This window comes from Melitaea cinxia, chromosome 3, assembly GCF_905220565.1.
Source record: "Melitaea cinxia chromosome 3, ilMelCinx1.1, whole genome shotgun sequence".
NCBI classification, from domain to species: Eukaryota; Metazoa; Arthropoda; class Insecta; order Lepidoptera; family Nymphalidae; genus Melitaea; species Melitaea cinxia.
The window spans coordinates 9,224,444-9,368,622 of NC_059396.1; the positions used below are offsets into that span (position 1 = coordinate 9,224,444).

The following is a 144,179-nucleotide window of genomic DNA, read 5'->3' on the forward strand; positions in this document are numbered from 1 at the left end:
TCAGCAGCCAGCCCTGCGGTCATCAACCCGCCTGCCCAGCGTGGTGACAATGGACAAAACATAATATGACTTCACGACATTTTTGTCGTGAACTTGTGGAAGCCTATGTTCAGCAGCGGACCGTGATAGGCTGAAATGATGATGACAAAATTAAAACAAGGCTGTGATAATTTTTTTATCATAAAAACAAAATTGTGTGTGTAAAAATTACAAATAAATTATTTTTATTTTATTAAATGTGCTACATTTTAAACGGCTAGAAAATTACATTACATAAAAATGTTATTATAAACTCAAGACGTAATTCAAGTTTGTGTATGTTTTTTCTTTGCAACAAGACCTCCTTTTCTGTATCATCATATATATTAATACGCTAAGGTTTAAGATATTTGTCTCCCTTTTCAGAAAAAGCCTCACAATTATTTCATATAAATTATATATCATTTTATAGATAATTGCTTGTCCTACCGGCCACAACAATTAAAAATTTGTTATGTTTTTTAATCGACTTCCAAAAAAGGAGGAGGTTCTCAATTCGAATGTATTTTTTAACCGACTTCCAAAAAAGGAGGAGGTTCTCAATTCGACTGTATTTTTTTTTTATGTATGTTACATCAGAACTTTTGACTGGGTGGAGCGATTTCGACAAATTTTCTTTTAATCGAAAGGTGGTGTGTGCCAATTGGTCCCATTTAAATTTATTTGAGATCTAACAACTACTTTTCGAGTTATATCTAATAATGCGTTTTTACTTGACGCTTTTTTCGTCGACCTGCGTTGTATTATACCGCATAACTTTATACTGGATGTACCGATTTTGATAATTCTTTTTTTGTTGGAAAGGATATATCCCTAGTTTAGTACCATGATAAGGAAACCAGGATCTGATGATGAGATCCCAGAGAAATCGAGGGAAACTCTTGAAAATCCGCAATAACTTTTTACTGGGTGTACCGATTTCGATAATTTTTAATTTAATCGAAAGCTGATGTTTGTCATGTGGTCACATATAAATTTTATTGAGATCTGATCACGACTTTTTGAGTAATCTTTGTTAACACGTAGTTACTTGACTATTTTTTCGTCGATCTACGTTGTATTACTCGTCGATGTAATTGAAGTCGGTTTTTTTTTCGTTTGCGAGCAAACACAATTATATCTATACTTATAAACCTGAAGAGTTTGTTTGCTTGAACGCGCTAATCTTAGGAACTATTGGTCCGATTTGAAAAATTCTTTCAGTGTTAGATGGCCCATTCATCGCGGAAGGCTATGGGCTATATATAATCACGCTAAGACCAATAGGAACTGAGTCCACGCGGACGAATTCGCGGGAAGAAGCTAGTTCTATATAAATCTTGTCCTGACATCAAGACGAAAACAAAAAAATTAATTATCCAATGCGGTAGTGTAGCTCGGAAGTACAACGCGCGTAAATCTATTTGAAGACTAGCTGACCCGGCAATCGTTGTCTTGCCGCTAAACGCTAAACGCTATTAAAAAGATAAATCGAGGGAAACTCTCGAAAATCCGCAATAACTTTTTACTGGGTGCCGATTTTGATAATTTTTATTTTAATCGAAAGCTGATGTTTGTCGATCGAAATCTGATAACTACTTTTTGAGTAATCTTTGATAACGCGTAGTTGCTTGACCATTTTTTCGTCGATCTACATTGTATTACTTGTCGATGTAATTGAAGTCGGTTTTTTTTCGTTTGCGAGCAAACACAATCAATAATTATATTATAGGTAATTTCATATTCGAATATTATTAATAGTTAAACATCGTAAATATTCTAGTTAAAGTACATTTACAATAAATGTGAACAAAATATTAAAGTTATTAAAATGTATAAGTGTTATATCAACTGTGAAGTTTTATACTAAGCTTCCTATCGCAGCTTTACTGCGTTGAAATAGATTGTTACTACGTAACTTAATCCAATATCGTCTACTTCTGAATGAATCTTTACTGTGAATTAAATTAATGCCCATGGTTAAAAATATGTAAACACCTCACAGACATATAAATAAGACAGTCTTCTCTATAATTATTATTTAGTACTATCTGATCCGAAAGGCACGTCCTTTTTTGCGAATTATCGAAGTTTAATCACTGTATTCTGATTTTTCTTTTCAATTTATGCGCAATTTTTGCATGAGTTCGCCACGTATATATAATCTCTGGAGTTGGTATACATGTTGAATTTTTTTTCTATCGGTCATTGTAGCTTATACTTAAAATAAACATAAGTTAAAACTAAAATAATATCAGGTAAAATGAAACCCAGTCTCCTAATTTATACGCTAGTGTAAATTCGAAACAACATCTGTAAAAGCGTAGGAACGTGTGTATATTATGACGATAACAACTTTTACAACTTTTTGAATTGTTGTATCTCAGAAACGGTTTTTCAGCTTGTTAGGAATTTATGCACCTTCGAATTTCTAATCAAATGATCGGACTAAACGTTGATAGATCATTTCAAATTAGCGCACAATAGCCCGCGCTTTTATTGAGGCAAAACTTAGCGATCGCAGCGCTACGCTATTTCGTCTATATTTTCGGGACACTATTTTCTATAGCGATCGTTCTCCTTTTCTCTATGCTTCATGCTTGATATCATCTCGATACTACAACTGACAGCTGACAGTTGTAAGACAACTGACAACATACCTAAATATTTGATAAATATATTCTCGTACACTTACACATATAGTATGAATAATTGAATAGTATGACTGAATGTGAACGATATGTGTTATCAATGGTTATGATATGATAATGAAACAATCATTGTAAACTTGTAATTACCATTAGTAGGTACCTAACACTTCATTAACTATGTTGCGCTGGTAGACAATACTTACATAAAATATTTACATATATGATTATTTGAAAACTCAAATATAAATAAGCGTACCTAAATATTTTCGCATTTTTAATTATTAAGAGAACCGGTTTTGACGAATTTGTGACAGGTGAATTTAAATATACCTATTGTATTTGATATTTAATCAGTGGTCGGAGAATTCCTTTCACTTTCCTCTATCGCATGAGATTTTTGTGTCAATAACATATCTATAGTGAAGTTACTTTCATGTCTATCAATTGGCAAGTTCAAAAGTCCAATTTCAAGCACGAAGTAAGTTTACATACCTACATTTTTCTAATAAACATTCAAAAGTTCATAATTTGGAGCCATATGGTACGAACTTATCATACATTCACAAAAAATGAGCAATCGTAACTAATACTAATATATCGTTTTCACTGCTGTCTCGTTTTTTTTATACCTTATTTTATTCAATATTTAATATTGTGTCACTATATATCTTACAGCACACTAAAATGCTTCGAGGAATGAGATTAGTAAGTTGTGATATTATACGTTATTGTAATAATTTTGTGTTTTTTTTTATAAAGCAAATTTTATTGAGTTACTTTCCTTTTAGGGCTCTTTCAAGAGTTGCGTTTTAGAGCCATATGCTAGTACATTTCATGTAAAATGCAACTGTACATCAGCAAAACCTTCAAGTAATGTGCAAAATCTGCCAAAACTTCCAGTGCCAAAACTTGGAGATACGCTCAATAAATTCTTAGTTACGGCACAACCATTTTTAAATGATACTGAATTTGCCACAACTAAAACTCTTGTAAAAGAGTTTGAAAATGGAGTGGGACAAAAATTACAGGTAAAAGAAACAAAAAATAGTAACTACTAACTTCTAACTTATACTATAAGCTACAAGGAAAGAATTTTAAATTATGTAATAAGCACATAGCTTAGGAACAAATATGATAGACCCAGACACATTGCCAACCATAGGGAAAAATAACTATCTGAAAAAATTGTGACCTTGTTACGCTCAACAATGACTGCAGATAACCCTAATAATTAATCCCTCTAATTATTGCTAAAATAAATAATACTTCACAAAGTTAATTTAATGATTTTTATTAATAAAAATTAAAAAAAAAATACTTTCAGAGTCTGTTGGAAAAGAGAGCAACTCAACATCAGAACTGGCTTGAGGAGTGGTGGCTTAACACTGCTTACTTAGAGTATCGGGATCCAGTCGTAGTCTTTTCTAGTCCTGGCTTAGTTTTTCCATTCCGTAAATTTAACTCTCAGAAAGATCAACTAATGTATGCAGCCAAAACATTATTGGCTGCTTTAGACTATAAGTCTTTGATAGATAAGTATGTATCAAATTTTTTACATTCTAAATTAATATGTACTTTTATAATACTACTACACTACTTTATAATCCCACTGACATTAATTTTTTATTTCAGTGATAAAATTCCAGTTGAAATGATGGGAAAAAATCAACTTGATATGTCACAATATAAAAAGATATTTGGAACTTGCCGCATACCTTTTGAAAAACGAGACAAATTATCTTTTAATGATTCCAAGCATATAACTGTAATACATAACAACCATGTAAGATATATTTTTAATGACTTTATTTCTGATAAGATTAATTCTGAGTAAATAGCTTTAATACTTGCATTTAAATAGCAAGTTTAATAAAAGTATATTTCCTTTTGATACTATTTACAGATTTTCCATGTAGATATCTGGGGAAATGATGGTAAAAGGTTAAATGAGGATCAAATCGTTCAAATTCTGCAGAAAGTAGTGGATTCGTCTCAAAGTCCAGCTACTGATCCAATCGGTATTCTTACTTCAGAAAATAGAGATAACTGGGCAAAGGCTTATCAGATTCTTAGTAAAGGTTAGATTAATTTTATCTTATCAATATTATCATGTAGTAAAATATTTGATAACAAATAAGATTATGGTTTTCATTTTTTTAATAATAAATAGTATTATTATTATAACTAAAAACGCATACTTATATGAACTAGACCATAAACATACTGAAAGTGATTAATAAAGTGAATACTATCATGTAAATATCTGTTAGCACCCTAACATATTTAACAATCACCAACAATGAATCACGGGACCTCCACAAACCCAAAGAGGAGCAGTGTGGTGAATTAAGCTCCAATCCTTCTCCTACATGGACAAAAGAGGCCTATACCCAACAGTGCGATGTTACAGGCTGAATGCGAATGCGTATCACAGGACATTACCAGAAACGATACACATTTGCCACAACCTTTGTAATATAAATGAGAACATAAGTACTAGTTTTCATTCACAAAATGACATACAATCAAGCAACCTCTCATCTAGGAAATATAAAATTATATTTAATAACAAAATACTGCTTAGTAAATTTCATGAAACAATGTTAATAAAATTATTTTACATTTCATAAATGATTAATACAGATATTTTCAAAGTATTAACTTTGTAAACAGCTCGCAAGACATCAGGGCGATGTCGGTGCGGTTAGCTAAGTACTCATACATACAAGAGGTCGTCCATTAATCGCGTTATGTTTTTCTAGCAACTACCCTCTATCTTGGTGATATGTGGTAAGGTATATAGGCTTAGTTGTACAAAGCATATTGAAATGTTCAGAACATTTTCTTTAAATATCGAATATAATATTATATTATAATCGGAGTAATTTTTCTTATCGTGATCGTTATACAGATCCTCAGACAGAAATCTAGGTTGAAGGGTGTTTGTAGGTTGTTTGTTTGGTTTAGAAATCGCGCGTTAAACAATAAATACATGTGATATCTCATTACAGTCCCTCTTTGTGATGTTTTGTAATTTTTATTCCTAACCCCTCTCCCCTTTCGAGCCTCACGTGATTCATGGACATAATCCATTAATAATGGAATAACGTTTATCCAGAGAAAGTGAACCGCGAGTCGCTGCTGGACGTGGAGAGGAGTCTAGTGGTGCTGTGTCTGGACGGCGCGGCGGGCGTGTGGTCGCGCGACCGCGACGCGCGCTTCTCGCTGGCCGCAGCGCAGACTATACACGGCGGCGGCGCTGCCAGCCACGGTGCCAACCGCTGGTTCGACAAGACTGTGCAGGTATTCTTCCGTCTTAAAGTTTATGTAAGGAAATTTATTTACGTCATTCTGTTTTAACTTTTGTATTTTCCTTCGATTTCATCCTATGTTGTCACGCCATACTAAATGCCAAAAATAAGTGATGTATTTTACTAATTATATTTCAAGAATTAAACGGAGTAAGTCTACTCAGTAGATATATATAGTCGTGATTTAGGGATACTTCGCAAAGGTTTAATTTTTGCGCAATTCATGGTTCAGCTTTTATGTCAAGCTATAAATATTCACACCTCTATTATTATTATTTAACCACTAAGCTTTATGATAGTTAGTTTTCACTGTACAATGATTTGATATGATTATCGCAGTTTATCGTCGGAGCGGACGGCATCACGGGTCTCACGTACGAACATTCCCCGGCTGAAGGACAGCCAATTGCTGTTATGACTGATTTCATTATTGACTACATGTAAGTGTGTCATACTGTATATGCGTATTATTTATGAAAATATAATTATGTACATATTAAGGACTTCTTTCTCAAAGGTGCTAGCAGAGCTCTTGTGTATATACCTACATAGTCTAGCTATAAATACTGTTACTATTAAAAATAAACAAAATATTAAATAAACAAATTATAATTTTGGAATCCACCATTTTTATATGATTGTTTATTGTGTTTTCTCATTTTCCCGCCAAAACATTGTCAAAATATTTTGTGATATCAAAACGGAGTGGGATGATAAACAGGGCCGTCTTAAACTAGGCTGGAGCTCTTGAGCACACAAGAATTTGGGGTCTTTTTAGAAAGTAAAAAAACCGAATTATAATTCATTATATGTAATCAAATACAGTATGATATAATATGTCATTAATGATATTAGAATGCTACTGGTTTTTTGGTTACGATTACGATAACGTTTTTTTTTTTCGGGATTTCTGTTGAGCAAAATCTTCTATTATATCCTTAAAGTCAATTTTTGAAGGATATCACTTTCAATGCAAGTAATTGACAAATTACTCAGTCGTTCTTGTAACATTGTCGTTCGCAATTTATTATTTATCCTCTTAAGCATATTTAAATTACGATTTTGTAAGCTCGATCCACCCAATTTTGGTTAGAAACCAACGTTCCGGACTTCATCAGAGCTGAAGACTGGCCGTTATGTAGTTCCGATCTTAATCGGCTGGATTGTGATTTATGGTCAGTTTTAGAGAGTATGGATTGCTCTAAATGCCATGATAATTTGTAGTCCCTAAAACAATCCATAACTGATAGGGGACCTAAATGCTAAAATTGGCATAACAAAAAACGAGGAGCATTTAATTATGAAAGCACACAGATATGGACTTAGAAATGAGATAGGACAAAGACTAATGGAATACGCCAGTGAAAACAAACTGTCCATTTTGAACACTTTCTTCAAAAAAAAAAGCAAAAAAAATGGACCTGGCGATCACCGGATGGAGCCTACAAAAATGAAATCGACTTTGTGCTCTCAAATCGACCTCGTCTGTTTAAAAACATAGAAGTACTAAACATAAACTACCCTTCGGATCACAGGCCAATAAGAGCTACAGTATCATATGACACACATTTCAAAAAAAGCAGCATAAAGTTTACTAACTGTCAACATAACAAAATAACAAGTGAAGAAGAAATCACCAAGTTCAAAGAATACCTAAACTCCTACATATCAAAAGATCAAATGTTCGCTGAGATTACTATCCCAGTTCAGAAGTATTAAGACAACTTCATCAGAATCATCACTTTAAGCTTGCAAAACGCTCGAGTAGTACAAAACCCAAAGAAAGACCACAAAATAATTTCAGAGCGTACATTAAATCTTTTTAAAAGAAGATATTACCTACAAAAAAGTTCAAATAAAACTAGAGCTACTAGAAACGAAATCTCGTCGCTTCGTCGTCGTCGTCGAAGCTTGTCAACAAATACATAAAAAAAGACTACGCCAACTACAGATATAAAACTGTTGAAAAACATCTAAGACAAACTGGTAGCACAAAAAAGGCATACAAACAGCTGAAGCCAAATAAAACTTGAATCGAAGAGCTAAAACGAGGCAATTTAACTGAAAACAACCGCGGTGACATTATTAGTATAGCGACAGATTTCTACAGGAATCTCTACAACACAAAAGAGCCAGAAGACACTAGCCACGAGAACCAAAATAATAGCAGCGATGATAACACAATTTTGAAATTAGACAAAAGCCCGGGTTCGGACTACCTAACAAACGAGACTCTAAAGATATCTGCCCCAATACTAGTTTCACCATTTACAAATTTATTCAACTCTATCCTTGAATCTGGAGAGACACTCACCCAATGGTCTAAATCTAACATAATTCTGTTGTAGAAAAAAGGCGACCCGAATGATATTGAGAACTACAGACCTATAAGTCGTCTACCGAGTACACATAAGCTATTTTTTACAATCCTGACCAAAAAATTTAGCTCTACATTAGAAACAAGACAACCGGTTGGACAGGAAGGATTCAGAAAAGTATTCTTTACCATCGACCACATTCACACACTCGAACTTCTCATTGAGAAATATCTATGAGAATAAACTGTGCTTGGCATATATCGATTACAAAAAAGCATTCGATTCAGTTTCACACGGGGAAACTCTAATAACACAAAATGTGGAAAACAAATATTTACGAGTAATCAAAACATATACAGGAAAACCAAAAGTAGAGTTAAACTAGAAACAGCCGGCCCCTGGTTCCGTATAAAGAGAGGCGTAAGACAAGGTGACCCGCTTTCACCTATACTATTTATAGCCACATCAGAGTTCATAATAAGCAAGCTAGACTGGAACGAATGCGGACTAAAAGTAAAAAATAATAAATTAAACCACCTACGTTTTGCCGACGGCTTGGTGCTGATATCAGAGAAAGGAAAAGAACTACAGTACATGGTAGAATCACTAAACAAAGGTAGCAAGCTCGCCGGGCTAGAGATGAACCTCTCTAAAACTATGATAATGACCAACAACACCAAGGTACATCGACAACGAGCCGCTCCAATACACTGATAAATACATTTACCTAGGCAAGCAAATAAACTTCGACAGACTAAATCACTACCAAGAGATTGAGCGCAGAGCCCAGCTAACATGGAATAAGTACTGGAGCCTTAAAAAAAGATTTAAGAGCAACATGCCAATCAAATTGAAGACAAAAGTTATGCATTCTTGCCTTATACCATGCCTGAGCTATGCTTGTCAGACATGGAAGTTTAACAAAAATATTAAAAATAAAATTATAACGTGCCAACGAAGAATGGAGCGGAGTATGCTAAACATAAAAATAATAAATAAAATAAGGCATACAAAAATACGTAACATCACAAAAGCAACAGACGGCTTAGCACAAGTCTCGCATTAAAATGGAAGTGGGCCGGACATATAGCACGCCTGCAAGATCAAAGGTGGACAAAAAGAGTAACAGAATGGAGGAGGCCAATGGGCAAAAGAAAGGCAGGGAGACTTTACATCAGATGGGAGGACGGAATCAAACGCATAGCGGGTCCAAACTGGATACAAACAGCACAATCCAGAGAAAACTGGCTAAATTTGGAGGAGGCCTTTACCTGCAGAGGGGTTCTTGCAGAATAATCTTATTAAAAATAGGTATATACTATATCTATAATAATAACGTATCTAAATTTTTTTATGTAATTACTAACTATTAAATATTTAAAAAAAAATATCGATACTAACAAACCAATTTGACTTGTAAACTACCATTTTCTGAAAGGAATAAAAGGCCTTTTTATTTTAATTTATTTATTTCAAACAATCCATACAATTGGCAGTGAAGAATTTTCCCATGGAAAGATTGCATGCTCCTATTGATAACTGGCCTCAACGTTTAAAGGACTGTGACAAGAATTGCGACCAATGGAGACCACTTCGAATAAACTTTATATTTTTAATGTATTTATATTAACGTAATAACTTCGTCAACGTGGAATAGTGACTTTGCACAGCATTTTTTGGATATATCTTTTGGTTTATTTTGGATATCAGAATAGCTACAATCCACTTAGGTAACCTTACATATTTCCATACAAAATTTCATCCTCTATTCCTACAAAAACGACAAACACAACAACACAAACTTTGAATGTCATATTTATTTATATCGAATCAACAGCCTAAAAATAAGTTTCAAGCTTCTAGCTCTAAAAATGACGATACTTGCATACAACTTGTCATCCCCACCTTTCAACCCTTCGCATTAAAAAGTAGGCAGCCTATGCCCTTTCTCAGACTTTAGACTATCTGTGTACCAAATTTCTTTTAAATCGGTTCAGTAGTTTTGGCGTGAAAGCGCAACATACACACAGACAGACAATTACTTTCACATTTATAATAAGGATTAAACTAACAAACTCTAATAGTACTCAATGTTATGTGCAATAGATAAAATGTTTTTTTCTTCGTAACAATATTTAGGGCAAGTCTATGTATATTTTACTAATTTATAAATCATTAATGGCCCTTGACAGAGGTTGTACTGTTCGAAAATAATAGCTACAAGTAATCTGATTACAGCCTATTTTACCTATTTCGTTCAATTGTCAAACAAAACTATTCAAACATCTAAAAAAGAAACGCAATAATTATCAAAATGTATTCAAAATACACACCGTTGCTCAATTATATATTTTTAGCATACCACGCAGCACGTGTCATTAAATATATTTAATAAATTAAATCAAAATACAATTGTTAATACTAACAACACGTAAAACTAAAATAAGTACCTACTATACCTAAACTATTTAAGAAATTAATTTATGACATTATATGCCTTATCTTAGGGCCTATTAATATTGATCAGCAGCATGGCTTCGTAAACAAAAGATCCACTGAAACCAACCTCTGCGAATTTGTACATCAGGTATCGGTTGCCTTGGATCAGGGTTATCAGGTTGATGCTGTGTATACAGATTACTCTAAGCTAAGGCATTTGACAAGATTCCACACTCTATTCTTCTTCGGAAGATTGTTGAAATTTGGTATACATGATGATCTTCTGCGATGGTTTGAATCTTATTTGAGGTAGTGGTGACAGGCGTTACAGTAAAGGGTTTTGGTTCGACACTTATGCCAGGAACTTCTGGTGGCCCCCAAAGTCTCTTTCTTGGGTTCTCATCTCGGCCCGCTTCTTTTTAATATAATATATAAAATTCTCGTGTCGCGATGTTTGTAGTTAAAATCCTCCGAAACGGCTTGACCTATTCTCATGAAATTTAGTGTGCATATTGGGTAGATCTGAGAATCGAACATCTATTTTTCATCCCCCTAAATGTTAAGGGTAGTCCACCCCAAATTTTTTTATTTTATTAATAAATTATTTATTTTTTATAATATTATGATTTGGCGTTGAAAATACATACAACCCTAAATTTTCAACCTTTTACAATCAACCCCTATTTTTAAATAGCGTTTAGCGGCAAGACAACGTTTGCCGAGTCAGCTAGTTTATTTATAAATGACGTAGGTTCTGTCCTCAAATATGCTGACTTCCTGATCCTTCCTGATTAAAACATCTCTTGATTATAAATTACTACAGATCGATCGGAACGAATTGAGAATATATTTTTTGCGTTTATTAGGAAGACACACGGGTGTCTAAATTAATGTATGAATTATATTTGATAATCTTTTGATATATGTATTTTTTATTCGTATTTTTTTAAATCACATAATTTTTATATTTAACTGATTTTTTTTCCAGTTAATTCAATTTTTATTCTGTTAATTAATTTAAAATTTCGACTTGTCAAATGACATGTCTGTTTATTATTGTTATATAGTGGAAAATTTATTGATAAACAAGCTGGTACCCGTGACTTCGTCTGCACAGGATTAGTAAGTACTTCGAGTCGCTTATTATCTTCTCAATATCTATCTTTATCAAAAATTCATCAAAATTGGTTCTGCGATATAAAAATCAATTTGTTACAACCAAATGTGCATTAGAAATATATTATCAATTTTTATTGTATTTATTTATAGTTCACTATTTTGGCGATAATGGCTTAGTCATAGAAGCTAGATATGTGCTGTCAAGGACTTTTTTGTAGGACTAATTAAGATAAACGTTTCTCTTGTACATTATATACGTGTACACTCAGTTTTTGCAGCGTACGCCATAACAGCTCGCAGATAGCAGATTTTTTTCCGACTTGACAATTTTCGTTATATTTAGGACAATTCATACACTATCTATAAAATTTATAGCCTATGTGTTATTCTAATGTAAAAGCTATATTGTTGTAAACTTTCATCAAAATCCATTTGGTAGTTTTTGCGTGAAAGAGGAACAAACATCGTCCATATAATCCATACATCCATATATCCATACATACATACTTTCGCGTTTATTATATTAGTTGGATGTGTTTTGTAAGAAATTTAATTGTATGTGATGTTTAATAATCATAAATGTGAATGTAATTCTGTTTGTTACGCTTTCACGCGAAAACTACTTGAACGCTAATCATGAAACTTTGTACACATATTCTTGGAGGTATTAGAAGTAACATAGGATACTTTTTAATTTAAAAAAAAAACAATTCGAGCGACGCCGCGGGTACTAGCTAGTAAATAAATAAATAAATTGAATTTAATCAAAACACAATCGTGCACAGAGATCTAGTTTATAACAACAACCGACACAAGAAAAATTACTTTATACATCAGTATGTTTTTTCTTTTTCATACAGAGATCAGAATAAATCAGCGGAATCCTCCTCGTCGAGCCCTAAGGATCCGGTCAAACTTGCATTCAGTGTTAACAAAGACGTCGCCGATATGATAAACACAGCAAAAGATAACTTGGATAAGTACGTAAACAATTAATCTTATACATTATATACTCGCCAAATCGAAGCTTTTCAAAATTGAATCATTTACGTTACTATTAAGAAAATTGATGTTCAATATTTAAGTAAACACTTGTAAAGTTTTATATCAATTTATCCGAGTAGTGCACCTACTAACGTTTCGTTTATTGTCATAGATTAGTCGCAAACCTAGAATTAGATTGCTTCAAGTTCGACAAATACGGCAAGAACTTTATCAAATCGCACAAAATGAGTCCCGATAGTTATCTACAAATGGCCATGCAGTACGCCTTCTACAGGTGAGTGATTTTAAAAATGAGAAAATATACCTTTAACTAGTTGACCTGGCGAACTTCGTACCGCCTACATATATTTTTTTTAATATAATAATTATATATATATCAAAATAAAATATAGTCTATCTTTCAAGTTGGATTAAACTACACACGGTGTGCGAATTTGATTAAAATCGGTTAAGTAAGGAGTCCATCGCGGACAACGTGAAGCGTAATCATATATATTACATACGCTAAAGTTAAGTAAGATGTTTGCCTCCCTTTGCTTGCTCTACCGGCGTCCACAACTAAAAAATTATTGCTTTTGTTTTTGTAAATTAATTAATTACATATTAAAATTATTTAGTGCAAATTATTCGCACAGGTATTGCTAGTTTATATATATTAAGATTATAAGATATAACGTCGTGTTATATTCTTTGTCTTAACTGTAGTAAAATAATGAAGTCGTCTATTCTCTGGAAGTAAAAAAGTCCTAACTCGATAATATTGACAAATAATTAGCGAGATCTATATCGGTGTTTTAATGCTATACGTCACACCATGTTTATTGTGATAGGGCACAGCAGAAAATATTTTTACTCATAATTTGTAGCAGCCTTGTGGAGCTAGTGCTATCAGTTGTGTTCCGGTCTTAGGGGTTTGGGGGTATGGTCGACAACGGGCTTGCTACGCTCCTTTTGTTGCAAGAGTTTATAAGTTGATCAGGCGGACCGTACGCTTGTTTGCCGACCTAGTATAAAACAAGAGTACGTCCATTAATGACATGAAGCTCAAAGAGGGGGGGGGGGAATAATCAAGAAGAATCGCGAGAAGGGAGAGGAACTGTAATGAGATATCAGGTGTATTTATTTTTCGTTGAATGCGAGATTTCTAACGGCCGAACCCAATATTCAATCTAAAGATAGAGATAGGTAGTTATCATCGACTGCTAATAACTAACTATCTATCCTTTGTAGTTGTCCCAATAATTCGCATAGGGGACTACTATCTCCAGTTAGCTGTAGATAGACCGGCTACCTGAGCTCTTCCTTACATTCTAGTATACGCAGCGTCACAGACGGCCTCAGTTATGTTACACAGATGTTTTGTAGTATTTAAATTTGTCATACAAATTTTATTCATATTAAAGTAATCTTCTTTTATAAAAATATGGACAAATTAATTTTTACACAGACTTTTTAATTTATAATAAATGATATTATTTTAATATGGAATCCATGGTAAATCTAGTGACGGAACGTTTTAACACGACACGAAAAGACGCTACGACGCCATTACGCTTTATTGAATCGTTGTTTCGTTTGAATTTGTATATTTTTTTTACAAATCAAATTATACAAATCATTGCAAATTATAGGTACAATCATTCACCAAATTGTTTGTTTTATTCACAAGATGAGTAAAGTAAGTATTATTTCACAAGAAACATATTATTTTTATTCAATTAATTGTTGCAAAAGAGCAATATCACTTGAACTGCTACTTGAACTTGAGTCTGCCATTATTTTTCACTCGAAATTAATTTTATTTTAAACAAAGAAAATACTTTTCAATTAATAAATCTTAGTTATCCCCCGAAAACTATAGATCGGATATTGTTGTTACTAAAGATAACCAACGTTACTGACAGATAGAACTCTATTATTATTGGGACGCTTACACTGTCATTTTCATACGAACTGTTATCTCTAGTAAGCTATCCTCCCTCTCGTCGATAGACAGCTTTGAAGGATAAGATTGCCTATCGTCGACAAGTTTATTGGGTCAGTAAAATGAATGATAGATAGATATTTCTGTCTCTAGTAGGACATAACCAGAGATAGATTGAATATTGGGTTCGGCCGTAAACCAAGCAAACAACCAACAAACACCCTGACAACCTTAATGTCTGTGTAAACATTTTTATGAAGATGCTTGATTTTTCAAAATTTAATCAGGATCTGTTAAATTTTGAAATAATTAATTTTTTTAACCTGTACCTAAATATATTTGAAAACATTTCAATATAATAATAATATTCTTTACTGCACACCATTAAAAGATAAGTACAAACAAAAGTAGTATAATTAATTACATATTAAAATTATTTAGTGCAAATTATTCGCACAGGTATTGCTAGTTTATATATATTAAGATTATAAGATATAACGTCGTGTTATATTCTTTGTCTTAACTTAATATATTACTTAGCACAAAAAAAAAAAAATTACGAGTGACTTGGTATTAAGTCTAAAACCTCGCCACATATCAAGAAGTAGGGGTTAGGGGACTAAAAAGCTGATAAAAAGATAACACGATCGATAGACGACAATGTATTTCGAATCGGCCGATAGCTTGCACCAGACGCCGGGCGCGCACTACGAGTCGGCGGCGACGCGCATGTACGCGGGCGGGCGCACGGAGACCATCCGCTCGTGCTCGCCCGAGGCCGTGGCCTTCGCGCGCGCCATGCTGGACCGCGCCGCCGCGCCCGCCGCGCAGCTGGCCGCGCTGCGCCGCGCCGTGCGCGCGCACAAGGACTACACCGTGCAGGTGCGCAGGCATTTTGTGGATATAGGTATCAGTACCTACCTATAACATGTTTCGCATTCGCCTCTAACAGTCCACTGCTGGCCATAGGCCTCCTAATCCATTTAGGAGAAGGATTTGAGCTTAATCCACCATGCTGCTCCACTACGGGCTGGCAGATATGTTCCCTACTTGAGTAACAACGAGTGACTGACAGCTTAACGTTCTCTCCGATGCACGGTGGGGAAACCCATAAGGACAGACATTCAAACCGGAAAAAAATACTTGTACAAGTAAAAATATCCATCCCGAGCGGGAATCGACCTCGCAAACCGTCGTTGTTTTAGGCGACTACTCGCACAACTACACCAGAGCGGTTATTTAATGAGTACTAAAAACTTTTACGTTTTATTAATTCTTATGTTTAATAAACAAAACTATTTTCCGTTTGCAACGTCTCTGTCATCAAGCGCTTGATATCCGTGCTGACACCTATACCGAACAATCATCTATCATTTTAAACTGATTTCTTCTGCACAACGAACTGCTACCAAACGAGCATGTCATTTCAAACGGATTTTTTTTCTAATGCAACTTAAAATATCACAGTGACTTAATTCATTCATGTTCACCACATTTCACATTCATGTGTAAACAGTTCACAATAATAAAGTTGGCAGACAGATCAATTATAAGTTGACGGTTTTTCACCTTCAACTACTTTCAGCCATTAACTCATTCACACTTGTGCAGTCGAATAATCATAAAAAAAATAAACAAAATATTTATTCTATATCATTAGTAAAGATTGGTTATTATGTACAATATAGGTAGATTTTTTTATCGGAGGTTAAATTTTTGTTAAACCCCGCTGTTACAGAGATATTGTAGTTGAAGTTTTGAGGTTAAAATTAACCTACCACCTTTAAGGTTAGAGTAACGCTTGGCTCCGGCGCTGCGGGAAGTGCAGCCCTTCCGCCCTTGCGTGCGAAAGCACGGCGGGCGAGGGCTGCCCTCCCTCCGCGCCTCCGCGGCTTAAAAAAACACTCTAGGGGTAGGGCAGACCAAGACCACGTGGACAGTGGGGTGCTCCGATTCGGTTTTGGGTATTTTTCGAATTTCTAAACCTATATTCTAGCACGCAATGTTACTAATTTTATTAGAATATTATGTCTGACGCGTTATTTTGTTTAAAAGTGTCGATTTGTCAGTCGTTAAAGGTCAGTTCGTATCGTATTTTGATCTTGCAGTAAAGATCGTTTTTACGTAAATTTGTTGGAAAATAACGCGTGATAGTCGCAGTACGGAGCATGAGTACACTTACCGCAGCACCGGAATTAAGGTAAAGTCAGAAAGAACAAAAATTTAACCTCCGATAAAAAAATCTACCTATATTGTACATCATAGCCGTAAGATTTTTAGATTGCATCTAGGTACTCGTTCTTGGTTTTAATTTTCATAGTAATATAACGTTTTTAGGCATTACAAGGTTTTGGCGTCGATAGACATTTACTGGGATTGAAATTGACAGCGATCGAAAACGGTATCGAAATACCGAAATTATACTCCGACCCCGGATACGTGAGAAGCGCGCACATGAGAATTTCTACGAGTCAGGTAAGACTTACATTGACGTACTGTGTCCAATTTTATGTCTCAAGAACCAAATGTTTCGTCGCAGATAAATCCATAACGCGATAACCGAAAACGAAGGATATTGTAGATACAATGCTGCTATGTTTAGGCAAAAGACTTTACAAAGACCGTTTTACGCCGAGGCAACAATGTGCGTCATTGTGGCATGCGGCTTTGTCGCATAAAAAAGTCACACATTCTAGCAAGAATCTTGCGTCATGTGATAGACTTTCGCAGTTTGTATCCGAGCACAATGGATTCCGTGCGACATTTTTGATGCATTAAACCGGTTTCTAGGTTATGTTTTGATTGTACTTATTTATTTTAGAACTTATAAATCGGCCATGGATTGGTGTAATGATAAATATATAGAAATATTTAAAAATATTTATTTATTTTTATGCCGTGTGGTGTCAGCCGAGAATAGCACCACCCCCTTTCTTCCCGTAAAAGGCAACTGAGGGATAAACCTGGCTCAAAATCATCAGGGTCCTGGAGTAGGAAAACTTTATTTGAAACCCGGAATGGGGTCTCCGTTAAGCATTCGTGGCATAAGCACTGAGCTTCAGGTCTTGTTTTATAATACGCGACAGAGTCCTAGCGAGAATCTGCATTTCTCGCGATAAGATTTTTGCTTCCTAATGGGGTTTCGACGAATTCTGGCTTTAACAGCATTGACAGCCTTTGCAGTTCTAACAACACGCGGCCGCCCCGATCTTTTCTGGTCTTCGACAGACGAAGTGTTGCTGTGTCTGTTGATAGTACGATATACGAACATACGGCTGATACCAAGCTTTTGAAGTGTCTGGAATATGATCGACGGCTCCATACCCACTTTGTTCAAGGCAATCACTGCAATCCTATTTTCTTTAACATCCCATTCCATATTGTAATTTGATAATGAACACGAAAAAATATGTAAAATGGCGCAAAATCTAAACAAGTTTTTAAAATAATACACGTGTTCCAATTTCAAAATAATTAAAAAGTTGAAAAAAAGAAAAGTTTTTATGTAACAGTATTTATGGCCAGACATTTTTATTGTAACTGTGTTTTACTACCTCAACTCAACTTTGTCTAACTTAACAGTGTAATTTAAATAATGTAAAATCGGAAATTGGATTTTGTTTGTATGTTCTGTATTGGTTTTAGAAACAAAAAATGTAGCTGTGGATTTTTGTAGAAATAAATAAATAAATATTTTACGATGGTAATCATAAAAGAACTGTAATGGTGTCGATATTAAATAAAAGCAATAGTTGGAATAGTTATTTGGTATTCGGTGCGTGCAGGTGGCGTGCAAGTGCGACGGGTTCATGTGCTACGGGCCGCTGGTGGGCGACGGCTATGCGACGTGCTACAACCCTCGCGACAACGACGTGAACTTCGCTACGGCGGCCTTCGCGGCGCACCGCGACACGTCCAGCGCCCGCTACCGCGCCGCGCTGGAGCGCGCGCTCTCCGACATGCACGACGTGCTCCTGCGCACCACCCAGTCCAAGCTCTGAGCTGTTCTCTACTGCCTCCTCCTTTCGCGTCACGCCTGTTTGGACCTTATTGTAAAAGATGTAAATTTGTAAAAATGAATCACTATTTCTCTTATCACGCCAAAAGTTGAGATCGATTACCGATTTTTTTTATTTCAAAATTGAAAATTAAAAAAAAAATTACCGACGTCCACGCGGGAGAAGCCTCGGGCACCAGCTACTTACCAATTTTGCTGATTTTAAGTATAAAATAAAATCTTTTACCGTGATTTGAAATTTCTAAAACGATAGTAGATAGTTGCTTTTTTTACGTAAAGTATAGGTACATATGTTTTATATTAAGGTTGCATGTAAGACGGAAGGTAATGAAGAAGGTGTGCGTTTTATGATCGGTCGTTGGATTTTAAGTTGTAAGATGTATAAATTTCATTATAATGGTATGTTCCGTCGTATTTCTTATTACGAATAGTATTATTCTATTTATAAAAAAGAAATACAAAAAAAATTATCATCGTATGAATCTGGCAAACTTTTATCAAACAAAAATTGTAAGTAATATATAAATATGTTCAAATATATAAAGTACGAAAAAATATAATTATAATATAACTATTGAAAGAAACCAGTAGAAGGCTTTGTTGAACCAATTACGGTGCCGTTTTTGTTTATGTACATAAATATTCAGTTTGAATCCGGTGCGATAAATATAAAAAAAAATATATAAATATATATGTATATATCTTCTAATATATGAAATTCTCGTGTCGCGGTGTTTGTAGTTGAACTCCTCCGAAACGGCTTGACCGATTCTCATGAAATTTTGTGTGCATATTGGGTAGGTCTGAGAATCGAACAACATCTATTTTTCATACCCCTAAGTTATAAGGGGGATTAAGGGGCTTTATAACATATATGGCAAAACAACGTTTGTGGGGTCAGCTAGTATATACATATATACAGAGCTGGGCATTAACTCGTTAATCCGTTAACAGTTAATTAACGAAGTTAACACTTCGAGTAACGGATTAACTTTTAAGCTAATTTATAAAATAGTTAACGGACCCGTTAACAGTTAACCCAATGGAAGTACGCACCGCGCGCGGCGGGAAAAACAGGTTTCGACAAGTTTGGTCGAGCGTGCCGGCACTTGCAGCGCGGAGCGCGTGCCGCGGTGTGAGTGAAACAAATATAGCTTAGATGTGGCGCGTGCGAGCGGGAAAACTGCACTGTATGATATGAATGGTATTCAATAATCAGCAATTAATATATTGCTTTTTTAGTCATATGTTAACGATTAACGATTAACTTTAACTTGCGTTAAATCTACTAAAATGTAGCGTTTTAACGTTTAACGAAACTAATTTTTGTATTAGCGGAATAGCGATTAACGAAGCTAACCATTTGATTAACGGTGCCCAGCTCTGCATATATATATGATCTAAGACTGAGATATTGTAAAAATGTAACTAAATTAGAAATATACATAATATGTATGTCATATGTGCCGACTAGGGTTGCCAACTTTTTTTGACAAAAAAAACGTATAAAATGGTTTGGATAGGAAAAAATAAAGTATTTGGAAGAAAAATAAAGTATTTTTCAAATTTTATGTTTTTATTGCTTTAAAAACGTATTTTTGTGTGCCTTTAGCACATGCTAACAATTTTTTGTTATGTTTAAATGTTTCAAAGTTGTTTAACAATCAATATTTAAATTTATACAAACAAAAATTCGTTTCTTATGAAATTTATTGACGCTATATTTCTCTCTTCTCGCTATTTTAGATTCATTACTAAAAAAACCCTTTCAGTGAAAGCTTAAGTAGTGGGAATAGAGAGTAAGAATTTTTTTTTATATTTGGTAAGCTATCAGGTGCATTTTTAAGTATATATTGCCATTTTTCAACTGTACTTTTCACTGAAAATTCTTTATCATCATTAGTGATTTTTTTTTGTCTTATATATTCGGAATATATATCCTGCATCTTAATATTTAATCCGTCTTGTAATTTAGTTTTTATAATTATCATTTCAAAATGTTCAAATTTAACCGCATTTTTTAAGGACATGTAGGAAGTATTGAAAGCCAGTTATCTTCGCTAAGGTCAAACCATTTTTCCAACCATTGATTCCTTAACAACATTTATACAAAGCCAACGGTCAATTTTTCTACAATATCGTTGATAGTGAGTAGTGATATCTGTGACAAATATTAGATTGTCACCTGTCCTGTCACATTCAAAACACCACATCTGACATCTAACATTTCGTTCAGTAATTTTAAATCCTTTCCATCATCCGTTTTAGCTTATGTGTACCGTTAAATAGTTAAGTACCCATAATGAGTATTTTGTTTCACGCGTCACAGTAAAGATTGAAAATAAAGTATTTTCATATACTTTATTTGTTTGCAAAAGTATAAAGTATATTTACCAAAAATAAAGTAGAATACTTTATTATAAAGTATGGTTGGCAACCCTAGTGCCGACAGTTATCAACATTTATGAATTTTATTTACGTGACTAACACTATCAAATAATTTTATCTTGTGTAATCATATGTATAAGTGTAATGTAATATTGTTACTGTTAAAAATGAAAATTTAACTTTATTATTCGAAAAAAATTAAGGCTGTTAAAACTACACGAGATTTTGTATTTATATGTCAATAAAATAGTTTTCTTACTATTATTATATTGTGTTAATAATTATCAGAGCAGCATAATAATCCCATCCTCCTCCCGCTACTTTAACATTTATCAGCTTTTTTCTGCTTTATTTATTATTGGTACATATAACTGTTGAGTCTTAGTAATGCGACACATACTAAGATTACTAAGTAGCACGCTTTGTAGCTCATCTTACATTGACATTTATACGAAAGAATATAATACAAACTAAGTCATTTTGTTTATTATAAAGCCAGACGAGTCATTATTTATTTGTGTCTACACAATGTCTGAATATTAAATGTTATTTTGAATTATAAGGATAAAAAGATTATTATAAATGAAACAAATCTATTTTTTATAAGTCTATAATATGGTATAATAAAATAAAATTTTAAATACAATAAATTATAATTCGATTAAAATAACATATTTAACATTTATTCAATGACGTAAAAAGCAATTGAAACTAGAAGACTATATTAATTTATTAACAATATTAAGTTCAGAATTATCTTAATTCACAAACGCATTAGTGACCTTATTACTTTGATACTTTTTTCAGATAAATAACATTTACAAGCATCTCGTTGGATATTATATTTCTATAATGAAATACTTCATTCTTGGGATTCTTTAACTTTGATTAGAATACTGTCAACGATCTTGTAATAATACAGGGACTTACCCTTATGTTCGTGATGGGTTGATGAACATTTAAGCGACGAGTACCGAGGAGTACAACAAATAAACCTAAAACATTTACATATAAAAGTTGTAAACTTCCTGATAATAGCTAACTGCTCTTTACCGCGAGCGTTACTCTAAGTTATTCTATGCTAAGAAAAATTATACATGAAATTTTCTCAATGTGAAAAAACATTGATGACCTACACATACTGCATATACATACAGAACATTAAGTTTGGTCGCTTTTAAAATAAGTAATGTTGTATTTTTGGTATAGCATAATAGTATAATAAAACCTAGACAATCTTAAGATGTATATTGATGCATTTAAAAGGGTGTGATAGACGTGCGAGTAAGTTCGCGAACTTGCGGCTCGACGACCTTTTACGCTAGTGTGTCACCCTAAGTACGCGTACTTTAAAACCGCCGAGTATGTTCGTTGGCGATCCGAGAAGTTTGAAATTTTGCTCATAACCCACCTGCGCAATTTTAACCGACTTCCAAAAAAGGAGGAGGTTCTTAATTCGATTCAGAACCTTAGAACTTTTGACTGGGTGGACCGTTTTTCATGATTTTTATTTTAATCAAAAGGTAGTGTGTGTTCTGTGGTCCCATTTAAATTTGATTACGATCTTATAAGTAGTTTTTGGGTTATATCTAATAATGCGTATTTACTTGACTGTTCTTTCGTCTACCTACGATGTGTTACTTGTTGATGTGTAATTGAAGTCGGTTTTTTTAAATCACAATTATTTTTCGCTAGTCCGTGGACGCGCAACGCTTGTAGTGTAGGTATTTGTAATTTTTATTACTTTTGATTGAGAAATTACTCGAAATGAATTATTTCATAACTTCGTCTTTTGTGGTTTTTAAAATGTAATACGACAGAATTTCTAAATAACACAAAGTTTCTTCTGTCGACGACATCGCACTACAGAATAAGTAAGCTTCACGTGTGTCACCGACGTCGAGCCGAGTAAGTTTGCAATCTTAAAAACCGCGTTCTTTGAGTTTGTACGTCTATCATCCCCTTAAGACACTAAATACATTACACTTTTATTATTAACACGTTAAACGCCGCCTTGATTTTTGTAGTTTTCCTTTGGGCCATGGGGGACACCGTGTAGTTGACACATAATTGTTTGGTTGGTGCCGTGGGGTACAACATATGACTGCGAGCCAGAGTCAACTTGAAAAATATGACTTAGAAAAATATGTCAGATAGTGTAAGGAAAAATAAGTAAGTTCTTTAAGAATGGGTGTGTATGGTAGGGCAATAAAAACTTGTGATTAAAATTTTGTAAATAAGCGCTTTTAAGCTGGCTCCATCGACTACATTTGTGAGGCCCAATTGGTGACCTCCATGGCGTTCAACGTGTTAAACGGAAAAGCGTAACAGAAAAAAATACTATCAACATCAAGATGATTGGGACAACTAACACTTCGGCTTACTAACGTAATTTTATACTTGATTGTGGCATAATCTTAAGAAATAAAAAAGTGTAGTAATACTCTAAAAAAATTATATTTTGTTGTCGAAAAATTCGTCGTTTTTTTTTAAATCAGCCTATAAAATCCTATTTTAAGGAATTAGTACTAAAAAACAGGTTTTTCTATTTTATTGGTAATTTAATTAAAACTTTATGACTGTTCCATATATATTATTCTTAAAAGGTCTTCAAAATGTAAAATCAGAAAAAAAATATAACAAATATTAAAAATGCGGTAACGCAGTTTCGATCCATTATTACTTTATTAACCACGTTTTTTGTAAAAATAAATGTGTATTTTAATGTTGATATTTTAGTTAATATTATTATATTTTTATATAATAACCTCAATTTAATCAAATGAATCACTATTGCAATATTTTAAGAAATTCACTACATTCTTAATATGTCACTTACTCTATATATATATATATTCCTTGAACCCAATTGTGTGGAATGTAAATGAGATTACAGTGCTTTTCTCAAATAATATTTTTACAATAAAGAACAAAACATTTCTTAATTATTATAGTACAAATAAGAATGAAAGTAGCAAACATATAATTATAATATATACAATCTGCGCGAAAACAGGCGCAGCTAGAAAATTTAGCAAGAATATATATATAGGTACGTCTGTTTCAAATCATTCTACAATGTTATGACGAGAGCTGCCATGCTGTTGTCGCTTATAAATTTTTCTATTATTATTATTTTTTATATTAATAATAGAAAAGCCTACATTTTTAAGATAATTCTGTAGCTAAAACAAGGTGAATAACTACAATTATTAAAACAAATATTATGTATAGAATATATACCTCGTAATAAGTAATAGCAAAGTTGTAGATTTCCATGTGCCTCCTAAGCGTACACGCAATATACATGAGCGACATTCTAGGTGCATCGTAGTTACAAGTTACGAAATGTTTTGTAAAAGGATTTGAAACCAAACTTGACAAAACAAACTTCTTGACAAATTTGATTGTCAAAGAATATTAATATAATTATGGGAATGATATGAATAGACAATAAGACATTTAACAGATTTCCATTTAATTCAAACGACAAACTGTCAATCACTAAAGTTTTTTACACAGTCCAACAGATGTCGCTACTTCTAACTACGCCTATTGCACGCGCCACAGCGACACAGAGATCTATCTCTACTGCGTTCGTCAACAATAATTTCATAGAGCAGGGACGGCAAACCATTACTGATGAGCCGTTTTATACTAAGAGTGATGTGGATAAATAAGACACGCTGTCAAATAATATCGAAATTGAAGATATTTAATGTTAAAGAGTTAACTAGTTGCTATAATAGTATAACCGATAGTATTTTAATGATCGCCAGCCTCGATAATATCGCGATAAGGGTACGCAATGAAGTACATAAATAACAAAATTGTCAGCGAGCCCAAATCATTTTGTCGCGTGACGACGGTACAGGTTCGCACGAGAACGCGGTAAACGTCGCGCTAACTTAAGAAATGGTGAAAAGATACAATACTTTTTAACGATACCCGAATAAAATTCCCAAAAGAGTCCCGAAGTCCCGGCTCGGACCGGCGGGGCGTGTAATTATAATCTACAATCTGTATGTGCCGGCTAGCGGGCGGTCGAGCCGCGCGGCTAGCAGGCGCAGTGGTCGCGCGCGGCGGGCGGCGCGGCGAGCGGGCGGCCGGGCGACGCCGGCTTGTGCTGCACGCCCGACTCCGCTGCGTTCAGGTCGAGTCGCCCATCCTGGATACTCTGGTATATTTTCTTCGCCGTTTCCAGGAACGCCTCCTCAACGTTTTGACCCCTGGAAATTATGTAAGGGCTAGTTCATTAAGCACGCGACTAAGTAGCCGCCTAAAACACCGACGGTTTGCGGGTTCGAATTCCGCTCAGGATGGATATTTGTATTTGACAAATATTCCTTTCTGGTTTGGATGTTTGTCCTTGTGGGTCACCCCAGCGTGCCTCAGAGAGCAGGCTAAGTGTCAGACCCGGTTGTTATCATAAATATCTGATAGCGATCGTTACTATTGTGTTGTTATATGTTATGCTGTGTGGTTACGGCATTAAAGAATAAAGCCACCCCTCTTTTAATTGAAGGTACGGCTGGACCACCGAACTTGAAGTAGAATGGAGTCACATTAAATGGAGCATACTGGGGTTATCTGAAGTCCGAAGAGGGGGCGAGGACACGATAATCCTGGAATCTGGGCACTTGTTTTACTTTCGTGAAGGTGATGGGGTTCACCAAGATGGCGCCGGTTTTCTGGTTCAAGACTCTCACTAACAACATTGTGGAATACAGGTATGTGCGCCGACCTCGGCACACTCTGACGATGAAGTCTAAGCCTTGTATGAAGATATTACAAGGGCCATACATGGCACTACTTCGGCCTTCTATAACGTTGTTATTGGGAGACTTCAACGCTAAAGTACGAGTATAAGACCGCGACGAATCCAAAATCGGACCACACGGATCGGGCACAGAAATCGCAGGGAGCAGATGCTCGTCAACTTCCTCGAAATCGGAGAGGCTCTTCTTGATGAATTCATTTTTCAAGAAGAAGCCCAAGGGCGGTCGGTGGGTATATCAAAGCCTCGATACTGTGACGAGGAACGATTAATAATGGCTTCGATTTCATAATGGCGGATAAAAGGCATATATTCAAAGATATCTCAATGGTTAATAGATTTAACACCGGCAGCGACCACCGACTAATGTGAGGCACTCTAAATATATGCCTCCGAAAAGAGCGTGCCTTTATGAAATCCACTCTCCGGGGTACGCTGCCCCAAATCCGAGTAGTTCCATCTGGAACTCCAAAACCGATTCCATTCGCTGGAAACTACTAGCGACGTGGACGAGATGACCGACTACGTGGTGAAGACGGTGTGTACTCTGGATCGCAGACATTTTCCGCCGACGAAGTCAACGAAGCAGCGGAGGCACGGGTTGCCCGCTGCTAAAGCAGCTTCGCCAGAACAGAAGGCTCCCTCCAAGAAAATACGGAAACTAGTGCAGAGAGATTACTACTCTTATTGAGCAGAATAGGGGGTTAAAATTTTCCAAAGACCATTGAGGAGAAGCTTTCTTGCGAAGCTCAAAACAGTGGTTGGCAAAACCGTTTGGCCTCGCCCTCAGATCCGAGAAGAGGTCGAGAAATTTTATGGACAGCTGAGAGAAATTTTATCAACGAGTATGTCGAGCGCACGCAAGTCTGAGACTTCGGACACTGAAAATCCACGTGCAGCATTATTCGGAAGACATCCCGGACATTGGAGTAGATGGGATTAGAGCGGCGCTTGGGCAGCTAAAAAACGGGTGGGCCCCGGGGGATGACGGAGTTATAACTAAGCTACTTAAAGCCGCAGGCGACCTGCCCTAAAAGTCTTGCGAGACTCTTTAACGTAGTTTTGACGTAGTAGTGCTGTTCTTTAAGAGAGGCGACAAGTCTCTATTAAAGTATTACAGACCGATCTCACTTCTGAGCCACGTCTATAAGCTATTTTCGATGGCTGTTACGAATTTTCCTCTGGCGTGGGGTCAGAAAGGTGATTTAACATTACCGAAACTGTTTACCGCTGTGCTGGAGTACGTCTTTAAGACCTTGAATTGGGGGGAACGAAGCGTCAACGTCAACAGCGAATGCATCTCGCACCTTCGTTTCGCCGACGATATCGTCATCTTTGCGGAGACGTTGGATGAGCTAGGCCAAATGCTGGACGGCCTAAACGAGTCCTTCCGACGAGTCAGTTTCGGTATGAACTTGGACAAAACGAAAGTTATGTTTAACAACCAAGTCATACCGAGACTGGTATCGGTCGATGGTACCCTTCTCGAAGTTGTTCAGGATTATGTTTACCTAAGCCATACCATCCAAACAGGCCGCGACAACTACAAGAAGGAGGCCGATAGGATTTGGTGGGTCTGGGCGGCGTTTACCCAGGCCTTTGGAGCCCAGGCCCCAGACTTAGGTCTGGGACCTGGGCTCCAAGGGGAGGAGTTGCTGGACTTCTACTGGGCGCGTCCCCCGGGTGGCGGATAGGGGAACGCCGCCTGCGGTCTCACGACTGCGGGTGGTAGGGGTCTTCGGACCCCCGCGGACCAAACCAGACGATGCGCTCCGGGTACCGCTCTGGTCAGCAGAGTGGACTTGTGAGCGCGGGTGCGTTGGCGCGGAGGCGCGGCGGTGTGAGTGGCGCTGAGACGGCGCGGTGACGTGAGGGTCGGGTTTTTCTCTCCCCCCACGCGGCGGACGGAGTGGGCGGGTTCGCTCGCCCGCTCTAAGGCGCGCAAGCGCATGCTTCCGGGTAGCGCTGGGCGCCCTGCAGTTTCTGCGGGGCTGCCAGGTGCGGCCTGGTGTTGGGGCAGTTCCTGGACCTCGTCTCCCACCTGCAGACGGCGGTGGAATTGACTTGGAACGGTTGAGCGTCCCTTCCGACGGGGCCGAAAGGCCATCACCGGGGGCGTGGTGGTAGTATGCGCAAGCGGTCACACTGCGTCCCCACTAAGGTGCCGGCGGATAAAAGATGTGGGTTTTAGTGGATAGTCTGGCATTGCACCACACGCCGGGAGCTCCACACTCCCGTCACTCTCGGGTGGCGGGGTCAGTGCGTAAATAGCATTTCCCCATCTATATAAAAAAAAAAAAAAAAGGGTCTGGGCGGCGTTTGGCAAGCTTCGTCGAGTCTTCACTTCAAAGATTCCGCAATGCTGCCTGTGTTGACATACAAAGCCGAGACGTGGACACTGTCGAAGAGAATGGTCCACAAGTTTAAAGTCGCTCAACGTGCAATGGGAGGGGCTAATGCTTGAAGTTTCTCTCAAAGATAGGATTAATGAGACTATCAGCAAGAGAATGAAAGTAACCGACGTAGCCTACAGTATTAGCTGGATGAGGATCGCGGAAAATCAGGGGCTGACTGCAAGGTTAACAAACGATACAACTTGCGTTAACCATAATTAGTTCCGTAGCTTTCAGATTTATATTCACATGTCACGTGATATTAACATTTCAGACGTTAATTTATCGTTTTCACACGGTTTTTTAACAAACGATACAACTGATGTTTAACGACTGAGATATAGATGGGATGGATGGAAAAGGCAAAGTTCTAAGACCATTCAGCCTTGTTTCGTGTTATGTTTTTTACTTAAATATATTTTATTTTTATTTATATACGAAAAATATTCAATATTTCAGTTTATTTTATATGACAATAAATAAGTAAATGATAATAATTTTGGAATTCCGGCTTCCGTATTTCCAACGAAGTATAACTTGGGTATCTTTAAATCAAGAGTGAATAGGCATCTTCTAGGCAAGCGCGCACCACCTTAGGCTGCATCTTCACTTGCCATCAAGTGAGATCGCAGTCAAGCGCTAGTCTATGTATATAAAAAAAAAATAAAAAAAAAAATAAAAAAAAAAATAAGTAAAAATAAAAATGTATTATGTGATAAACATGACATGACTAAAATTAAAAAAATTACCCTGACCTATCTTACTTTTAAATTAGACCGTTTATAGGCATAATTTCGTGTGCGGCACTAAAACCGAATCGGAGCACCCTACTATCACGTAGTCTTAGTCTGTCTTACCCCTAGAGTGTTCTTTAGAAGCCGGAGGCGCGGCGGGAGGGCAGCCCTCGCCCGGTGGTAGGTTAAATTTTATTTTCGTAACGAAATTATGTCTATAAAAGGTCTAATTTTGAAGTAAAATAGGTTAGGGTTATTTTTTTTTTTGTAACGGAATATGGCTATAAACGGTCTCATTCTGAAGTCAGATAGGTTAAGGCTATTTTTTTTTTGTTTGTAACGGAATTATGCCTATAAACGGTCTAATTCTGAAGTTAGTTAAGTTAGGGTTATTTTTTTTTTAATTCATGTCATGTTTTTCACTTCATTATATTTTATTGAAACGTAGTTCCTTACGGCAGGCTTGAAATTTGGTTGGGCGACAGAACTGAAAAAAATGTACTAAAACCGTAAGAAAAATATATAACGGAAGTGACGTAATATCAGTCACACGACTGTATAATATGACGTTTGTAAAACTAAAATATTACTAGTAACCTTTTTTTAAATTATTTATGTAATTTTATACTGTCGACAAAAATAAATAAAGACACGTGTTTTTTTTTTATTTCACTTAATAGTTTATTATTTTGTTTGATTTATTTTCTTTTACGGTATTTGTTATTTTCTAAAATACTAAATTTCCTAAATACTTTTATGTTCTTAATTAAAAACCAATCAAAAAAATTTAAAAAAAAATCAAGAACCAGAAAATATATATAATACAAAATGAATAATAATATAAAATGAACTAAAATATTGAATATTTTTCGTATATAACAGTAAATAAATAAAAATAAAACATATTTAAGTAAAAAACATAACATGAAACGAGGCTGTATGGTCTTACACCTTTGCCTTTACAGTTATTTAGACAAAAACAATGAATTTATGCTTGCATTGCTTTGGAGCGAAACGATAAGTGGCACGCCATTTTTTACTAAAACATCTAGCTCTCGGTCGTTAAACATCAGTTGTATCGTTTGTTAAAAAACCGTGTGAAAACGTTAAATTAACGTGTAAAATGTTGTAACATTTCATTTCATCATTTGCGAAATGTTAAAATAGCATGTGAAAGCTACGGAACGGAGCATGAGTAACTTAAGTTGTATCGTTTGTTGATCTTGGAGTCGAGATCGTTTTTAAGTACTACTGTTTAAATATAACTTGTGAAAATAACGTATGAAATGTGAAAATAACGTGTGAAATGTGAAAATAACGTGTGAAACGTGAAAAAAACGCTTGTGAAATTGACATTAACGTGTGAAGCTTCGAAATTCTTTTTCTAATCTCAAAACTTTAACCATGGATATCGCCATAACTATGGGGTTTCGAAGTATGAAAGTGGTACCGGAGGTAGCGTTCCCTACCCTCACCCCTTACCCCCACAATCCCGAAATTCGGTTTTTCCTAATCTAAAGCTTTACCAAATCGGGATATCTGGCGCAAATTTGGGGAGGCCTATGTCCAGCAGTGGACTGCAATAGGTTGAACTGACTGACTGACTGACCCAAAGGGTGCTCGTCGGGATCATATTAACGTATCTCCGCTGTCTGTGTGTCTGTTACTAGACTGTACTGTATTGTTTTGAATTATAACAGGTAGATATTTTTTTTATATTCATAAAATAGTTTTAATTTTTTTCACTGAAGTAAGTTACAATTTGTATTTGGTTTTAAAGTTTATTGCGGAGTCTACTGTATTACGACAATTCTGGAGTATGTCGAATTCGAATTACGACGAATACGGAACAAACAATTATAAATAGTTTAGTTGGGACCCTCGTTTATATTTTTCCCCAGGGCCTAAAGTTACCTAGCTTTTTTGCAAAGTCATGGAAAAGGTGCTTAACAGCAAGTTGCTGAACTACCTAGAAGACAATGAACTCCTCAGTGACCACCAATACGGCTTTCGTCAGGGGCGGTCTACTGGAGATCTTCTGGTGTATGTCACACACTGCTGGGGCGAAGCCATTGAGAAACATGGTGAGGCGCTCGCTGTGTCACTAGATATCTCGAAGGCCTTTGACAGGGTTTGGCACGCAAGTCTCCTTAGCAAACTTCCTGCTTACGGCATCCCTGCTGACTTTTGTAGCTGGATTTCAGACTTTTTGAGTGAACGGTCGATCAGAGTGGTCGTGGACGGCTGCTCCTCTGACCTGATGGATATAAACGCCGGCGTCCCTCAAGGTTCTGTTCTCTCTGCAACTCTTTTCCTGCTCCATATTAACGACATGCTACGACCAGACATTGTTGGATACGCAGATGACAGTACGATTGTTGAGAGATATTTGTCCAGCGCAAGAGACAGCAGGGACGTAATACGTTCTCAGAGAGAGGCCATGGTAGAATGAACAAATTCAATACTGGGGCAAGTATCCCAATGGGGTGATTGCAACCTGGTCACGTTCAACGCCGCCAAAACGCAGGCTTGTTTGTTCTCCACCAAACGGAGTCCTTTCAACTTGACTCCTACTTTCCGTGGTACACCTGTCCCTGTGTCCGATACCCTCGACCTCCTTGGCATAGAGTTGAATTCTAACCTCAACTTTGGCAATTACATTGAGTCCAAAGCGCAAACTGCGGCCAGAAAGCTTGGCATCTTAAATAAGGTTAAGCGATATTTCACGCCTGAACAGCTTCTTACGCTGTACAAAGCTCAAGTCCGATCGTGCATGGAATATTGCAGTCACTTGTGGGATGGCTCAGCTAAATATCAACTCGTCAACTGGACTCAGTGGAACGCAGAGCCAAGCGGCTAATCGGTAATGCCAGTTTGGTGAAATCTCTTCACACTCTGGCTCACCGAAGAAAGGTTGCCAGTCTAACGGTCTTTTACAGGTTGTACTTTGGGGAGTGTGCCCTGGAGCTGCACGAGCTCATACCCCCATCTCCTTTCTTCTATCGGACTTTCAGACATACCGCAGGCTTTCATCCCTACCTGATTGATATACCTTTCATACGTACAAAGCGCTTCGAATCTTTTTTTTTAATGCGCACAGCCAAGGAATGGAATTCCCTACCGGCGTCTGTATTTCCGAGTTCATACAACCCGAACATGTTTAAAGCGCGAGTGAACAGGCTTCTTCTGGACGAACTCGCTCCACCTCTTCGACCTCGTCTGTGCTCTAGAGCTAGACTGAGGTCAAGAGTAAGCCCATAACATAATTAAAAAAAAAAGCTCCGCCACTGGTCAGTGAGTCACTAATTTCTAAACTACAAAATAAAATTGACTATATTTAAAAAAAAAAAAAAAAAAAAAATATATATATATATATATATATATATATATATATATATATATATATATATATATAAATAAAATTAAATTATTTTTGCTTTACCATAACAATATTCCCCTAAATTTTTTAGTAATTTCATAAAATTTTTAAAAGTGAAAATCTAACTTACGTTTTAGCACTAGCTTCAACAAACATTAATCCATTCTCATCTGCGAATTGTTTAGCTTCCTCGTATGTGACATCTCTTTGGCCATCTAAGTCAGACTTATTACCAATTAGAAATATCACTGTGCTAGGATTCGTCAGATTGCGAGTATCTGTGAGCCAGCTACTTAGGTGATTATATGTGGACCTGTAACAATTTAATAAGTATTGACTACTGAAAGCAGTGAAACAATTTAACACATGAAGCATGTTTGCAGCTTGGTTCCCAAGAAAGAATTCACTGATTAGCAGTGGCTATGCATGTTTTTTATTGTAAATTTAATTGAGATGGACCAATAGGATATATTGTTTTATGTTTTCAACAATTTTTAGTAAATTAATCACACAAAAAAAAATAAATAAATAAATATCTTAATCACACACAGGGTCATCTGTTCCTAAATTAAGCAACTTAATGCTTGTGTTATAGGTAACAGCCAACTGGTAGAGAGATATATTTTTTTAATAGACATACAAATAATATATATGTAAAGAAAATACTACACTCATATACTAGTTTCGTGGTTTTCTTAAGTTTGAACCTTTTTGTTAATCTATTGTCAAGACAATAATGTAGTCTGTAGTGATGACGGATATATTTTTATATTCTGATTGTAAGAAATTCTGTTTCAGTAAGGGCTATGTTTTTTTTTTCAAATATTTTGATATAATGTAGTTCAAATGCTAAACATTGTAAGAACGTAATAATATAAATAAATTTCTTGTTTTACAAAAACCGCAAATATCGTCTTTATTTTAAGACTTCTAACAAAAAGTTACAGAAAAAGTATAATTACTGTATTGCTATACATCATCATCATCATTACAGCCTATACAGTCCACTGCTGGACATAGGCCTCCACAAGTTTACGCCAAAAATAACGTGAACACATGAGTTCACGTATTGCTATACAAATAAATAAAATTGGAGTGTCTGTTTAAAATATTAATAACCTCTTTTTACTTAATGCATATGTTATACACGGTACCACATATACCAAAATAACATTTTTTACAATTTTTGTTTGTCTGTCTGTCTGTTTTGGCTAATCTCTGAAACGGCTGGACTGATTCTGACGGGACTTTCACTAGCAGATAACTGATGTAGTAAGGACTAACTTAGGCTACTTTTATTTTACAAATTTATTTATATTATAGCTCTGTGAACCAATAACTTTTTTGTTAAATTCCACGCGGACTAAGTCGCGGGTGCAGCTAGTATATAAATAAATATATATATTACACCCAGACTCGGAGTGGGAATCGAACCCACAACCTACAAACTAACAAACTACATCAACGAGCTAGTCATTCAGTCATTACTCCTTCTTTTCAAGGTTTCTCAAGTTGTAACAAGGCAGATGTTAAAAAACGTAATTAAAGCATTCACGGTATAAATATTTATATACATCTATACAAATAAAAAAAAATTGGAGTGTCTGTTTGTAATATTAAAATAACCGCATTTTACTAAATGAACATTATGGATTTATACTCGGTACATATACCAAAATAACATTTTTTACAATTTTTGTCTGTCTGTTTGTTCCAGCTAATTTTTGGAATGGCTGGATCGATTTTGACGGGAATTTCACTAGCAAATAGCTTATGTAATAAGGATTAACTTAGGCTACTTTAACTCTGCGAACCCGGGAAGAGAGGGTTCCCGTGAGTGTCGTAATAGGCGACTAAGGGATAACACAGTTCCACTACCGCCTTGGAACTTATAAATATGACCGATGGCTGGATAACCATCCAACTGCTGGCTTTTAAATACACAGGCCGAAGACAGGCAGTAACGTCTTCGGTGCGACAAAGCCAGCCCTGCGGTCACATGCCTGCATGCCCAGCGTGGTGACTATGGGTAAAGCACATGAGTTCACGCCATTTTTGGCGTGTACTTGTGGAGGCCTATGTCCAGCAGTGGACTGTGATAGGCTGAAATGATTATTATGATGGCGATGATAACTCTCCGAACTGAACAATAACTTTTTTGTTAAATTCCACGTGGACAAAGTCACGGGCACAGCTAGTTATGCTAACTTTTTACTGGGTATACCTTTTTTGATGATTCTTCTTTTAATCGAAAGCTGATGCTTGTCTTGTAGTCCCATTTAAATTTAATCAAGATCTGATACTTACTTTTTGAATAATCGCAGATTGACTAATTGACTTTGTTGATTTGATTGATTTGACTTTGTTATATCCCTCGTCAATGTAATTGAAGTGGGTTTTTTTTTTCGTTTGGGAGCAAACACAATTATTTATATAATTATTTTGTATGAAATGTTATGTATTTTAGGTAAGTGGCTTTCTTTAAACTAAAATAATAATAATTGTGTATGTAGTAAACGAAGAAACTAATTTATTTACATCTATCTACAAGTATGGTAGAAAATACATTGTTAGGGATAACTCAAAAACTACTCATCAGATCTAAACCAAATTTAAATGTGACCACAAAAGCACCAGCTTTTGAATAATAAAAAGTTATCAAGTAACTTACATATGAAACAAAATACTGTCAAATGGAGGAGCTCCTTCATTACAGTAGATATGTATTTAGACATTTTATTAGAATGTGATTAATGTTCCTTACATTGATTTATTATCCGCATTTTAATTATCCAAAACGTTTAAAAGAGGCATTAGACATCTGACTAGGAGCCGATCAGTGTGAACCCATTTTGTGCATGTATAAAAAATCAATGTAACAATTTACCTTCTTGTTATATCATAAACCATTAAAGCACCAGCTGCTCCTCTATAGTAGGAACGAGTAACAGCTCTGAATCTTTCTTGTCCAGCTGTATCCCAAATCTGCAGTTTTATTTTTTGACCAGCAACTTCAATTATCCTAGTGCCAAACTCTACACCAATAGTGTGAGGGCAATCAGCCATAACTGTAACACAATATAAAATAAGAATAATGCTTTCTCATTACTGTTATAAGTATAAATTCTAAACTACAAACTTATTAAAAATAAAATACATTTGCAAAATATGTTAAGAAATTATTGTATCAAAAATGTGAACTTACACTTTTTTTCTGTGAATTGATGTAACAGGCAAGATTTACCCACCCCCATATCACCAATGATTATGTATTTAAAAATATATGAGTAATTGTAAGGTCCAGAAGTCATTTTTCTGAAACAAATAAAGCAACATAGATATTAAGTTGCTATTGCTATTGGATAGTTAGTGTAAATTTAGACAAAATAAAGTTATAATTTAATTTGTCTGAATCATCGTCAGCAAAATGAACTAAGTTCAACATACATGCAATCTGTAAACAATGGATACTTCTTTATTATTTGGTAATACGTCGACGTTTTGATAATGGTAATAGTAATTAACGTTACAGTAAGATTTCGTAACTATCATCTTATTTCGGATTGTTATACGCAGCATTTTGAAACAAGAAGCTGGTGCTGACGATTATACTTTTATATAAATAAAGGCATACACACTATGTTTTGCACACTTAATCAAGTAATATTATACACATAGTTTAGCATGTTAATAAGAAAAATGACTACTTACAAATTTGTATATTTTATCAAAAATTTTAAAAACTCGATTATACCTTTTTGTTTAGGTTTACTTTTCTCTTGATCCGAATCTCTTTAGTCAATTAGTCACAATGTAGATAATATATACAGCCACCATTACATACTAGAACATGTATTGTATAGAGCAGGCTCAGGACCTACCCCACCCCAGCCAGCAAAATAATGATATTTGTAATAAAAAAAATACTAACTGATAGATTTTGAATTGCTCAATTCAACTACGTTGTCCTTTTAAATTGCTCACCTCAAATTATATAATTTAAAATCAAAATTTAAAAAAAAAAATCAAATATTTTCAAACTCCTATATCTTTTGATGTATACGATATTTTAAATTGCTCAAAGTGTTAAAAAACTGCTCAAGTTGCATTTATAATTGCTCAAGTATAGTTTGGAACAGATCCACTTTCCTTAATTTTTAAATAAATATAAATAGTTTGAACAAATAAAATATTGATACTTGTAAAAAAAAAATACTAATCGATACATTTTCAATAGCTCAATTCGACTACGTTGTCCTTTTAAATTGCTCACCTCAAATTATTTAATTATAAATTAAAAAAGTCGTTGAAAAATATTCTTTTATCAATATTTTCAAACTCCTATATCTTTTGATGTATACAATATTTTAAATTGCTCAACGTGTTAAAACCCTGCTCAAGTTGCATTTATAATTGCTCAAGTACAGATTTGAACAGCTCCACTTTCCTTAATTTTTAAATAAATATTTAAAGTTGGAACAAATTTAACGTTTATATCGATAAAGAAAGCGCTTCAGATGCGCATAGACAATGATGGGAAGCCAAAAAAATTGCGGATATTCGTAATAAAAAGATGCTAATCGTTCGATTTTCAATAGCTCAATTCAACTACGTTGTCCTTTTAAATTGCTCACCTTAAATTATTTTATAAAAAATCAAAAAAGTCGTTGAAAAATATTCATTTATCAATAATTTCAAATTCCTATATCTTTTGATGTATACAATATTTTAAATTGCTCAAAGTGTTAAAAAACTGCCTAAGTTGCGTTTATAATTGCTCAAGTATAGTTTGGATCAGATCCACTTTCCTTAATTTTTAAATAAATATAAATAGTTTGAACAAATAAAATAATAATATTTGTAAAAAAAAAATACTAATCGATAGATTTTTAATAGCTCAATTCAACTACGTTGTCCTTTTAAATTGCTCACCTTCAACTATTTAATTAAAAATCAATAAAGTCGTTGAAAAATATTCATTTATCAATAATTTCAAATTCCTATATCTTTTGATGTACCTATACAATATTTTAAATTGCTCAAAGTGTTAAAGAGCTGCTCAAGTTGCATTTATAATTGCTCAAGTACAGTTTGGAGCAGCTCCACTTTCCTTAATTTCTAAATAAATATATATAATTCGAACAAATTTAACGTTTATATCATAAGACAGGTGAGCGCTGCGCATACGCATACATACGCATTCTATATTAATTTATGTTTATGTTTAATTATGCATTTTTTTCTCATTAGGTGTCTTCCCATTAAAATATCAAATACGTTTGAAAATTAATGGAGGAGGGGGGCGACCTACCTTTGCTAAGCGGTCGAATAGAAAGAGACGTTTGCAGTTAACTAATTTTTGAAGTATTTAAATTATTATTATATTATTATGTATTTAGGCATTTATAAAGCACGAACAAAACAATTAGTTTTGTTAAATTTTTTCACGCGCTTTGAAAGCTTACTTTTTGTACTCTTAAAGCTTTGTTGAAAATCTTTTTTGAATATTTCAGAAATTATTATTATATAAAAAAAAACATGTAAGAATAATTTCTGAAATATTCAATAATTATCAATAAATGATTATATATAAAGATATATAGGTATAATGATTTATTTCAGTGTACATATAGCTGTTAAAGCACAACGATATCAATCTATAATTTTAATATACCTATTATATCTGAAAATGTATCTTTAAAAATAACATTTTAATAGCTTATAACTAGATTATAAATGAAATATAAAATTTTTAAATGTATTTATTGTTTTGAAATATAATTATAAAATTTAATTTTTATTTGGCTGAATGTTATATGACTATAGGTTAAAATCAATCATTAAAAAAGTAGGTATTCGCAGTCTCAACTCTCAAGTCGCAAAGGGAAACAAAATGGACGGAGTGTAGTGCTTATGATAGTAATGTTCTAATTATTGTGAGATAGTTGCAATTTGGTTGCTTGGAATCTCATCACTTGATAAATAATAAATATTACTTAAACTAAAATTGAAAACTTCGCATAGACTTTACATTAGACGTCTTAAGTCAGCGTTTGGTTCTTTGAAATATGGTATCCATTTTGTGATCAATCGTATTGTGTGGCGCTTACAGTAAGTAACTTGTTATGAAATATCATTTTATATTTCACTTTTTACCTGTATTCTTTTTAAAAACTTAATGGTTGATCATATTATTGAATGTATATATGTATATATTATGATATGAGCAAGTATTATACTATTGTGAGGTATATATTATGCTGCGGTTAGTTAAGTGCAACATTGCAATTTTCTAGACGCTAGAAACATGGTGTTTTACAAAGTGATAAGCGGTTAAGCACTTATTTTTATTAGTTTAGGTATTTATGCTATTTTTATTTACATCCATATGAAGTTCGTAAGTTGAAGTAGTATTGTTTTGTAATTATATAGTAGCAAGTGAAACCTAAATATAGGAGAACATAGAAGATATGCTATTTTCTTCTGCTGTATAACTGAACGGGAGAAGTTGTAACGCTTTATGTATTCTTATCACCATAAGCGTATAGCTTTTCCCCTTGGTTGTACAAGCGAAACGACTGAAAGAAGATGTTGAAAATATAGGAAACAAGAGGATATAGTTTAAACATTTGACATAATATCAAAAATATATATGTTATAAATAAAAACTTAGATTTTATGTGTCATAACAGTGTCAATACTATTAAAATACAATTTTAATATTTAAACTATAATTTATTGTATAAATTTATAATAATTACGTTGTTTATGTATCTATTGTTGCTAATAAAATTACATTTCATCAGTTAAATGGAGAAATGACATTTCTCAAAATTTTCTATAAGTAAGGTCTGTTTACAACATTATTTTTATATGGATAAAAAACCTCTGAGGTCATCACCATATTGATTCTAGGAAAACATTGCTCTGCCATTTTTATAAATATTTTTATTTTTTGAAATAACAACAATCTTAATCTTTATGTAAATACTTTTAAAACTATATATAAACGCTTACATGTAAATATTAAAATTAAAGAAAAATTAATTTTAATAAAAGTAAATACTTATAATAATAAGTAATATTATAATAATACTTTTTGATTAATCTCACTTCTCTATTTAACCGACAATTTGCGTAAGTAATCCACCAAGTAGAGTTGTCTATCAGTAATATGTATTATCACGGTCACCAACCCGCCTGCCCAGCGTGGTGACTATGGGCAAAACACATGAGTTCACGTTATTTTTGGCGTCAACTTGTGGAGGCCTATGTCCAGCAGTGGACTGTATAGGCTGTAATGATGAATATGTATTATTATGTAATCAAACTTTTTGAGTGATAGCACAATAGTAGTTTATGCAACTGTCATATGAAGGGTATTAAAACACGAGTGTGAGTTTATGAAACGAGCGCAGCGAGTTTCATAATAGTAACGAGTGTTTTAATACCCGTGTTATATGCAGTTGCATACACTACTTTATCTTCACTAATGCAATTAATCAAACAACAAGAGTAAAAGCTGACAATAGTTTATTTATAATAATTGTTCAAATTTTGGATGGTATAATTTTGAAAGTTAGTGTTAATTATTGATCCAGCAGCTGTAGCGGTCGCAGGGCAAGCAGTAGAGCTCGTAGACGGAGTCGGAATAAGTTATTATATTCTTTTTCATATAATTTTCTAGATTTTTCTGGCAAAAGATTGTGAGTTAATTTTGTTGCCAATTATAGAATATCCGGAGGCGTACAAATATCATCGTCGCTATCCATTTTTAACTTTTAATTTATTAAATTAAATTCACGCGTACGTGTATTGTCACAGTGATTTTGCCGCCATTAAAATCTAACCAATGAGAGCGCAGCTGCGCGCATGCGCGCTATGTTATAATGAGATTTTACGATATCGATGTGGATATTATACCATCATGTGAAATTGCTTAAATTGAGTGTTTTGTTGTCTGCGCTATAACAGTAGTAATTATAAGTCAAGTATTGGAAACATAAGTAGAATGTTACAACATTAGTGTAGATAAATAAAGTAATGTAATACCTAGTAATGATTTTAAGTTTACTTTAAATTGTTGTATGTCATGGTAATATATATAATAATAAGTAAGAAATAGGGGCAATTTTCATGATGCCTGTGCATTATGATTATTATTAGGTAATTTTTTTTTAATATTTTTATTTAAAAGATTGCTGTGACATACATTGCAAAACAATTGTTATTTTGTAATTAGATAATTATTTTGTTGGATTATATTAGGTTGTTTTTAATTATAGATTCTATTTTACTAGTTTAATTTCACCACTATTAGTTTTAATTCATCTGCCCCATCACTCATCATCATCATCATTATCATCATCATCATTATCATCATCATCATCATCATCATCACTTCAGCCTATTGCAGTCCACTACTGGACATAGGCCTCCAAAAGTTTGCGCCAAAAATGGCGTGAATTCATGTGTGTTCCCCATAGTCACCACGCAGAGCAGGCGGTTTGGTGACTGCAGGGCTGGCTTTGTCGCACCAAAGACACTGCTGCTTGTCTTCGACCTGTGTATTTCAAAGCCAGCAGTTGGATGGTTATCCCGCCATCGGTCGGCTTTATAAGTTCCAAGGGGGTTGTGGAACTATGTTATTCCTTAGTAGCCTCTTAAGATACCCACGGGAAGAGAGGGGGTGGCTATATTCTTTAATGCCGTAGCCACACAGCACCATAGGTGATAAGAATTATTAATTATGTATGGATTTCTACAGAAATTCTCACACTACACTCACATATTGGGGACTAATGAAATTGTATGGAATTTTTTTTATAATGCCATAATAATTATTTGGCCTACAACATCTGTAAAAGTCAATTGCTGTATAAAATATATTCAAAAGTTTCTTTGTGAATGTTTGTATGTTTCTGCATCACATAAAAATTATAGTAATAAGTTAGGTATGGTTTTTGCATTTATTTTCTCTTTCTATTCTTATGTGTAAAATTTATTGTGTTTCTATATAGTTCTATCTCTGCACAACATCATATTAAAAATTAGCTTTCAATATATTTAGAAGTAAATGGTGAAAAATTTTGCAATTTGTCTACTAGTTACAGTATTTTATATATTGAAGATCATTGACTTATTAATATTAATAATTTCATATTGTGATGTACAAAACAAAAACATTCATATTATAATTTGAATTTTTATTTACTTACTTTTCATATATACACTAAAATAAATTAATGTAACCAAGGAAAAAAACTATTTTGCGGGCATATATTTATATTTATTACATTAAATCTACAACCATATTGAAGTTTTAATTTAAAATTATTTATAAGCCTAAACTGAACTATACAATGTAAAAGGTTTGAAATACAAATTAATTGAGTTTATTTTGTATTTAGTCAAAATATGTAAATTACATAATTTTATATATCAAAAATATAATAAATTTATAATGCATAATTACTATGACATGTGCACTGCTTTTGAAAATAATTTAATGGTATAAATAAGAAATATTTTAAATGCAGTTTTAAGTTTTACAAATGTTATATGTTCATGTATGAGATGGTTAAAACTTAAAATAGATTTTTACATTATAATTCATATCTCATTTACAAAAAATACATCATTAAGAAAACATTTTCAATGTATTATTTATAAGTAGTAATACATTACCCACAAATAAAGTTTTTATTTATTTATTATTTCAGATTAAGATGGGTGATTTAATTTACCTCTGGAACATTCAATACAAACTCATTTTAATTCACTCGTAAGTGAGTGATGGACTCATATAATTTATTTGGTGATGATGGAAGCGGTATGTTGGAAGGACTTACTGATCTTGGTGGAACAGACAGCTTTGCTGGTAGTTCTACGTCTGGAGTAACAGGAGAAAACAAAGACTCTTCTGAGAATAGGTAAAATATTTTGCAAGTTGCTAATGTTTGTAGTGTTTTTATTGTAATTTATATTTAACTTGCTTTTACTTTTGTTTAGTTATAGACAATCATATAATCCAAATACACAAGAAGGAACAATACAAAAACTGGCATCGTTTGGGGGTGGAGGTCCAGGTGGCATTCCTAGCAGTTCACAGCCTGTATCAAATCCTGGTACTGGACCACCAGGACCAGAATACCATGATTATGGTGGCTATCCTCCACGACCTAGGTTACCTCAACCGCCTCATGCACCACTTCATCCATCACATCATGTGCATCCTTCACATTCATATCCAAGTTACCACCCTGGACCCGAACCAATGTACTCCTTACCTGAACAAGGTATGTACGCTCTTCTACTAATATAATTTCTAAAATACAATTTACAACAAGAAAAGTTTATTTTAAGGTATTGCTGATATGGGTGTCTGGTCTGGTGCTCCAGGAGCAAACAGATATTCACCCATTACACCAGGCTATAGGCACTCTTATGAACATCAACAAAAAATGCATCAATATCCTCCCCAGCAGGTGTGTAATTGATTATGACTCTAGTCATGATAACATAAATTATATTTTATTAAATTTTCTTCATGAAATTTTTGTGATCTCATTTTTTTCATTACATCTTACATCTTATCTTTAAATTATAGGCTGGATTAGGTCTACAAGCCCAAAATGGTGCATATATTCCAAGACAACCTCATTTTCCCCAACCAACATCACAACAAATATATGGACAACAACAGGTAAATGTTATTTATTACAAACATTCTAGGTTAGACATATACATACCCGTGTATTTCCATAAATTTCTTGTCTGACAATAATTTGTTTGCATTTAATTTACCTGGGTGACCGAGCTTAGCTCGGTATTTATAGTAAATCGTGTTTCTTGGAAATCATTATTTATAAAATATGAATAGTATTTTTTTTACCGACAATGATAAAAAATATTAATAAATATATAAAAAAAAAAAAAAATAGTTAAAAATAATAATGATAAAATATGAATACTATTTTTCAATTTTACATACATTATTAAATAAAAAATAACGAGTGCAATTAGAAAAAAAAGAAAGAAATAATAATCGACCAAGGATTTGAACCATGGTCTTTTCGAATGCGACCGGTCGATTTCCCACCTGAGCTATTACAACTTTACTGACAGTTGCGAAATTTACCTTCGTATTCTAACGATATTTTTTCATTGTCTAAAAACTGGGATAAAACGACAATTTCTAAAAATAAATCCTAGCTAGATTTATTTATCTCCCCCTAAATTCCCTGCATGCTAAATTTCATGAAAATCGTTGGAGCCGTTTCCGAGATTCAGATTATATATATATACAGGAATTGCTTGTTTAATAGTATAAGATAATGTCTAAATTGGACTCTTATGTTTCTTAATTTCTTTCGAAATATTTGTTTCTTTCAATTTTAAGCTTTTAGGGTCTCACTAAGATGTTAAGCAGGCTGATAAACTATACTACTATTGTATTAAAATAAAATTAATGTTTTATCCGTTTACCAGTAAATATATGTATATAATATGTCCCAGGCCCTCCATCTTGTATGATAAAATGTTTGTTATTGAATTATTTTCTGAAACAAAACTTAATAGTAAAAATTGTATTAGAAAATTGTGTTTGCTGGCAAATGAAAGAAAACCGACTTCAATTACATCAACAAGTAATACAACATAGGTAGACGAAAAAATAGTCAACTAAATACGCATTATCAAAGATTACTTCAAAAGTTGTAATCAGATCTCGGTGAAATTTAAACGTGACCACATGATAAACTTTGGCTTTCGATTAAATTAAAAATTATAAAAATCGGTATACCCATTGAAAAGATTTGCGGATTTTCGAGGGTTTCCCTCGATTTCTCTGGGAACTTATCATGGTACCACACTTAGGATATCTCCTTTCCAAAAAAAAAAGAATTATCAAAATCGGTTCATAAATGACTATATACGGTTGAATTCAGTAACCTCCTCCTTTTTGGAAGTCGGTTAAAAAATAATTAAGAATTACATAGACTGCAAAGTTGGATTGATTTTTAATTGTTCAAAATGAAGATGAATAAGTGGTATAAATATATTTGATTTACATTTTTATATTATTAAAAAAGTAATGAGTAATTAAGAGCATTGATTGATTTATAAAATCTTAAGTCAAAAATTCATAAAAAGAGATAGTTAAAAAGAATAACTTTTCGTTACTTTTTTGTGTGTTTGCTTAAAACACAATATGTGAATATATTACAACCAAATTAAGGTGTAATATTAAAGTTGAATGGATTTGACATTTAGGACTACATATATGTGTTTATGTAGAGAGATCCTTAGACTTAGAATATATGATAATTTTTTGATTATATAAAAAAATTTAATACATAATATATGTATAAAAATCAATAATGATAAATAATCTACAGTTAATGTTAAAAATATATTGTATTGAACCACATTGATATTTAATATTTACACAACGTAAGGTAGAATATGTTTGGTCTATACTAATTTAATCTTGTACAACTTTAGCATCATGTTCCTGCAAATAAACAATTATTATTATTATTATTAAAATAAAAAGTATTACAAAACAAAGTGAAACAAAATTTTGGACACACGCCTGTAATACTTTTATTTAGCAAATGTAATATTTAAATACATTTATTATTGTTTCAGAATTACCCAAATTATACTCAAATGCATCCTCCATCTGCAACTCGAATTTCCCAACATCCTACATATCATCAACAAATGGATGTAAATGCTCATCAATATGGTTTACCTCATAACCAGCAAACTCACGGTGCAATACCACAACATCAACCTCACCAAAATATACCCGGCCATGCAGGGGGTATTGGTCCAGGAATCCAAAGCCATCCAAATCCACATTTGCATCATGCAGGTGCTTCTCCTCTGCATCATGTCCCCCGACAACCACAAGTACCTCCCTCATCAGTTGGACCATCTCATGCTGTTCCGTCCCAAATGCCTTATGGTTCACCACATCATTCTGTCCCAATCAATTACCAACCTCATCAGGTGCAACATCCTCTTGATGTTAATGTAACAAGCCAGTATAGCTCTGTTAAATCTGGAGGGATTGAATCTGGAAGTCCACAATACCGACCCCCATTTCCCCAGTTATCACCACAAATGTCGCCAAGGGCGCAAGTGTCGCCAAGACAGCAACCTCAATCACAGCCCCAGCTTTCGCCACGTCCTGTTATGTCCCCTGTTAAAGGACCAAGTGCATCACCCTTAAGTACTCGTAATGTTGTACAACAGTCTCCTGGTACGGGCCCACCTGTATCAGCATCATTTACTTCTCAAAATACTTTGCAAGCATTAGAACAAATGGTTTTACCGACAAGCGGAGAATATACGTTTCAACGTAATCCTGCATCACCAGTAGTTGGCCATAATATAGTGTCTTCTCCAACTCAGTGGAATCAGAATAAAATATCTGCTTCTGTAAATAATGCAGCACCAAATAGTGAACAATCATCTAAATCTTCGGAAGCTCCATCAATTCAAGTTTTAAAACCTGAACAAAGTAAACCTTGTCCAGTTTCTGTCTCTAATAATGAAAACAAAAACTTAGATAAGATTCAGCCTGATGATGAAAGACTCTCAGATGATAATGCTTCTTTGAGATATATAACGACTAATCAAAAAGAAGGAATGTCAGTGAGTTTGAATAATTCTAACATACCGACTTCAACAACAAATACAATAAATGCATCTGTTGATAAAGTGGAACATAAAGAAAGTAGCACTCATAGTCAACTTTCAACTGAAAGTATATTTGAAACAATTGGACATTCCAAAGAAGATAAAAAAGGTGATTGTACCATAAGTAATGAAAATAAATCAGATGTTGTTTTAAGTGAAACTATCAATAAACAAAACAATAATGACACTTTAAGACCTCAAGGAGCTCACTTGCCAAGTGGGTCACTTAAAATTGATACTCCTGCTGATCATCCACCAAGTAGCAACCCACAGCAAGTTAACACTACTGTAGGCCATCCACCCCCCAACGCCAATACACCTAATAAATATGAGAGCACATCAAATTTAAATATGGCACGAAGTCAGGGATATCAGAATAGTTCTTTTCCAAATATGCAGAATATGATGCCTCAAGGGGTGCCAAGTTTAGCTACGAATATAGCAACTAATATACCAAGTAATCAAAATTTAAATGTTCCTGCAACTTTTCAAACTGGATCCTCAGTTGCTACCGCAACAATACCAAACATACCAAGCAGTATAAATTCTACTCATCCAATTCAACACCCAAATCTTACAAATACTGTGTCGTCAACTATGCCAATTCATAATCAACAAGGTAGCATGACTTGTTTACCACCTAGTATACCTGGCATGTTAGGAAATATTCAACCAACATTACATAACTCAGCAAGTAATATTACAAGTGTACAACCAAGTGTAGTAACGACCCTACCCAATATTCAAGTGGGAATGCCTCTCAATCCTCAGAATATTCATGGAAATCTAGGACCTAGCTTGACATCAAATCAAGCTAATGTGATGACAAATATACCTCATAATATTACTCCAAACATGATTGTAATGGGACCAAGCAATATCCCTCATCCTAACTTATATTCAGCATCACATCACCAGGAAAGGGCAGCACTGCAACAACAAATTCAAGAAATCTACTGTTTACCACCATCGAATGAAAATCAAGAGAAGGTACGTTGCTTACAAGATAGATTGTCCATGTTACAGCAACATGAAACAAATGATAAATGTAGTGGCGGACCGAACTGTATCTTGCAAAATCCAATTTATGGGTCTAAAATGGTTGAAAGTCCTCAAGTAACAAGTACAACAGGTCGTGGACGTGGCAAAGGCCCTGCAAAGCCTAGAAAACCACGTGTAAAAAAGGATAAATTAACCGCCATTTCGCAACCTCTAGATCAATTGCCTGTCTCTGAAGACTGCGTGACCGCTGGTACTGGCTTACAGAGTAATTCTGAGATAGATACAGAAGTGACTGAAGATATCACCAATTTAGACAGTAGTGCTTTATCAAATGACGAATTGAATTTAGGAAAAATAAAAAAACAAAGAACTCCACGAAAAGGTAAAGAAAGAAAACCTCGCGTACCTAAAGAACTCAAAGTAAATAAAGATTTAGGGGATAAACCAGTAAAAGAGAGAAAGAAGCGAGAGCCAAAAGATCCAAATGCTCCAAAAAGAAAAAGAAATGTTAAAAAAGGTACACCGGAAATGCACGCTGATACAACAACATATAATGAATCTTTAGAAAGAGACAATTTAAATGAAACACTTAATAAGAGCTTAAGTGAAGCATCAAAATCTAGTATCTCTGTTAATAGAGAAATGCCATCTTTGGATGATACGAATGTAACTGATTTTGATGACATTCCAGTATCAAAAATAGCTATAAAAGATTTATTAGAAGAAGCAGAAGCAAAAAAAGAACTAATTGATAAAGAAGATGAATTAGATTCTATGAATCTGAAGAAGAAAACAACAAAAAAGAGAACGTCAGGGGGAGGAAGTTGCAAAAAAGTGCTTAATAAAAAAACTCCTAGTGGAAAACGAAAGCGCCGGGGTGGTTTGATACCCGATTCAGATGGAGAACCTGACGATTTAATCTCTACACCACCTCCATCACCACCGCCTGAAGGCGACGACAGCTTGAAACGTCGTTCTGCGCGAAATACACAACGTAAAAAGTATACAGATGACGTGTTATTGCGTTTATCAGACGATGAATTTACAATGGTGACCCCTAAGGTAGAAAAAGAAAATGATGATTTAAACCTTGACATTAAAGATGTTAATAGACCAGAACTTACACCTAAACCGAACTATATGTATGTTAATACGACAGAAGAGGATTCAATGATAGTACAACATGTACTAGCATGCCGTATGGGAAAGCGAGAAGTAAAAAATGAAGTGGTTGACAAAAATGTTAAACTAGAAAAAGAAGAAACTGATTTAACAGATATGACTGATACATTTAAAGATCAGAATAATGAATCTCAAAACACAAGTGAAGAAGTTATAAATTCAAGTGAAAATGATGAAGTAATGAATAAGGATTCTAAAGATCAAGAAAGTCAGAAAAAAGAAATAGTTAAGGTGGATTCAGAAAAAGGAAATGGAGAAAAAATATTGCCTAAAATAATCGTAGATGTCGAAGAGTATTTTGTTAAATATAGAAATTTTTCTTATTTGCATTGTGAATGGAAAACAGAAGAAGAACTTTACAAAGGTGATAAACGGATTTTTTCTAAAATTAAGCGCTTTAAACAGAAGCAAGCACAGCAAATGAATATTTTTGAACTTCTTGACGATGAACCATTTAATCCTGATTATGTTGAAGTGGAAAGAATATTAGACATGTCAGAAAATCAAGATCCTGCTAATAATACAGTTGTTAAACATTATTTAGTTAAGTGGAAAAGTTTACAATATGAAGATAGTACATGGGAGCTTGAAGAAGATATTGATGTAGATAAAATAAAACAGTATAAAATTTTCAGTGAAATTCCTCCAAAAGAGAAATGGAAATTTAAGAAACGGCCTTCTGCTGATCAGTGGACGCAGTTAAAAGAATCGCCCTTGTATAAAGGCGGAAATACGTTAAGACCATACCAATTAGAAGGTTTAAATTGGTTACTATTCTCATGGCATAATAATCGAAATTGTATATTAGCTGATGAAATGGGATTAGGCAAAACTATTCAAAGTTTAACATTTGTTAATTCAGTTTGGGAATATGGCATAAGAGGGCCTTTCCTTATTATTGCACCACTTTCAACTATTCCTAATTGGCAGAGAGAATTTGAAGGTTGGACAGAAATGAATGTAGTAGTCTATCATGGATCTCAACAAAGTAAGAGTATGATACAAGAGTATGAATTTTATTATAAAAATGAGAAAGGTGAACCCATAAAAGAAATAACTAAGTTCAATGTCTTGATTACAACATTTGAAATTATAGTAACAGATTTTCAAGAACTTAAATCTTTTAACTGGCGTTTATGTGTAATAGACGAAGCTCATAGATTAAAAAATCGAAATTGTAAATTATTAGAAGGCTTAAGGCAGCTTCACCTAGAACATAGGGTTCTGTTGTCGGGGACACCTTTACAGAATAATGTAAATGAACTATTTTCATTACTTAATTTTTTGGAACCGTCTCAGTTTTCCAGTAGTGATGCATTTTTAACAGAGTTTGGCCAATTGAAATCTGAGTCAGAAGTCGTTAAATTACAAGCTCTTCTTAAACCAATGATGTTGCGCCGATTAAAAGAAGATGTCGAAAAGACTTTAGCCCCTAAAGAGGAAACTATAATAGAAGTTGAATTGACAAATATCCAAAAAAAATACTACAGAGCTATATTGGAGAGAAATTTCAGTTTTCTACAAAAAGGTATAGCATCGGCTGCAAACATTCCTAACTTAATGAATACCATGATGGAATTACGAAAGTGTTGTATACATCCATATTTACTGAATGGTGCCGAAGATCAAATACAATTTGATTATAAACAAGCTAACGGTGAAGATAAAGAAGCATATTATAAAGCGCTTATTCAGTCATCTGGTAAAATGGTTTTAGTTGATAAATTATTGCCAAAATTAAAAGCTGGTGGTCATAGAGTTCTTATATTTAGTCAAATGGTGAGATGTCTTGATATTTTAGAAGATTATCTCTTATATAGAAAATATCCATTTGAACGAATTGATGGACGAATAAGAGGAAATTTGAGACAAGAAGCAATAGACAGATTTTCTAAACCTGATTCAGACCGTTTTGTATTCTTGTTGTGCACTAAAGCCGGTGGTCTCGGAATAAATTTAACTGCTGCAGATACGGTTATAATTTATGATAGCGATTGGAACCCACAAAATGATTTGCAAGCCCAAGCACGGTGCCATCGTATTGGTCAACAAAAAATGGTTAAGATATATAGATTGATATGCAGAAATACATACGAAAGAGAAATGTTTGATAAAGCATCTTTAAAGTTGGGATTAGACAAAGCTATTCTTCAAAGCATGAATACTTCACAAGGGAAAGAAACTGGCTTAAAACAATTATCGAAAAAAGAAATTGAAGATCTTTTAAAAAAAGGCGCGTATGGTGCTGTAATGGATGAAGATAATGCAGGTGACAAATTTTGTGAAGAAGATATTGAAATGATACTAGCTCGAAGAACCCAGGTTATTCAAATGGAATCTGAAAAGGGCTCCACTTTTTCGAAAGCTAGTTTCGCAGCTACTGATCAAAGATCGGATATTGACATACGTGACCCAGATTTTTGGAATAAATGGGCGAAGAAAGCAGAAATAGACACAACCGAGAAGAAAGAAGATGAAGATTTAATTGTAACAGAACCAAGAAAAAGAACAATAATTAAAAGATATGGTCATGATGATGGTCCAATGGAAATGTCAGATATGGAAGTAACACCTGATTCAGATGAAGACGAGGAAGGTAATCAATATTTTTTTTTGTAGATTGTACAAGTTTAAGTACCATATTTTTAAACAGTGTAATTAGCATACAATTATTTTATACTACTTAAAAATAATATATGTATGTATATTTTATTTTTACCAGGAATAAGCCTGAGAAGTAAAAGAAAGAAGGACAAACTGGGAAGAAAAGGTCGGCGATATGCTAGTGACGATTATGTCCCACGACACGAAGGAATCCCCATCGATGAGGAAGTTGTTTATGGATCTTGGACTAGATCAGAATGCTTTAAGATAGAGCGAGGTCTACTGACATTTGGGTAAGAAAAAAGATCTATTTCTAACTTGATAAGTATCTATACTTTAATTTAAAAAGAAGTAAACTAATGTTTTTAAGGTATTGGAAAATTAATATTATAATTTTGTTTTTGTCTCTAATTCCACAGTACATTAATAAAGATATTTTATAATATACAGTATAAATAATATGATTTTGTAATCTGACTGAAAAAAGGATTTTAAAATAAATTCTGTTATTTCAATTATTTTGCGACAATTTTATTTGAAAAAAAATTAAGTGACATGCCACACGGGCACATAATTAACATGTAAAAATTTATTTAAAGTGCATGACTATGGAAATTACTGTCATGTGTGCTGACACAAACGTTTTTAAATTATTTAACCATAGAAAATCGAGAGTGAATATGACAAGCCTATTTTGGCTAGTTCGGACTAAGTATGATGGTACTACTTTTGGTAGCCACTAGTAGACATTATTTCAAGTTAAAAACGTATCTAAACATGTACAAAGTTAAGTTAAATCGTATTCATACAATTTATTGTATTAACATTTAATTTATTAACTTAGCTATAGCTAAATATACATTAATAGTGGATCACATCTACAGTGTACTGAAAAAAGCTTATTTTAGTTTTGTATTGTTTTTTTGTAATAACATTTAAAACTATTACAATCATAACATATTTGAAATTAAAAAATATATAAATACTAGCTCCCCGGACAGACTTAGCAACAATCACTTTTATTTATATAGATAATTATATAGATCATGTTTTAGATTTTTAATGCAAAGGACATGTTTATGTTTTTTTTTTTTTGGAAATGGAGTGTATAATTTATATACCTAGTCCAGCCATAAGTTCTGTTACAAATGAAAATGATTTTTTTTAAAGAAGTAATGTAATATTATTAAAATTTATACCTACATATTTATTAACGTCTCAGCAAAAAATAAAATATTCTATTTGAAATTGCCACCTTTAGCTTTTATACAGGCCTTTAATCTGTTTGGCCACGAATCTACGGATTTACGCACTGTTTCCAAGGGAAATTTCGCCACACTGCTTGCTCCAAAGATTTTTTAAGAGACTCAATGTCGCCGTATCGTTTAGAGCAGGCCATGTCCTCTAAAACTGACCATAATTTGAAGTCTTAAGGGTTGAGGTCTAGGCTAGATGAGGGCCAGTCTTCAACTCTTATAAAGTCCGAAACGTTGGTTTCAAGCCAGGCTTGGGTAGTTCGTGCCTTGTGACCAGGTACAGAGTCCTGCTGGAAAGTCCACTGTATATTTTTAAAAAGTGTATTGCTGAGAGGTTTCACAAAAATGTAGTTTTGTGACTCCTGGATAAGACACGCTCCACCAAACCATCACTGACGCAGGATGATGACCATGTTGTACCTTTCCGACAACTTGAGCAGCTTCTTTAGAACTGTGAGCGTACACTTTATCATTTTGCTTATTCTAGTGTTCTTCAATCGTGAAAATTTTCATCGGTAAAGAGGATATTTCTGTGCCTTTCACCTGCGTATCGCGACAGAAGGCGTTTTGATCGATCCACTCTCTTTAAATGTAAAGATTGATTTAGGGCATGTCCTGTATAAAGGCGATAAGCACCGAGCTTTCAGGTCTTGTTTTATAATACGCGACAGAGTCCTAGCGGGAATCTTCATTTCTCGCGATAAGATTTTTTGCTTCCTAATGGGGTTTCGCGAATTCTGGCTTTAACAGCTTTAACAGCCTTTGTAGTTATAACAACTCGCGGCCGCCCCGACCTTTTCTGGACTTCGACATACGAAGTGTTGCTGTATCTGTTGATAGTACGATATACGAACATACGGCTGATACCAAGCTTTTGAAGTGTCTGGAATATGATCGACAGCTTCATATCCACTTTGTGCAAGGCGATCACTACAATCCTATTTTCTTTAACGCCCCATTCCATATTGTAATTTGATAAAGAACACAAAAAAAAATTTGTGAAATGTGCAAAATCTAAATAAGTTTTTTAAAATAATACACGTGTTTTAATGTTAAAATAATTAAAAAGTTGAAAAAAAAAAGAAGTTTTTATGTAACAGTATTTATGGCCAGACTAGTTATATATCTTAGTAATCTATAAAATTTAATGTATGTTTTTGCACTTTGTGTCGACGATCGACGTCGCGAAAAAAAGTTTCTTTGTTTTTATTTAGAACTTCAAGGTAAGATTTTACATTTTACATTAATTATAATGTATATGCACAATTTTTGAAGTTCTCTTTCTAAATGTAGATTTACTTCCACTTTTTCAAAAATGTCTTCACGTTTATCCGTAACTGGGCGATCAGAGCGAAATGGATCATTGACATCAAATTTCCTGACTGAAAATGCTTAAACCAATTTTGTACTACTCTTGCTGACACTGCATAAGATAAACGTCACAAATATTTTTTCACAACCCGAGTTGCATTTTTCCCTTTTTTAAGTAAAACTTTAAAATGTACCGAATTTCTTCGTTGGATTTACCCAACTTGGCGGACAGAAAATCAAATGAAAAGTGGCGGAAAACTGTTTTTACTTTTATTTAAAAAATGTCACTTTTTCATGGTATCAAAACCAGCCAGTTACAAAGAATACAACCAAAAAATTATATATCAATATTTAGTAGAAAATACAAAAAGACTTTTCCCTGACCTATTATTTTAATTGTTAGGTGGAATTTTAGGACTTACAAGAACGAGAGTTTTAGTTAAACAATGAATGGAAAATATTTTGATTTGAGATTTTAGTATTACATTTTATTCAATAGCCTTGTATAAGTATGTATTACTTCTATTGTTATTTAGATGGGCTCGTTGGGAAGAAATATTAGATAAAAATCAGTTTAGAAAAGGTTGGACACTACCAGTGATCGAAGATTGTGCCAGAATTATTGTAAGTTCCTGCTTTGCTATGCTTGTAATACTTTTTTTATTAATTGATTTATACAAATGAAATGTAAATATGTACTTTAAATATACAATATTTATGATGATTTGCCATGCTAATACTGAGAAAGTTCCAGACTTTTACTGAGTTGAATATATGTTTTCTGAAGCTATGAATATGAAGATTTTAATTATTAAGGTTCGGTAAATATAGACTTACAATTTTGGTTATATATTGTAGGTTTTGTATTGTTTGCGTCACTATAAGGGAGATGAGAAAATAAGAAATTTTATTTGGGATCTAATTGAACCTTGTGAAAATGGTGAAGTAACAATATCACGAAATCATAGTGGTCTACATAACCCAGTGCCTCGCGGTAGAAATGCAAAAAAGAAAAATAGACTGAAAGATATTCCTAAAGTTCACGATACTCAAAAATGGGAGGATACCAGCCATTGGAGTTCAATCGATAAATATGACTGTGACATCTATTTAGAAAACAGCTATAAGAAGCATTTATTTAGACACGCTAATAAGTAAGTATACTGTAAATATTTATATTTATTTTAAATTCAACCATACAATTTTATTATTTTTTTTATTAATATTTTCTGCATTTATTTAGAGTTTTGCTGAGAGTTCGCATGATGTACTATATAAAACACGAAGTTATCGGGGATTTCGCAATACAAATCGACAACGGAACGCACGCCAGGTAAATTTATTCACCGATACCGTTAACTGTTAACCGTTAAGACACGACGGGAGTAATAATTTGAAGTGAAGCCACCGATATCACGGTCGTTGTAACACGTATATATTTCAGCTCGCTGGGCATGCGGGTGCCGCGCGGCGTGGACAGCGCGCCGCCGCGCCTGTGGTGGGACTCGGAGTGCGACGTGTCGCTGCTCGTGGGCACCTACAAGCACGGCTACGAGAACTACCTGGCCATGCGCTCCGACCCGCAGCTGTGCTACGTCGACAAGCTGGGCCCGCCCGACGATGCCGAGTGTACAGATATTAAGTAAGCAAATTACGTACACTGTCGACTACTTCCGTCGAAATTATTATTATTTTTTATTTCTACTTTTGCGTGTCATTTATTAGTTGGTTTTAAAATCATATTTGTTTGATAGTTATGAGTCTGGAATTGAATATATTGTTATTTATTTATACAATTTTTTTATCTAGTATAAGTTTTTTTTTAAATATGAAGTGATATCTTGTTTTAACACATACATGTTCGATTATTGCTGTAAATGTATAAACATTTATATTATTTTACTACTAGAATAATTACTATTGTACATTATTGGTAATATAAATATGTAGTATACGTCGTTAACATTTTTGTATGAATTAAATAATTTAAAAATATTTGGTCTCATTTTTGATGTGCATGTATATATAAGTATGTATATATAAGTTTATGTATTTGAACTATATTATATATTAAAATTGTACGTATATTTTATGTTTATTTCACTACAGTTCTTATAATTCGTTTAGGTGCGATGGAGAATTTGTGTTAGGCATTTATTTAGCACACAGAAGCTAATAAAATAAAATTTGGCGATTTAATGCATTAATTTTTTATTAAAATAATGTTTTATTATAAAATACCTGTACAAATTAAAAAAAATTGAAATTGAGACACCGATAGAACATCGCGCTGAGACGACTCGTACATCGTTTCCTCTCCTTTATTGTCTCGCAACTGAGCAAAATACGAAGAAGTAAAGTCGGAAATAAGATCTTCATTAACGTAGGACGTCTCGTTGGTCGCAGGAGCGAGGAGAGGAAAGTGCTGGGCAGCGCGGCGGGCGACGAGGAGTGCACGGACGACGTGTCCAGCGGCGCGGGCGCCGCCTCGCCCGCCTCGCCGCGCGACGACGAGCAGCTCGCCGCCACGCACCTGTGGCCCTCCATGCAGGACCTCAACACGCGCCTGCGCCGCCTCATCACCGCCTACCAGCGCAACTATAAGCGCGAGGAGCTCAAGATGCAGCAGAGGGCGAAGGTTCGTCTTTCATTTCGTTTGCTTACTAGCCTGCTCCGGTTGAAACCCGCGTTCATTTGAAGAGAAAAAAAATGTATTAAACTATGTCATGCTTTCAAAAAAGAACAAGAATCAACTCCTATTGCTCATATTGAAATGTTATATAGTTTATAGTCTTCCCCGGTAAATGAACTCTCCAACACCAAAATAATTTTCCAATTTGAACCAGTACTCCTTGAGCTTAAGCTCGTTCAAACAAACTTCAGCCTTATTGTATAGACTAGCTGACTCGCCAGACGTTGTTTTGCCCGTAATAGCAACTGCCAAATTTGACTGTAAGGAATCGGACCTGCATCTCCGACTGACCGTGTCGGTGCTTTAGCAATAAAGCTATGGAACGTAACGGAGATGCAGGTTCGATCCCCGCTGGAACGGTCGATTTTTGATATGATATTAAAAAAAATGTTTAGTCTTGAATAATTTACGCTTTGCGCGCTTCAGCCTGTAATATCCTACTGCTGGGCATAAGCCTCTTTCCCCATGAAGAGAAGAGAAAGATCAGTAAGAGAAAGATAAGTAAGAGAAGGATCAGAGCTTAATCTACCACGCTGCTCCAATGCGGGTTGGCGGATAAATTCTCTACTATGAGTAACGATCGCTATCAGGTGTACATGATAATAACCGGGACCGACGGCTTAACGTGCTCTCCGAGGCACGGTGGGGAGACCCACAAGAACTGCACAAACGCCCAGACCACGGTAAACATCTGTATGACCAATAAAAATGTTTGTCATGTGCGGGGATCGAACCTGCAACCGCCAGCGCAACAGCTACAAACCAGTGCTGTGACCGTTGCGCCAATGCGTCGTCGGATAATTTGCTAAATCAAAAATTTTACTATAGCAAAATCTTGTAACTTATTTGGTACATGTAATTTTCTTCCGAAATGTTTTGGACCATAAGGACAGTATATTTCTTAATCCAGATCTCGTACTATAAATGGTATGTTTAGCAAAAAACTTAGCAAGACAGCTGGAAGTCCATTATGACAAATAGATTTTTTTTTTTGTGTCAATACCCACCACTTTGGAAACGATGCGGACTGCTGGTGTGATATATATTTTTTATATAATTACGAAAATCTGTCATAGATGGAGCGGCGCGAGCGTATGGATCAACTCGCTCGAGATGAAATTTCACAATGGCGTTGGACACGAGCCGACGAAGAAGCTTTCCGACGAACTGTCGCTTCCTATGGAGTCGAGTTCGATCCCGCCACCAAAAGCTTACGTTGGAGTAGATTTAGATCTTTAGCTCGTTTAGACTCCAAAAGTGATGATGCTTTAACCGATTACTTAAAAGCTTTCATGGCTATGTGTAAACGACAATGTGGCCTCGCAGTGGGAGAGGCGGAATTGCCCACTCGAGCAGATTTAAAGGCGGAACCTATAGGAGAGGAGCGAGCAATTGCTACATTAGAAAGGTACGCAATTTTTTTTACATAAATCAAAGCTTAACGGAAAACTGTTATAAAATCGGAAAAGAAAGGTTTAATTAGCTTAGACCAAAAATTTTCATAGTTCATATCACGTTGCTGGACACGACGGTTATTATAGCCCCTGGATTAAGATACTTCGTAATGCGACATACCGGGTATAGCCGTAAAATTTTTAAAAGTAATAATTTAACCTATGGCCTTAGCAGTTGGTTATGTACAGAATGACCATAAAATATATTTAAACTGTCATATTACAATGACTTATAGGCCCTACTGTCATTCTACATTACTGTTTTTTACGTATTCAGTTGTTTACGTGGGGCATCATACTTAGATAATGGCATATCGACACTACGGCTATGACCGTTGACGCCTCAAATAAAATCCGTTGGAGTTTGAACTAGTGATGCGCCGACCGCGAACATAAATAATAAATAACTAATTATCTCATAACATACACATACGGTCGTCTGTTCCTATGGCAAGCAATTTAATGCTTGTGTTACAGGTAACAGCCGACTGGTATAACTATATATTTTTTTATAAATATACATAGAAATAATACATATATAAATATATAAATACAAACATTACTCCCAGACTCAGGTGGGAATCGAACCCGCAACCCACGACATAGAAAGCAGGCCGTAGCATGCATTCCATATAGGCAGAAAGGCACTGCCTACCTTGTCATTTTACTAAAAATGATATATTAAACATGAACATTACATATTTTGAATAAATATTTTTGAAAAAGACATAAATCATAATTCAATTTAAATCCGCTTCAAAAAAACACGCAGTCATATATGCGATATCCGCGCTTCGTGCGCATCGACGACGGGCCTTTTATGAAACTTCTGCCTAAAATCGCTTACAAATGTTAGCAGTGACAATTAAGACATTATATAATCCAACAATTTTATAATGTCGCGCGCGTCATATGGAATACGAACAAAGTATTGTGTTTTTAACTTTTGTGGTTTAACAACGAAATTGCACTGCGGCACTGCCTAAGAATAACCTGTCAAATTAAATTGTCTTGAATTCTATACCGTTTGTACTTATAATTATGATTTTTGACACGGTCGTATAATTGCATCCGCCGAATCATTCGGCAGAGTAATATTATGACAAATGACAATTTACGCAATTCACTTTGAATTTTTCGTTTGTGCGTTCGTTATTAGTGAAAATCTATAATATAAAAATGAGTCGCTGAATGTGTTGCTAAGCGCAAAACTCGAGAACGGTTGGACCGATTTCGCTAATTCTTTTTTTTAAATATTCCTTGAAGTACGAGGGTGGTTCTTACGGAGAGAAAAATTCAAAAAAAAATTAAATTTCCTGAAAAAATCTAAAAACAACACTTTTCTATACTCCCATACAAAAGATTTGTGATAATACTTAAAAGTCACTGTTAGGCGATACGAAGTTCGCCGGGTTAGCTAGTATTAATATATTAGTGATGAATAAGTTCACTTATGAAATATGTAACAAAGATGTGTGTTTTATGAAAGTAAATAGTGCATCCAAATTCAACACAGGCGTATCGATTTAGCATATAAATAACAATGACGTTATAATTTTTCATTTATTAACAAATAAACAAGTAAGTGCATACAATTTCGTAACTAATTAATAGTGTTATCAATGATTTCCTATGTTTGACACAAACGAAATTATCAGAGTGCCAGCCTTTATGAGGTCACAGTCTATCCAGTAACTGATTTGTTTGATAAGTATCAGTTGGTTACTGTACGTGTATATGTATGCCTGCATTATAAGTATAAATGCACTTTACGCGTCCAATAATTTACTTGTCTGTTCTTGAAATTATCTAAAAGCCTCTATTCTCAACAAAATTGAAATAAATTAGGAAAAAATTGCGAGGAAGTAGGTGCAGTGTGGCTGTTCATATTTTTTTTGACTGCCTACCTTGTCTAAAAACTATATGCACGCCACTGAAAGCAGAGCCACTACGAACTGCGCCAACGAGCTAGTCAAACAGCGAAAAACCATTGGCCAGAAATATTGTTATGTTTATTTTTCGAAATTATGTTATGTTTATTTTTCGAATAGTTAAAGCCGATAGTTTATTTTTGAAATAAATATTGTTTATTTATGTTATAATACAAGGGCCTTAGCCTTACAGTCACAATACAAAATATTCACCATATATTATACGACGCTACGGATATAACTATAATACGGCTAGAGCCGTAATGAGATATTACAAAAAATTTTAAAGTCTTGCCGTGACACAGCTGCTACAGCCGTAAGAAACTAATGTATGTAAAAAAATACTGTCAACTAGACGAAAAATAATAACAAAGTACTGTCCAGCAACGTGATATATGATAGGAAAACCATTGTAAAAGCTAGTCAGCTCCAGAAATCTAATTTCATCTCATCGGATCTATAAAACGGATTTTAAAATTTTATCTCGTTATTTATTTAATCGACAAGTATTCAAAACTCAACGCAAAACTTCAATCGTATAAATGTCCTTTCAGAATCGATCTCCTTCGAGTTCTCCGCGAGGAAGTGGCTCCACACCCGGCGCTGGAAGCGCGCCTGGCGCTGTGCGAGCGCTCACTGGACGCGCCGCCCTGGTGGCAGCCCGCGCGACACGACAAGCTCCTGGTCCTAGGAGTGTGCAAGTAAGGAGTTATTAATAATAATTCCTTAATTGATCCTATTGTACGGACTTAAAAATATTATCTAAAGTCTGTTCAACGAGAAGAGATACCAAACGTAAACAAAGCCCATCATTTTTTCGTAGCGACGACGGAACAAACAAAATATATTCTATCTCTTTCTATCTTGTTTGTTTGTTATCTGCTGCACGTATCTCTCTGTAAGGTCGAACGATATTTTAACTGGCTTTGAAAACATTCGGATCGCGGTCAGCCCTTTGATTTTTTATTATTTATTTTTATTTCATTCCGTATCCTGAAGCACTTGGGGTGATTTTTATATTTTGATAATTATTATTTAAGAAGTATCAAATCTTATACAAATAATTGTATTTAATTAATTATATTAAATTAAGTAATTATCAAAATGTAAATTATATTTTACATTTTAAAAATTTGTCTAAGTAAAAAAAGGTTACAAAACCCTGCATAGTTGAATGACCTCGCATTTAGTTTGTTTACGTTTGGTATCTCTTCTCGTTGTACAGACTTTATACTAATATTATAAAGAGGAAACACTTTTTTGATTGTTTACTTGCAGTGAATAGGCTGTAAATCTACTGAACTGATTTGAAAAATTCTTTCACTGGGGGTGACATATATATAGTATTATATAGTATTTTATTGCAAATTATAATGCAAAGCATAAAATATAGAAAGTAAGTATTGGTCAAATATTTAAGAACTTTTAGTAAAAAGTAAACCACAATTTTTAAGAACTTTAAAGTTTATTTTAATATAACTGAAATTCTTTCATGACTTTAAATAACATAAAAAATTTAAAAAAAAATCTATAAAACATAACGCAAAAGTATTCATCTACCCTTGTCACTCACGCGAAATACTTCGTCTACCACTTAGTTATGTCGCCTTTGCTCTCAATGACAGCTTTAATGCGAAGAGGCATGGTTGCAACCGACGCTGCACACTCTTCAGGCGTAAATGACTCATAGACAGCCAAGAGTTTAGCCTTTAAGTCGCTCTTCGATCTTGATGGATTTTTACGGAGAACTTTTTTCATTTTCCATCATAGGGTTTCGATCGGCTACAAGTCCAGGCTGTTAGATCCGATTGTAGGGATGCTTTTCGCCAGTAGCCACATTTTTGTTGTCCTTGCAGTATGGCAGGAAGCACCATCCTGTTGAAAAATGAAGGAATCTTGATGCTTGAGTGACGGAATAGAGGGCAGTAAATTATCTTTCAAAAGGTTTTGATACCTTGCAGAATATCATAAGAGACGCCGGAAACTTTACTTTGCTTTTGAGACAATCAGTATGAAATGCCTCATTTTGTTCCGAATCACTTTTCCTTTCATCGCCGACTGTCACTTCAAATTTGGACTCGTCACTCCAAATGATACTACGCCACTGATCGGAAGCCCATTTTAAATGATCACGAGCAAACTTCAACCTTTTTTTCTTTTGTATAGCAGTCAACAGTGGTTTCTCCTTAGCGGTGTAAAATCCGTAACCCATTTTTTTTAAGACTCTTGCAAGTATCAACTGAGACGTCTTTGCGAATCATGTCCTTCCACTTTACCGTGAGTTCTCCAGCAATTTTCTTCAGGATTCCGTTTTCTGTTGCACTTGTGATGCGTGGTCGCCCATTTTTCTTCAAACAAGAAGTCGTTCTATTCTTTTTATAGTGCTGAATGATAGATTGGACTGTAGACCTGGGAAGTATCAAGTCTAGATATTTGGTAACTTGATTTGCCAGCATCGACCCCACAAACTATTCGCCTTCGAAGCTCTTCACAAACGGGCTTGCCACGACCCATTATTATTTTATATATGTATATATATATATGTGTATGTGTGTGTGTGTATGTATATGTATATATATATATATATAAAAGCGAAAGGTCACTCACTCATCACGAAATTTCCGAAAATGCTCTATAGATGATGAAAAGGTGTCCAAATAATGTATCTTTAGAAATCAACTCCCTTTTGAGGTTAAAACGGGGGATGGTAGGTTGACTCACTCATCACGAGATCTCCGAAACTATAACACCTACAAACTTGAAATTTGGCAGGTACGTTTTTTATAGGGCGTAGACATTTGCTAAGAATGGATTTTTTGAAACTCGACCCCTAAGGGGATAAAACGGGGGTTGGAAGTTTGTATGAAAGTCCTATGTTTTTGAGGTAAGAGACTTGAAATTTAAAATGTATGCCCTATGGATGGTGAGAAGGTGTCAAAATAATGTATCTTTAGAAATCAACTCCCTTTTGAGGTTAAAACGGGGTATGGTAGATTGACTCACTCATCACGAAATCTCCGAAACTATAACAGCTACAAACTTGAAATTTTGCAAATAAGTTTCTTATAGGGCGTAAACATCTACTGAGAACGGATTTTTACGAAACTCGACCCTTAAGGGGATAAAATAATTGTGTTTGCTCGCAAACGAAAAAAAAAACCGACTTCATTATTACATCGACGAGTAATACAACGTAGATCGACGAAAAAATGGTCAAGTATCTACGCGTTATCAAAGATTACTCAAAAAGTAGTTATCAGATCTCAATAAAATTTATATGTGACCACATGACAAACATCAGCTTTCGATTAAATTAAAAATTATTAAAATCGGTACACCCAGTAAAAAGTTATTGCGGATTTTCAAGAAGTTCCCTCGATTTCTCTAGGATCCCATCATCAGATCCTGGTTTCCTTATCATAGTACTAAACTAAGGATATCTTCTTTCCAACAAAAAAAGAATTATCAAAATCGGTACACCCAGTAAAAAGTTATTGCGGATTTTCAAGAGTTTCCCTCGATTTCTCTGGGATCCCATCATCAGATCCTGGTTTCCTTATTATGGTACTAAACTAGGGATATCTCCTTTCTAACAAAAAAAGAATTATCAAAATCGGTACATCGAGTAGAAAGTTATGCGGTATAATACAACGTAGGTCGACGAAAAAAGCGTCAAGTGAAAACGCATTATTAGATATAACTCGAAAAGTAGTTGTTAGATCTCAAATAAATTTTAATGGGACCAATTGACACACACCACCTTTCGATTAAAAAAAAAAAAAATTGTCGAAATCGGTCCACACGGTCAAAAGTTCTGATGTAACATACATAAAAAAAATACAGGCGAATTGAGAACCTCCTCCTTTTTTTGGAAGTCGGTTAATGAGGGTTGGAAGTTTGTATGAAAGTCCTATGTGATTAAGGACTTGAAATTTAAAATGTATGCTCCAATTAATACATCGTAATCTATATATATAAAAGAGAAAGCTCACTGACTCACTCATCACGAGAACTCAAAAACCGCTGGATGATCCATTCATCCAGGATGGACAAAGATGAAATATGGCAGCGAGGTAGATTATAGTTAGTAGACATCTGCTAAGAACGGATTTTGCGATATTCCACCGCTAAGGGGTTTTAATTGGGGTTGATAGTTTGTATGAAATATATACAGCAGCTGTAAGTTCGCCTGATAGGTTATTTATACTGCAGCCTGAAAATAAAATTAAAAATGTGGTGTATAGAGAGGTTTTATAAAAATAACTATTAAATTATACTAAATTGTGTTAAATTGTGTTACTAATTGTGTTAAAAAAGTTACTCAGAGAATAAGCATTTCAAGTGACTGAAATAAAAAAATAATTTACGTTAAGAATCTTAATAGTAATGGATATCTTCATAACCACGTGGACGAAATCGCGGGCAACAGTTAGTGTATTATAAAACAAAGTCCCCAAAAGCGTATGTGATCGATTCCCTCAAAATCTACTGAACGAATTTTCATGTGGTTTCACCAATGGAGAGAGGGCTTCAAGATGAAGGTTGACGGGACGGCTAAGCCGATTTTGATGAGAGTTTCACTGGAAGTTTGCCGGGAAAACTTTGTGACAAACTGATTTCAACGCGGGCGAAGCCGCGGGCACAGCTAGTTTATATATATTATTATGCAATGCAATTATTTCATTAAAACTAATGAAATAATTGTATTTGCAGGCAAACGAAGAAAAACCGACTTCAATTATATCGACAAGTAATACAACGTAGGTAGACGAAAAAATAGTCAAGTAAATACGCATTATCAAAGATTACTCCAAAAGTTGTAATCAGATCTTGATGAAATTTAAATGTGACACACATGATAAACATCGGTTTTCGATTAAATTAAAATCGGTACACCCAGTAAAAAGTTATGCGGATTTTCGAGAGTTTCCCTCGATTTCTCTGGGATCCCATCATCAGATCCTGATTTACTTATCATGGTACCAAACGAGGGATATCTCCTTTCCAATCGGTTCATAAACGATGGAGTTATTCCCAAACATGCATAAAATTATATATATACACGGTCGAATTTAGTAACTTCCTCCTTTTTTGAAGTCGGTAAAAAAACTGAAATTTTCGGAATTTATACTGTTTCACTAGACAAATGACACAGAATTACTTTTACAACTTTAAATTATGCAACATAATTGTACAAAGAAGGAATAATCACTGATAGACGAACTCTTTTGCATCGATTAACAATTAGACGAAATATTTTACTTATAACTTCTTCGAATTTAAAACAGGATATGTATAAATTTAAAAAGCTAAAATAATTTATTGGTTCATAATTAAAAATGGCATAAGTAACGCGACATGCGATAGTAGAACAGCTTAATATTTTATATAGATATAAAAAAATGAAGTTAGAAAAAATCTCACAGAGAAAATTTCACACTAGACGAACTATTTTGCATCAGGGCTCGTATATACTTACTTCCAGTGGCGCTACAACCCTTTGTGGGTCTTGGCCTCTTCCACGATTTTCTTCCACTTGTCACGATCTCTGGCAACCCTCCTCCAGTTCGTAAACTTGCCCATCGTCCTCAGATCCTCTACGCAGTCCTTCCATCTTTTACTGGGTCTTCCTCTCGGTCTCTTCTGCTGTGGTGTCCACTCAGATATTATTTTGGCTGCCCTGGTTTCCGGTATTCTTTCTAAGTGGCCTGCTCACCTCAGTCTTGAAGACTTGCAACGTCTGACAATATTCTCACCTTTTATGCGCGCCTCTATTTCATGATTCATAAGATGTCGATATGTCCCATTGTCATCCTTGACGGTTCCGAATATTCGTCGCAGCACTTTTCTTTCAAATATTGCCAGTCTACGCTTATCCTTTTGCGTTAGCGTCCACGTTTCGCAGGCATAGGTGATTATGGGCCTGATAATGGTGCGGTATATAGTCAGTTTTGATGTAACACCAAGCAATTTCGAGGAAAAGATTTTGCTGCACGAATAGAAGCTCTTGTTACCGCCAACAATCCTTGCCTTTATCTCATCGCCCGCCCGTCCCATCCTGGCTAGTCAGCATTGATCCTAAATGCTTGAAGCTCTATATATATATACAGTATAAATCGAGCACTTTTGAACCCGACTCCTTTCGATCCGGCCAAAAGATTTTCTTTTCTACATATAAAAAAACATTTTTGAGAATTTTTTCAAATTATTTTATCAATTTTTTTCAAATTTTATTATATTTTAGTGAATGTTTTAATTGTAAATTATAGCCTTGCTTACGCGCTTACGAAAGATACAGGACCTATCCAGACCAGGAATCTATCGAAGCAGCTTGTCTCTTTAAACAGTCAAGTTTAAAAATGAAGTGAAATTTTTTCTTTTTGTTATAATTATGAATAATTGTAAAAAGTTTTTAAATAACATATTTTTACTGTCTAATATAATAGCTTTGCGATGGTATATTTGCGTTTACATCTTACATCTTTTAAAGTTTATAATCATGAAATTATTTTTGGCCGGACACTTGCAGGCAACTGTGTAACATCTCACCCCCAATCCTCTTTACACTATGCAAAAGAATGGTTTATGAATACATGCATTGTTATGCACCGGATATATTCAACCCCATGGAAGAGGTCATTCTTTAGTGATACATTCTAGTATACATAATTTATTTATTACATATAATAATGTACATACACTCGAGAGCAAAGAAATCGTACACCCTGAATTTTAATTTTGACCGCAAGTATTTTTTTTTTTAATTTAATGTTGTTTGCAAATACAACTTGAATTAAATTAAAGTACACATTGTTAGCTTTCTAAAAACCCATTATGTGTAGCTTTGACCTTCGAAATCATTACAATAGGAACAAAACAATAGAATTACCCAAATTCACTCATTCGGGTAGTTCAGTTTGTAAGACTTTGTGCAGGTTTAAAAGGTTATATTCTTTGTGTATAATGAATTATACTACCTGTCTTTTAATTTATTTGATTTCATTAGTTGCGTAATAAAGTTATTTATATTTTATTTTTTCAGGCATGGATTGGGTGATACTTATAACAAACTGTTTTGTGATCCGAAACTTCCTTTTGCTGATTGCTCTAGAAAATGGAATGCAAAATACAAAAGCAGTTCTAAAAGTGAATCACAAAAGCCTACTTCAGACGACGAAGAAAAAATTGTAACTGAAATTGCTGAAGAGCCAAGAATGTCCTTACGACGTAGCAAACGTACTTCAAACATTCTTGAACGCGATACCGAGGAGGATACGGATGCTTTATCTGAACTTGAAAATTTGGCAAAGTTAGGGAGAATAGATGAAACTTTAACACCAGAACATTGGTTTTCGGAAAGAGCACTTGAAACAAGACTTCATCATATCGCTCACGCTGTACAGAATTGTGAGTGGCCATCAGCAACGTCAACAGCTAGTTCTTCTAAAGCTGGGGATGGTAGCAGCACACAAGTAGAAATTTCAGACGATCGTAAACAAAGTCAGAAACGTCATATCGCCATCGATGTCGAAACAGAACGTGCTAAATTACATGCGCTACTTTCTTCGCCACAAGCGGCACATTCATCTTCGCGAGAGACTCACAGATTACCAACATCAGTGAATCTGGAACGTGATGATGCATCTAGTGACTCCGGCTCTCGACGCTCAACTCCTGCTCCTCCGCCTGCACATCAGCGCGTGGCTCCTTCTCCTGCACCTTCTGTACCGCCTTCGCCAGCTCCTGTTACAACTGTGGCGCCTGTTGACCTATCGGCCCCTTTAGACTTGAGTGAAATCCAAGATTTTTCTATGGGTCGTCGGACACCCCAGGCAGACGCTTCGCCTGCTGCAAATACACAGACGAGGAGTCGATTAGATGATACATTAACGAGACTTATGAAAAGGAAAAATGTGGTATGTATGAACATTGTAATTGTTTTTGTATTAAGAAATCCACCGACGTAGGGCACAGTAGGAAATGCTGCTCAAAATCTGGAGTAGCCTGACAGAGGAAGTACCTCGACCTTACAGAAAATCGCAACTAAATAATGTTGCTTTCAACCAATGTGTTCCTGTGGTGAGTAAAGCTACCACAGCTCCTGGGGGAGATTGTGGGTGGGGTCGGCAACACGCTTGCTATGTTTCTAGTGTTGCAAGCATCTATAAGCTACGTAATCTCTTATCATCAGGTAAACCTTACGCTTGTTTGATGATCTAGATGTAATAAAAAAAACATATATTTAATTAAATCATTTGCATTTGAAAATCTCAACTATGCAATGTTATCATTTTTATCTATTCATTACAATGATTTAAACATGTTTAATAATGTTAATGTAATAAGAACTATAAAAACAAACTAAAAGAGAGCTTATTGTTTATTTATTAATCTGTGTGTAGTTAAAAATTGTTTCATTGTTTTAAAAATAATATTTTATAATATTACAGCCTGCCCCTGAACAAATTGTTGGAAAAGAAAAGAAACGAAAGAAATTAGATGAAATTGTTCTGGGGCTTTCTGCAGCTAAAGGTCGAAGTCCTAGCTTGACTGGGTCGTGTGACCCCCCGCGAAATAAAGGTTCAACTGTACTTCCAGAAGTAACAGTGACACCGGCAGCTCCACCAAGCAATGCAAGCACACCTCCAACACAAAAGCCATTTTCTGTAACTGTTACTAACGTGCCATCTCCACATTCGTCTTCGAAGGAGCTATCGTCATATTTACAACAATCACTCGAACAAAGCAACAAAAATCAAAAGACACAACCAACAACACCTAAACCTTATTCACATGAAGCTAAAGTTAATAAATGGCTTGCAGAGCAGACTAACGCGGATGCAAGAAGACGCGGTTTTACACCAAGACTGGCGCCAGATGAGCATGTACCTGTTGTTCATCGTGTAACAGGAAAAAGATTAATAGGTCATAAAGCACCACAATTAAAACATCTTGCACATTGGATAGCAGAAAATCCAATGTATGATATTGATTCAAAGTGGACAGAAGGAATTAAAGAGCATGTAAAACTACCTCAAGACGTACGTAATCCAAGAAACTCTCCTATGCAATCATCAAGTTCTGTACCTGAACGTAAAAAGGGTAGACCACCTACTCTTGACACAACTTCGACTAATATTTTATCGTCAAATACACATCTTAACCAGAATATTTCTGGCTTAAACCCTGCACTTTTAGCTAGTTTATCCAGTTTAAGTGCTTTCGATCCAAAGACATTGGCTGCAACTTTATCAAACCTAACAGGATTTGATCCCAAACTCCTTTCTAGTCTAAGCAGTTTTGACCCTAAAAATAATCCTCTACTTAACTCTTTTAGCGGTATGCCTAATTTACTTGGAAATATATCCGGTGGTAACATATTTGCTAATTTAGCTGGCTTAGGATTGCCTGGTTTTCCATCTATTGATATGAATAGCTTAGCTAGTTCAAGTGGATCTACAGACTCCAAAAACAAAAGTAGAAAACCGTCCGAATCAGCTAGCGCCTCTACATCAAAATCTACTAGCTCTCAGTTTCCGTTCGTATTTCCAAACCCTAATATGTTATATCCGCAGTTAGGATTGAGTGGTCTGTCACCCTTTGGTGTGCATTCTGGAATGTCCTCATACGACGCATTAGGATTGTTAAGTAGCAATCTAGCAACAAGCTCTACGGCGACATCTGTACACAATGCAAGTCATAATTCTCGCAGTACAAAAACTACTGCACCTAGATCGTCAACAGTTGTAACTAGTTCTTCTACATCTCGGCAACAAAAAGTGTCTGACCGCAATCAATCAGGTCATTTACCTCAAATACTGCTGCCTCCTGACCCTTATTTGCTAGAATCTCTTTCTAAACAAACTATAAATTATGATATGTCTGTAAAAATGGATAAAAGAAGTCGTGACACTGATACCCATGAGACTACAGCTACGGATTTGTCCAAAACAGATAAAAAGAAGTTAGCTTTCGATCCCCTAAGATCTCAAATGCCCCCAGAGTTTGCTGCCGTTCAGGAGAAACTACTAAAAGGGGATAAAAAAGATATTGACATAAGTAAAATGTTACTAGAACAAATGGCTTCTGGAGCTTTAAGCGCTAGTCTTGTTAGTTCTGCAGAGGCTAAAAAAACTAAAGATGTAGATAAAGACTCATATGAAAAACTTAACAAACAACCCGAATATTTAACTCGCATGCCACCTGAAGATAATGGATCTACAGTAACTATCGCCCATAAAAGAACGATTGAAGAAATAACCAATGAACCAGAAAATTTAGCCATGCAGTTAACTCCAAAAAAAGTAAAGGAGAATTCCTTAGAGGTTACTAAAAATGTCGATAAACAATCGGATACTACAAATACGGGGGAAATGGATTTAGAAGATTTAATAGCACCTTCTACTGTTATTAAAACGGGCATGAAAGCCAGTGATTTTGAAATGAACAGAACGACGGAATGTTCCAGTTCCATTGTTACTAACACTGAAAGGGACGACAAAATCTCACAAAACACGTGTCGCGATAGGGAATTACAGAAAGACAATGAAAATGTACAAAAACTAGATTGTTCAAAAAACGATAGTGAAAGCAAAGAAGATGCTACAGAAGACATCAATACCGGAGATGCATTAAATGAGAGTATGAGGAGAGGAAATAAAAAGAAAGGCCGCAAATCTTCAGAAGATTCTTCGCTTGGGCCCCGACGAGAGTTAAGATCTAGTTCTGGACGACAATCAACTGAATCAGCGTCAAATCATTAATTATATAATAATCAATAAATAATAATAGAATATAAACTATCTATAACTAATTTATTTCTGCAAAATACCATTTAAATATGATAAAAAATACCATGATATTCAAGGAAAAGATATACAATAATTGGTCTGCATCATTTTAATTATCGTCATACAAAAATTGAAAATATTTGATCTCCATTTTCTGTCATGTATGATGCCATTTTTTTTTTTAAATCAACATTTCTATGAATTAATAAGCTATTTTATGTGTATGTTTTATGAGTAATATATATGGCAACTTTAAGATTAGATGATTTAAAATAAAAAATTGTAAATTTATAGTTACTCTTTTTTTAAATAGGTCAAATTCAGAAGACTGGTTTATTGAAATTTAAAATTAAACAAATGTTGAATTTTTTTTAAAATAATATGTTTATGTTTCCCTAAGGCTAGATCATGATCAGCATTTTGAAACTGAATTTGCTCGTTATTACCAAATGTAATCTTTTTTCATCTCTTCGCGTAAATGCATGTTTATATTAAATAAACACTAAGAAGTATTTACTTTTTAACGATCTCGAAAACATACGCTAAATAGCGTAAGTAAACAATTTTAACTCAATCATTCTGATAAGTTTAATATTAATTATGGCTAGCGATACTGCTAAAGAACAATTTTCTGTAACTGAGTAAATGTAGATGATAGAAAATGTAATAACTATTACGTCTTGACTTTTATATATTTTTCATTAAGTCAAATGCTGAATGTGATAAAATTATTTATTACATGTATTCTTATTATGTTTTGCATTGCTGTAATTGAATGATGAATTGTGTATTGTAGATAATAGTAAGATGACAAATCACGAAAACTAATAAAATATTAAAAATATGTTTTATTATTATTATTTTTTTCATTTTATCTTTAATAATAAAAATAAAATAAAAAGCCTTTACTCGTTCATTAGATTTACAATTATGTTTCCATATATAAAACATTGTAAAATTATTCACACATGGCGTTTTTTAACTTTCTGTAAGTCTGTTTGCCAACTGACAAAGGCCTCCAACCTATTTCCATTCTCTCTGGCTCTGCAACTTGTCTGATATCATCGTCCCACCTTTTTTGTTGTCTACCTCTTTTTCTTTTACCTTCCTTTGGGTACCATTGTTGATCATGTGTCCCGACTACTTCCATTTTAGTCTTTATTTTTAGGGCTACGTCCTGTTTCCTGGTATTTTTCCTAATCTCGATGTTTCGTTTTCCCCCTTTTTTTACTCCTATCATACTTCTCTCCATTGCTCGTTGGCAAATGGCAATTCTGTCCATTGTGTTTTTTGTTATGGCCCATGTTTGACTTCCATACATTATAATTGTGTTTGCTCGCAAACGAAAAAAAAACGACTTCAATTACATCGACGAGTAATACAACGTAGATCGACGAAAAAGTAGTCAAGTAACTACGCGTTATCAAAGATTACTCAAAAAGTAGATATCAGATCTCAATGAAATTTATATGTGACCACATGATAAACATCAGCTTTCGATAAAATTAAAAATTATCAAAATCGGTACACCCAGTAAAAAGTTATTACGGATTTTCAAGGGTCTCTCGATTTCTCTGGGATCCCATCATCAGATCCTGGTTTCCTGGTTGGTACCAAACTAGGGATATCTTCTTTCAAATCGGTACATCCAGTAGAAAGTTATGCGGTATAATACAACGTAGGTCGACGAAAAAAGCGTCAAGTAAAAACGCATTATTAGATATAACTAGAAAAGTAGTTTTTAGATCTCAAATAAATTTAAATGGGACCAAACGACACACACCACCTTTCGATTAAAAAAAATTGTCAAAATCGGTCCACCCAGTCAAAAGTTCTGAAGTAACATACATAAAAAAAATACAGTCGAATGGAGAAACTCCTCCTTTTTTGGAAGTCGGTTAAAAATGGAATATTTTTCTATTCACAGTTCCATCGTTGTCACGCCGCCATATTTCACTACGTCCTCGTTTGACGCAGGACGCGCTGTAATTGGTCGAAGCGTTACCACACGAATAGTTTAGAATTCAAATTTTTATCGACACTGTTCTATAGTGCCCCGTATTCCATTGTTCCCCAACTCAGTAGTTGATCCGATGAAGCAAATTAATATGATCGGTGCGGTCCATGCCAGCCTTAGTTTAAAAGAAATATTTACATGCGTTAAATATTTTTTTGCTTAGGCAGCAAATAGTACTAAAACAGTACTGAGTAAGTAACAATATTTCAAATCAAATATTTCACGACATACGACACGACATGGGTCTCAGAAAAAAAGCTTTTATGAGGGTTAGAGATGATATTGATGCTGCCAGATGATTTTGAGAATGAGAAGGAAAATGGTAATTTCGCTCTTAACCTTAGATAAAAAAAAATGAAAAAAATATTTTTTTTTATTGGTAATTGTATATTATTAAAATCATCGACGCCTTCCAAAATGCGACGATGTTCTAAGGTATCGCTCGTCTTGCACTTCACTAGTTTTCTCGCTATTCGCTTATGACGTCATCAGTCGTCGCATTTCGTGTCGTCTATACTTGACAACAGCGTGTAGAGAACGGATTAACCTTTTGACCGCCGTAGTCACCTATACTTGACAAGGGTTCGCAAGTCCTGTGCGCCAGCGACTTCTATAGGTGACAAAAAACCCGGACGACAAAAATATTAAATAAAATTATTAAAAAAATATTTCTAGTATTTTCATTCAACATTTATGAAAATAGAATATCCCCATTGCAGTCCATAATGAGCCCTAAATTCCTAACTTTATCACAGTAAGGAATCGAAACCCCAGAGTATGAGATTTTAGGAACCAATCCCCAGTCAAGCCTGCTTCTCAATCGACTACTTCCAATGATAATAGCTTGTGATTTAGCAGGATTTACCAGCAACCCAAAAGATTTAGCCCAGACATGAACTGCAGCAAGGTCGCTATTTAAAGTTTCAACAGCCTCATGCAGCTCAGTCAACTTGAAGCGTCTGTATATTTGTAAGTCATCTGCATACAAATGGAAGGGAGAAGTGATAACACGAGAAACATTATTGATGAATACAGAAAATAGCAAAGGAGATAAGACGCCACCTTGTGGAACACCAGCAGTAAGTTCCATCCAACCTGATGTGGTGCCGTTGAAAGTAACGCACTGCTGACGTCCAGAAAGATAGGAGTGAAACTAGTCAAGAACAGCGGTTGAAATATTCACCGCGCGCAAGGTACTAAGAAGAATGTCGTAATCAACTGAGTTAAAAGCGCTGCTAAAATCAAGCAAGATAATGGCAGTGAGCTTGGTTTGATCCATTGCACACCGCACATCCTCCGCCACATTCAGCAGCGCTCCAACTGTACTGTGAGAAGGACGGAAACCGGATTGATAAGGATATAAAAGGTTGTAAGAAGAGAGATGAGTGTAAATTTGATTATGAACAACGGATTCTAGAACTTTGGAGAGTAAGGGAAGAATGGATATAGGCCGAAATTGCGAAGGGATTGTAGCATTAGAGGTTTTAGGTAAGGGTATGACAAGGGCTTTCTTCCATAGTAATGGAAAGACATTGCATGTAAGTGAAAAATTTATTATGTGAGTTATTACAGGTGCAATGTCCTCCAACACCGGAAGAATCATGTCGAGGCTGAGGTTGTCACTACCAATCGCTTTAGTTGATATAGATCGGACATGCTTCTTAATATCCTCCGGCGAGACTGTTTCAAATGAAAAGCTGGGTAGGTCTGGTGAGACATGAGTAGATAAAAATGAAAGCGTTGCAGCCCTAGTATTGAAATCCACAGCTACAGGTGGAGTAATGAAATGTGTGTTTAAATAATTTAGATCCACGGAACTTTGACAGGTTACCGTGGATTTGCCCAGCCCTAACGACCTATCATCATCATTACAGCCTAAACAGTCCACTGCTGGACATAGGCCTCCGCAAGTTTACGCCAAAAATAACGTGAACTCATGTGTTTTGCCCATAGTCACCACGCTGGGCAGGCGGGTTGGTGACCGCAGTACTGGCTTTGTCGCACCGAAGATGCTGCTGCCTGTCTTCGGCCTGTGTATTTCAAAGCCAGCAGTTGGATGGTTATCCCGCCATCGGTCGGCTTCTTAAGTTTCAAGGTGGTTGTGGAACCATGTTATGCCTGAGACTGAGCTGCATGAGGGGTGGTTGGGGTCTACCTCCTAGTGGTCCACCCCGGGCAACGGCACCACTAATTTACTTTTGGTGACGGCTGAACGACCCCCACACAACGCGGTGGTAGGTCCCACTTAGGGGCCGCCTGGCAGCGACCACCCTCCCGTCGGAACCAGGCGCCAAGCAGCTTGCTGCGTTCCGTCTGTGAGCGAGAGTACCAGTGCCTTTGGGGGATTAGAAGAGTGTCAGTTGCGCAGCTTGCGCAGTTTTTCGGAATCTTGGACTGCACTGTACCGGGTAGCTCATACTGGATGGAGGGTAGCGGGATCCAAGGCACGGTCTTGCCGTTGACCGACCGCAGGCAGTTGGGGGCCCTAGCGCGCCAGCCACGTCCCAAAGGCTGCCCCGCCACCTCGCGAAAAATCCTGGGATGGCTCCACCGTGCCAGTTGGCGACTGGGTGGGAGGACCCGGTGGCGATTTCCAGGGGGGCTCGGGCGTCCCCGCAGTCTCCAGATGAGCTCCTCTAATGGTCAGCTTAGCCTAGGGAATCCGCATGGTAAAAGCTGCGCCTCGACATCCAACTGCTTCCCCATCATCACTCCTCAATATGAAAAAAGCACAAAGAAGGAAAAAAGTTAAAAAACGGCTGCATTTCCTCCCAGTGATGGTGCACCTCATTAACATCCGAGGTTTGCATTCCAATATTGACCCGGTCTACCACCACCTTGAGACCGTGAAGCCGCATCTGTTTTTCTTAACGGAGACGCAAATCAAATGTCCAGCAGATGCGACGTACCTCAACTACCCATGCTACTCATTAGAACATAAGTTCAAGGAACACGCTGGGGTCTGTGTGTACGTCCGCAATAACATTTGCTATAAGCGACTCCGGTGCTTTGAAGCGACCGGGTTCTCTACATTGTGGGTTTTAGTGGACACCGGCGTGGACAAGACTGTCTACGCCTGTGTTTATCGGTCGCACAGTGGAGATCAGGAGACAACCAGGCTCTTCGACCACCTTACAGAGATGGCAGACAAAGCGCAGCAACGGTATCCGACGGCGGAACTTGTTTTTCTCGGGGACTTTAACGCTCACCACGAGCAGTGGTTGTTCCCGTACGAGAAAACATGCCACGCTGGGAGGGAGGCGCGCAAATTCGCGTTAGCACTCGATCTTACCCAGATGGTACAGGTTGCAAACACGGGTACCAGATATTGCTAGCCATACAGCCAATTGCCTGGACCTTCTGCTGACTACAGATCCAGACAGACACTCGGTCTCAGTATCTGCCCCTCTAGGATCATCCGACCATTGTCTGGTGAAATCCATATCGACCGCCTCTCCTCCGGACAACTGTCTAAGGGGCACAAGAAGAGTGTGGCGATATGAGTTAGCGGACTGGGAAGAGATGCGGCATTTCTATGCATCTTTCCCTTGGCGGCAAGTCGGTTTTTCCTCGGGTGACCCCTCGTGTTCGGCTGAGGCAGTTGCGGGCGTGATTCGACAGGGAATGGAATACTTTATACCATTCTCCGACATATCGCTCGACCACAAATCCCGACCTTGGTACAATGCTGAGTGCGCCCATGCTGAAGCCCTTAAAGAGTCTGCTTACAAAGCTTGGGTACAAGTCCGCGATGCCAAAGCTGGAGCGCGGAGGGTTCGCACGAGGAAGAAAGCTTTTAATTCAGCCCCCAAGTCCTGCAAACGGATATTACAAAAGGCCCGATTCGACCATATCCGTCGTATAGGCGCTAAACTTGCCTCCTACCCCCCTGGTAGTAAACAATTCTGGTCTCTGTCGAAGGCAGTAGAGTCCAATTTCTGCCGCCCTACATTGCCTCCTCTGCAGAAGCCTGATGGTTCGCTAGCTCACTCGGCAGTGGAAAAGGCAAACTTGTTTGCATCTCTCTTTGCGAGCAATTCGCGTCTTGACGCTAGCTCTACACAACCACCATCCTTGCCTCGATGTGACTCTTCTATGCAAGAGATCACGATCCACAATAAAGAGGTCCGTAGAGTTTTGCTGAACCTTGACGTGAATAAGACTAGTGGACCTGACGGTTTACCTGCGCGCGTCCTAAAGGGTTGTGCACCTGAGCTGTCTCCTGTACTCACGCGCCTGTACCGCCTCTCTCTTCAAACTAGAACGGTGCTAAAATCTTGGAAGCTGGCTAATGTGCAGCCAGTGCCCAAAAAGGGTAGCCGAGTGAATCCCTGCAACTACCGACCAATCGCCATCACCTCCATGCTCTGCAAAGTCATGAAAAAGGTACTTAACAGCAAGTTGCTGAACTACCTAGAGGACAATGAACTCCTCAGTGACCACCAATACGGCTTTCGTCAGGGGCGGTCTACTGGAGATCTTCTGGTGTATGTCACACACTGCTGGGGCGAAGCCATTGAGAAACATGGTGAGGCGCTCGCTGTATCACTAGATATCTCGAAGGCCTTCGACAGCGTTTGGCACGCAAGTCTCCTTAGCAAATTTCCTGCTTACGGCATCCCTGTTGACTTTTGTAGCTGGATTTCAGACTTTTTGAGTGAACGGTCGATCAGAGTGGTCGTGGACGGCTGCTCCTCTGACTTGATGGATATAAACGCCGGCGTCCCTCAAGGTTCTGTTCTCTCTGCAACTCTTTTCCTGCTACATATTAACGACATGCTACGACCAGGCATTGTTGGATACGCAGATGACAGTACGATTGTTGAGAGATATTTGTCCAGCGCAAAAGACAGCAGGGACGTAATACGTTCTCAGAGAGAGCCCATGGTAGAACGAACAAATTCAATACTGGGGCAAGTATCCCAATGGGGTGATTGCAACCTGGTCACGTTCAACGCCGCCAAAACGCAGGCTTGTTTGTTCTCCACCAAACGGAGTCCTTTCAACTTGACTCCTACTTTCCGTGGTACACCTGTCCCTGTGTCCGATACCCTCGACCTCCTTGGCATAGAGTTGAATTCTAACCTCAACTTTGGCAATTACATTGAGTCCAAAGCGCAAACTGCGGCCAGAAAGCTTGGCATCTTAAATAAGGTTAAGCGATATTTCACGCCTGAACAGCTTCTTACGCTGTACAAAGCTCAAATCCGATCGTGCATGGAATATTGTAGTCACTTGTGGGATGGCTCAGCTAAATATCAACTCGCCACACTGGACTCAGTGGAACGCAGAGCCAAGCGGCTTATCGGTAATGCCAGTTTGGTGAAATCTCTTCATACTCTGGCTCACCGAAGAAAGGTTGCCAGTCTAACGATCTTTTACAGGTTGTACTTTGGAGAGTGTGCCCTGGAGCTGTACGAGCTCATACCCCCATCTCCTTTCTTCCATTGGACTTTCAGACGTACCGCAGGCTTTCATCCCTACCTGATTGATATACCTTTCATACGTACAAAGCGCTTCGAATCATCTTTTTTAATGCGCACAGCCAAGGAATGGAATTCCCTGCCGGCGTCTGTATTTCCGAGTTCATATAACCCGAACATGTTTAAAGCGCGAGTGAACAGGCTTCTTCTGGGCGAACTCGCTCCATCTTCGACCTCGTCTGTGCTCTAGAGCTAGACTGAGGTCAAGAGTAAGCCCATATCGTAATTAAAAAAAAAAAAAAAAAGTTATCCCTTAGTCGCCTTTTACGACACCCATGGGAAGAGAGGGGGTGGTTAAATTCTTTAGTGCTGTAGCCACACAGCACATTTATTTATTCACCTATTATTTATTCTACTATTTATTTATTCACCTATTATTTATTCTAATATTTTTAGTCCGTTTTTTTTTCGAATACCAGCAAACACAATTATTTCTTTCCTTATCCTCCATAAGATCCTTACAAGAATGTCAAATCCAACCTCAATTACTCATCTATTGTATACAGAGTGGGGATGACAGTACAACGAAAATTGAAATAAATATAGTCAATGAAATACTTATTAAAGATTGTAAATTTGATATGCCATATGTGCTCCCCGTGATATTACCTACTTGAAAAAAACTATGTTAGATTCAGAATTTACATTTTCAGAATTTAAAATTTAAGCATTAAAAGAAACTAAATTTATAAAAAACAAAAATTTTTTAAAGAAAATTATTAGAATCATCATACTGCATTTTAAAACTATTTAACAAATGTTTTTTAATATGTGTATATAAGATAACAATTTTGCACGTTTTTAAATTACGCGTGCGCTCAAAGGGTCGTTAACCTGCGGGTGACCGTTTATTAATGTTATACAACACGTAGTAATTTTAAAAAATGAAAAATCATATTTTTTGACCAAACTACTGGGTGTATTTTATTGATTTTTTGTATGTGGGCTTGGAATATCATTATATATATGATGTCAATGTTATCGTTGTATTGTCATCCCCACCCTGTATAAAAAAAAATTAACAACATAAAATAATTTCAGATTATATAATTACTAATAATAAAGAAATTTTAATATGTATCACATTTAATATATATCTGGTTTAGTATTTATATTATGTATGACATACATATATACCTACATAATATAAGTAATATATTTACATGTATATTATACTTTATTATTTAATTTAGTTATTATGTATATGTTATAAATATCCTGCCCTTAATGATTCCTAAATTTAGCTTCTCTTATTCCTGTAAATGCACAGAGAAAATTTCCCTGTTTGATAATGGTAAAATGTACTATGTAAGAGAATTGCCACAACAAAAAAGAAAAAAAAATACGATTGACATAATGACATTGATATCAATTGACAATGACAAATGTTCTTTTATTCGGAGTGTTATCTATTTTATTTATAAATTCCTTTTTAAAATAATCCTGGGTTTTCTTGTCTAATTTATTAATAAATTTTCTTATTGACAATGAATTCTATTTTAAAAACAGGTAAAATCGTTAATTCTATCACACCCATACTCAGATCAACTACGATCCGTTGCATAACGAACAAAATAGAAGATGTGGATACACACACCGGACAGGTCAGCGTAATAATAAATAATCTTTATAAAAAAATAAAAAAAAAACTAATATAAATTGTCTTGAATATTGCTTACATCGAATCAAAAGTCGCTAGGAAATTTTTTGTTGTTATTTGTAGATTTCTGTTACTGTTCAATCTTTTTGTATTTAACCATTTGATCAAAATATTTTTCACCCAAGAACTCCCTTCCCTTGCCGTTTTAAAACTGGTAAGAAACCATTATGTAAGAAAGGACAAATATATCGCAATCATATAACTCACAAACTACTATTCAGTTTTCCTTATTTAATAAATGAATAAAAAATAAACAAAGCAACCAAATAAAAGACAAACTTTTACAGTGTTCTGTACCACTGTAATATTAAACTTTTCACATTGTGATAGATTAATGAACAAAAAATACAGGGAGAGGAGTAAGGAGTCATTTGAAATTATATAAGTGTACTTTAGGCATTGTAATAAATTAACTATATGAATTTTTAGAAGTGGGATTCGGATGACTACCGACTTGCAAGATTTGCTTTGGCACCAAAGCAAGTTAATCCTAATTGGGCTGTAAATTTAATAGCTGAAGTACCTCCAAAAGAAGTAACAGAAAGAGTAGTTTGGTGTGATGGTGGAAGTGGACCGGAAGGTCATCCAAGAGTGTACATTAATGTGGTAAATACTTGAAGATTTAATGTTGATTTTTAACAGATTTCATAGAAAGTAAGAGGTTCTCAATTCAACAGTATTTTTAATGTCTCTTTTTACTGGGTGAACCGATTTTGATGATCAAACAATTCTTTTTTTAACCGAAAGCCAGTGCTCGTCGTGTAGTCCCATATAAATGTAATTGAGATCTGACTAGCAATTTTGACTCATCCCTAATGATTCATTTTTAATTGATCATTAATATAACTACCTACGTTGTAATATTTTTTATCTATTCAAATTAGTCTGATTTTTTTTTTGTTTGTAAGGAAACAGTTGTTTTGGTTTTTTTTTGTATTGTTTTGTATATATAAGCTTCAAAAAGCTTTCAAAGGGATGGCTAGAGGTAGGCTATTGTTGTAATACACTTGTTCATTACTTTTTAGTAAATACTATCTTTCCAGTTAATGCACAGTTGGCATTTTACTTGTTTACAACTGAACTTTGTTAGGTTATTGTATTTCAATAAATATTTTGCTTAATTCAGTAGGGGAGAGCAAAAAATATCTTACTTAAAATTTGAAGCAGCATCTGGGGCAGTACCTCACCTTACAGAAGATCACAACTAAATCATATTCCTTTCAAGTATTATTGTGTTTCTGTGGTGAGAAAGGTATTCAGAGCACCAGGGTAAGATTATGGGGTTAGCGTCAGCAATGAACTTAAAATGCTCTTGGTACTGCAGTGGTCCCTAGGCTATGATTATACTTGTTTGTCACTTGCTTGGTGAAAAAAAAAAAATTAAAATTAAACTCGAAACATGCTGTTTAGTGTTATATTTTGCAGAAATGATACTATAATTATGTTAAATTAAATTTGCAAATATATAAATGTATGTGATTTTTTTTTATTTTGTAGGACAAACCTGGCAATCACGCATGTGGATACTGTGGATTGAGATTTGTTAAAAAGGATCATCACTGAAATCAAATGCTTTGTCTGCGCAAAACACTCATCTGTAATTATTTTTTTCATATAGAAATTGTAGTCTATAATTGTGAATAACTAAATGCAATAAATGTATTGAAAATGATTATTTTTTAATAGTACTGTTACTGAGGCAGGGCACAGCAGGAAATTTCCTGCTCAAAATCTGGAGCAACCCCACTGGGATAGCAGCTCGACCTTACAGAAGATCACAGCTAAATAATATTGTTTCCATGTATTGTGTCCAAATAAAATAAAATAAATTGTCAAAAAAATTTTTTAGGGGTGGGCTACCCCTATAATTTAGGGGTATGAAAAATAGATGTTGGCCGATTCCTTTTCTTTTTTTATGATATAACGGCACCTGCGCCGCTGTACGCATTTAGCAAGGGATTTATAAACAAGAGATGCACCGAGCACGTCACCTAGCATATCGCTCGATATTCACCTACCCTCACTCATCCTATTACTCGAGTCATTCTAACCTGTGTAAAAAAACCGGAGCAACCGCGGCTAAAGGAGACTTGCCTCTGGCTTAGCATGATGCACTTGTTGTATTCTGCTAGCTAGGTTAACCTAGACGCTTTCGATAATTAATTTGTGCAAACGAATTAATTGTTACATATAATATTACTCTCTATCTAGTATTACCTTATATTGTAATTAACCAGTGTGACCTCCTTCCTACATCAGAAGTGGGATCAGATCCATCCCCTCTTTAAAATCGAATTAATTCAGCTAGTTACATTGAACAACTAATGTCTCTCTTCACTTCCGGTATGGAAGCTATTTTTCGGAAAATAGCTGAAGGTATAGGCCCGCCTCCTAGCAATGCATCTGTTCCCATAGGGTAGCTTATATCAGTTTTAGAAATTGTAATTTGTGGTATTCTGATGTCAAAAAAATCGTTTAAACCGATTTAGTTTTAGTTCATGGAGCAATGTAACCCATTTCTTCATATTATTATTAGACAAAATAGAACTATTGAAGAAATAAAAATTTAGCAAACTTTTACTCGGTAAGGAATAGACTAGTTCTAGATTTTCGACCTACGAACAATCTCCATGATTATTTGACTACTATCTTACACGATATAATAACTTGATTATTTAAAATGTTTAAAGATTTTTAGTCGTTCTGTTTAAGAACTTTTAAATGGCAGTAAGTTAATTGACAACCCCTTGGCACAATCGTAAGCCCATATAGTTGTAGGTAACTATTAAAAATTCTTATTCTTATTATCGAACCGATGAACCCGATCGCCAGCGACGCTGCGTTGGCGTAACGGTTACAGCTATGGATTGTACCTGTTGCGTCGGCGGTTGCGGGTTCGATCCCCGCACATGACAAACATTTGTATTGGCCATACAGGTGTTTGCCATGGTCTGGGTATTTGTGCAGTCCTTATGGGTCTCCCCACCGTGCCTCGGAGAGCACGTTGAGCCGTCGGTCCCGGTTTTTATCATGTACACCTGATATTGATCGTTACTCATAGTAGGGAATATATCCGCCAACCCGCATTGGATCAGCGTGGTGGATTAAGCTCTGATCCTTCTCCTACATGGGGAAAGAGGCCTATGCCCAGTAGTGGGATGTTACAGGCTGAAACGACGAAGCCGATCGCCGTCTCTACGGAAGACGTCAATGGTGCGGTCTGGCGCGCTCCGAACTTGAAAAGTTTGGGGGCCGACGGTCTGTATCACTATCATCTGTACTGGCTGAAAGGGCTCTCGGTCTGTCATGCGACGTTGGCACGACAATACCAAGAGGCAATAGATCGGAAGACACTCCCGAACCTTTTCACTACCGAGATCATTCACTTAGCTCCTAAGTCCACCAACACCGCGGATCCTACCAACTACCACCCCATAATGGATCCGACCTCTATCTACAAGACCCTGACGTCCGTTCTGAGCTGTAAGATGTGATTTTGGTATATGTACTTTGTATACATTCATATGAATTTAGTCATCATTCCAGCCTATCGCAGTCCACTGCTGAACTTAGGCCTCCACAAGTTCGCGCCAAAAATGCGTGAACTTATGTGCGTTGCCCATAGTCACCACGCTGGGCAGGCGGGTTGGTGACCGCAGGGCTGGCTTTTTCGCACCTAAGACGCTGCTGCCCGTCTTCGGCCTGTGTGTTTCAAAGCCAGCGGATAGATGGTTATCCCGCTATCGGTCGGCTTCTTAAGTTCCAAGGTGGTAGTGGAATCTTCTTATCCCTTAGTCGCCTCTTACGACACCCACGATACCACACGATGAATTTAGTCAAAAGCGGTTATTTTAATATTACAAACAGACACTCCAATTTTATTTTTATGAATAGATAGCTGATATATTTACAAGAATTGCTCGTTTAAAGGTATTAGATATTACGATCTATAATTGTTAACTAATAACTATCTTGTGTTACCGTTCATTCAAGTGTGACCTCCTTTCTACATATAGGTACACATCATATACATAATTATTTACTAACTAAAATCATTACACAATATGTAGGATTAAGAAGTCGATTCCATCTGTTTTGATAGAAAATACTGAGAGGAAAATAAAACAATGAAATTCCGTATATTTATATTGTAACTATATATATAGAATCTATAATTAAGAAACAACTCGAATAACATGAATAAATAAAATGCTTTATTAGTAGCTATAATTATTAGATGTCATATTCAGTTCAGTTAATACTGAATTAGTTGATTTCAGCATTTTCGTGTCTTAGTTGCTGTCTTATATCTCTATTTGACTGTAAAAGTTCTGTCAATCGTTTGTGAATATCGTCATTTTTTTGTTCTAACAAGTCCAATGCTTGATTTAATTCGTCCAATTTTGTATCCAATAAAATATACTCTGCAAATATATGAAAAATTATATTATTCATCACATCACTTCAGCCTAATACAGTCTACTGCTGGACACAGGTCTCTACAAGCTCGCGCTGAAAATGGCGTAAACTCATGTGTTTTGTCCATAGTCACCACGCTGAGCAGGCGGGTTGGTGACCGCAGGGCTGGCTTTGTCGCATCGAAGACACTGCTGCCCGGCTTCAGCCTGTGTATTTCAAAACCAGCAGTTGGATGGTTATCCCGCCATCGGTCGGCGTTTTAAGTTCCAAGATGGTAGTGAAACTGTTATCCCTTAGTCGCCTCTTACGACACCCATGGGAAGGGAGGGGGTGGCTGTATTTTTACTGCCGTAACCACGCAGCACATTATATTATAATCTTTCACAAAATACTAAGAAATGGCAAGGCATCAGCATAAAAGTCGCCTTCAATTTAATTATATATTCATAAATAAGTGTGATATTGAATATGTATTTATTTATAAGTATAAATTTATTGAAAAAAAAAAAAATCGACTGTCCCTACGTATAATATCGAAATTGAAAAAAAGGCACTTTACATTTTTTACGCTGAATGATTTGTTAAGTATCGATAATGAGTATAAACTCATGAAAAATGTGATTTTATGTGTATTTTATCGCATTTTCTCTTTTTTTCTTTGAAAATATACACAAAAAGTAGTTTTTTCATGCAATAAAAAAATAGAAAATTTTCAGTTACGATACTGTACGTAGGGACACGGGGTACGGGGATATCAGCCGGCTGTTACTTATTGTAGAAACAGACGACTGTGTGTATGTTATAGATAATTATTAATTTATAGTTATAAAGTTAATTTTGATATAGTACCAAATGAACTAAGAGTGCGACATTTCTCAACTTTCTTTACATTATAATAGTTAATAATACAAAAATTAAAATAAAAATGGGTTTTCTAATTTGTACGATTTTATTTTTTGTGTTACCCACACATTAGGAATTCTAAACATTTTTGAATATCATATCAAAAATTGACCGTTCCAGCGGGGATCGAACCTGCGACTTCGACTGACCGTGTCGGCGCTTTAGCCAACTAAGCTATGGAACGATGTGCCCGTTAGATCGAAATTTTTGATATGATGATTTTTATTTTCGGTTTAAGCGAACCGTGGCGCCGTCTATAGTGAGTTTTTTACAGAAACCCGTAACTATTCAAAGTTTCATATTACAATGAAAATCTTTGACAGGAGACGACACCATGCTATATAATATATAATTTGTACGACTTTATTTTTTGTGTTACCCACACATTAGGAATTCTAAACATTTTTGAATATCATAACTATATATATAGAATCTATAATTAAGAAACAACTCGAATAACATGAATAAAATGAAAAAATTTACCATTCCAGCGGGGATCGAACCTGCGTCTTCGACTGACCGTGTCGGCACTCTAGCCAATTAAGCTATAGAACAATGTACCCGTTAGATCGAAATTTTTGATATGATGATTTTTATTTTCGGTTTAAGCGAACCGTGGCGCCGTCTATAGTGAGTTTTTTACAGAAACCCGTAACTATTCAAAGTTTCATATTACAATGAAAATCTTTGACAGGAGACGACACCATGCTATATAATATATAATTTGTACGACTTTATTTTTTGTGTTACCCACACATTAGAAATTCTAAACATTTTTGAATATCATAACAAAAATTGACCATTCCAGCGGGGATCGAACCTGCGTCTCCGACTGACCGTGTCGGCACTCTAGCCAATTAAGCTATGGAACAATGTACCCGTTAGATCGAAATTTTTGATATGATGATTTTTATTTTCGGTTTAAGCAAATCGCAACCACGCGCTCAAACACCATACTGGTTCGCTCATCCACCCTGTAGCACAAAAGCGCGGGTGTGCCGGTCGGGTAGTACTGGCTTCCTGGAGCTTGCTCTGTTGTTCGGTGCAACCCGGCAGACCTGTTGCGTGAGGGCCGGGCTTAGCTGGCTCCCTGGAGCTTTGCTCGGTTGTTGGTGCAGTCCGGCGGACCTATGGGGTGGTTGCCGGGTCGTGGTTTGCTCCTTGGAGCTTTGCTCGGTTGCTCGATGCGATCCGGCGTTGTAGGTCAGGCGCGCCTGACTTGGAGGTGGGACGTTTCTGAACCCTGTTCTGCAGACGGTAGACTGGCCCGGTTGAGCATTTCTTAAATGGGGTAGCCGGCTTGAGGTCGGGGGGGGGGGACCTTTGGCTGGCTTGAGACCCCACAAGTCGGGAGGGGTGGTCTTGTGGATGCCGCCCTTCTAAGTGCCGGGGCCTGGATGTTTTCATTCAGGCCAATCGCTAGGGCGAGGTGGTGCATGCTAGCGCGATCCGATCTCGCCTCACTCAGGCGGAGATCTTCTCACACATGGTGGTTTTTGGCCAGTAAGAGTGGCACTACCTCTCCGATGCCCTTGAGCCGGAAGGTATCTATGAAGAGTTTCTCCACGTACAAAAAAAACATCTCTGTCCAGAGTCTGAAGCCACTCGTTCCAGTAAGACTCCTTTGCTTGAGCGATGCCCACCTGCAGGACCTTGCAGGCGGAACGGTAGGAGTCATATAAGGCGTGGTCCCTTCTTCTCCTCCGTCTGTAGTCGCTGTATTGGCGACGTGTGCTCACGCAGGCATTTTCTCAAAATTGGCGAGACAACGACTTGGAGGAGCATAAACGTCAATGACGATCCACCATCCACCATGCCGACTACGTACCCATTCCCTCTCCGGGTCCCTTTGAAGCCCTTAGGCTAAGCGCGCACTGGCGGCCAGGCCACAGCGGCCAGTATTGCGACCAGGCCGCGAGTGTCGCGACCAGCCGCAAGCGTCGCTCCCAAGCCCAAATTGTCAGTCTCATGTACAGAGTGCTTCAAAATGAAACATGTCCCACAACGCCCTTCTAGTCTCAAGCTCGCAAATAAACCTCTCCGTATCAAAAGACATAACGATATAATTTGAACACTCCGTAAGCAGTAAAATGTCTATCCGCGGCGACCAGTGCGCGTGCGTGCGTACGATCGTACAATTCTTCGAATCTCGATGGCCGCGGCGGCCGGCTGGCCGCAGGTACGTCGCAATGATCTCGTTGGCCGCGACGGCCGCTGGCCGCTCGCGGCCAAGTGCGCGCTCTATGATACGATGTACATACATTTCGCTGGCCGCGGCTAATACCCCACTGTGCCATGCTCTCGAGCAGCAGATCCTGAGCTCTGGCACAGTGGTTTATATTGGCCTGCAGATATTTCGTAGGAGCCATTTAATTTTCTTACATATCCATGCGATCCTCAGCTTGTCGCCCGGTTTTGTCGACCTCGGGCTAGTTCTCCTTTCCCACTTTTTTGCCTTTTACTTTGGATCCGGGGAATTTGGTAGACATGGCGATATCAGGGAACCTTTTATCGCCAATCGAATGATTTGTCGGCCGGTTAGCTGCAGCGCAGATGGCGTAGTTAGGCTTGACATGGCACTCCTTTCTCGTGTGCCCAGACTGGCCACATCGGTAGCATATGCTGCTACGGTCGTCTTTGTGCTTGCATTTGGCACCAAAGTGTCCAGCTTCTTGGTACTGATAGCATGGGAGGGTCGAGGCTTGAGCAGTCTTGCCCTCACAGTGACCCAGCCCACGCAGAATTTGCCTTCTTTCATGATTTTCTTCACTGTAATAACGGCACAGCTCATCCACAAGGAACCGTTTACAGCCAGAGGTCTGGTTTTAACCTGTCATATCTGACAGCCACTTCAGTACCCAAAAACTCGAGCAAACTCCTCGGCCGTGACAGAGTCGTCAAGCCCCATGATCCTCAGTTCAACAGTGAAAGCGAATCATCTGTTTCCATTTTATGCAGTATAGATGATTTACTCATATATTTGAAATAAAAAAGTAAGTTTTACCGTTATATCCCAAAATCACACCCTCACATAAACACACACAACACACTATATTTTTGTAGTAATAAGCTTGATAGGGACAATATTATATCGCTGGCCCCGGGCAATAAAGCGGTATACGCCGGTTACACCCTTTTTAATGTTATTTGATTTTTGGCTTCTCTGAGTATCAATCTATCACTCTTATTTTTTTCAGTTTTTTTTATTAATATTTTGTTAGAATAAATGACAATAACCGTTTTATTGCATGGATAATTCTCTTACGACTAAGCTATGTATTATTGCATTATTCTTAAGAAAAATAACACAAAAAACTGGTGAACATCTTTACAGTAATTGTTAATGATCTTGCAATTAAAATAGTATCATCTATGAATTGTATTATACATTTTTTTAATTATTTCATTAAAAAAATATACGATTTGTTTTTAAAAAAATATTTTTAAAAGCTTAAATTGGTAAAAAAAATAGCTTTCATTTGACATATTGAACGTCTGTTTTGGATCACTGTACACTGCACTATAAACAAATTAGCTTCTTTTATTTCTCCTGTAAAATTTGATTTTTGATATTACCGCTTTATTGCCCGGGGACAGCGATATTACTGATTGTTTTCACTTTTTTTTGTCAGTTTTGAACAAATTATTATATAAAGTATAAAACATTTGGTAATTAATATCTTGTAGTACTTAGTATAAGGAAAGAGCGGGCCTCCTACTGCAGGTTTACTTTTAAGGAAATACAATTTTTTTTTCAATATTAAATATACAAACAATTATATTTGTTAAATATTTTTATAATCGACGATAATCAATATCAATACTACAATTTTTCTTCAGTTAATCAGGAATCTCTCACCTTCTCGAACATTATCTTCATTTTGTTCGTTCCTTTCAATATCGTTAGCTGCAGATTCGCTGTCGTTGGGTTTATTGTCATCAGTACCAGCCATTTTAACAATTTCTCTCTAATATTAAAAATATTTTAAAATACCAATGTTTGTACTATAATACCTATTATAACAAGAAATATGACATAACTCGTAAGATGACATTGACTTGTTGACCATAAGTTAACAGGACAGAGTTAACAGGTCTTAAATTTTTTTGAACAATTGTAAGCAATAGTAGACCAGGTGGAAGAAATCAACCGTCTTAGAATATAATGACGTGGATAAATCTAAGCAAACCGTATAACAAAATCCACATCTGACGATGTAGCTTAGGTATTAATCTATTAATGTCTACAATATTACTTACTATCTACTTCTAAGCCTAAAAGAAATAAAAAAGTGGAAGTTTTCATCGAATTGCAACACTATTTATTTACTGTACAAAATTATTTAAAACCATAAACAATGTAAATTCTAATCAAGTGATTTTTATCACTTACCAACTAAACTGTGCTACACATAATTATGTTATTTAAAATGTCCAAATAAAAATGTTTTGCAAACTTCCGTTTTAGTGTGAAATTGCAGATGAAACCATAAATCATTGTCCCAATAAGATGAAATGTAAAGGGTTCGCCGTAATATTTTTTTTTAATTAGATACTCTCAAAAACAGTGATACCCAACATATTCTATGATTAAAGGTTAAATTAATATCGTAGCTTTTATTAATTCAACAAAAGTTAATCTTAATAAGTCGTGGAAAATTAAAAAAAAAACTTTATGGTATTTTTAGTGGTATACCACTGCAAGTACTGCAACACCTAATATTGGATCAGTTTTGAAATTGTACTGTAAATCATTTTTTTTTTTTCGATGAGACAATAATAATAATGGTTTGTAATTATGATTTTACGAACTTAAGATAGAAGTATAGAACTTTTTATTTTTTATTTATTCTTTATTGTACACCACATAGAGTAATTTAATACAGCATTGTAAAGAAAAAAAGAAGTATAATGCACAATGAGGCGGCCTTATCGCTCGATAGCGATTTCTTCCAGGTAAACATAGGGTTAGGATTAGAGGAAAAAAAAAGAAATAAGTAGGTGGTGTATAATAAACGTACATCAAACAAAATAAGATACAATTAATACAAATAAATTATATAGATGAATTAAAAAAATTATAAATTATATATAGGTATAAATATACACGTACTTTTGTATGTGGGACTATATAATTTTAGTTCTTGTAGTAACTTTTTTTAAACTAATTGTCGCTATAGTTCTATAACTTTAAAATGGAGTAAAAGTATGTAAGTGGTATTACTTACTTCAGCTGAATTTAAATGGAATTTACGTTTATAAAATTAGTAAAAGTAAATTTTGATATAAGACCTATGCTTTAAGAATTGCTTACACCTTATGTTCCGTTTTGTCTCTGTACAAAATCAGAAACGTATAAAATAGAATACTATACAATTAAAGTTAAAATTAAAATCCAAATTTGCAAGGATTATACTTTTTAAGCATATCAAAATTGTTTTTAAATATTTTTAATTGTAATTAAAAGTTATGTGTTTTATTATACTTTGCCCGTTTTATTAGCACTATTAGTATTAAACTATTAACTTAAAGCTCTATACCACCTACCCCACCCCAGCCTGCAAAATAATGATATTTGTAATAAAAAAAAAACTAATTGATAGATTTTGAATAGCTCAATTCAACTACGTTATCCTTTTAAATTGCTCACCTCAAATTATATAATTAAAAATCAATTTTTTTTAAAAAAATCAAATTTTTCAAACTCCTATATCTTTCGATGTATACAATATTCTAAATTGCTCAAAGTGTTAAAAAACTGCTCAAGTTGCATTTATAATTGCTCAAGTATAGTTTGGCACAGATCCACTTCCCTTAATTTTTAAATAAATATAAATAGTTTGAACAAATAAAATAATGATATTTGTAAAAAAAAATACTAATCGATAGATTTTCAATAGTTCAATTCAACTACGTTGTTCTTTTAAACTGCTCACCTTAAACTGTTCAATTAAAAATAAATAAAGTCGTTGAAAAAAATTCATATATCAATATTTTCAAACTCCTATATCTTTTGATGTATACAATATTTTAAATTGCTCAAAGTGTCAAAAAACTGCTCAAGTTGCATTCTACTTTTTCGTTTGCAACAACTGATCGGGACGCAGACGTCTTACCCGTCGACGAAGATCCGGGCGTAGGGAAATCACCGTATTCCCGGAAATTATTCAAATTTTTCTCACCTTTTAAACCTTCCCTACACCTCCACGAACATAAACCAAGATAAGATAAATCCGTTCAGCCGCTCTCGAGTTTTAGCGAGACTAAAGAACAGCAATGGATTCTTATATATATAGATAATAGATAATAAGATTAAGGAAAGTGGAGCTGTTCAAAACTGTACTTGAGCAATTATAAATGCAACTTGAGCAGTTCTTTAACACGTGGAGCAATTTAAAATATTGTATACATCAAAAGATATAGGAGTTTGAAAATATTGATAAAAGAATTATTTCAACGACTTTTTTGATTTTTAATTAAATAATTTGAGGTGAGCAATTTAAAAGGACAACGTAGTTGAATTGAGCTATTGAAAATCTATCGATTAGCATTTTTTTTACAAATATCATTATTTTATTTGTTCAAACTATTTATATTTATTTAAAAATTAAGGGAAGTGGATCTGTTCCAAACTATACTTGAGCAATTATAAATGCAACTTGAGCAGTTTTTTAACACTTTGAGCAATTTAGAATATTGTATACATCAAAAGATATAGGAGTTTGAAAAATTTGATTTTTTAAAAAAAAAATGATTTTTAATTATATAATTTGAGGTGAGCAATTTAAAAGGACAACGTAGTCGAATTGAGCTATTCAAAATCTATCAATTAGTATTTTTTTTATTACAAATATCATTATTTTGCAGGCTGGGGTGGGGTAGGTTATTTTGCAGGCTGGGGTGGGGTAGGTTTTTTTACCTATGTAACATGGAGCATAGAGAAGAGGAGAACGATCGCTATAGAATTCTCTATGCTCCATGCTATGTAATTATCAGCGTAACCAGATTTAGTAGATTTCTACTTTTTTGGTAGATTTCGAGGTACCGGTGACAGTATTTCTAGTAGGTAAAAAATATTTGGTATATTTTGGTAGAATTCACGCTTTTCAACTAGATTATAACTATCTCTTTCTAATATTAATTATTCGAGAGGTAAAGCTGTTGGGGGAATACCACATGTATTGAAAAAATTTGATTAGGTAGGTATATCCGTCTTCGCAGGAATACTCATATCCTCTCGTTATTATATTGTGTATTATTCCATAGTGACACACCTCACTACTTCAAAGAACGGTTTGCGTTTCTCTGCGACACCCATGATTGGTCTCTTCGATCTGACTCAAATCTGATTCTTAAGATTCCACATCACACTTCTTCGTTCTACGCCAACTCCTTCTCCGTAACAACTGTTAAGCTCTGGAATTCTCTTCCTCACTCTATAAGACAAGCTCAATCAGTCTTTAGTTTCAAAAAGTATCTTAAGGCTCATTATTTGTCACTGAATTCGCCATGATTGTCTTTTCACCTTTGGATGACATAAATATGTATGAATTGTTTATATTTATATATGAGTATAAGTGTATATGTGAAGGTATCTAAGTGTCTAAGCATATGTATGTTACATACATATATGTATGTATAGTTTTATAATAATATATAAACAACTATTTGTACACTTCCTAACCACTTTTCTATGCGCTGTCCTATACCCAAATGTTGTCTGGAAGAAATCGCTCTTTTAGCGATAAGACCACCTTTGGACATCTTCCTCTAATTATACTACTTTTGTTTGTATCTTTTAATAGTGTGCAATAAAGATTATTATTATTATTATTATTATTTCACTGAATGTCACTCCGCCCGCCTAATACATAATAGATACAAATATTATAATAACTACTTATATAAATAATATAGTAAATTTACTTATACTTACATATATAAATATAAGCGGGTGGAGGTATACGCCCCGGCAGGGAGATCAAACGGCCGGGGGTTAGGGCTGTAGGCTGAGAAACCGGCGAACAATCCTAGCCGAGTCGAGTAACACCGCCTTCTGCATCCTGGCTGCGAGCGAACCGTCCCGGATCCCCAGTTGGCTCAGATGGTGAGCGAGGCTAACCGGGATCAAACCATTGGCAGATATTACGATAGGGATTATATCAGCGGACCCCACACCCCACATGTCGACAATCTCGTGCGCCAGATCCAGATATTTACGTTTTTTCTCAGTCTCGGCTTTCACGAGGTTCTCGTCATGCGGGACGGTGATGTCCACTAAAAATACCCTCGACCGTGCCCTGTCCATCACCACGATATCAGGCTTGTTCGCCAGTATCGTCATGTCTGTGGCGATAGGCAGGTCCCAGTAGAGCCGGACTCCGTCGCGTTCGAGTACTGGCACCGGTGAGTATTGGTAATACGGCATCCTCTGTTCCAGGAAACCGTACATAAGAGCAAGCTCTTGGTGGAGAATCTTGGCCACTTGGTTGTGTCTGTGCAAGTACTCAGTATTAGCAAGCGCGGAACAACCCGAAAGCACATGCCTGAGTGACTCACCGGGATGACAACAGGTTCGACAGAAGTCGGGAGTGCCATCCTTCAGGACGTGTTTTCGGTAGTTGTTCGTCTTGACCACCTGATCTTGTATTGCAGAGACAAAACCTTCGGTTTCCCCAAAGAGGTCGCCGAATCGCAGCCACTGCACGGAGGCCTTACTGTCCACGTGAGGCGCGTGAAGCGCCTTGTAGAACCGTCCATGCAGTTCCTTCTCCATCCATACGGTCTCGCGGTCAGAGGTGCTCAGTACGATCGGTTTCTGCCAGTTCTCTTTGGTCAAGGCTAGGGGGGTTAGTCCTTTGTCACACATTGAAACGTCACCATGCAAAGCGCTGTCCCGTCTCGTTTCAAAGTATGCCCTGAGGCTGCACACCTCGCGGTTATGCATGGTCTTAGCGCTTAACATGCCTCGACTACCACACTTCCGCGGGATGTACAGTCTCATGACCGACGACTTAGGGTGATGCATGCGATGGTGCGTCATAGTTGTGCGGACTCTTCTGTCCAGGGCGTCAAGTTCGGTCTGAGTCCATCTGAGTATGCCAAAGGTGTACAAGAGAGTGGGCATGACCCAAGCGTTATAGGCTCGGACCTTGTTGGCTCCAGACAAGTAGCTCCGAAGAACTTTTGTCAGCCGTCCAAAAAAGATTTCACAAACTGCCTGTTTCATGTCCACTTCCTTCACCCCTATGCATTGTGACATGCCCAGATACCGGTAAGATTCAGCTTCGGAAAGGGTCTTGAATGATGTGAATTCGAGACTAAGCTGCGACGATTGAGTCACCTGACCCCTGTCCACATGCACGACCGCACACTTATCCACTCCAAGCTGCATCCTGATGGAACTGCTGAACTCCGTAGTGATTTTCAGCAGTTCCTGCAGGCGTGCAGCGTTAGGTGCCAGCAATTTGAGGTCGTCCATGTAGAGAAGGTGGGAGACTTTAGTACCTCCTCTCCGAAACTGAAAGCCTGTCCCCGAACGCTCCAGCAGGGTGCTTAGAGGGTTCAAGGACAAGCAGAACCATAGCGGACTCAGGCAATCACCCTGGAAAATACCCCTCCGTGATACTGATTGGGTCATCCGCACCCGTCAGTCGCTCGCCCTGGGGACATAGGATCGTGCTCCATTGCCCCATACACACTCCGAGGAAGTCTCGAACTGCCTGGTCAATCTTGTATAGCTCGAGGACCCTCAGGAGCCATGAATGAGGCACCGAGTCGAAAGCCTTTTTGTAGTCGATCCAGGCGGCCGAAAAGTTCCGACGGTTGCGTCTGACAAGCTGGCCCGACACAGAGTCGATGAGAAGGAGCTCCTTTGTACCGCGACCGCCTCCACGACATCCGTTCTGAGCTGCAGACAAGATATTAAACTCACCAATATGTCGTGAGATCTTACAGCTCAGAACGGACGTCAGTGTCTTGTAGATGGAGGTCAGACACGTTATGGGGCGGTAGTTGGTGGGATCTGCGGTGTTGGTGGACTTAGGAGCTAAGTGAGTGATCACGGTAGTGAAAAGGTTCGGGAGTGTCTTCCAACTCGACTTCTCTTCTTGGTATTGTCGAGCCAAGGTCGCATGGCAGACCGAGAGCCCTTTCAGCCAGTAGTGATGCAGACCGTCGGCCCCCGGACTTTTCCAGTTCGGAGCCCACCGGACCGCACCACTGACGTCCTCCGTAGAGATGGCGATTGGCTTCATCGGTTCGATTTTAGCACATGCGTCCTGAACCGCCGCAATCCAAGGGCCCTCCTCGTGCTCCACCTCCCCTCACCATATGTTGCGCCAGAAGGCGACGAGGTCAACCGTACTCGGTTTTAGGGAAGCAGAGCCCGATATCGGGTTCTCCAGCTTTCTATAGAACCTTTTCTGATCACTCACGAAGAGGCGATTTTGTCGAAAGCGCTCAACTCTCTCAGAGTACCTGCGAATGCGCTTTCCCCATGCCGCGATTCTCTGCTTCAGGCCGTCGATGCGCTCCGTTAGTTTATCGGCTATGTCAGGCTGATCGAGGCTGATGCCTAGCCCGTTGAAGGCCATTCTAACAGAGCGCACAATCCTTGGCCTTGTGTTGCCCGACCTGAAAGCTAGCAGCCTACCAATGAGGGCCCTGGCCAGGTTGATACGGCGTTCTATTCTCCTCTTCCAGGCTGGTACGTCGCTATTCTTATGAGTAGCACGTCCAGACTACTGGGTCTTGGCTCCGACAAGGCGGTGCACCGCTAGAGCGGTGCCGAAGAGAATAGAACCCGTATCCTCCAAGCTGAGGCTGCCTTCCAAATAGGGCGGCAACAGTCTGTTGGCTGCCTCAATGGCATTCCGCGTCGCGGCATTGAGGGGGAGGCGAGAGAGTCGCGGTCTCATTTCCAGAGGAGCGCCTCGAGTCTCGGAAATCGCCTCTTGCAAGATCCCTCTCATCTGTTCTACTTTTTGGGCGACTGCTCCCTCAGTGATCACCTCCACAGGCGCTTCGCTACAAACGCCTTCTTGTTGCGTTGACACTTCGTTGCGCACCGTGGACACGGGTTCGACTTCAGGAGCAGCCTCACGTCGAAATCGTTCGAGCTCGGCGGCGTCAAATATGCCCTTTCGTTGGATGTACCGAGCTCGATCTGCCAGGTTCTGTTCCGTAACAGTTAGCGTAGGCTCAAGCAGTAGGAACTCGCGGTGCATTATTGCCCGGTAGCCAGTCCGCCCGGTCTCCCGTCCTACAGCCCTATAGTACGCACGCATGACACTCTCGTTCATTTTCGGTGTCCATCTCATGCGACGTACTCCACCAGCGGCGGGCAACGAATGCTGAGTCCCTTAGGACTCTGTCGTCACCAAGCCAACTGGTGGGGATGGTGGATAACCCGACCGGTCAAGTGGTGGTGCCGGTCGGCGGGTTTGGCTGGCTGCCCGCATGCTGCCACGTCCAGCGCCAGCTCCAGACGCGCCCTGGCGTCCCCCAGGCAGCGGCCCTATGCGCCTTTCTAAATCATCCTCCATCATTGTATTTTTTTGAGTGCTAATATACTCACTTGGAGAGGCACTCACGCTCTCCAAGGAGGCTGCGCGGGTGTTATGCAGCTTTTGTTGCCCTTAGTCGCCTTTTACGATACCCTAGGCGTAGGAAGGGGTGGTCCTATTCTACTCTGCCGGGAACCACACGGCTATTATTATTATTATTATTATATCTTTAATTTTTATTCTCTTCGTAACCAATCGTTCTGTGAGCCATTGATGTAAAAGTTATCGATTTATCAGTGCAACTCGCGATTTTGGTGAATAAAAACCCATAAAATGACTTTAGGGTATATTCTCCCGATTTACTCTATTTTAGCACATGAAACTTAAATGATATACAAGATTATACTAGTTTTGAGGTTTGTAGCACTGTTTGTACCTAAATTTAACTTTACATAAATGGTACTTTAGTCTTGGGTTTTAATCGGACGTTGTCAGGTGCGCACTCTATTCGTACAATTTGAAAAATGTACTAGTATACCTTATTAGTACTATTAGTGACCAAATGATAATAAATAGTACCTGGCTACAAAACAGTGTACAGGTCAAAATACTTTTTTTTCATCATTTTGATATTTTTTGTCTTCTAGCAATAAAGATACGATTGTGAAATAACAAACTTCATTATACAAATTATTTGATTCCCATAAATATAACATAAACAAATACCTTTTACGTAAAAGTGTATTTAAAAGGTTTTTCGAAGTTTTTGTAGTTTACGAAGGTATAAATAACATTATCTCGGACAGTCGGACAGTGTGATACTCGGATCCATAGACATACAAGATAAACTCGTCGGACTGTGGTGAACGTACTTCAAGCAACATAGATATACAGTTGATTGTACTGTTACAGTGTACGATTAGTCCGATTAGGTACGAATAGCGATTGACGTTTGGTATTATTACATTTCGTACTAAGTAACGTAACTTTTTAGTACATCGTACATGTGCTACTCAAGACTATGGTATTTCCCAGAGGCATTTTATACGAGCCTCTTATTAATCAAGTCTATTGAATATTTGTAAGATTGTGGCAACATTAATATTTTAATTATAATAGTTTTGGTGGTTGGTAATTTAATTTTAAACATTGATTTATCTAACTTACAGTGTTTTCTTTGTTCATCTTATTGTTTTATCGTTATAATCAAGAGAACAATATTACACTTTTTCGTTGAAACGCAACAGCGAAAACATGTAATAGATTTTTAGTATTTTCTTGTTCTCTTAAGGTAGAATTTAGTAGTTTTTAACCTCCACAAGACCACAAGCAGTAGGTTCGTTAAATGAAATCTGGTCACACAGATAATTATACAAAATCAAAATCTAAAATACTCTGTGGTGTCATTTTGATAGCGTTTTCTTGTTTTGATAGTGTTTCGTGTATAAATGCGATTTAATAAACTACTGAAATATACATCCCTTCCATAAGTATTTTGAAACTTATAAGTTGTTTTGACACGTTACGTACTCTTTTTATTATATAAATACATAACCTTACAATAACAAATGATGAAACTAGTAGACCAAGTAGTTAGAAGTTTTAAGGTGGCTAAAGTCTTTCGTGAAAACACAGACAAAATAAATAGTATAGATTTCTCGCCGACAGGTGAAACTCTTATATCTTGTAGTGAAGATGACCAAATTGTTATATATGACTGCGAGAAAGGTACACAAATGATTACAGTCAACAGCAAAAAGTATGGTGTTGATCTAATACATTTCACACATGCCAAAAATACAGCTATTCACAGTTCTACCAAAGTAGATGATACAATAAGATATTTGTCACTACATGATAACAAATACATAAGATATTTTCCTGGACACACCAAGAAAGTGGTAACTTTATGCCTCTCACCTGTAGAGGATACATTTTTATCAGGGTCTTTAGATAAAACTTTACGTTTGTGGGATTTACGATCTCCAAATTGTCAAGGCCTAATGCATCTGTCTGGAAGACCAGTGGCAGCATACGATCCTGAAGGTCTTATATTTGCAGCTGGTGTAAACTCTGAGAGCATAAAACTATATGACTTGAGATCATTTGATAAAGGTCCTTTTGTAACATTTAAACTAAACCAAGAAAAAGAATGTGACTGGACTGGTTTAAAGTTTTCAAGGGATGGCAAAACAATGCTTATAAGTACAAATGGATCAATCATCAGATTAGTTGATGCTTATCATGGTACTCCATTACAAACTTTTACTGGTCATCTAAATAACAAAGGTATTCCTATTGAGGCATCATTTAGTCCAGATTCACAATACATCTTCAGTGGTTCAACCGACGGAAGAGTACATGTTTGGAACGCGGATACGGGGTATAAAGTATGTGTCTTAAATGGTGATCACCCAGCTCCAATTCAGTGTGTTCAATTTAATCCTAAATATATGTTGTTAGCATCAGCGTGTACAAACATGGCTTTCTGGCTACCAACAATAGATGATGTTTAAAGAGTAGTACAATAGAAAAAAATTACTTTTGTCATAATCTAAGTAAATATACATGTATTATGTTTTACTTAGTAATTGATATCATGTTTTTTATAAACAGAAAGCATTCAAATTTTGTATGAAATAAAAAGTCTTCAGATTATTAAATTAAGAAGTTTAGAAAAATCTTTCCAGTTCAACCAACTACAATTCTTTTATAATAAAAATGCATAAAGGTGACCTATTACATGCTATGTTGAGTATGTAATATAAACATAAAATTAAACAGTTTTTATCTCTGTGAAACTAATAGTTAATATAAATTACATAAAATTTGAAGTCATGAATTAACAAGACACTGCTTAGCAACAATTGTTGGGAAATTTCTTTTTTTTTTTTACAATAAAAATTCCTTGTTTTTTGTATTACCATGGTATGAACAGAAAGTGTATGCAAATTTATTGTTAAACCTAAGATTTTCTCTGTCAAACTTAAGTCTGTTTCAATTATAAAAGTTACATTTTTTATTTACTAGACAATTAGCTTTATTTTGTATTTTATAAAATTATTATATTTTAATAATAAAGCACACATCAATTTAGTGGTTTCTTTGCTATTTTATTCAGAAATTAAATTTCATTCTAACATCTTAAATCTTAGACATATTTTCTAATACTAAATAAGAGATTTGGAAATGGAATTGGAGATTAATACATAGCTTATCTCAGGCATAGAAAAAATAACTACTTTGGGTGGAAATGCAAGACAGCTAGTATTTTATGTATTTAGTATTTCAAATTATTACTTTTTGTGTCTTTACTTGTTAATTTTAAAAAGCACTAAAATCTAGTTTCTTTTGTTCTATTGTTTTTTTTTATTTGTTTTTTCAAACAATAAGTGGCTTCACTTGGTGCAAAATAGAAAATTTATAGTTTTAAAACTCTCACTGCTCGTAAATTGACTGGTCTTAATTTAGACGCCACTTATGTCACTTTTGTTATAGCCTTCCCTGATATAAATGAAGTGTTGGTGCAATGGTAACAGCTCTAGCTTGTGGCTGTTGCGCTAGCGGGTGTGGGATTGAACCTTGACAAATGTTTGTCATCCGTCTGGCCGGTCTGGGCTTTCTGCTTGTCTATTGTGTGTTTCCGAAACCCCGACATGAGTAAATCCTAGTAGGGGGTAGCATTGAGTGTGAGCAGTGGCGCAGCTACCGGAGGGCTAGGCGGGGCAGTGTATCAAGCTCAGGGGGCCCCTCGAACTCTAACTTACGAACTATAAATTGAACAAATGAAAATAAATAATAAATAAATAAACGCTTCACACTCAACGGCCCTCAGTAGGATTTTCTTCTGTGGCGGGAGTCTGGAAACACACAAAATACACAAGCACAAATGCTCAGACCACGACAAACATCTATATGGCCAATACAAATGTCTGTCGTGAGTGGGGATCGAACCCGCAACAGCCAGTGTTGTGACCGCTGCGCCAACGCATCGTCAATTCTCCACAAAATTTCTCCCACATTCAGAATATAAATAAACCAAATTCTATGAAAGCGAATTTGATAATGGCAACTTATTAGAAAAATTACATGGCATTCCCAAAAAGTCTGTTCAAACAAAGATGTTCAATACTTGTAAGAAACTTGGAGGTAACTCCCATGTCTCCATCCCGCTTTGCATCAATCGTATGCAGCACGCGCTTAATACAAGGCGGGACCTATGAGAAACCCGTCGCGCTTAAAACGCATGACTGTAAAACGTTACTTGGGAATTAACAAGCGTGCGAGTTTAGTGAATTTACAAGTACGTGTGTCTGGACCATAGGTCTGGACGGTCCCGCTCGACGGCTCCACGGAAAATAAAAAAACAATTGATGAATTGTCATTAGTAGTATTTCTGTGGTCTGTGGTCTTCAGATTATCGATTTCAAAACAGGAGAAAGAAAAAAATTCAATAATGTACCTACCTACTAGACACAATAATAACTTAGTTAAATACATATTTTGCAGTCAGTCAAATATTCAATTTTCAACCGAATTCCGAAAAAGGAGGAGGTTATCAATTAGTTTTTTTTTATGTATGTTACCTCAGAACTTGACTGGGTGGACCGATTTCAATGATTTTTTTTTAATCGAAAGGTTGTGCGTGTCATGTGGTCCCATTTAAATTTAATTGTGATCTACAAGTATAGTTCGCGTCATGTAAAAAGAACGCTGAAAGAAACTGGAGGGGGTGCGTTTGCGCATGGGTATACTCGCGCACAAAAGTACTACTGTTTTATTTTTTAGTTAGGCTTTCACTCGCGGCTTCGTATAATGGTTATTGGTAGGTACATTAAAAAATACTAGAAATAACAGTGCGAATAATTCGGACTAAATAAGTATAATAATTATCACTACAAAATTACAAATTTTTTTTAAACAAAAGCAATAACAAATTTTTTTAGTTATTGAAATGTCGTATTCAAAAATATTAATTATCTGTACTCTTGATAGTCGTATCTTAATCTAGGATGAAGTATGCTCTGGATTTTCTACGCAATTATTATTACCGTGTGTGAACGAAACCACAACATACGAAAACTATAAAGAATGAAAAGGACGAAAACAACATTTTTTGTCTTTGTCATAGTTTCTGTTGGTCACAATCACAAGTCACAACTAAAGTTGCGACCAACAAATCAGTTGAGTCCGATATTTACTTCGTGAATTTATATGATTTAAGTGACTTATGGTAATTTAAGTGGTGAAACTAAGACGCAGTTGAGTGTTGTATGAGACTTATCCTGGTAATATGTTATATAATCGGCTGTAAAAGCCGTATTGAGCAGAAATTACGAGACATAACCTTTCATACGTAAGTACATTTTTTTTGATAAAAATATACTGTCTTAGGCAAAAATATTGATAGAATGACAGTCGTAGCATATTAAAAAGTTATTATAAATAGAAATAATGTATGAAAACGGCATTTATCGTCATAATAATAAATATATTAACCAACCAAATTAAGTGGTAAGGTTAATTAATCATCCTCGAAACTAATCTCAGGCTAGTCCGCCATTTTTAACTACTTTATAATTTAATCAGGTTATAGATTATTTAGGGATGCTAGCTATGTTACTGATAAATTACCCTAAAATTGGGGTATTTTTGTATTCAATTTTTAAATTTCATAAACTAATGAAACTGTTGTTACAGATTTCCAAAGGACTCTGCAATTCGCCAATTATGAATTCGTGCCACTGGGCCAACCAAACATACTCGGATATGCTGTAGGCATTTTAAACAAAGTTGTTAAATCAATAAGTTAAAAATATTTGAATGTTCTTATTCATTATGCAACAAAATCTTTTACAAACAAAATTGCCAACATAAGAAATATGTACCCAAATTAATTATATTCAAAGGACAATAAAAACTTAAATTTGGAGTTATTTGTTTCATTTTTTTTTTCATGAAATCATTCTTAAGAGGTTCCGTTCAACTCCCAAGTTCGACTAAGAGTTGAATAGAACGGTTTTCAGGCCACATCGTACAAAATTTTACTGTCGTATTTCATGCGAACATCAAAACTCAAAAGCAGAATAAAATAAAATGATTAAAAAATTGAAAAACCTGCGTTAAAACTGAAGAGAAAAACAAGGCCAATTTTAACAGTCGGGACCGATTATTACTATTAGAAAGAATATAGATTGATTTTAAATATGAGTCCTGACCTGTCCGGACTAGGGTTGCCAACCATACTTTATAATAAAGTATTTTACTTTATTTTTGGTAAATATACTTTATACTTTTGCATACAAATAAAGTATATGAAAATACTTTATTTTCAATCTTTACTGTGATGCGTGAAACAAGATACTCATTATGGGTACTTAACTATTTAACGGTACACATAAGGTAAAACGGATGATGGAAAGGATTTACAATTACTGAACGAAATGTTAGATGACAGATGTGGTGTTTTGAATGTGACAGGACAGGTGACAATTTGACATTTGTCACAGATGTCACTACTCACTATCAACGATATTGTAGAAAAATTGACCGTTGGCTTTGTTTATATGCAGTTAAGGAATCAATGGTTGGAAAAATTGTTTGACCTTAGCGAAGATAACTGGCTTTCAATACTCCCTAACGTGTCCTTAAAAAATGCGATTAAATTTGAAAATTTTGAAATGATAATTATAAAAACTAAATTACAAGACGGATTAAATGTTAAGATGCAGGATATATATTCCGAATGTATAAGACAAAAAAAAAATCACTAATGATGATAAAAAAATTTCAGTGAAAAGTACAGTTGAAAAATGGCAATATATACTTAAAAATGCACCTGATAGCTTACCAAATATAAAAAAAAAATCTTACTTACTTTCTGTTCCCACTACTTAAGCTTTTACTGAAAGGGTTTTTTTAGTAATGAATCTAAAGTAGCGAGAAGAGAGAAATATAGCGTCAATAAATTTAATTAGAAACGAATTTTTATTTATATAAATTTAAATAATGATTTTTAAACAAGTTTGAAACATTTAAATATAACAAAAAATTGTTAGCATGTGCTAAAGGCACACAAAAATACGTTTTTAAAGCAATAAAAACATAAAATTTGAAAAATACTTTTTTTTTCTTCCAAATACTTTATTTTTTCCTATCCAAACCATTTTATACGTTTTTTTTGTCAAAAAAAGTTGGCAACCCTAGTCCGGACTGCTAAAATCGAACTAACTTTTTTTCAGTATTTACGCAGGCAGGTTATTATATTTTTTCAATTGATTTGTATTATTTAAAACTTTTGAGGGCGCGCTAAGAGCGTTTGCGCAATGTAAATGAATAATCGCATTGTCGTGGCAGTTACTATTACTTACTTATTATAATAATATTATTGTTATTATTACTGTCTTATCGAAAATTCAAGAAAAATGCAGGGTAATTTTGGTAAAGGCTGGCAGCCCTGTGTCTTATGTACTTTATGTCTGTCCCTTTCGGGTGTACGCGCATAGCAAATCCAGAGTATACTTCATCCATGTATCTTAATAGTTTTTATGTACCTACTCCACCCCAGCCCGCAAAATAATGATATTTGTAATAAAAAAAATACTAATTGATAGATTTTGAATTGCTCAATTCAACTACGTTGTCCTTTTAAATTGCTCACCTCAAATTATATAATTAAAAATCAAAATTAAAAAAAAAAAACAAATATTTTCAAACTCCTATATCTTTTGATGTATACAATATTTTAAATTGCTCAAAGTGTTAAAAAACTGCTCAAGTTGCATTTATAATTGCTCAAGTATAGTTTGGAACAGATCCACTTCCCTTAATTTTTAAATAAATATAAATAGTTTGCACAAATAAAATATTGATATTTGTAAAAAAAAATACTAATCGATACATTTTCAATAGCTCAATTCGACTACGTTGTCCTTTTAATTTGCTCACGTCAAATTATTTAATTATAAATTAAAAAAGTCGTTGGAAAATATTCTTTTATCAATATTTTCAAACTCCTATATCTTTTGATGTATACAATATTTTAAATTTCTCAACGTGTTAAAACCCTGCTGAAGTTGCATTTATAATTGCTCAAGTACAGATTTGAACAGCTCCACTTTCCTTAATTTTTAAATAAATATATAAAGTTGGAACAAATTTAACGTTTATATCGATAAAGTGAGCGCTGCAGATGCGCATAGACAATGATGGGAAGCCAAAAAAATTGCGGATATTCGTAATAAAAAGATGCTAATCGTTCGATTTTCAATAGCTCAATTCAACTACGTTGGCCTTTTAAATTGCTCACTTCAAATTATTTAATTAAAAATCAAAAAAGTCGTTGAAAAAAATCATTTATCAATATTTTCAAACTCCTATATCTTTTGATGTATACAATATTTTAAATTGCTCAACGTGTTAAAACCCTGCTGAAGTTGCATTTATAATTGCTCAAATACAGTTTTGAACAACTCCGCTTTCCTTAATTTTTAAATAAATATAAATAGTTTGAACAAATTTATCGTTTATATCATAAGACAGGTGTATATACGCTGCGCGTGCGCATAGACAATGATGGGAAGCCAAAAAATTGCGGATATTCGTAATAAAAAAATACTAATCGATAGATTTTCAATAGCTCAATTCAACTACGTTGTCCTTTTAAATTGCTCACCTCAAATTATTTAATTAAAAATCAAAGAAGTCGTTGAAAAAAATTCATTTATCAATATTTTCAAACTCGTATATCTTTTGATGTATACAATATTTTAAATTGCTCAACGTGTTAAAACCCTGCTGAAGTTGCATTTATAATTGCTCAAGTTCAGTGTGGAACAGCCCCACTTTTTTGGCAGGCAGATTTCATACTTTCCTCGTATAATTAAAATAATTACCTACTTTTATTAGTTATCAGGATTCACATACATTGTTAAAGTAACATTACTTTCCACTGTTATCCTCAATTGCCGGTTGCTTCTATTAAATAGTTTAAGGTGAGCAATTTAAAAGGCCAACGTAGTTGAATTGAGCTATTGAAAATCTATCGATTAGTATCTTTTTTATTACGAATATCCGCAATTTTTTGGCTTCCCATCATTGTCTATGCGCACGCGCAGCGTATATACACCTGTCTTATGATATAAACGATAAATTTGTTCAAACTATTTATATTTATTTAAAAATTAAGGAAAGCGGAGTTGTTCAAAACTGTATTTGAGCAATTATAAATGCAACTTCAGCAGGGTTTTAACACGTTGAGCAATTTAAAATATTGTATACATCAAAAGATATAGGAGTTTGAAAATATTGACAAATGAATTTTTTCAACGACTTTTTTGATTTATAATTAAATAATTTGAGGTGAGCAATTTAAAAGGATAACGTAGTTGAATTGAGCTATTGAAAATCGAACGATTAGCATCTTTTTATTACGAATATCCGCAATTTTTTTGGCTTCCCATCATTGTCTATGCGCATCTGCAGCGCTCACTTTATCGATATAAACGTTAAATTTGTTCCAACTTTATATATTTATTTAAAAATTAAGGAAAGTGGAGCTGTTCAAATCTGTACTTGAGCAATTATAAATGCAACTTCAGCAGGGTTTTAACACGTTGAGCAATTTAAAATATTGTATACATCAAAAGATATAGGAGTTTGAAAATATTGATAAAAGAATATTTTCCAACAACTTTTTTAATTTATAATTAAATAATTTGAGGTGAGCAATTTAAAAGGACAACGTAGTCGAATTGAGCTATTGAAAATGTATCGATTAGTATTTTTTTTTTACAAATATCAATATTTTATTTGTGCAAACTATTTATATTTATTTAAAAATTAAGGGAAGTGGATCTGTTCCAAACTATACTTGAGCAATTATAAATGCAACTTGAGCAGTTTTTTAACACTTTGAGCAATTTAAAATATTGTATACATCGAAAGATATAGGAGTTTGAAAATATTTGTTTTTTTTTTTTAATTTTTGATTTTTAATTATATAATTTGAGGTGAGCAATTTAAAAGGACAACGTAGTTGAATTGAGCAATTCAAAATCTATCAATTAGTATTTTTTTTATTACAAATATCATTATTTTGCGGGCTGGGGTGGGGTAGGTTTTTTATGTGTTTAAAACAAAGTGCAACACGGAGGCCATGTACAGACGTTCCCCTCTGTCAAGGTATAAGGCCAAATGGCCATATGCATACAATAAAACTAGTTGCAGCCACACTAATCACTAGACTAAATCTAGTTGCGCGATTGAATCAACGTCCTTCAAAAAATGCCAAACTGTTCGGTTTTTTGCTGCAAAAAAAGATCTGCCACGTCAAATTTACTAAAAGATGGCGTTAACTTTCATACGTAAGTATTTTTTAATCATATTATTACTGTTTACTTATTTTTAAACCTTTTTTCAACTTAAAAATTACAAATGTATCGGTCGTGTTATTTTGGATTTGTCTACCAACACAGGCCGCTCGCCCTTATACAATATGCAGATCGGTCGAGCGACTGATCGGAGTCTATTTCCGAGAAGTCAATGTCGCCGAGCGATAGTGTTGTTACCGGTTTGTTTGTAGATAGTTATCGATAAAAACGGCAAAGGCGAAGGAGGAGACAGACATTTTTGAGATTTTGATTTATTTACAATATTATATTGCGAGCTTTATTTTAATATACATAGTTATATAATAAAATTGCATTAAATTAAATATAATACAATACTCACGAGCATTAACACATTTTACTAGAATTACTTAATGTGAACTTCGACCATAATGTTTTATATAAAAATTTGGCAGGTTTCCTAAAGATCCAAATTTAAGGGATATATGGATTTTTTTTTTAATAACAGACTAACCTGGACGCCTACAAAAAATAGTGTCATTTGTTCAGATCATTTCAATACCTCTGACTTTCAAGTGTTGGCAAACAATAGAAGGAAATTAGTCAAGGGCACCAAATCAACTCTAACGCCTAACTGTTTTTGCCCCGTAAGTTTTTTTTTTCATCTGATGTAGTTCACCTTAGTCATAGTAGTGAAATGAAGCTTAGATTTATCAACTTTGAAAATTAACAATGTTAAATCAATCCTTTCAGAGTCATCAACAATCATTCAATCTAGCAGATGACAGGCTATCATCTTATGATGCCATTAGTGCTACGCTCCCTATTCCTGATTCGTTGACATCACCGTCTCATCGTCAACTCCTCAAAATGTGGGTTACCTTTACATCGTTTATTGTAGACTGGCATTGTTTGGCACAACAACGTTGCACCAAACGTATTGTGACTTAATTATAATAGTTACAAATATGCTGCCGCGACACTTTTAACCGACTTCCAAAAAAGGAGGAGGTTCTCAATTCGACTGTATTTTTTTATGTATGTTACTTCAGAACATTTGACGGGTGAACCGATTTCGACAAAAAAATTTCTAATCGAAAGGTGGTGTGTCATTTGGTCCCATTCAAATTTATACTACTAACAACTACTTTTTGAGATATCTAATAATGTGTTTTTACTCGACTATTTTTGTCGTCGACCTATGTTGTACTATACCGCATAACTTTTTACTAGTAGTACCGATTTTGATAATTTTTAATTTAATCGAAAGCTGATGTTTATCATGTGGTCACGTTTAAATTTAATCGAGATCTAATAACAACTTTGTGAGTAATCTTTGATAACGCGTATTTACTTGACTATTTTTCGTTTGCGAGTAAATACAATTATTATAGATAATGATGTGTTCTACAAAGTCTTAATACATTCTATATTTCTATCATCAATAGTTTTTGCAGCGCACGCGATATAAGGAACTTTTTAGGTTATTTTTTTTATCCCTTGGGTTACATTATTTATTTATTTATTTATTTAACACTTTATTGTACACCATACAAATAAAATAAGCAAGCAACATTAGCAATAATTTGTAGAAAAAAAAATGTACAAAAGGCGGCCTTATTGCTTAAGAGCAATTTCTTCCAGGCAACCTTAGGGCAAAGGAGATGATATATTGACGGTGTAGGTGTAGAGTATAATTTTATAAAAAATAATAGAAAGCAACTCAATAAATAAACATACATACTTATATAGATAGTTTGTTTACATACATACAAACATACAAATACACACAGACACACATACATACACACACATACACACAAAGTTCATACTAGATAACTAAGAAGTTTTTAAACAAGATTAATAGTGACAGAAGAAGACAATCATAAGACTGGAAACCTAAAGCAAAGGATTAATTCCCACCCATTTTAAGAAAGTGTAGTTTAACAGATTTCTTAAAAATAGGAAGGGATTGAGAACGTCTAATCCACAAGGGCAAAGAATTCCAAAGTCGAGCAGCTTTTACGGTGAAGGATTTAGTGTAGAAAGTAGAGGAATGAGAAGGAATTTCAAGAAGTAGATTGTTGTTCGACCGTAAACTACGTTCATGTAAATCAGTTAGATATTTAAACCGCTCTTTTAGGTAAGATGGAGTTGCCGGATTAAACATAATGCAGTATAATAGCCTGAGAATGTGAGTATTCCTGCGAAGGCGAATTGGGAGCCACTTGAGTTTTTTGCGAAAATTGGAAATGTGATCATATTTGCGGAGACCAAATATGAATCGGATACATAAATTTTGAATGCGCTCAAGCTTATTCAATTGCTCCTCGGTTATGTCAAGATAGCAAGTGTCAGCATAGTCATAGATAGGTAAGAGAAGACTATGTACGAGCGCAATTTTGGTGGACGTAGGAAGGAAATTTTGTAGCATGCGAAGGGATCCCACAGCAGAAAAAACTTTTCGACTTATCTCACAAATCTGTGGACACCACGAGAGGTTTTGATCAAATATGATTCCCAAATTTGTCACTTTTTCGCTATATGGAATTTCAACACCGTTAAAAATTACAGGGGATAATTGTGTCTTATTTAAGCGAGGAATAAGTTTAGAGCTTCCAATAATGATAGCTTGTGTTTTTCTTTGATTCATTGTTAAGCCAAAAGATTGACTCCATTTAGAAATGGCTAGTAGGTCTTCGTTAATACGAGAAACAGCCTCTGGTATTTCTGTAATGGTACAGTGGGTGTAAATTTGCAGATCGTCAGCATAGAGATGATAATTTGAAGATATAACGTTAGTGACAGAGTTAATAAAGATAGAGAATAAAAGAGGAGACAGTATGCCACCTTGAGGTACACCAGCACTGATCTCGACCCAATTGGAAAAGGAGTCATTAGCTCTAACTCGCTGCCGACGACCCTGCAAATAGTCAGTAAACCAGTCAATAGCTTTAGGAGATATGTTAAAGGTACGCAGTGTATCGATTAACAAGTCAAAGTCCACGGTATTGAACGCATTACTAAAATCTAGCAGTGTCAACACGATCTGTGACCTTCTGATTGTCCATATTAGATCGGATGTCATCAGTGATTTTGATTAGTGCAGTAGTCGTACTATGACCTGGACGAAAACCGGATTGAAAAGGATTGACGAGATTATATCTAAAAAGATAACGGCTAAGTTGTTGATGTATGAGACGCTCAAGAGCTTTAGAGAGAAATGGGAGAATGGAAATAGGACGGAACTCGGATATAGAACAGGGATTACTTTTTTTAGGAAGTGAAATTACATCGGCATCTTTCCATGCTGACGGGAAAGAACTAGTGGAGATGGAGAAATTAAAAATAAATGTTATAATGGGACATAGGATATCAATAAGAGGGATAATCATAGCACGACTAATGCTATCCGATCCAATCGAATTGGACTTAACCGCGAGAATGTTTCTCTTAACTTCACTTTCACTAAACCGACCAAAGAAGAAACCAGGAGTATCATGGGTTGGCAAAAAAGAAAGCTGGTTTTTTGTATTTAGTTTGGTTGTACTATCAATTGCAGTCGAAGAGGAAAAATGGTGATTTAGTGCATTAAGATCAAACTTTTGGGAATCAATCTGACGAGTTTTACCAACTCCTAGCGATTTGAGAAAATTCCAGACTTTACTAGAATCTTTCTGTGAGACAGATTTATAGATAAATCTTCGTTTTGCATCTCTACAAGATTTATTGCATCGGTTGCGAACCTTCACATAATTTACTCTGTTGGCTTCACTAGGATCTTTTCTATATTTTGCCTTAGCTCGGTTCTTTTTCTCCTGCAATTTCTTAATTTCAGGTGATATCCACGGTGCAGGGAAATGCTTTATTTTTACGGGCCGAACAGGTGCATGGACATCATATAGCTGGGTCAGTAGTGAAACAAAAATAGCTACTTGATTGTCAATTGTGCTCGCACAATACACCGGAGACCAATCAATTTTTGATGCATCCTCTTGCAGACGTTCAAAATTTATCCCACCAAAATTTCGCTGCAAAAGAATTTTTGATTTTGTTTTAGGAGGCCTAAGTTTATAGGATAGATATAGTAGGTCGTGATAGGAAAATGCCTCAGATGACATTTGACCGTGCTTAGTAGCATGGTCAGTTGAAGAGACAATAATTAAGTCTAACAGTGAAGGAGAACAGTTAGGAAAAATATGAGTAGCAGACAAAGGTAAAATATGCAAATCCACTGCTTTGACAACAGAATTAAGACGGGAGGGCCGGTGGTCATTTTTTAACAAGCAGGTGTTAAAATCGCCCATGATCACTGTGTGGCTGTATGAAGGAGTAATGTTTTGTAACAATATTTCAAAGGACGTGAAATAGTCAACAGAAACACATGGACTATAAAAAACACCGAGAAGCAGTTTGGTATGTGAAAAACCTACCTCAATAAAAAGATGTTCAGCTCCACTACCAGTCTGAGTTTGCGAAAAGTCAATAATATTGTAAGGAATGTGTGACCGAAGGTAGATCGCAACGTCTCCGCCTGACCGACCAACGCGGTCATTGCGGATTAGGTGAAAACCCGGTAGAGAAAAAGAAATAGAAGACAGACAAGGCCTAAGCCAAGATTCAGAAATTAAAATAGCCTGAATATTACTATTGTTGCTAAAGGTAGACAAGAAATCTGGAAAGTTAGCAGGAATACTCTGTGCGTTGATATATATGTACTACATTAAAATTTTTTTGGCAATCTGAAAAAATAGAATTTAGATTGTCACTTAGGCTAGGAATACTATAGTAACTATCGTCACTACTATCTTCTGAATTCGACGATAATGATACAAAATCATCGATATTGTTTATAAAAGACATACTTTATATAAATGTGATGTGCAGTTATAATACTTGTGAATGAACAATATAAAGTCGTAATTAATATAAATATTAACTAAATAAAGATCAAAATTTATTAAAGTAGAAACAGTAAACTTAAAATATATGTATAATGTAATAATAATAACAATAATATAATAATAAGTGTTGTTACAATATACCATATAACTCACCCGCCAGCTGCAAGAATATGAAAATAGTATTTTCATAAAAAAGATACAATAACCATTATAATAGACGAGTGATAAAAAACAACAAATCCAAATCACAAAAAGAAACAAAAAAAATATATTTATAGTAAAAAAAAAAAAGTTTAATCTAAATAAAATAAACAAATATACATTATTGGAGTTTTAGTAATAATCCCTAATATTTTTGAAAATATAATATAACCTATGAGAGATAGCTCAGAGATAGAGTGGTTTTTCAACGGTGAAATATTTTTTGAATCGGTCCAGTAGTTTCGGAGCCTTTTCAATGCTAACAAACAAACAATCAAATCTTTACTCTTTATAATCGTTTATTATACATGAAGATGTTTGATTTATTTATTATTTATAATTATCTTATTTATTTTTCAGGCTCAGTCAAAAGAAACATCTAAAAATATAGTTCGATTCCCTCTATTGCACTTACACCAAGGAAAAGGAAAATGCAGGAACAGTTAGACGGTCAGAAAAAAAAGATTAAAAGGCTCCAAGCTAAAAATCTTTTTTTAAAGAAAAAAGTTGCTGAGTTAGAAGAAATTCTTCAGAGTTTGGATGAAAAATCTTTGATAAAGAAGAAAGGATGGTCCTTGAAAAAATTGGTGTTGAAGAAACAGAACTTATTAGGCGTCAACTAAAGAAATGTAAAGGTGGGAAGCTCTCACGAGCTAAGTATTCACCAGAACTGAGATGTTTTGCTTTAACTCTCAACTTTTATTCCTCGAAAGCATACAAGTATGTTCGTAAAACGTTTGGGACCTGTTTGCCTGCTCCACGTACTTTAACAAAATGGTATAGTCATATTGATGGACGGCTCGGTTTTACCAAGGAAGTTTTGGTTGCTTTAAAATATAAAGCCGATGCCAACCCAGAGAATAAAATTGACTGTACTTTGGTTTTCAATGAAATGAAATTAAAGACACAATTACATGACAGACCAAATGATGATAGACACTTTGGGTACCTACCCCACCCCAGCCTGCAAAATAATGATATTTGTAATCAAAAAAATACTGATTGATAGATTTTGAATTGCTCAATTCAACTACGTTGTCCTTTTAAATTGCTCACCTCAAATTATTTAATTAAAAATCATTTTTTTTTAAAAATCAAATAATTTCAAACTCCTATATCTTTTGATGTATACAATATTTTAAAATGCTCAAAGTGTTAAAGAACTGCTCAAGTTGCATTTATAATTGCTCAAGTACAGTTTGGAACAGCTCCACTTTCCTTAATTTTTAAATAAATATAAATAGTTTAAACAAATTTAACGTTTATATCATAAGACAAGGTGAGCGCTGCGGATGCGCATAGACAATGATGGGAAGCCAAAAAAATTGCGGATATTCGTAATAAAAAGATGCTAATCGTTCGATTTTCAATAGCTCAATTCAACTACGTTGGCCTTTTAAATTGCTCACTTCAAATTATTTAATTAAAAATCAAAAAAGTCGTTGAAAAATATTCTTTTATCAATATTTTCAAACTCCTATATCTTTTGATGTATACAATATTTTAAATTGCTCAAAGTGTTAAAAAACTGCTCATGTTGCATTTATAATTGCTCAAGTATAGTTTGGAACAGACCCACTTCCCTTAATTTTTAAATAAATATAAATAGTTTGAACAAATAAAATAATGATATTTGTAAAAAAAAAATACTAATCGATAGATTTTCAATAGTTCAATTCAACTACTCCTTCCTTCTAAGTGTCAAGTCATTATCATCGGTAGTTCAAAACTAGTGTCTCGAATTGACTGGTCACTTATACCACCCGTCATTTTTAATAACACCGTTATTAATTACAGCGATAAAGTAAAAAACCTCGGTATAATTTTTGACAGTCACCTCTCGTGGACGCATCAACTGAGTGAGTTAAGTCGCAAATTATTCGCAGCTATCAGATCCCTCCGCCGGCTTCAATATTTTCTTCCTATGCCTACCAAAATTGCGTTAGCACAGTCACTCCTACTACCGATTCTTGACTATGCTGATATTTGTTACCTAGACCTTAAAGAGGAGCAGTTAAATAAGCTTGAGCGCCTCCAGAATCTCTGCATACCGTTCATATTTGGTCTTCGCAAATATGACCATGTCTCCGATTTTCGTAATCAACTCAAGTGGCTCCCTATTCGCTTTCGCAGGAATACTCACATCCTTTCTTTACTATATTGTGTACTTTTCCATCCAGATACACCGCTTTATCTAAAAAATCGTTCTGAGTTTCTCTGTGACACTCATGAACGTTCCCTCAGGTCATCTTCAACCTTAACACTCAAAACTCCTTCTCATACTACTTCCTTTTATTCAAACTCCTTTTCTGTTAAAGCTGTACAACTTTGGAACTCTCTTCCTCTCTCTATAAGAAAAGCTCAATCTCTTGCCTGTTTTAAAAAATATCTAAAGGCGCATTTTTTGTCACTAAATACTTCATAATTATCATTATCAGCTCCATAAATATATATATTATGTAGTATTTGTTTATGTAGTATATATGTATATATTTATTTGTATATATGTATGTGTATGTATATTGTGTGTATATGTATGTGTATATGTATATTTACTTCTGTTAATATCGTACTGCTTGTTAACTATATGCCGATTCTTTATCGACTGTTTGTACACTTCCCTGCCGCTTCTCTTTTTCTTCTCTGTGTCCTATGCCCAAAGGTTGTCTGGAAGAAATCGCTCTTAGCGATAAGACCGCCTTTGTACATCTTTCTTTTCATGTATCACTTTTGTTGTAATGTTTCTTTGTGGTGTACAATAAAGAGTATTTATTATTATTATTATTATTAACTACGTTGTTCTTCTAAACTGCTCACCTTAAACTGTTCAATTAAAAATCAATAAAGTCGTTGAAAAATATTCTTTTATCAATATTTTTAAACTTCTATATCTTTTGATGTATACAATATTTTAAATTGCTCAACGTGTTAAACTGCTCAAGTTGCATTTATAATTGATCAAGTACAGTTTTGAACAGCTCCACTTTCCTTAATTTCGATTTCTTTTCCATTTTCGTTTGCAACAACTGATCGGGACGCACACGTCCTACCCCGTCGACGAAGATCCGGGCGTAGGAAGATCACCGAATTCCCGGAAATTATTCGAATTTTTCTCACCTTTTAAACCTTCCCTAGACCTCCACGAACATTTCAAGACCAAGATAAGATAAATCCGTTCAGCCGTTCTCGAGTTTTAGCGAGACTAAAGAACAGCAATTGATTCTTATATATATAGATAATAGATAATAAGATTAAGGAAAGTGGAGCTGTTCCAAACTGAACTTGAGCAATTATAAATGTAACTTGAGCAGTTCTTTCACACGTTGAGCAATTTAAAATATTGTATACATCAAAAGATATAGGAGTTAGAAAATATTTGATTTTTTTTTAAAAAAATTGATTTTTAATTATATAATTTGAGGTGAGCAATTTAAAAGGACAACGTAGTTGAATTGAGCTATTCAAAATCTATCAGTTAGTATTTTTTTGATTACAAATATCATTATTTTGCAGGCTGGGGTGGGGTAGGTACTTTGGGTACGTTGATTATGGTTTTGATTGATTAACAGATAATACAGATGGAGCAACAGATGTCCTAGTATTTCTATTAGTGGGAATTAATACTCCATAGAAAGTCCCAATCGGATATTTTTTAGTTAAAGGCACAAGTGCTAAGGTAAAAGCTCAGCTTGTAATTAAAGCATTTGAATTAGTACATGAAACTGGAGTGGAAATAAAAGCATTAACGTGTGACGGTGCAAAAGCAAATTTAGCGATGGCCACAGAACTGGGTTGCTTAGTTGCCAATAAATTGCAAACTACCATATTAGATCCTGCAACGGGACAGCGAGTTTACTTTTTTTTAGACCCGAGTGTGTTAAAATTAATTCGAAACACTTTTTGGGACTACAATTGTTTTTACGATGACAATGGAGATAAAATTCACTGGTTTTTTTGTGGAGGCATTGCATAAAATCCAGGAAAAAGAATTATTTTTCATGGCTAATAAGTTGAAGGCAAATCACGTTTATTATAAAACAAAGATAATGAATGTTCGCCTTGCAGCACAATTGTTCAGTGCAAGTGTTGCTGACGCACTTGTGTTTTGTAAAAAAGAATTAGATTTGCCAGAGTTTAATGGATCAACTGCAACTTAGAAGTTTATTTCACTGATAAACGACGTTTTTGATATTTTGGATTTTCGGTCGCGTCAAAATGGATATAAAAGAGCACTGAACTCTGAAATTTTTGAGAAAGCTTTTAGAAAAATGGACGAAGCTCAAAAGCTTTTATTGAGCTTATCGGCCTATGTAAAAAACGCAATGGAAAGTCACGTAAAATTAAATTATTAGATTCGCCACGTTACACAGGTTTTTTAGGTTTTTTGATCTGCATTGAGAGTACTAAGTCTATCTTTCAAGATTTAATACAAAACCAACAAAATGGCCTGAAATATATGCCACTCCACAGGATAAGTCAAGATCACATCGAGCTCTTTTTTTCGATTGTAAGAAGTCATGGAGGTTATTGCGATAATCCCTCAAGCTCCCAATTTGAAGCAATTTACAAAAAAAATCTTGTTAATACAGAATTAACACAAACTGGTAGCGGAGCGAACTGCATTCCTTTGGAAAAAATTACGATACTGAATTGCACATCAGCACTAGAAAAAATTAATGCTTCAACCATACGAAAATACAATAGCAACGACGCTACTGACGAAGTCCATTTTACCAATTTTACTGACGAATTGATTGATGAGATTGAAGCTCTAACTTTTTTATCTGCTTTTGCGGAAAAAGTTATTGAGTATATAGCTGGATTTGTTGTTTTCTCGACATCAAAAAAAATTAAATGCAATACGTGCATCAAAGGTTTGCTTGGGCCGATCAATGAAAAAAGTTTAGTACACCAAAAAAGCAGAGGAAAGTTACTTAATGCTTCAAAAGAGGTAATACTTTTATGCCGGATTTGTGAAAAAGAAATAAGACGACGTTTAAGTGACGACAATAAATCTACACGATCATGTGCCACACATAAGATTGTAACACATGCCTTAAAAAAGTTTATTGGCAAAGACTTTTTTCCTTCTATCAGTTACCATAACCACGAAAATGATTTTACAAATCATAATTTGGAACTGGCAAAATTAACAGTGGAAAAATATACCGGTACAAGAATTTCTTTGTTAATGAAAAAAGAAAAACCTCAAAATGTATTCGTCATATATATAGAAAATTAATCAATTTTAAAAACTAGTAATAGATACAACTATCACTGGTTTTTAAAATGATATAAACATTTAGTTTTTTTTTTTGACATGATCATTATTGTAGTATATCTATAATATAAAAATGAATCGCTGAATGTGTTGCTAAGCGCAAAACTCGAGAACGGTTGGACCGATTTCGCTAATTCTTTTTTTAAAATATTCCTTGAAGTACGAGGATGGTTCTTACGGAGAGAAAAATTCAAAAAAAAAAAAAAATTAAATTTCCTGAAAAAGTCTAAAAACAACACTTTTCTATACTCCCATACAAAAGATTTGTGATAATACTTAAAAGTCAATTTGAACTTTAATACCAGACGATAAAGTTTGTGTTAGGCGTTATTTTTATAATAACATCTTACCTTTGTATCACTTTAAAAACCTAATTTCCTTAAACGAGTACTTGAATTTATCGATAATGCATATCGACAGTTGTACAACCATGGCTGTAAGCAACTTGTCAGTGTAGTTGCGGCATGTCATTATACTGTAATGACACAGAATGTATCTATACGTGTGTGTGAAAAATGCAAGTGTGATTTTAATTTAGTATGTGTGAGTTTCGTAGTGACAGATGATTATTTTTGTGTGGAAATTAGATAAAGTGTGCATGTGTGTAATTTCCCCCCGCAAAAAAATGACAGACTTTTTTGTATCGGTAACAAACGCAATGGCTACTCCCCTCCGTGTTGCTCTATGGTTTAAAATGATTTTATATTTGTCTTTTAGTGAAATAAATAGTAAATGGAGTTTTACAAGTGTTCGTATGCTAATTGTTGTGAAAGTGAGTGATAAATGCGGAAAAAACGTGAATTACGATTAACAGTGGTTTGTTTACCACCTAAGACTGTTGGACAAAAAATGGACATTACGAAAAAGTTTTTTCAAGAGTTGGCAACATTGTAAAAGTGTAAATCGCTTTTGCGCATTTTGACAACCAGCGTTCTTTTTAAATGACACGAATTATATATTATAAATAATTTTTCTCACTTCTCTATGTAAAACTATTTCGTAATTTAAAACTTTTGTGCGCGATAATATTTTGAGTCGACGTCGAACTGTCCAACCAATAGCACACCGGCAAGCATGCGACACGTGATAAACACTCCCGCCCCCTACCCCATACCACCAAATGGACCGATAAATCGCTTCTACGCAGCTTCAAGGTAAGCGTTCTTTTTACATGATGCGAACTATACTTCTCGTCTTATATGTCATAATCTTTCTGCCCTTAACCCAGTTATGTAGGGTTGGCACAACATGTTTTCCTCTTCAATTCCTCCTTTTTTCTCATATCCTCATTCACACAATCCATCCATCGCTTTTTTGGTCTGCGATCACTCTTCGTCCTTCGACATTCATCTCTAACATTCTTTTACCAATATAGCGTTCATCCCTCCTCGTCATTACATGCCCATACCACATTAACCTATTGCTCCTCATTTTGTCCGTCACGGGTGCTACTTTCAAACTTACATAGACTTATATGTAATAATGCGTACTTGACTATTAAATATTTTTATTTTATTAACTTGTGTCATTTGTGGATGATGATGATGATGATGATGACTTGACTATTTTTTCGTCGACCTAAGATAATGATTTTTAATTTGATCGAAACCTAATGCTTGTCATTTAGTCTTATTTAAATCGAGATCTTATTACTATTTTTTGAGTAATCTTTGATAACGCGTATTTACTTGATTGGTTTTTGTAGTATACCTCATAACTTTTTACTGGGTGCACCTATTTTGATGTTTCTTTTTTTTTATAAATTACAAGTTATTACTTGTCATGTCGTTCCATTTAAATATGATCGAGAAATAATGAGTATTTTTTGAGTAATCTTCGATGACACGTATTTAATTTTATGACACGGTGCAACGTCACGCCACGCCAACGCCATCTATCTGACTTCATAAAAACTACTTCAGTGAATAATCGATCCAAGGATGACTATAACGTAGTGAGCTGTATCATCTACTAGGGTAGCAGTTTATTCTTTACTAGTTCTGCCCGCGATTTCATCCGCGTGAAATTAAACAAAAAACTTTTTGTTCAGTTCGCAGAGCTATAAAATTAAATAAATGTCTGAAATAAAAGTAGCTTATGTTACTCCTTATTACATCTGCTCTCTGCCAGTGAAAGTCTCGTCAAAATCGGTCCAGCTGTTTCAGATATTAGCCGGAACAAATAGACAATCTGTCTATTGCAGCCATAGAACAACACGGAGGGGACTAGGTAGTCATGCACAGGCGTTCTCCTCTGTCAAAGTATAAGGCCAAATGGTCCTACGCATACAATAAAACTAGTTGCAGCCGCGCTGATCACTAGACCTATGCACTAGACTAAATCTAATTGCGCGATTGAATCGACGTCCTATAAAAAATACCTATTGTTCTGTTGCTGTAAAAGAGATCTGCCACGTCAAATTTACTAAAAGATGATTTAGGTTAGAGAATAGGGTTATTAATAGGAATAGCGTTCAAGATTTTAATAGGAAAATTAGTTAAAATAATTCAAAGGGGGAAATGGCTGACCTAGATCGTATTTTTAACGCTCTTAGATTGGTACCCGAGTTTGATGAGAATGTCAATGTACTACTACTACATTTATGTGATCAACTAGTAGCAGAAAGCGTTACAAACCAAGACCCACCCAAGACTTTCCGAGATTGCTCTTATTAATGGAATATTAAATAAAATAATTGGCACCGCGGCCGGTTTGATCAATTCGAACGGAATCCCAGCAAATTAGGCGGGCATATGAAAATCTCTCGTCAATAACTTCTCTGATCAACGCGACGAAACCGCATTATATAATGATTTAGCTTTACTGTCACTGCTTACTTAACTAAATTCTACGAAAAATGTCCAAACTTATTTAGTACGATAATGACCTACGTTTCACTGCATAAAAATGTAGAAACTACAGTACAGGCAAAAAGGGATCTTTATAAAAAATTAACTATGCAGCTTTTGTACGTTGTCTTAGAGACCCACCAGGTTCACGAATTAGGTGTATGCGACCGGAGAGTATCGAGAAAGCTTTAGAATTCGTCCACGAGGAACAAAACGTCGTATATTTACAGCACCATAATAGCCACCTGATAAGAAAATAACACCGATACGTCAAATGACGCTTCAAAAACCCGTACAAAGTTAAAGCATACAGCCGTTTAAGCCATTCAGTTTTAATATGCCCGGGCCATCTAAGAACTCGTTCGTACAACCGATGGTTCCGCAAGGACCCCCACAATGGCGACGTAATTTTAATAATCAAAATTCGGCGGGTCCAACACGTACTCAACAAATATTTCGCGCTCCTCCTAATTATAATCCGAACAATGCATTCAGATTTACACCGCGTAGTACTGCACCCCAATTTGGTTATCAACATCCAAAGCCTATGAGTGGTGTTAGCCATTTTGTACCGAAACAATTACCACCTAGTAGTGCGCTTAGAGATGACGGGAATAAATCGGGTAACGCTCCTCATAGCAATTATATCAAAAAATAATCAAGTTAATTTTAATGATTGCACTAACTATTATGATTATAGCGACAATTACTCTGATTATTACTCTTACTACGAACCTAGCGAATATTACACTGATAATTATCCTCATATTGAATATGATCAAACCCATCACCCGCAACTTGAAATGGGTAGTATTACATCTAATAACGACGGACTAGCCACTGTAAAAGAGAATTTTCGGGATGTTCAAGAGTCAGACAATCCAAAAATAGAAGTTAATCTTCAAACACAGCGCCAACTACCATACTTGCAAATTAAAAATCCTTTTTTAAAGTTGATAATAGATACAGGCGCTATTAAATCTTTTATCAGTCCTGAAACAGTCGAAACCTATTTTAGTAATATAAAATTAAACTACGATCCTTTTGAAGTCTGTAAAGTACACGCAGTATCACGTAGTGATGATTCGATAAACTTACCTTGTTTCTCGGAATTAAACGATAGCGACTACGTTACACTATTCGTCTATAATTTTCACGATTATTTTGATGGGTTGATAGAATCCGATTTGTTAGATAAGTGGGAAGCTACCATTGATTTTAAGCACAGCTTTGTTGTTCTTTTAAAAATATTTAATTAAAAACTTATATATTACAGGACGCTCGCACAAACAAATTTACATATACACACACACACAAATGTATTTACAAAAAAGTTTCTTTTCGTGCTTTTGCATTACTTCAATTTTGATTTCACGTTCAATACTTATTAACGATAAATTTCTCAATTTACTTTGCGACAATGTTGATCTAAGATAATTTTTAATTATTTTTAATTTAGAAAATGATCTTTCGCTGTGTGCTACAGTAACTGGAAGTGTCAGATTGGGGTATACTGAAATTAATTTATTCGTAGGCAAGTAATTTAAAATATCAAACGTCGTAGTGGAATCATCAATAAACATCGGTAATAATTCGATTTCATTAAAGAGCTCGAACTTTTCCACATCTGAAGAGCCAGCATGGCAAAGTTTATTTTCTAAATTAGAACAATGTGCTTTTTTTCTATCCGAGTCCAAATCCTTAACAGTGTTTCAATTTTTGAAGAAATGTGATTCAAAAGTTCGAACTGTTCGTCGAACTTAGCAATTGCGGTGTCTAATAAATAGTAGCAAAAATTTACTTTAAAATGTATTTTCACGTCTGTTATCGGTTCATTCTCCGCCTCTTAAGTAAAAAACCTTTTACGAGCGCAAGGGCGTGCAGGTGTGGGATATTCTGTTATTTCTTCTACTTCTTCCACTATAGTTTTCGCGCTGATAAGTAGCTCCTCAAAAGCGGACTCATTACGGAATTCAGACAAACTTATTTTTGCATTGTCGCACAAGTTACATAAAATGCGCGCGGGTTTAAATCTAAAATTCGTTTTTGTAGACCTATATTTTTCCCTTTCACGTATGCACCATTATCGTAACCACGCATATCTCGTATGTCAATTTCATTTGAAATTAAAAATCTAACAAAAATTAAGTTAAGCCCAGGCCAGTAGTGTCTGTAATTGGAAAAAAACCCAGAAAGTGTTCTTTTACTTCAGCCTTGTTGCTTGCATTTAAAAGAACGTACCGTACGACAACCGATATTTGTTCTTCGTGAGCAATATCTGGAGTGCAATCTAAAATAATTGAAAAATATTTGGATTGTGTCAATTCCAAAACAACAGCTTTTTTTATTTTTTCTCCTAATAATTGTATTATTTCATTCTGAATATTATGGCCAAGATAATGAGTTAGGCGTGACTCGGATTTTTGAGTAAGGGCAATGTGTTCCGCAAGCACATTATCAAAATTAGAGGTATATTCAACCAGCTTTAAAAAGTTACCATTATCAGAATGGTAAAGTTTTTCAGATCTTCCTCGAAAAGCCAGACATAGCCTAGCTAAAAAATGAATTATATTAATTATTCGTTCGAGTACTGCAACCCAACGTTTTTTTTTTCTCGTTCAATTTCATTTGGTGCAAGAAACCTACCGACTTTTCTTTTAAAATAACAGTTTTCGATGTGATTTGTTTCATTTGACATGATAGGTAATCTCTCTTCATGACGTTCTATAGCAATAGACAAATGCTGCCAATCTTTGTAACCTATTTCACCATTGAAAGAAGTTACATCAGGATGAAAAAGTTTACAATAAAAACAATAAACAGAATCAGTTGATTTGGAGTAAACCAGCCAGTTTCTTGAAACGGATTCATTGTCTCCAATTTTATTTATTTGTATAGATTGCTTGCTCTACCGGTCTCCACAACTAAAATATTAATTAAAATAATTTTTATAATTTTGTATAATGATAATTATTATTTTTATTTAGTGCGAATTATTCGCACTAGCATTGCTAATTATTTATTAGTTGCTGACTTGGCGAACTTCGCACCGCCTTAGTTTTTTATTGAGTATAATAATTGTGTATATCGAAATAAATTATAGCCTATCTTTCAAGTTGGACAAAGTTACAAATCTCTGCCATATATCATTCAGTTCATCCCGGACAAACATCGTGACACTGTAATTATATATTATAATAGAGAAGATAGATATGACACATATCAATTAACGTCGCGGTACCTACATTAGGCAATCTAACAAAAAATAAAATAAAATAGTAGTTCGTTGTTCAAAGGTTAGGTACACACAAGTAAGACCTAAATAAATACCTAAGTATACTAGTAGGTACATATTAAAGCACTTTAACTTACCGTTGCGTTGTTTGTTCCTCACTGCGCTAGGATTAACAAATCAAAATCCTAGATTGGTATACCTAGGTGTTTATCTTCGATATCACTATCACTCGTTGTTTGTTTTTTTTTCATGGATTTCGCTAGCCTTATTTTAATGACCTCTAATCCCGATGTATGTCGCAATAATTGTGTAATCAAATAACCAAACCATACCTTTTATATAATTTTTATCAAAAGAAAGCCGATTTGTTTCATATTTACATGTTTACTCAAAAATAATACTTAATTCATTGCATCTAGGCTTATTTTGCAAAACTACGGTGTAGTGGTAAAACAAAAATTGTGGCACGCGTACACAAAGCCTTTGAAAAACACCGCTGCAACATCTATGGTAATTTGAATTTGAACTTTATAGCATTCTAATACAGCAGAGTTAGCAAATAGCAATGATTGTCGGCGTGTTTTCGACGAAGATGATACTTAATTCGTTACGTCAAGGCTTATTTCGCAAAACTACGGTGAAGCGGTAAAACAAAAATTGCGGCACGCGTACACAAAGCCTTTGAAAATGACCACCGCAACGTCCCTGGCAATTTGAATTTGAATTTTATAGCAGTTTAATACAGCCGAGTTAGCAATGATTGTCGGTGTGTTTCCAAACGAATCAAAACAGGTTCAGGCAACTGCCTTCGGTAGCGATGCAACACTACGCCAGTATAATCTTTAATTATCTGTTTTAAGGCTGATTTCACGTTGAAACAAAAATTATTGTGTAGAGTAGGTAAAGACGCAGCTTGTGGGGGCGCGCTTTACATTACTACCGCGCGCCCGGCATCGGCCGTAACATGGGCGCAGGGTCTTTGAGAGCGCCGGTGCCGCGAGCGACTTATCTTTGGAGGTATCGCATTAGAAGGCGCTCGGCGCCCCCTTAGACCCGACGCCCATGTACGCTGCACATCTGCACTGTAGTTAAAGACGCCTCTGCTTGCGGTACGCCAGCTCTGACCGCACTCCAATTAAAAAAAGGAGTCGTTAACCCTGACTCGTTGCCGGCGAACTCGCAAGTAATTTTTAAACCACTCAGTTGTCTCCGGAGATATATTAAGAGTATACAAAGTATCGGACAGTAAGTCAAAGTCCACGGTATTAAATGCATTAGTAAAATCTAACAGCGCCAACACCGTGACTCTTTGGTTGTCCATATTCGACCTGATATCATTGGTGATTTTAATTAACGCAGTAGTCGTACTATGTTCAGGACGAAAGCCGAATTGGAAGGGATTGAGGAGATTATGATTTAGAAGGAAACGGCTAAGCTGCTGATGTACAAGACGCTCAAGAGCTTTGGAAAGAAATGGAAGGATGGAATTAAGACGATATTCAGATGAAGAACACGGATTACTTTTTTTAGGTAGAGGAATAATGTCAGCATCTTTCCACACTGACGGAAAAGAGTTAGTGGAGATGGAAAAATTAAAAATAAATGTGATAACTGGACGTAGAATATCAATTAGAGGCATAATCATGTTACGACTAATGCTGTCCGATCCAACCGAATTAGATGTAATTGCGAAAATGCTACTCTTAACATCATATTCGGAAAACTGGCTAAACAAGAAAGTAGGAACATCACACATATCACACAATATATATATAGAATCTGAATCTCGGAAACGGCTATAACGATTTTCATGAAATTTAGTAAGCAGGGGAAGATAAATAAATCTAGCTAGGATTCATTTATAGAAAATGTAGTTTTGTCCCAGTTTTTAGTCAGTCAGTTAGACAGTCTGACAATAAAAAAATGGCTACAATATCGTTAGAATACGAAGGTAAATTTCGCACTTCTCAATAAAGTTCTAATAGCTCAGGCGGGAAATCGGCCGGTCGCGATCAACCGAAAAGGCCACGGTTCATATCCTCAAATTTCCAGACCGATTAATATTTTTTCTTTTTTTTTCCTAATTGCACTCGTTATTTTTTATTTAAATAGCCAGTTCATATTTTTTATTATTGTCAGTAAAATCGAAAAATATTATTCATATTTTTAACCGACTTCAAAAAGAGGAGGAGGTTACTCAATTCGATATCCGTATAACTTTTTACTGGGTGTACCGATTTTGATGATTTTTAATTTAATCGAAAGTCCGCGATGTTTATCATGTGGTCACATATTTAAATTTCATCGAGATCTAATTAAAACTTTTGAAGTAATCTTTGATAATGCGTATTTACTTGTATATTTTTTCGTCTACCTACGTTGTATTACTTGTCGATATAATTGAAGTCGGTTTTTCTTCGTTTGCCTGCAAACACAATTATATCATCATTATTTTTTAATTATTTTTTTATTTTTGATTTTTTATATTTTTTAATAATTTCGATAAAAAAAATATTATTCATATTTTATAAATATTTAATTGGTATTTAAATATGATTTCCAAAAAACACGATTTACTAAAAATAGCGAGTTAAGCTCGGTCACCCAGGTAGTACTATATAATCCTAAGAACGGATTTTCATAAAGAAATACTCAATATTGTATACTTTTTTAAAGTAAATTATAAATTTATTCATACGCCTCATATGGTGCCTTTTCTTTTTGGGAAGCTCGGACTAAGAATCAATTATCACCTACCTTATTGAAAAATATTGATAAATGAATATTTTTCAATGACTTTTTGATTTTTAATTAAATAATTTAAGGTGAGCAATTCAAAAGGACAACGTATTTGAATTGAGCTATTGAAAATCTTTCGATTAGTATTTTTTTAATTACAAGTATCATTATTTTGCAGGCTGGGGTGGGATCCCTGATTCTTAGTCCGAGCTGGGATGTAGCCATAAATATGTTGTATATATTCTGTGCCATTTTGTACTTATATGGCAGATGTCTTAATGTCATAATGTCTTTACTCTTAAATCAAAGATAATTTGATTTTGATATTTTATTATATGAAATATAAATTCAAATTTTTTTTTGCAAATCACATTACTTATATTGTACAATTTTTGTTTCCCACATAAGTGCACATTTTTCTCTTATAGTGTTCACAATTTAAAGAATTTTTGACATCATTTTGAATAATATTTATCGTGTTATGAGATGACTGTTTACTACACAAAGTTCACTTCCTAAGAAGCTTAATAGCTAAAAAAATATAAACACACATATTTAAGCCCAATGGAGTCGGGAAATAGTGCAGTTGCAGATGAATCTAAGGACGCTTTTAGTTACATAAATGAACGCCCAGTGGATGATATATCATTAGAATTTTTTTATAAACCACATACAATAACCCTTTTAGCAGTATCAATTGCTGCAGTCATTTATACTGCTTTTGTGAGGTATTTATTTGTTTCCCTATATTAAGTATGTGTTGTCATTTCTTACTGCTGAACATATCTCCCATTCTAGAATTATTCAGGTCACTGGGTTCCTTGGTGTAGACTTTAGAGTTTGTTGACACTGTGTTTAACATTCAGGGCTCACCATCTTAGTATCTCAAGTTTAAACACATATAGGCTAATAATGTACGGTAATAAATATAACATCGTACATACAATACTGTACAAGTACATGATCTACATTGTTAGCTATTTTATTCTTCTATGTAACTTGACAAAGTAATGGAGTATTATATTAAATAATAAAGTAAATATTGGATGAATTAAAAATTAAAAAACAAATAAATAGTGAATAAGATAAATAATCACATGTTGGGCTATGTAACAAATAGCTAGACTAAGATAAGAATTTTTATTGCTCTCAATAGACGAATACAAACAATCAGTATTAAAATATGACTACCAATGCAACACCCTATCCCTTTAATCACTGTGCGAACCTATTGCCTACAAAATCATACATCAGTCAGTCAGTCATATAGTATTAATATACACAATAATTCATTTAACGATGTGGGCTATTCATGTAGTTTATATTTTTTTTATAAAGTTGTATAAAGCTATATACATTAAAATTATTTAATTTTTTACAGAGACGAAAGCAGGATCCAAGATAATATTTGGTCTGGAATATGTTGTGTCATTTTCTTTTTCTTAATAGTGTCAGTACTTACATTTCCTAATGGACCCTTTACTAGACCACACCCAGCAGTATGGAGAATAGTATTTGGCATGTCGGTACTTTACTTACTCGCTTTGTTGTTTCTTTTATTTCAAAGTTATTCTACTGTTTATGAAATTATGTATTGGATTGATCCAAACTTACGTAATTTTCATATAGATATGGATAAGGTAAGCAAATTTTTATTATTTTAATTTTTATTCATTTTTTATATAATTATCATTAGTTTCTTAGCTTATATATAGTAAAGCGGAATCTATTATTTTCAAGGACAAACTCGTTTAGTATTAGTTATTTGCCTGATTATAGCAAAATTAATTTGAGAAATTGAGTATACTGTACAATAATATACATTAAAATTTTATAACATTCATTTTAAATTTATAAAAAAGGCAATGAATGGTATATTGCTTTCCAATAATTATTTATTTTAATAAATTATTTTGCTTTTCAATAAAAACAATCTAACACAAACAGTAAGCACACACACACACACAGACGCGCGCACGCACGCACATGCACATACACATACACACCCACACCTTCATAAATACACATTCTTTTTACATGCAACACTCAATGTACATTGAATAAGATGCAAGAATGTAAAGTATCACATTAATTAAGTTATTGGCTATATTTATGCTTAACTGGTATTGTATCATATTGTTGTATTCTAACTCTGTTAGACTGCTTAATAAAATAAAACAAATATTTAATTGTAGTCTTTACAAATAAAGGCCATAAGTGAAACTTAGATTTAATCAATCAATTATATTAAATGCATCTAAAAACCTGATTATTTATGTCTAATGCTTGTTTCAGGAATATGCTGTTAATTGCTCAGACTTAAGCTTGTCCCGTATTTGGTCACATGTTGATGTATTTGCTTGGGGTCACTTTTTAGGATGGATGTTTAAGGCTATTCTTTTTAGACACACTGGCTTACTTTGGGCTATATCTATTATGTGGGAAATAACTGAAATAGCATTTGCACATTTACTTCCAAATTTCTTAGAATGCTGGTGGGATTCTATTATACTGGATGTTTTGGTTTGTAACGGGTTAGGCATATGGTGTGGTCTTAAAATTTGTAAAGCATTAGAAATGAGAGAATACAAGTGGGTCAGCATTAGGTAAGAAAAAATAAAAACTTGCATATTGTGGGAAATAGTTACATGTTTATGCCTATTTTTATTTTATATTGTTACTTTTTAAGGGATATATCATCGACAACTGGCAAGATAAAAAGGGCCATACTGCAATTTACACCAGTTTATTGGACTCCAGTGCGTTGGTTGGATCCAACATGCACCTACATGAGATTTTTTGCACTTAGTCAACTTGTGGTGTTTTGGCAAATTTCCGAGTTAAATACATTTTTTTTAAAACACATATTCGAAATGCCGCCATCACATCCATTGGTTATAGCTAGACTATGTTTAATTGGGGTAATTGTTGCTCCATCAGTAAGGTTTGTATTTTTTGTACATATTTATGACTGTTTTTGCAATTATTACACATATGTATCATTGCAATATTCTACATTTTAAAAGTAACTAATAAATTGAAACAACAAAAAAAAAATACATAAAAGGAGCCATCCATAAATTGCGTTACACGTTGCGGGAGAGGGTTGAGGGGTTTACGAAGTATGTGACATAACATTTCAAAATATATCTAAGAAGAAATAAAACGTTATATTTTAACTGCATAAATGACTATTAACGATTCATTTAAAAAATAAATTTTAAATTGCTTTGTTGGCAAACTGACTCTCCCCTTACAAGTTTACCTATAAAAATTAGCATATCTTATTTTTTTTAAATAATTTAAATGAAAAAAAGTCGTAAGTGATTTTATTTTAATAATTTTTAGGTGTAGAATTGGGTGTCTCATAAACGTGACCAATTGTAACAAGGGCGGGGGAGGAGTCGAAAAATTCGTGTGACGTAATTTATGGATGGTCTCTAAATATAAATACTAGTGGTCGCCCAAAGGTCGAAATTCGACCATAATTGAAAATTTAAAGTTAAGAAAACCAAAAATTTTAAAATAAAAGAAAATAAAGAACCTGACTGACAATCAACAAAAGACCTATATGCGAATAAGTAATATGCGAGTAAGAGCGCGAGTGCGAGTATATATTTTTATGCATAATTAAAAAAAAAAAAATATTAGCATTCTGCCCTCCTCTATATAAACCATGTGTATGAAATTTCATACCTCTCCGTCCATCCAATTTTCTTAAAAAGGGGTACAATGTTTTTGCTTCACGTATTAATATATAGATGTTAAGTGTATTTTGTTAAGACGTTTAGATTATGGTAAAAAAAAAAAAATTAACCTATCTAACTTCGAAATGCGGTTCCTAATCTAAAGCCTAGCCTTTTTTACAAAATAAATGACAATAAAATTGACCGAAGTTATTGTATAATTATATAAGATTGTGTTCTCATAATTAAGATAAAATTATGTAATACATGATAGAAATTTATAGCTCACGTGTTAAATGTTTTGCCTTAACTTAATGATCTTTGACTTCAAGGAAGTCAATTATTACTATATGATAATAATTTATTGCACTAGTTATAGAATACATCAGTATAGAAGATTTATAACAATGTGAAATTTAGGCTTTAAAACTAAAAGCAATTTGTAACAGAACACTCATAAAGTGGAGCAATTTTTAGCTAGATGCAAAGCTTTATATATAGATTAATGTGTTATTATTGTTTAAGTAGTAGTGACCCCCGGTAGAATTTTCTCGTGTGTCGGGGGTCCGGAAATACACAAATCACACAAGCATAAAAGCGCAGACCACAACAAACATCTATATGGCCAATACAAATGTTTGTAGTGAGCGGGATCGAACCCACGACCGCCAGCGCAACAGCCAGTGCTATGACCGCTGCGCCAATGCGTCGTTATGTCCACATCAAATGTACCACTTTTAAAGCAATAAAAAAAATATTATTTCAGGCAGTATTATACCTATGTCACGGATCCGAGGTGCAAGAGAGTCGGAACCCAATGCTGGGTTTATGGAGCTATCATGGTCACTGAATCAATGCTGTGTATAAAGAATGGCAAAGAATTATTTGGACAAGCACAAATGTGCAATGTGATTGTATGGCTAGTCTTACAAATTCTAGTCTCAGTAGGTTGTGTATATGGAGTTGTACTGTATCACCGATATTTTGAGGTACATATTTTTAATATAGTAATCATAGATTATTCTAATAAATTATAACCTTAATGACATAATATGCAAGATAATGTTACACCACAAGAATATACATACATTTTTTCATCAATTTTTGATGATCTATTTGCTGATACCGATATTTTATAACGTACACACACACAAACACACGCACGCACGCACGCACGCACGCACGCACGCACGCACGCACGCACGCACGCACGCACGCACGCACACACGCACGCACGCACGCACGCACGCACGCACGAACGCACGCATGCATGCATGCATGCATGCATGCACGCACGCACGGCACACACACACACAAAAATGGCGTAAACTCATGTGTTTTGCCCATAGTCACCACGCTTGGCAGGCGGGTTGGTGACCGCAGGGCTGGCTTTGTCGCACCGAAGACGCTGTTGCCATTCTTCGTTCTGTGTATTTCAAAGCCAGCAGTTGGATAGGTATCCCGCCATCGGTCGGCTTTTTAAATTCCAAAGCGGTAGTGGAATTGTGTTATCCCTTAGTCGCCTCTTACGCAACCCACGGGAAGAGAGAGGGTGACTATATTCTTTACTGCCGTAACCACACAGCGAGTACAGTAAAGTAGATAATTCTTTATTTTCTATTAGATTATATATATTTCTATAGATAAATCGTATGATAAACTTATTGTACAAATAACGCTTGCTGTTTATAAACTGTAAGTTAAGAGATATTTTTGTTTGAAAAATAAAGAAAATACCTTACTAAGCTTCCTTATGTTAATTTAAATACTTTTTTTTAGCCGAATAGAGAAGCTGCTATTGACAGTCCTAAGAAGGAAAAGTAAACATCTATCATTTGGTCAGGTAAATATAGAATTTCAAATTTACAGTTTGTAAATTTATTTTAAAACTAGTTGTGCCCGCGACTTCATCCACGTGGAATTAAACAAAATAGATATTGTTCAATTTGCAGTTATAAAATAAAAAGTCTAAAATAAAAGTAACCTAAGTTACTCCTTATCACATCAGCTATCTGCCAGTGAGTCCCGTCAAAATCGGTCAACCGTTTCAGAGATTAGCCGGAACAAACAGACAGACTGGCAAAAATTATAAAAAATGTTATTTTGGTATATGTACTGTGTATTCATATATATGAATTAAGCAAAAAGCGGTTATTTTAATATTACAAACAGACGCTCTAATTTTATTTATTTGTATAGAATTTCAAATTTACACTATGTAAATTTATTTTAAAATAATCTTTTTAAGTCGATTCTCTATAAACTAATCATACTAATTTCTTGTTTTTATTTATAATATAAAATATTTATTATTTAAGTAGCTGACCCAGCAAATGTTGTTTTGCCATATATATTATGAAAATTTAGGGTTGTATGTATTTTTTGATACTAAATCATAATAAAATAAAAATAAAATAAATTATCAGAATATATATAAAAAAAATTAAGGGTGGACTACCCTTAACATTTAGGGGGATGAAAAATAAATGTTGTTCGATTCTCAGACCTACCCAATATGCACACAAAATTTCATGAGAATCGGTCAAGCCGTTTCGAAGGAGTTTAACTACAAACAACGCGACACGAGAATTTTATATATTAGACTAGCTGACCCGGCAAACGTTGTCTTGCCGTTAAACGCTAATTTAAAATAGGGGTTGGTGGTAGAAGGGTGAAAATTTAGGGTTATATGTATCTTTTAATGTTGTATCATAAAAAAATAGAAATTAAAAATTTTGTCTAAAAAAAAATTAGGGGTGGACTACCCCTAACATTTAGGGGGATGAAAAATAGATGTTGGCCGATTCTCATAGATACCGGATAAGCACAAAAATTTTTATCAAAATCGGTCAAGCCGTTTCGGAGGAGTATGGCAACGAAAACTGTGACACGAGAATTTGATATATTAGATATTAAAATGTTTTATATTCCATTCAAAATAAATAAACGAGTTATTCATTAAAATATACATAGGTCGGAAAATCAATTTATTCATCAGCATCTCGATGACCGTAGTACCATTTTGTATTTGAATATTTTTTTCATTTTATTTTCGTTGAATCCATTTAGTGTTCTCAGAGTTATTGCGATTAGTTTTAAGATATGACTTTTAAATAAAAAAGAGTATATGATCGCAAAACTGCCAAAAGACTTTCCATATAGATAGTCCGTGGTCAAAGTTATATGTATATACTAGCTGACCTGGCGAACTTCGTATCACCTTATTTTTTCCTGAAATATAATAATAACATAATATATCAAAATAAAATATAGCCTATCTTTTAAGTTGGATCGAACTGCACATGGTGTGCGAATTTTATTATAATCGGTTAAGTGGTTTAGGAGTCCATTGAGGACAAACATTGTGACACGAGATTTATATATAATAAGATATTATGTGTATACTGCATATAACGAGTTTGGATGTAGCAGTAAAACTTAATGTGCATCTAATGTTAAGTTTTCAAGTAACTGTATTTCGCAAGTCAATTCATGATGGTGAGCTTACGATAAAGAAAATATTATTATAAATGTATTTTTACGCACCTTTACATAATTTATATACCTTTTTTGTTTCAGGTGTTCGCCAGAAGATACAAATATAGCAGTGTTATAATGCTAAAGCTATTTATGTTACAATAATTATGCCACACCAAATACTATTTTTAGCTTGAACTAGTTACCTCGTTTTTTGTGGACTTAGTAGGTTAAATAAAAAAGTGATGTTTTGCTCATTAATGCTGTTTTGTATGTTGTTTTTCAATATAAAAATAGGTAATTGAATCTTCCACATGATAATAATATAAAAATGTGAGTTATGTAGATAATTTTCATAATTATAGAATATATCCCTAGATCCGGCTTTTATGTATGTTACTGAAGACCTTATGTAAACTATTTACTGACTAGGGCACAGCAGGAAATATCCTGCTCAAAATCTGGAGCAGCCTGACTGGGGAAGTATATGATCCTTACAGAAAGTCACAGCTAAATAATACTGTTTTCATGCAGTGTTGTTTTCCTATAGTGAGTTACGTGACCAGAGCTCCTGCGGGGATTGGAGGTAGGGTCTGTACCAAGCTTGCGATGCTTCTGGTGTTGCAGACGTCTATAAGCTACGGTAACCGCTTACCTTCAGGTGGACCTTACGCTTGTTTACCGTCGGATGAAACAATATGACAAATACGTACTTAATAAGTCCGTGATCCCATTTAATTTCATATTGTAGTTAAAATTTTAATGGTTTCTGTGTAGGAATTTGACGGGAATGTATTTAAATTGTACTCAATATTTATTACATTCAAGTGTAGATTATGTAACTACTTGAGTGCGTTAATACCAATAGGTACATGAATAGGCCGTGTAAAATATTAACCGATTTTAAGAACGATTAAGAGTTCTATTATCATATGCAGTTACATATATAAATTATTATTAAAATAATTAGTGTGCATTTTGGTGAATGGTGGAAAAAACTTTGAATATTCAATACTGAATCGTATACTAATTGGTTATGGTTATTTCATAATATACAAGGTAGGTACAAGGTTCGTTTCTTCTCCTACATTTGAATTTATTAAAAATGTTATACATAAAGGTATCGTACATTCCTCGACTAAGACTGAAAAGACCGCATATAGATTTTGATTTACTGACTATATGGATATTTGACTGAATATGAATACTCTTACAATTAGGTTAAAAAGTCATATATTATTTAGTTTACCTGTAATAAATGTTACCCTAAACCAAATTAAATAAATAAAAAAGAAATCTATTTGTGACATCACAATAATAGCCTCACTATACCAGCCTTTCCCAAAGTAGGCGATAACGCCCTCTTGTGGGCGCTGCAGGCATAAAGGGTAAGAGATCCAGAAAAAAAAAGGTGGCGTTGTGAAGAGGCTTGGGGGGCGATTTAAATCATCCTTCACATTAGTTTTTATATTAGAAACGATTGTTTGTTTTATTTTGAATAAAAGATACTATGTCTAAATACAATAAAGTTGCGTTTCAATAATCATTCTTATTGGACCTGACCGCCGCTGTGTACTGCGCTTAGGTTTCAAGGTAACTCTTGAGGGTTATAGTAAAAGTCTCGTTTAGAATTAATGTTTAATCTCCGCTAATATAGCTCGCAATAATTAAATTAATTTGAAGTTATAGTGGTTTTTAAGTTGGTAAAAAAATGGGGATACTATAAAATAATTTATTCTTAAAGTGGGCAGTAGACAAAACAAGTTTGGGAACCCCTGCACTATACCTATGCATGTCAATTTTTTCACAGTACTTACTATCCTCCATGGTACTTACCTACATAAGAAAAAAATCTTGGCATTCTGTTTGATGTCTATAATCATAAGAGCGACTGTTTTCGACGAAAATTCTGGCAAATTCAATTAACTGCCAACTTACTGGCAACTGGCAAATTTAGGTTTTCGTAAAAAGAAAATGAAAAGCTGAGAAATTCCAAAACTGCAGTATTTAGCAACAGCTAGCCATATGTAATGGGACTAAATCCGATTAGACTACCAGTTATCCTAAATATAACGTAGTCAAAGTTGCGTGGCAGCTAGTGAAAAAAAAAAATTAAGCAACTTCTATTGACTTCCGCTCAGAATTTTACCAATATTTTTACTTATGCTCTTTTATAACTGGGACGAGTGCGTCAAAATGCGTCCAGCGCTCGTATTTTCGCACCCTTTAGATAAGTCCAGTATGTAATATTTTATAATTTTTGTTTAGTCTTATCATAAAGTGAACGTTTTTAAAACAGCGTTTATGAATTCTAATTTAACTATGATTCAATTACTCATAATATAATAAAGGATTTTATCCTAAAAAAAGGATAAAAAGAATTTAAAAATATTTTGAGTAGAAAAATAAACTGTTCCAATTTATAATACAAAGATTTATTTTACGTTTAAGCAGTTTCTCGATTATTATTATGAAAGCTAATAGGGATAATAGGGTTTTCTATACAGTAGTTTTATTTATTTTTTATTCAAATATTTTGTTCACATGGCAATGAAATGTATAACAGTCTTAAAAAAGATAAACTATGTTTAACAGTAACATAACATTTAAGCCGAAGGGGACATTAGCAATTTTTGATGTTTAGAATATTGCTGTAGGCAAATATATAACTAGAATAGATGAATTTCTTCAGAAAACTTTGTTTCATTTAATTCTGCGACGCATAAACCGTTACGACGTTAACCGACTTCCAAAAAAGGAGGAGGTTCTCAATTCGACTGTATTTTTTTAAAATGTATGTTACTTCAGAACTTGACTGGGCGGACCGATTTCGACAAAAAAAATTTAATCGAAAGGTGGTGTGTGTCATTTGGTCCCATTTAAATTTATTTGAGATCTAACAACTATTTTTCGAGTTATGTCTAATAATGCGTTTTTACTTGACGCTTTTTTCGTCGACCTACGTTGTATTATACCGCATAACTTTCTACTGGATGTACCGATTTCGATGATTCTTTTTTCATTGGAAAGTAGATATTCCTAGTTTGGTACCATGATAAGAAAACCAGAATCTGATTATGGAATCCCAGAGAAATCGAGGGAAACTCTCGAAAATCCGCAATATCTTTTTACTGGGTGTACCGATTTTGATAATTTTTAATTTAATCGAAAGCTGATGTTTATCGTGTAGTCACATATAAATTTTATCGAGATCTGATAACTACTTTTTGAGTAATCTTCGATAACGCGTGGTTACTTGACTATTTTTTCGTTGATCTACGTTGTATTACTACGATGTAATTGAAGTCTGTTTTTTTTCGTTTGTGAGCAAACACAATTATTTAGTTATTAAGACTAGTTGCACATTTTTACTAGTTTTTATACATTGCTCAAACTGATAACATAGTTTCTAACGCTAAATAAATATCAAAGACATAGTAGAATAATTTTAAATATCGTAATTTTGGTTTAGAACCTGGGTATTACAATGTTATTGTATACTTACTTTACTGCTAGAAAGGAATAAAACGACAATCTATTTTTGTTAATTCTATTTTTTTTTATATATATACAAATTAACACAATGCATTTGTTAATCATTTTAACAGTTTCGAAAGTCAAAACTTATTCTTTCTAAACCAATTATTATTTCTTAATATGGTACAATTTCAATTTAAGAACTAAATATATAAAGTGATTACTTATTTTAACCGATTATAATTTGTATAAATTTGTAATTTTTGGCGGTTTCTACGCCTTCAAAGAATGAAGAGGACTTGGTTTAATATTTAAAAATAGAAATGTAAACCCGACTCGCGACGATTGAGAACAGAAAAAAATATTGCTCGTGTATTTTTTAGAAATACTGTGAGTATATTGTTGTCTACGCAACCCAGTGTTATTTATCAACCAGATTCTTGGCTTCCGTCAATTATAATTAGCTCACAGAGTCACACCCTCACACCCAATAGCACTTTTTCATCATCATTCATATTATTTTTCATTCATCGAACAAGAAACGTTGGCGTGCTATAGGTAGGTACTTTTACGTAAGTTGGCAGGTTTGATCCGCCAGCGTTCATCGAAAGACAATTCCGACTTAAAGCAATTACTAATAATAACTAATTATTCTTAAATTTCAGAATTATTCAGTTTCGGTTTTAATAATTACGTAGTGGCGAAAACCCGTAAAGAAAATATTAACATTGAAGAAAAGAAATTTCAATCACCACTGAAGGAATGTTGCTCGATAGGGCCTTAGCCATATTAAGACGATCTTACGCAAGCTGAATTGTACAATTCTGTTTTTGGTTTATGATTTCAACTTTCGTGCAACTTTTCTAATCTAATGATAAGGAACCGAACAAAGTCCAGACATTAAGCTCAATTTCTTTGGACTTTACAATTGTTCCAAAGCTTTTCCAATGATGCTAAGGCATTGCGAAAGCTTCTTGCTTTGCCGTTCCTTACATAAATAGCATTTGCTTTTGAACATACGCGGACATTCATTGAAATTTAAATTTTATATTTTTGTCATATGAAATGTGAACCGTCGAGATGAAATATTATTTCAAATTAATATTAATACTAACGATGATCGAAATTATCATTATTAAAAACCTCTTTCTGTTTATGCTACTTGCTTGAATCATTACGACAACAGTTGACAAAACTTATTTGAGGAAAAATTGTATGGAAAATTATCATTTTTTTTTTTAAGTTAGTAGACAATTGTATAAAAATAGGAAATTTAAGATTTAACGAAATACATTTATTCCAAAAGTATATATTAATTCTATACCAGTTGGAAAAAAAATTTTGTCAACTTTTGTCAATGTGATGTCATTTTAAACATTGTGTAAATATGATATCAAATATCATCAATCATATCAAAGTATCAAAATTCCATTTAGATGTATCTAGCACATTTATTAATTATTATGTATAAAATATATATAGTAATATGTACCTAGATGTTACATATTTTTTAAATAAATTAATGTGAATTTTACATGTCGTAATAAAGAGTGCTAAAAAACGAAATAGCATTTTGTTTGTTTGTTAAATTACATATTATTTTTATTTCAAATAGTAATAAGTTGACCAGAGCAACAATTACATGGATAAAAAATATTCAAGTCTAAGTTATTAAACTTAGAATTGATCAATGAGCAGTTTTGTAACTTTTCAAGTAATTCTTTAACTCTAGCTAAATCATTATACCTACTTTCCTCTTTTAAAAATGAGGCTAACTCCTCATCGGCTGCGAATCTTAGGAGGAGATCACGTAGCTCTTCTAAATGACGTTTTAATTTGTCACATTCCTCTTGATAAATTTTTAATTGATTACTTCTTTCTTCTTCTCTTTTCTTTAATAAGCTACGTTGTTGCTGATAAAGTGCGACATATTCGCAAATAGTATCTGTCTCGTTTTGTAACTGCAGGATGATGTGTTCTAATCTATGTTTTTCGTCTGATAGATTAGCAACTTCATCCATTATGTTTAAAAAGCGTTCTTGAAGTTTAACCATAGCATCCTCCTTTTTAATGCAAATACTGTCTAATTTAATTTTTGCATCCGTTACCTTCGTATTTATATCGTATGAAGTTGTTGTCAACAACCTTTGTTCATGCGCCGCGTCATCATTGCTTTTTTCCGTTTCTACTGTTTCTTGTTCATTATTGTCAACATCTGAATTTTGCTTATCATGAACGTCTTTTACTATTATTTCGTGTTTTCTCTCAATTTCTCGATACTCGTTTAGTAATCTTATCATTTCATTATCCTTAGCTTTTAGTTGGTTTTGCATATTTTTTGCACATTCTTCAAGTTCTGCCAATTTTAATGCTAGTCCTTTATTTAATTGCTTTTCGTGTGTCCATTTTTCTGTAAGTTCCAATTTATCCTTACCCTGCAATAAGTATTTATTATTTAATTGCTAAATTGAAGAGTCTGGCCTATGGTTCAGTGACTAGATACATCAATAAATTCATTTAATTTGCTGAGCATCGCTGATTTCTTACATTGTATATAAATTTATCTTTAAAAAATGATTTTGTACTCAAAGTGAACACATAGTTCTAGGAAAACTTGATTATTTCAGTAAATATTATAGGAAAAAGACAAAGAATACTTAAGAATTTAAGTAATATTATAGTGTAAGTAAATAAGCATAAGTGAATTATTCTCAAATTTTTAGAACCTTGCTTGCTTGATATATTATAACTTATTGATACTTAGTGCTACTATGATACTGTGTATTAAATTTGACTAATTGTTGCCATCAGTTCACATCAACGGTTACTTTAAAATAAAACATTAAATCCATACCTTATACATACCATTTTAACAATATCTTGTTCCAAAGCCTCAATGTCACTTTTTAACTTTTTATTTTGTTCTGTTGCTCTTTGTGCAGCTAATTTGTCACTTGCTATATCTGCGTGTAGCTTAGAGATATCAACATTGTCATGCTTATAAATGTTACTATCTTGGGATTCGATTTCTCTAGCTTGGGTTAATTCATTAATTTTTTTTTGACAATCCATATGTTTGTTTTTTAATTCATTGTATTTAACGTTAATTTCCTCTAGTTCATTCTAAAATAAAAAAATATGTTAAGGAATTATAAAGAAGCCAAAATACTATACATTTTGCAGAATTTTTGTTTACTAACATCATATATATTAATACACTAAGGTTAAGATGTTTGCTTCCCTTTTTAGAAAAAAAAAAACTCACAATTACTCCACATAAATTATATATCATTTTATAGATAATTACTTGCTCTACCCGCATCCACAACAAAAAAAATTAAACTATTTAAAAAGGGAGGTTAGGTGCATACCCAACCTCCCTCTAAGAAGAAGGAAGGCTATTTTTTCCCCTTAATGCGGATGAAACTGCATGTCCAAGCTAGTATGTCTTTATTATACTAGATTCTTTTATTAGATCAGTAGGTAATTTCAAAAATAATTTCAGTTGAGGTTAGTGTTCAATTAAACTAAAGATATCCTTAATGTTATTACATTAGTATGGATTGATTTATCTTAAATAACATGGAAAATATTATCATTTGTTTGGTTTGATCAAATACTCAATCAAATAATATTGTGATATACATTAGGTTAGGGTTAAAACAACTAAATTTAGTTTTTTTTATAATTATTATCATACTTACTTTCGCTGCAATATATTGGTTTTGAAGATCTGTGTCAATTTGCACTTGTTTACTCAAGTCACTGTCATTTTTAGTTGCATAGTTTTGTAAACGGATTTCCATTTCACTTATTTGCTCTATAAGACTGTGTTCCCTATTGTAAAGATTTTGTAAATCCTTTGACAGTGTTTCATTTTTATTAAGCTCGGACTTTAGTTGCTCATTCAAATCTCGTACATAATGTTCATAATGTGAATTGATTTGTTCTTTATCTTTTTGCAAAGTCTGTATTTTTAGCTCCAGATTAGAAATCTTTTGCAACAAAGCCTCAGTTTCTTTCGTATTTCCATTACTTTGGTCAAATTTAACAACAGAATCATTTGTCAACTGTTGTATTTGAAGTTGCAACAAGTCAATTTGGTTTTGATAGGTGGATACTTGATTGAGTAGTTGTGAATTTTCAGATTCTTTGGAAGTTAACATTGATTTTGTCAACTCTACTTGTTCAAATAAATTATTTTTTTCTTCATGAAGATGCTGATTTGTAATTTTTAATTGTTGCAGTTCTTTATCTTTACTTGAAGCTTCTTGAACGACCATAGAATATTTTGTCATTAAATTGTTTATGTCAGATTGTAAGGCAATATGCTGTTGTTTACAATTATTGTGATAACTAATTTCTTGTCCATATAGAGTCTCCATATGTGCTAATTTTGCACTTAAATCCTTTATTTGCAATTCAAGGTTAGTTTTATTTGAAATAAGCATTTCGGTGATTACATCTGGTTTTATTTCCGATGTTTTTAGGTCCATTTCTTGGTTATTAAAAAATTCTGCCCGATTTCCGTTAGTGATACTATTTTGATCTTGATCCATTTTAGTAATAGTAATCATATTTAGATTCTCATTTAAAGTTTCCTTAGGTTGTCCTTCTATGTTTTCTTTATGACTTGATGTGACTTTCTTTTCCTGATGGTCTCTCAACTAAAATAAATTTGATAAAATATAATAATTTAATATTTTTTGATAATATATTAGTTTAAAAACCCGTCAAAGTTATATTACCTTTTTTCTTGCTTTTGCCAACTTTTCAGCTCTTATATCCATCTTAAACGTAAAAATGAGGAGAAGTATTTAAAGACAAATTGGAGATGACATTTACAGTTACAACGTTTTATTTTACTATAAAATCATACTTTTATATATATTTATATTGCTCAATTACAAATAAATTGACAATAAATATAACTATTGTAATCTTATCAAATGTCATATATACTCTTTGATGTCAATTATTGTATTGTTATATGATTGTTATGCTGGCAAGCTGTGTTGCCAACCCCAAGAAACTAAAAAACAGCAGATTACCAATAAAAAAACAAACGAAAACAGTAGGTAAAGTAAAAAAAGGCCGATTTCATATTTTCCTCCTATAATTAAAATAATTACCCACTTTTGTTAGTTATCAGGACTCACATACATTGTTAAAGTAACATTCTTTTCCACTTTCATCCTCAATTGCCTCCTCTTTAGTATTTTCAGACTCACGTTTCTTCTTAAAATCATACTTATTGTTGTTAAATTTCTTTAAGTGCCTTTTTGTGCAGTCAAATGAGTAGCAATCAGTTATTATATTTCGGATTTAACCGTTTGCTACTCATCTGAAGATTTAATGTGTATGACCTTACGGTCGATATTTTGATGCGTAATTAAGTTTTCTTGATATTTTTAGCAGAAAACAATCTTTACATGGTGGTGCTACAAGTAAGCACAAAAGTTTCTTCAGCAATTCACACAAAGGTTTAACATTAGTGGATGTTGTCCCATGAGACAGCCATCTAAGGTGTAACGTTATACGTACATTATTTGTGCTGCTAAATTAAAATATGCTTAAATTTAATATTTTAAATACGTGAAATGATTTTTCTTCAAAAAAAAAACATTAATTTATTATAATTAAATCTTGCATGAAAATCTACAGTAGTTTATAAAACACAATTTTATCATAAATTATTTTTTTTCTCTACAAACAAATAATATAAATTCATCAACCGGCATTTATATATTCGTGCGGGCAACATTTTATCTTTTCAAAAATTCAAATGAATCTTTTGTCTCGGGTTATAAAAACGGCAGTACTGGTTGCCGCCGCGTCATTCATTTTTTGAATTTTGTCTCAAGAAAGTAGTTAACGCACATCACACCTTTTATTACGGTCTCTAATACGGTGTCTAATATATTTTTAAGCATCGTAACCGTAATTACTAAAATTGTGTGATCCTTGCTTAGCGTTGTCTCGATTCAACAAATATATATAGTGTCAGTGTTTATCGCCTCCAAACTGGGTTTCGACGTTCGGGTCACCAATTTTGGAAGTTTCCATCTAACCCTTTAACCGCAACGACGAGAGTACACTCCGCCGGGTTTTGAACTACCCGTTCCTGCCGCCCCCGGTCGATAGCGGAATCTTGCCACGCGACTCCCGGGATTATCACCTGCACGGCGAGACAGGAGAGTACCTGAGCCGAACTGCATTTGGAGCTTGTGTGAATTGAGTGCTCGACCCCACCCATATACATACATTTTTTTATCTACCTCACCGGGTTAATTAATATAATATTTTTTTTAATTCATGGTACCCTGGTTTCATTTACATCTTTAATAGACCAGGGGAACCGTGACACTGGCGCCCAACGTGGGGCGTTCAAAGGGGCAACGTGGCCACAACGTGGGGAGGTAACTGGACCCTATACCTGGTCTTCACGCAGGAAGAGAAGAAGTTGCTGGTGGACCGGGGATACGGGAAAGGGGAGGGGTCGCGTGTCTTGACTATCCACGAGGCGCAGGGCCAGACGAGTGAGAGTGTCATCGTCATCCAGACGAGGAGTGGGAGGCTGCGAATACATGACAGCGTTTCGCACGCGATAGTCGCGGTGACTAGACACACCAAGGCCTGTGTCTACTACACCGACTACAGAGATGACGCGATCTGTCGTTTCGTCGGGAGGGCGGCGGAGGCTACGGAAAAAGATATCCTCGAGCATAGTCTCAAGATGGCGATTCATAATAGAGACACCACCGTCGTTGAGAGTATTCTCGAGATGTCAAAATAAAATTCGAATAGGTTGCTTTGCTTGGGAGGAGTAAGTTGGTAATAATATAGACAATATTAAAAAATATATTTTTAAGAAAACGATTATTACGCATGTAAATAATGTAAGATTTAGCTAGATATAAGTATAGTATTATAAGAAAATAATAATAATACAAAAAAAAAGAAAAAAAAGTGGGGAGGTTCAAAATACTTCATCACATTCACAGATATTCGAGATATACAAGAGTATACACAATGAAAACTAAAGATGAAGCCCTTTCAAAATTTATAGAATTTAAAAACGAGGTTGAATGATTTACGAAAAATAAAATAGTATATTTGCAAAGTGACAATGGGACTGAGTATATAAACAATAAATTTGATAATTACTTAAAATATAAAGGTATCAAGAGGAGACTTTCCGCACCATATACGCCGGAACAAAATGGATTAGCAGAAAGAAAAAATAGAACATTGCTTGATAAAGCTGGATGTATGCTAATAGACGCTAATACGAAAGAAGGTTTTTGGGCAGAAGCAATTATTACAGTTAACTACTTAGCGAACCGACGTCCTTGTAGCAGCATTGATAATGCGACTCCATTTGAAAAATGGGTGAAGAAAATTCCATCTGTGAGACATTTTCACATATTTGGGGCTAAAGCATTTGTACTAAATAAAGGAAAGAAAAATAGAAAATTTGCAGCCAGAGCAACAGCTGGAATTTTTATCGGATATTCCGAAAATTGTAAGGCGTACCGGATATATAACCCAAAAACAGACAAGGTGATAATCAGTAGAGACGTTAA

General features: G+C 34.9%; 9 protein-coding genes, 1 long non-coding RNA gene and 1 other non-coding gene across 11 annotated transcripts; 8 read left to right on the forward strand and 3 right to left on the reverse strand.

Moving 5' to 3' along the window:
- Positions 1-3,353: 3,353 nt before the first annotated feature.
- On the forward strand, positions 3,354-18,903 carry LOC123669767 (carnitine O-acetyltransferase-like). The gene is made up of 12 exons (XM_045603358.1): positions 3,354-3,374; positions 3,458-3,697; positions 3,994-4,205; positions 4,302-4,452; positions 4,573-4,747; positions 5,788-5,972; positions 6,320-6,420; positions 12,717-12,836; positions 13,013-13,135; positions 15,469-15,667; positions 17,123-17,260; positions 18,571-18,903. Exons 1-12 carry the CDS (start codon positions 3,354-3,356, stop codon positions 18,784-18,786), a joined length of 1,881 nt encoding a protein of 626 aa, XP_045459314.1. The 3' UTR covers positions 18,787-18,903.
- Positions 18,904-24,090: 5,187 nt separating this feature from the next.
- LOC123669414 (ras-related protein Rab-14) lies at positions 24,091-36,342 on the reverse strand. The gene is made up of 5 exons (XM_045603019.1): positions 36,186-36,342; positions 35,680-35,789; positions 35,362-35,542; positions 32,605-32,787; positions 24,091-25,420 (listed from the first exon to the last, which is right to left on the reverse strand). The coding sequence occupies exons 2-5, from the start codon at positions 35,783-35,785 to the stop codon at positions 25,249-25,251; spliced, it is 642 nt and encodes a 213-aa protein (XP_045458975.1). The 5' UTR covers positions 35,786-35,789; positions 36,186-36,342; the 3' UTR covers positions 24,091-25,248.
- Positions 36,343-38,334: 1,992 nt separating this feature from the next.
- Positions 38,335-71,263, forward strand: LOC123669415 (chromodomain-helicase-DNA-binding protein 7). Its single transcript, XM_045603020.1, has 16 exons — positions 38,335-38,585; positions 42,197-42,406; positions 42,486-42,772; positions 42,840-42,961; positions 43,084-43,179; positions 45,126-50,964; positions 51,091-51,265; positions 54,076-54,163; positions 54,398-54,693; positions 54,783-54,872; positions 54,984-55,181; positions 55,946-56,177; positions 57,308-57,639; positions 60,171-60,317; positions 66,659-67,532; positions 68,067-71,263. Exons 2-16 carry the CDS (start codon positions 42,270-42,272, stop codon positions 70,377-70,379), a joined length of 11,226 nt encoding a protein of 3,741 aa, XP_045458976.1. The 5' UTR covers positions 38,335-38,585; positions 42,197-42,269; the 3' UTR covers positions 70,380-71,263.
- Positions 54,252-54,336, forward strand: LOC123669809. Its single transcript, XR_006745803.1, has one exon. It is a non-coding gene; the product is annotated as a small nucleolar RNA U6-53/MBII-28 (small nucleolar RNA).
- Positions 71,264-75,143: 3,880 nt separating the features above from the next.
- LOC123669768 lies at positions 75,144-78,523 on the forward strand. Its single transcript, XM_045603359.1, has 3 exons — positions 75,144-75,741; positions 75,797-76,965; positions 78,413-78,523. The coding sequence occupies exons 1-3, from the start codon at positions 75,144-75,146 to the stop codon at positions 78,521-78,523; spliced, it is 1,878 nt and encodes a 625-aa protein (XP_045459315.1).
- Positions 78,524-79,251: 728 nt separating this feature from the next.
- On the forward strand, positions 79,252-81,238 carry LOC123669416 (probable NADH dehydrogenase [ubiquinone] iron-sulfur protein 6, mitochondrial). Its single transcript, XM_045603021.1, has 3 exons — positions 79,252-79,510; positions 79,996-80,172; positions 81,064-81,238. The coding sequence occupies exons 1-3, from the start codon at positions 79,394-79,396 to the stop codon at positions 81,127-81,129; spliced, it is 360 nt and encodes a 119-aa protein (XP_045458977.1). The 5' UTR covers positions 79,252-79,393; the 3' UTR covers positions 81,130-81,238.
- A 2,461-nt stretch (positions 81,239-83,699) lies between these two features.
- Positions 83,700-88,988, reverse strand: LOC123669417 (UPF0184 protein AAEL002161). Its single transcript, XM_045603023.1, has 2 exons — positions 88,748-88,988; positions 83,700-83,990 (listed from the first exon to the last, which is right to left on the reverse strand). Exons 1-2 carry the CDS (start codon positions 88,839-88,841, stop codon positions 83,833-83,835), a joined length of 252 nt encoding a protein of 83 aa, XP_045458979.1. The 5' UTR covers positions 88,842-88,988; the 3' UTR covers positions 83,700-83,832.
- An 8,812-nt stretch (positions 88,989-97,800) lies between these two features.
- Positions 97,801-99,497, forward strand: LOC123669149 (WD repeat-containing protein 82). The gene has a single exon (XM_045602782.1). It carries the CDS (start codon positions 97,964-97,966, stop codon positions 98,909-98,911), a length of 948 nt encoding a protein of 315 aa, XP_045458738.1. The 5' UTR covers positions 97,801-97,963; the 3' UTR covers positions 98,912-99,497.
- Positions 99,498-101,400: 1,903 nt separating this feature from the next.
- Positions 101,401-102,315, forward strand: LOC123669150. Its single transcript, XR_006745697.1, has 2 exons — positions 101,401-101,751; positions 102,096-102,315. It is a non-coding gene; the product is annotated as an uncharacterized LOC123669150 (long non-coding RNA).
- Positions 102,316-126,517: 24,202 nt separating this feature from the next.
- On the forward strand, positions 126,518-133,500 carry LOC123669151 (phosphatidylserine synthase). The gene is made up of 7 exons (XM_045602783.1): positions 126,518-126,681; positions 127,335-127,593; positions 128,249-128,559; positions 128,643-128,897; positions 130,406-130,628; positions 131,419-131,482; positions 133,219-133,500. Exons 1-6 carry the CDS (start codon positions 126,518-126,520, stop codon positions 131,461-131,463), a joined length of 1,257 nt encoding a protein of 418 aa, XP_045458739.1. The 3' UTR covers positions 131,464-131,482; positions 133,219-133,500.
- A 3,152-nt stretch (positions 133,501-136,652) lies between these two features.
- On the reverse strand, positions 136,653-141,680 carry LOC123669418 (golgin subfamily A member 2). Its single transcript, XM_045603024.1, has 4 exons — positions 141,342-141,680; positions 140,298-141,260; positions 139,459-139,716; positions 136,653-139,028 (listed from the first exon to the last, which is right to left on the reverse strand). The coding sequence occupies exons 1-4, from the start codon at positions 141,381-141,383 to the stop codon at positions 138,201-138,203; spliced, it is 2,091 nt and encodes a 696-aa protein (XP_045458980.1). The 5' UTR covers positions 141,384-141,680; the 3' UTR covers positions 136,653-138,200.
- Between the last annotated feature and the right edge of the window lie 2,499 nt (positions 141,681-144,179).

Coding starts and splice junctions, on each gene's coding strand:
- LOC123669767 (XM_045603358.1), top strand. CDS start 3,354: ATGCTTCGAGGAATGAGATTA. Junction 5,973..6,319: donor GGTTCGACAAGACTGTGCAG/GTATTCTTCCGT, acceptor TGATTATCGCAG/TTTATCGTCGGAGCGGACGG. Junction 12,837..13,012: donor GCAAAAGATAACTTGGATAA/GTACGTAAACAA, acceptor TTATTGTCATAG/ATTAGTCGCAAACCTAGAAT.
- LOC123669414 (XM_045603019.1), bottom strand. CDS start 35,785: ATGACTTCTGGACCTTACAATTACTCATATATTTTTAAATACATAATC. Junction 35,543..35,679: donor TCAATTCACAGAAAAAAAGT/GTAAGTTCACAT, acceptor ATTGTGTTACAG/TTATGGCTGATTGCCCTCAC. Junction 32,788..35,361: donor GTTTATGATATAACAAGAAG/GTAAATTGTTAC, acceptor AAATTGTTACAG/GTCCACATATAATCACCTAA.
- LOC123669415 (XM_045603020.1), top strand. CDS start 42,270: ATGGACTCATATAATTTATTTGGTGATGATGGAAGCGGTATGTTGGAA. Junction 54,694..54,782: donor TTATTTAGACACGCTAATAA/GTAAGTATACTG, acceptor GCATTTATTTAG/AGTTTTGCTGAGAGTTCGCA. Junction 54,873..54,983: donor GACAACGGAACGCACGCCAG/GTAAATTTATTC, acceptor TATATATTTCAG/CTCGCTGGGCATGCGGGTGC.
- LOC123669768 (XM_045603359.1), top strand. CDS start 75,144: ATGAAAAAAGCACAAAGAAGGAAAAAAGTTAAAAAACGGCTGCATTTC. Junction 75,742..75,796: donor GGTACAGGTTGCAAACACGG/GTACCAGATATT, acceptor TGCTGACTACAG/ATCCAGACAGACACTCGGTC. Junction 76,966..78,412: donor AACATGGTGAGGCGCTCGCT/GTATCACTAGAT, acceptor TATTGTATACAG/AGTGGGGATGACAGTACAAC.
- LOC123669416 (XM_045603021.1), top strand. CDS start 79,394: ATGAATTCTATTTTAAAAACAGGTAAAATCGTTAATTCTATCACACCC. Junction 79,511..79,995: donor TGGATACACACACCGGACAG/GTCAGCGTAATA, acceptor ATGAATTTTTAG/AAGTGGGATTCGGATGACTA. Junction 80,173..81,063: donor CAAGAGTGTACATTAATGTG/GTAAATACTTGA, acceptor TTTATTTTGTAG/GACAAACCTGGCAATCACGC.
- LOC123669417 (XM_045603023.1), bottom strand. CDS start 88,841: ATGGCTGGTACTGATGACAATAAACCCAACGACAGCGAATCTGCAGCT. Junction 83,991..88,747: donor TGAAGATAATGTTCGAGAAG/GTGAGAGATTCC, acceptor ATATATTTGCAG/AGTATATTTTATTGGATACA.
- LOC123669149 (XM_045602782.1), top strand. CDS start 97,964: ATGATGAAACTAGTAGACCAAGTAGTTAGAAGTTTTAAGGTGGCTAAA.
- LOC123669151 (XM_045602783.1), top strand. CDS start 126,518: ATGGAGTCGGGAAATAGTGCAGTTGCAGATGAATCTAAGGACGCTTTT. Junction 126,682..127,334: donor ATTTATACTGCTTTTGTGAG/GTATTTATTTGT, acceptor AATTTTTTACAG/AGACGAAAGCAGGATCCAAG. Junction 128,560..128,642: donor TACAAGTGGGTCAGCATTAG/GTAAGAAAAAAT, acceptor TTACTTTTTAAG/GGATATATCATCGACAACTG.
- LOC123669418 (XM_045603024.1), bottom strand. CDS start 141,383: ATGGATATAAGAGCTGAAAAGTTGGCAAAAGCAAGAAAAAAG. Junction 141,261..141,341: donor TGGCAAAAGCAAGAAAAAAG/GTAATATAACTT, acceptor AATTTATTTTAG/TTGAGAGACCATCAGGAAAA. Junction 139,717..140,297: donor ACCAATATATTGCAGCGAAA/GTAAGTATGATA, acceptor TTTTTATTTTAG/AATGAACTAGAGGAAATTAA.